Raw genomic sequence first — 144,179 nt, 5'->3', positions numbered from 1 at the left:
ACCTTCCTCCATTTTCCCATGCCTTCTAATAAAGAGACATTCCTCAATCTACAACCAATCCTACAACATGACAATACATCAACTGTCTTTACCCCAACATTACAACACCACCTAAGTGAATAAATTATTACCAAATAAATGCACCCTTTCCTGTATGATTCTAACCTCCATGAATAACAAGCCCAACCACCCAACACCCACCAACCTGACTATCCACCCCCCAAGCTGACTACCCAACTCCTGACCCAACTACCCACACCGACTCCTACTGACCTGACTTCCCAACCCCTGACACCCCCAATACAACCAATTGCCCAGTCCCCGAACTAACTGCCCACTTGTCCCTGACTACCCACCTATCCACTCACATAACCACCCACCCACTCACTCACCCACCCACCCAGTTACCCACTCACTCATCCAGTCACCCACTCACCCAGTCACTCACCCACTCATTCACCCACCCACTCACACAGTCACTCACCCACTCATTCACCCACCCACTCACACAGTCACTCACCCACTCATTCACCCACCCACTCACCCAGTCACTCACCCACTCATTCACCCACCCACTCACACAGTCACTCACCCACTCATTCACCCACCCACTCACACAGTCACCCATCCACTCATTCACCCACCCACTCACACAGTCACCCATCCATTCACCCGTTCACTTACCCAGTCACTCACCCACCCACTCATACAGTCACTCGCTTACCAAAAGCCTTTGAGATCTTTAAACACTTACCTAAATATGGCAACTGATGTCGTAAAAAGGGAGCACGTCCTTTGTGTTACTCCTGTTTATCGTTGCTTTCGGTGGATGTCTGCACTGAAGCATTGCTTGTGTAGTGGAGCTAGAAAGCTCTGGCTGGAAGGAGGTAAAAAGGTCAGGATGCAGTGATCTTCATTGTCAACGGGTTCACCACTGACTGGATGATCAATCATTATATTATTACAGTAATTAAAAACCTACCTATTTACCTCTGTATAATCAAAGCAATAAAAAATACTTTACTGTTCGCTCTCAGAATACATTAGTCTTTCACAGCTTCTTGCAAGATGAAACACTGCTGAATTCTACAAATCATTATTCTCTAAATACATACCTGAATACTGGTACTGATTCTCCTTCACCATGTGCTAGAGACAGGCACCCTTCCTCAGATTAGCAACAATCACATTGAAATGCAATAAAACAGCTCAATCCGTGTCTTCTAAATAAAAGGACTTGCATTCATACAGCAGATTTGACAACCATAATGAGATCCCAAAGTGCTTTCCAGCTAATGAAGTACTTTTTGAATTATTCTAATCTGAGGAAGCAAGGCTGCCAGTTTACAAACAATAAGCTCCCACAAAGAGAAATGATATAATGAACAGATAATCAGCTTTAGTGATGTTGGTTGAAGGCTAAGATTGCCAGGATAACAGAAGAACTCTCCTACTATCCTTTGCATAGTGCTCTGGGATCTTTAATATCCACCTGGAAGGTAGAAAGAACTTCAGTTTAACATCCAAAAATCAGCACTCTCTCAGTACTGCATTGAAGTATTCAGAAGCATTCTGATAGGTTAATTAGCTGAATCTTTGCCCGTACATCCTGTTACATGGATGGTGCATGCTGCAGAGGTCAACCTTTCTGCTGGTCCCTTCTCTGCTCACTAGTAGATATCCCCACAGTGGCTGCTCTCCACTGAAAACTGACTTGTCCCTCCAAAGCAGGTTTTTCTGTTGCTGATAGTTATCTTGCTTCAAATTATTAGTTTTGCAAATCGAAAAGAAGCTTATTTCAGCTGCCCATGTTCAGTTCTTGATACCAGCCCTTGAAAGAAACCAAAAATCAGAAGTAATGGGGTTGTAGAAATGGCCCAGGATCCAGACTGAAAAAATGTGGAGAGGCATTATAACAGCACTTCCACATCATTAGCATATTATAATGATGTTCCCGCCTATTGCAGATGAAATTTTATGCAGCTCTTTCTTTGGCTTTTAGGAAATGTATGTTCCCTGCAGCACTATGAGTCTTGTTTCTCTTGGCTGTGACACCTCATGATCTAGCTCAACTGGGGTGTCATGATAAACAAGTCTCCCCCACTGTGTCCAGAGTGCATTTTTCCTACTGTTTCCAACACCTTCTCCCTCTTCTCTCTGTTATGCTATGGGAAAACCCAGGGCAGCTCTACTATCTTGCTCGAGTCCAATTGTTCATGAGTGAGCGTGGACAGTTGGTGTCAACAGACTTCAGTACTTAACTTCAGGGAAGATCATGGCTAAGCTTTATCCTCACAAATATAAATTCAACAGAGACCACTGGGTAGAGATCAAAATTGAGAAACTGGTCATTGTTCCCACCTTTGAATGCTCTCTACTGAGCTGTGCTGAATTGGCACTGAGGCCAATTGTAGTGTTCCTATTGCTACCCAAGCTGAGAAGAGCTCTGCATGGACCAGTGACCAAACTTGGGACCTTCTAATTTGGATAACTCTGCTATTTCTTCCTTTAACTAGCTGAGCCATCCAGACCTTGTGTGCCTGAAGTATGTTAAGGTAACAGGATTAAGGAGGACCCATGTTTCAATTTAATTTTTATGTGGCATTAAATCTTTGAAAAGGAACCAGTTTAAACTAGTGTTTCTGTTTTATTTAATTGACTGAGAATGTCTGCATTGCAAATTTTGAATCTTATCTTGCTTTGGGACATTATGTGAATCATTCAGCTCTGGAGGCTTTAGAAAGGAACATTCTGTTAGAAAACTATTTGGCAAACACTTCTGTTTGTAAGGAATAGAGATAAAGAGCATGGAAGGCATATAAAAGGTTATGTTGTATGCTTGGAAACAAAAACCCTTTGGCCTGGAATTTAAATTATTGGGATCTTCCTTTAAAATCTCTGCTTCAGCATTTGGCCCCAATTTTCCACAGCATGGTTTGGCTGCTGGTTCCATGTCGTATTAAATGGTCTCAAGTGGAGAAGCAGTAATGGGATTACAATCCTCAGCCTTTCTGGCCTGTAGCAGTGACTAGACTTCCTTCACCATCTTTCAGAAACTAAGCCTTCCAAGTGGCTGAGGCTAGGCTGAACCTGGGAAATATCTGGCCATTTAAATGGCCCAACTTAACCTGTCCAGATGGATCCAAGTCTGGTGAAGTGAGATGAAGTACACTGCAAATGTACAGTGCCTCACTGTTGTCCAGGCTCAAAAGACACTGGCAAATCAGTCACAATATAATTTCAGTTGGTGATTATCAATTTGAGTGAGGTCAATATGTTGGCATGATCATTTCATAACAATATTTACAAAGATCGCATATTGTTTCTTGATGAAGAATCGTCGACCTGAAATGCTAGCTCTGTTTCTCTCTCCAAATGCTGCCTGATCTGCTATTTCCAGCATTTTCTGTTTTTATTGCCGATTGTGTGCTAGTCCACTTTTGATTTATAACAACATTAAAAAGCCAAATGATAGGTTTTTTACTCTGACAAAATCTCTCTTTACCAAGACCCTATCAACACAATGACCATGTTATGAATCTGAAGGCAGCTTCCAGGTAGGGAAAGTAGGGGACTAGCATTGTGTGAGGGAAATCCTGAAGTCAACTGAGTAGGTTGGAACCTGCAAACTCAACTTAATTATACAAGTCATTTTGATTCTGGGCTTTGTGTCTCCAGGCTATGCAATGGGCTTAATACATACCCACAAGATGCAATCTGAGCTTTATTTAATGGGACAGCCTGCAAATGCCAATGCAAATTGGAGGTGTTCCGCATGGATGGTGGAAATAGGGCAAAAACAACACCATTAGTTAATGATACCTCAATGAAATTACTGTTAGCTGCAGTCAGGAGGAGGATGGCCAATGTTTCCCCAGCAATAGGAGGAAGAAACCTGCTGTCCTCCTCAAGGTGACATGGTAGAAGGTAGGTGAAGAGGTGAACAGTGGGACTGTGGTGCCCAAGTCATAGGTGCAATGTAAGAAACAGTTTAATAGCTTAACCTGGGCAGGAAAATTCAAACACATCCTAAACTTTAAGCTCCCAGCCCCTTTCACTCTATTTAGCTAAGCCTGCTTTATCACATCAGTCTTTACACCCAACCAAGTTTCAAAAGCACCAGCTTTCACTTTTCACCTCTCCAATTGTCCATTCACTGTTAACACTCACCCCAGTCCTTTTGCAAGCTGATTCATCTGTCCCAAAGTCACACTCAGCAAATGAACTGCATCTAATGGGTGAATCCCTCACCTATAATCATTCACAGGTCTATTTTATCACTTCTTTTAGAAGAGAGTGCAAAATGCAAGAGAGAGGACAGGACTGGAAGTGGCCTGCCATAAGTGGTACAGCTAACAAGCATAGAGGAGGAGGCCATGGAGATAGGTAAGATATCTATGTCCCTCTCAGTCGGAGATGGAGAGACAGGGAATTGGCAGAATGTCTGCATTTAACAGAGACTCCACCCTGTCTCCACAGAGAGGAAGCGGTAATGAAGGAGGATTAGTAAAAGAGAGGGACATAACTTGAGAAAAGAGAACCATTTAAGATGTCAGCTAACATGGCAACCAGGAAGGGAATAAAAGCAGAAAATGCTGGAAAAACTTAACAGATCTGACAACATCTATGGAGAGAGAAACAGAATTAATGTTTCAAGTTCGTATGGCTACTTCAGAGCTAAAGAGAAGTAGAAATGTTGAAGAATTTTATGCTGTTTAAGAGGGGGTGGACTAGGTGGAATGAGATAGAAGGTTAGGGATAGCTGACAGCTAAGGAGAGTGTGCCAAAGATATCATGGACACAAGACAAAGGGAGTGTTAATGGTAGTGGTAAAAAATAAAGATAGTGCCATAAAGGTAAGATAGGAGAAGGTGTTAATAGCAGAGCAAGGGTCAGCACTCTGTGAAAGCAAAACATAAAAACAAGTAACAGATGGCCCTGTGGGGGGAGGGAGGGGTGGTTTGGAGAAAAAGGATAAAAAAAACATAAATAAAAGGATAAAATTAAATGTAAAAATAAATAAATAAAAATGGATTTAAAAGGGGGTCAAGATGGAGGAGTGTTCATGGTCTGAAATTGTTGAACTCAATGCTAAGACTGGAAGGCTGTAGGGTGCCTAATTAGAAGATGAGGTGTTGTTCCTCCAGTTTGCATTGGGCTTCACTGGAACATTGCAGCAGGCCAAGGACAGACTGGATGACCCCCTCGATTGCCCGCTGCCTGGACCTGTTAATGGCCAAAATCGCCAGGCCCAGGAGCAGGTTCACGAGGAAGTCCTCCTCCCTCACTGCCCTGCTCCATACCAGGTGTCAGTAAATCAGGGGTGTGAGACTGAAGTGCAAACAAAACAACAGTATAAGATTTTTAAAATAACTGAAAAGGGGTGCAGCCTGCAACAATTAACATAGACATGGTCCATTGGCTCCACAAGGCCGTAAAAGGGGCAGGCATCTTGGGAGTCGGTGAACTGACAAACCCTAAGGTTGTATGGGACTGCCGTGTGCAACACCCTCCACCTCAGGTCCCCAGTTGGAAGTGGGAGGAAATCCCTGTAGAGGGACCTCCACTGGGGACCTTTGCTGCCGGACGACAACAAGGCACATCAGGGTGTCCGGGTGGTGGGCGAGGACAAGGAAGTGAATGGTGTGCAGCAGCAGCCCATACAGGAAACCCCTCTGCGACATGCTAAAGGGCATGGAGGGCATTTCTACGAGGTGACTCGGATTGCAGGGCACCGGCTCCCAAGGGAGGGTTCAGGGCTTAGGGCCAATGTGGAATTCCATCCGAACAGGATCAAACAAATGTATGAGGATCAGTTACCATACTGACATAATCAAAGATGAAACAAATCATTGAACAACATAATGACATTTTCAATGTGTTGGGAATTACAGCATGGAGTAGGTGTATTTAATTTAGCAGCTTAACTGTGAGAACCTAATGGTGGTTTTCAAGAGCTATTAGGGGCAGAGCAATGGAGAAGTTGTAGGGTCATTTTGGAAAAAATAGCTTCAATCACAGTAACTAGCCTTCTTAATAGCTTTATAGTATTACATCAATTTTCCTGGCCCTTCACAATTTTGATGCCCATGAGATGTCATGGATTACTTGGGCATCAATCCATTCATACTGATGATTTGAAATGTGGAGCATGATCAACGCTGGTTGTGTAATAAGACTCCGGTAGTTTCAGGCCCTATATATTTAAAGGTGGCTCAACAGGCTGGGCATTTTTTAAACTTTAAATATAAAGATTCGAAGATCATTTAGTGCTAACTATAGTTGCAATTCAGGTTTATGTGTGAGAGGCTTATGAATTTTGTGTATGTGAACCTAAATATACCTCAGTCTGTGCAATGCTCAAAAGCTGTGGCACTGCTCCCTCCAGAGATCACACAATGTAAAAAGCTGAACTGACTGTGTTTAGATATATTATGTTACACATATTGGAGGTTAAATTTAATAGCCCCTGAAAACAGGTGTGAACATTGAGATATGCAATTAATCCGCATTGATTGCAGTGCAGGCAGCATGCCAACATCTTGACCTTTGTTTTGCCAAGTACTGAAGGGCTGTTCCAGAGCGGTCCAGGTATTGGAAGCGTTGCTTCGACATTCTAATAGTCTGCTGTATCACATGCAGCATGTCTGTCATTCTGTGCAATCTGCACATGTGTGGGTTGTGCACTGGAGTCATTAGCCACCCCATGGTTTTCTGTGCTGGCTTGATTGCAGCTCACACAGCAGACTAACACAGGATGAAAATATCATGACTACTGTCCAGATATTGGACATTGACCTGCATGATTGACTGCCTGTGGTCACATACCAGCTGGTCAGTGAGGGAATGGAATACCTTTCCAGTATAGGGCAGAGTTGATATGTGGCACCCGCAAAGCAATGTGCATGCAGTCAATGACTCCACTTTCCTGCCAGTTCCTCATAACTGTTGACTCTCTTATAGGTCAAAAAGTGTCTAGCTCAACCTTGAATATATTCAATGATTCAGCCTCCACTGCTGTAGGGCGTCCAGCATAACTCACCTTGCCCTCAACCTCTCTGCTTCTCTACCTTTCTCTCCTTTTTTAGTAGCTCCTTAATAACTCTTTGACCAAGATTTTGGGCACCTGTCTTAATATCTTCTTATGTGTCTCAATATCAGATTTGTTTGATAAACCTCATGTAAAGCACCATGTGTCATTTTATTATGTTAAATATGATGTATAAATGAAGTTGTTGTTGAAAGAGGACTAAAACAATGGAGTGAAACCCTGAATTTCTTGGTAAAGAACAAATATTATAAATAACTAGCTCATGGTTCATAGTAATATTTTAGAGGTAATTTTTAGTTCTGGGAAGATTAAAAATTAACTGTAGAAAATGGGATAAATACAACTAAAGCAGCTTGGAGTTTATTATGCTTAAAAGGTTGGGGCCACGTTGACCTAAGGGGTTAACAGCTGAAAGGTGTAGCTGGGCAGATTGGAGCTTGGTGAAACACAGGGGCAATGCTCGCCGAGTGAAGCTACCCAGCTATTAAAGAATTGAAATTGCACCTGTAAGTAGAGGTTGGAGTATCGACTCAGAAATCCACAGGAATGGAGTCTTGGGGGATGAGATTGAAACCCTGGGAGCTGTGCAGTTGTTGAGGCAGTCCAAGTTGGAGAGGCTTTAGGGGAATTCAGAGGTTTGATCTGTGAAAGTGAAAGGTTTGGAGTTCCTCATGATGGAGATAGTTTCAATGAGATTGAAGCAGAATACTGTGCATGCTGAAAATCTGGAATAAAAACAGAAAATGCTGGAAATGTTCACCAGGTCTGGCTGCATCTGTGGAGAGATAAATAGAGTTTACGTTCGAGTCTGTATTGAAGAGTTGTCTGGACTCCAAACGTAAACTCTGTTCCTCTCTCCACAGATGCAGTCAGACCTGATGAACTGTTCTAGCATCTTCTGTTTTTATTTCAATGAGATTGGTTGACTCATAGTGTTTACTGATGTCTGGGTGGGCTGCTGAGAAATTCAGAGGATCTGTCTTGGTCTCATTTGCTATTTATTGTACAGTGTGGTGTGTTCGACCACAGTTTGTTCTTAATTCACATTTACCTCATATTAGCCCTGAATGTTAGAGCATAAGATAAATATTGTAAATTGTTTTATATTTCTGATCCTACACAGTAAAGTTTATTTTTGTTTATTCAACACCTGTGAAATCTTGTGGCTTTATTCTCTAAGCAATGTCTTGAATCTCAAACTTAGTCTACTTTAAACAAAATATCATTGGTCCCTAATTGAATCGTACCAAAAACTTGGGAGTCTGGTCGAGGATCATAACACAAAGAACTGTGAGCTTGACTGAAATAGAATGCCTGATGGTCTTTACTTATTGGGGAGAGAAAAGTATGTATAAGCGTGGTGGAGTGTTAGTAAGATAAAATTTGAAGTAACTGAAAGGAAGAAATAATGATGATAGTTGCAGAGATGAGGCAAGGTCTACAGAATGATAAGAGATTCTTTCTATTTTAATGTTATGATAATTAAACAGTAGATTTAGGAAAATAAACCATATAAAACAATATTCTACAAGGGTTTTCAGGAGAACTACATGTGACATCTAGATAAGATGACATTGGAGAGGAGCCATCTTCTTCTCCCAAGGCAAAGAACTTGATCAATTCTTTGTCCTGAGTTGTATTTGCTAGAAAAAAGCTTGTATGAAAAGTTATTACTTGCTTTCTGGCACAAACTTCTGTGCCATATGTTAAATTCTTTAAAGTTATAAAAATAACTAGAGTGTATTGACAATTCTTAGCCTTTAGTGTTTTGAACTTGAGTGAAATCTTATTGGCATAGTACCTGTTTTCAGCTTTTTATAGTGATATATGGATGGTCTTCAGAATAAGTCATTGGGCACAGTGTTCATTAGGTAGTTAATGTGTCATTGACCTCACCACACCATTATTGGATCGATGTTTCAGCATATTGTGGAGCTAATATAGTATGATGTTAACGGAGAACTCTAAAGTCCAATTAACAGCAGTCAACGCATGGCAGGCCCTATTGAACAACCAGTTTGACTCAGTAATAAACTCTGCCGGGTTTAGAGGAGATGCATGATTAAAGGTTATGATTTCTTCTACTCAATTTTAGATAACTCTGTCAACCAATTTGCCAATTGGTTGGTAGTGCTGGCTAGACAAGTAGTGAGAAGCAGTTCTGATAGGTTGAATGATGCTCAGCATGGTGGTCCTCAGGGGTCAGGGGTGGGCCTTCAGGCTGCTCATAATGAATGGCTGCTGGTGAGCCTCAAAGGGAGAAGAAGGACATGTCATTAGTTTAACTCATTAGACTGTCAGTGTGCATGGCACCCTGATGAGACAGAGATATGCATCATGGTGGTCTCGTCTTTCCATTATCAATGGAGGTTCCAGGTTCGAGGTTCACACCAATATAGAGACTACACTGGAATGGTAGCAATTATTGACATTCTTACTTCAGTGTGCTGCATTCTTACCTTCCTCTGGCCCCCCAACCTCACCGCTCCGCTTGACCGAGGTGCATGGTGCCTCTCCAAGCTCCAGGGCCTCCTACTCGTAACGTATGATGATGACGAGGTGTGGTGGTCCTCAGCCAGTCCGTGACCTCTCAGCATTGTTATGGGATGTCTTCTTCTGAAAGAATCGAGGAGCCTTGATTAGTCCACCGTCTACCGGCAGCACCATTGCAGCCTGGCCAACCCCACCTGAGGAACACCTCACAGGGCTCAGCTGACTAATGACCCTGGAGCCGCAAGGCACTCAGTCCAAGCAGCCAGGACTCACCCCCTTGGCCAGCTCCTGCCTTATTGACATTTGGCACTCACAGTCTAACACTTCTGAGGTCCACAGGGGAGTGGGCAGCTCTTAACTGTTCTGCAAAGTGACCCATGCCAACATGGGACTCACCCTTCCCAATCGCAGGAGATCTTTAACGTGCTTCCGGTACTGCATCCATGTGCGCATCACCATGTCATGGCTGTTGACCCTGGATGCCACCTCCTCCCAGATCTTTTTGGTGAGGTGGGTGGGCCTCCTTCTCCTATCCCTGAGGACAAGGGTTCTTCTCCTCGCTGCCACCTCCTCCAGGAGGGCTGCGAGGTACTCATCCGAAAAACACAGGGCCGACTGTATCCACCCGCTACAATTTCCATTCGCAACATTTCCATGTCCTTCGGTGGCAGCCGAAGTGTTTCTCAACAGCATATATAAGGCGTGCACTTGGTGGGCTACACTTTGAGGGGAACTCGGAGGTGAGTGCACAGTAACATTGTGCAGCACTTGTGAAGGATGCCTGTTGGACTTGAAGGTTGAGGCACATTGTGGGGGTGGGCAAGGGCTATCCTGTGTTTGAGGTGAGTTGGGAGGGGGCCAAGGGCTACCCTGCAATTGAGGCAAGTTTGGAGGGGGCAAGGGCTGCCCGACAGTTGAGGCCAGTTGGGGGAGAGGGGCAAGGGCTGACCTGCATTTGAGGTGCATTTGGAGGGGCCAACAGCTGCCATGCAGTTGAGGCAAGTTTGGAAGGGACAAGGGCTTCACTGCAGCTGATGGTGATGCACACGCACGTGTGGGGTGGAGGTTGGGGGGGTCAGGGGGGAAGCAGCCACACATCAGGGGAACATTGTCTAAAGTGACCATTCCTCCGCAGCTGAGACAGTTTAGATGCAGCCACACTGACATGTTTGGAGTCGGGCCTCTAGCTTATCTGCCCACTCAAGCAACGCAGAGGCACGAAAGTGCTTTTCACCAGTCGGGCACAGACTGCAAACTAAAGAGCATTTTAGTGGACTGTAGAACAGTTGGACAGCTGCGCACATTGTACAATCTCCTTGCAAAACCTGGCTATGGAACAGTCACTGGTGGAAGTGCTTATGGCCTCTTGAAATGGCATCATTCCAGTTTGGATTAGTCTCCCCCATGGTTCAAGCTAAAAGTGCAGCCTTGCATTGTGGGTTAGGAGAATGCGTGTGCCTGAGCTGAGAGCACAGCATGCAGTCCAGTTGGCAAAGCTGCCACCAATCGGTCAGGTGGAGTGGGCAGAGGACTGTGGGGTTTCCGGCAGCCACGCAGCGTACTAAACTCTGGCTATACAATCGGTGGCCAGTACTCTCAGGGATGTGTTAAGGGGCCTTCAGACTTAACTAAAAGAGGTTCTTAGTACACCCATGCTAACCTACACGTCTCTCTCTTTCATGCTGCAGGATGAGTACATCAGGAGTAAGGAGCCTGGTGAACCAGCTGTATGCCTTGTGGTGTACAAAGAACATTGACGAAGGAGAGGAAAGTGACGGAGACAGCTGGCTGTACAGAGCGAGGAGCAGCACCCTCAGGAAGAAGGGGTGGCTGGGGCTCCCATAAAAGCCGTTGAAGGGCCACAGTGAGCCATCACCGGTCAGCACCTAGCTAGACCAAGGGTCTGTAGAGGCCACCTTTCATTCCTGCAGATGACCAAGAGCCAGTGTCACCAAAGGCAGCGCATGTCTAGGGAACTGGTCAGTCACATCAGCCAGCTGTTGCAGGATTTGGTGCCTCAGGGTCATGGAGGGCATCCACTGCCGGTAGCCTTGAAAGTGACCGTGACGCTCAATTTTTGCACTGGTAGCTCCTTTCAGGACTCCACAGGTGAGCTCTGTGGGATATCACAAGCCTCCAACCACATATGCATCCATAAAGTCTCAGACATCATCTTTGTGAGGGCACACAACTTTGTGCATTTTGCCCAGGACCAGGAAAGCCAGGATGAAAGAGCAATTGGATTTGCCCAGGTCTTCGGTTTCTCACAGTTGCAGGGTACCATCGACTGCACTCACGTGGTGCTCAGATCTCCATGGCAACAAGCAGTCAACTATGTCAACCGCAAGTGCTTCCATTTGTTGAATGTGCAGCTGGTGTGCAACCACCACAAAAGCATCCTGCAAGCCTGGGCTTGGTTTCCAGGGAGTGTCCATGACATCTACATCCTCAGTTGATCACAGAGCCCTGATGTCTTCCAGGGTCCACAGAGGGTCCTTGGGGACAAGGGGATGTGGCTGATGACACCTGTGCAGCAACACAGGTTGCAGCAGCAGGTAAGCAGGAAAGGCTTTTGATCACATAGCTCACTGATATGTGTCAATTTGCCCACTTTTCAAGAATGAATTCCACTGGAGCATCTGGCACAGAGAGCTGGAAGAGGGACAAAGGCAGTGGAACGAAGAACAAAAGAGCTCAAAATGTCATTGAGACTGACCTCCAAACCCAGTTGAGGACAGTGAACATAGATAAAGACTTCTGGGTCAACATGGGAGGAAATGTTAAGATATTTTTCTCATGTCATGCAGAAGAAGGTTGCACTGCCAGCTATCTTACTGCCAGCCCTGCAGACCAGTACTAAAAGTTTAATGACCCAACAAGGGCTGGCATGTTAACTCATTGACTGCAGTTCATTTTTCACTTGGGCACTGTGGGCCCTAGTGCACTTTTCACTCTTGAAAATTAAAAGCTCCACAACTAACCCATCATAGTTTTTGGGTGTTAAAGAGGTCACACAGTTGAGATCCTACAGTATGTGTAGCATCTCTCCTAACAGCATTTGCATGGAGTATCTTAAAACCCTTTCCTCTACTTCAGTAGGGTGATACCTGTAGTATAAAGGTCTGGCACATAAAGGGTTAAATTGGGACTGAGTACAGTACTGCCCTCACAGTGATGTAAGAGAATACATGACCCGCACCTAGGGGTTAGTGTAGTGTTGGATCGAACAGTGTATAGAAGCAAGCATGGAGACAGCCCCTAGCTTGGATCTTTATTGTATCTATGTATACAGTTTCTAGTAGTTAATAAATACTTACTGTTAAATTACCTAAGGCTAAGAAGACCTTAATAAGACCTACTGAACAACGCCCAATGCCTTACAACACAGCAGCAGCGAATGGAACAACTCAAAACCTCGCAGAGACTGCAGGAGAAAATTAAAATCCTGGAAAACAGAAGAAAAAATCAAAGAAGCATGCTGGCCTGAAGAAAAGTTCAAGAAGTGAAGGTGCGAAAGGAAATTGCCAGAGAAAATGCTTGGAAGCCAAAGACAGAAATTAAATTCCTCACTGCAGCAGAAGACTGCATTGAATCCTGTGGAAGCCCAATTTCAATACCCAGATTGTGAAGAGTCAGCAGACCTAGCAGCGCTCAGCTAACAATTTTAAATTTCTGTACAGCACTGGTCCTGAAAAAAAGTTAAATTTAATAAACGTGTTCAACAGCCAGGAGAACCTGTCAGCGCCTTCATGAACCAGATTTACAGAATGGCTGAAGGCTATGATTACGGTGACCTGAAACCTGAGCTAATCAGGGATAGAATAGTTGAATGAGTGGTGGATGACACAGTCTCAGACATGCTTCAAGTGAAAGGAGATCCAACCCTTGAAAAAGCCATCAAAGTTGTCAGGCAATCTTAAACCCATTTGTAGCACAGATCCATGTTAAGGGGAGAAAGCAAACTGTGGTGCAAAGTAAATTCCACTGTCCAGCTAGGGAAAGAGCACAGAAACAGGGACACTCCAGGCCAAGGGAAGCAATAATAATAATCAATACCCTAACAGACCAGTAGAGCAACCATTCCAGTGCTGTGGAGCAAACTGCCCTCACAGACATGATCAAAGTCAGGCAACTTTAGCCCAATGCTTTCAGTGTGACCGAATAGGACACTTCAGGAAGTTATGCAAAGCTAAAACTTCAAAACACACAGAAGAACCGAAGAGGGTTTGCAAGGTTGAGACAGCGCACCAAGAGGACACATGCTTCTTGGATGAGATCAAAGTTCCTGGATGTTCATTCTGGAATGCAGACAGCTCAGTTAATGGCCATCTCACGAACATCAAGTTGGACACAGGAACCAGTGTTACTGTCCTAACAGACAAAAAACTGTGGCTGAGAGACCTCTGGACCTAGAGACCTAGGAAACAGTGACCGTAACATGGTAGAATTTAGCATTCAGTTTGAGAGTGAGAAACTTGGGTCGGAAAAAAACTGTGCTAAAGTTAAATAAGGGTAATTACAAAGGAATGAGGGCAGAGTTGGCTGGACTGGACTGGGAAAGGAGTTTAGCAGAAAAGATGGTTGATGAACAAAGTTAGACATTTAAGAAAATAGTTCAAGACTCACAACAAGGATATATCTCAGTGAGGAAGAAAGGTTCTAGGAAGGTGATAAACCAACCATGGTTAACCAAGGAAGTTAAGGATAATATCAAATCAAAAGAAAAAACATACAATGTGGCAAAGATTAATGGTAGGCCAGACGATTGGGAAAGTTTTAAAAACCAACAAAAGATGACCAATAAATAATAAAGATGGAGAAAATAAACTTTGAGGGTAAACTAGCAAGTAATATAAAAATAGACAGTAAGAGCTTCTTTAAATATATAAAAAGGAAGAAAGAGGCCAATGTGAACATGGGCCCCTTAGAGAATGAGGCTGGGGAAATAATAATGGGGAACCAGGAAATGGCAGAGGAGTTGAATAAATACTTTGCATCAATCTTCACGGTAGAAAACACCAATAGCATTACAAAAATACAAAATAATCAAGGGACAAAAGGCGGGGAGGAAATAAATACAATAACTATCATTAGAGAAAAAGTATTATGGAAATTAATGGGGCTAAAGACCAATACGTCACCCAGGCCTGATGGGTTGCATCCTAGGATATTAAAGGAAGTAACTACACAAATAGTGGATGCACTGGTAGTAATCTTCCAAGAATCCTTAGATTCTGGAAAAGCCCCAGAAGACTGGAAAACTGCCACTGTAACGCCCTTATTCAAAAAGGGAGGGAGACAAAAAACACGTAACTATAGGCCAGTTGGCTTAACACCTGTAATTGTGAAAATGTTGAAGTCTATTATAAAGGATGTAATAGCAGAACATTTAGGAATGCATAATCCAATCAAGCAGAGTCAGCATGGCTTCATGAAGGGGAAATCATGCCTGACAAATTTATTGGAATTCTCTGAGGATGTATGAAGCAGGATAGATAAAAGGGAATTTGGATTTCCAAAGGTGTTTGATAAGGTACCGCACATAAGGCTACTTAATAAGATAAGAGCCTGTGGTGTTGGGGGAAGTATGTTAGTATGGATAGAGGATTAGCTAACTAATAGAAGACAGAGGGATGCAATAAGAGGGACATTTTCAGGATGGCAACCTGTAACTAGTGGAGTGCCACAGGAATCAGTGCTGGGGCCAGAATTATTTATGATATATATTAATGACTTAGATGAGGAAAGTGAATGTAATATCGCCAAGTTTGTAGATAACACAAAAATAGGTGGGAAGGCAAGTGGTGAGGATGACACAAAGAGTCTAAAGAAGGACATAGACACGTTAAGTAATTGGGAAAAAATTGACAGATGGAATATAATGTGGGAAAATGTGAGGTTTAAATAGAGAAAGACTGCAGAAAGCTGCAGCACAGAGGGATTTGGAAGTCCTTGTGCATGAATCCCAAAAAGCTAACATACAAGTTCAGCAGGTAATAGAGAAGACAAATGGAATGTTGGCCTTTATTTCAAGGGGAATGGAGTATAAAAATAGGAAGTCTTGCTAAAACTACACAAGGCACTAGTTAGACCACATCTAGAATACTGTGAACAGTTTTGGACCCCTTATCTAAGGAAAGATGTACTGGCATTGGAGGCAGTCCAGAGAAGGTTCACAAGGTTGATCTTGGGGATGGGGGAGGATTTTCTTATGAGGAGCGGTTGAGCAGTTGGGTCTGTACACTTTGAAGTTTAGAAGAATGAGAGGCGAATATTATTGAACATATAAGATTCTTAGGGGGCTTGACAGGATAGATGCTGAGAGGTTGTTTTTCCTTGTTGGAGAGTCAGAAGGCATAATCTCAGATTAAGGGGTCGTCCATTTAAGACAGGAATGAGGAAGAATTTCTTCTCTCAGAGGGTAGTGAATCTGTGGAACTCTTTACCACAAAGGGCTGTAGAGCCTGGGTCATTAAGTATGTTCAAGGCTGCAATAGACAGATTTTTAATCAGTAAGGGAATCAAGGGTTATAGGGAAAAGGCAGGAAAGTGGAGTTAAGGATTATCAGATCAGCCATGATCTCATTGAATGGTGGAGCAGACTCAATGGACCGAATAGCCTACTTCTGCTCCTATGCCTTATGGTCTTATGGTCTTGTGGCAGCCTCAGAATGCAACAGAGCAAAGGTATAATGAGAGTCATGCAGCAGCTCACAACTTGGTGAAGCAGGCCATCGGGATGCTAAAAATGAGGTTACAGTGCCAGGACTGGTCTGGTGGAGTCCTGCAATACAGTCCACAGAGGGTGTCACACATCGCTGATGCCTGCTGTGTCCTTTACAACCTGGCACTGAAATGGGGAGAGGAGCTGGCTGAGGAGGAGATGCAGGAGCTGGAGGTCTCCTCAGATGAGGAGGACACCGATGAGGATGGGGGTAATGAGATCCTTGAAAGTGACGATGATGGGAATGAGGCCATCGCACTGGCCAGATGAGGCAGGTTCACTTGGGAGGCCGTCATAGTTGCTAGGCTGTGGGGGATGATGACAACATGCAGTGAGGAGGCACCATAGATCCTCACATCGCATCTGTGAAGGTTTGACTCCAGTCTGGCTTATGGCAGATAACATACCCTCCGTGATAAGGCTCCTGTCATGGAGATGCAGTGGAGGCCCTAATAGTTGCTCAATTCCGGAGGATGATGATGACATGCAGTGAGGACATTCCATAGCTCTTCACATAGCCTCTGTGAATGTCTGAATCATGTCCTGCTGAGGGCAGCTCACTTGCGCTCTGTGATCAGAGGCATGTCTTGGAGACCCAGCCGTGAAATTTTAAATGCACCAGACCCTTTGTCAGCCTCCAGCACCTGACCCCTTCAGGAGCACAGCTTCACTGGTCACAGATGCTGATGAGATGGGGGCCAACTCCGCCTTAAAGGTGCTGAGAGCACACAGGAAGAATGACAGAACTCTGTGACACCTGCCAACTACATTCTGGCAGCAATGACAAACAATGTCAAGGTGCAAGCATCAGCAATGTGGCCAGGGGTTGTGAAGCCAGACCATCATGCTGGTCTCAAGGCTGCACAAAGCACAGGGAAGAGGTCCTGGACTGAGACATCTGCCTTTATCTTGTGCAGGAACCAAGGTTTCACATCTGAGTGACATAAACGCCGCTCATCAGAACAAGGAGCCATAGGCAAGGAGACATTTTTGGGAATTTATTGACAATAGTGAACATTATGTGCAAGTGATAACACACGCGCACTGGCTGCACAAATTACAGCTTCCTGGTTGGACACAGGTGCAGCTCGCTGCTGCTGCTGCTACAGTTGTGTGCTGGCAGTGTTGCTGGCCCCTTCCTTTAGGGGAGGAAATCTGCCGTCTTTACCTGGTCTGGCCAACACGTGATTCCAGACCCACAGCAACCAACCTCTGAACAAGGGTAATAAATGCAGTCCTAGCCAATGACACCCATATCCCATGAATGAATAATCAAAGCTGTGTTGCTGGCTGCTGTTTGCTGCTCCTGTTTTTGCTCCTGTTCCTGTGGATTGCTGCTGTTTGCTCCTGTCGTTGTGAGTTTCAGCTATTGATGCTGCTGCTGTTGCTTGGAGAGCTGTAATTGGCTTGCAAGCTGAGGCCTGAAGACCTGTAGTGTGGTGCTGTTTCCTGATCCAACACCTGTGGGAGGGCAGGCCTGCAGCTCAAGGCCTGAGGCTTTCAGGCCTACATTGAAGAGAGAGGAGGGAGAGGAGTGGACCTGGAGGGAGAAAACTTTCCACTATGGACATTCAGAGGTGTGTGCTTTGAGACATGAGTGCCGGGGGTTTGAATTGGACTGTGTTGCGATAGTGGAGGGAGAAGTGGAGGAACAACGGCCGAGCGGTGTGGATGTGTTTGGATTGCGACATACTCTTCCGTTGTCTGCTATCCACCCCATCCCTCCTCTTCCCAGTTTCAGAGTCCGTGCTAGCTGGCGCTGCCTGGTTAAGAGCAACTGTACCAGCTTCCATGTGCCAGGCAGTCCCAGCTACCTGGTGAAGACATTGCCCTCCCCTATTGGAAGGGCAACCTGACCCCTCACAATGTTCCCCCACCCCCCACCACCCTTCGCACCTCTGTCACTTATTCATGCTGGGCCTTCTTGACGTCCTCCTGTGCCTTCCTCTCTCTTTGCCTCTCTCTCCCTCTCTGAACACCTGGGGGGAAGATCATTTCAGTCCCTTTATCTACCCCTCTCTTTCCCTTGCCAACATCCTTTTCTCGGGGTGGGTGTAGCTTGACTACTGCGTGGCAACATCTTTGTCACTGGTGGCGGGGCCTTCCAAAGCCATCCACGCAGGGGCAGTGGCCTGCTCAGCTGCTGCTGCTGTTCCTGTGGCCCCATCACCCTTTCGGCTGATGACAAAACAACTTGGGGTGAAAAGCTACACCCGTCCCGACATGACCACTGTTGACCCAACAGCCATAGTTGCCGCCTCCAAGATGTACGGAAAGCCGTAATTTTCCTGAGGTCAAAGCGGGTGGTACACCTGGCCCTTGAAAAGGGGCTCACTGTGGGTGGGACCTTTCTAGCGGTGGACCCTTTGGAGACCACCGCCCAGAGGATCATAATCTCCAATGTCCTGCTCTTTGGCTCCAGTGAGCTCCTCCTCCCCCACCACCATCAAGTGGGGGAGGTTAGGTCAGGGGTTGCATCGATTCCGCTCAGCATCAAGGATGCGGCCCTCCGCCATGTGTACTCCTTCCGTTTTCATCCGCCTGGTCCGGGAGGAGTGCGTGGAGGGGGCTTTAATGTGGAATCTTCAGGACTGTGGATGGCGTGCGGTGCCATGCCTGCAAGGAGGTGGGGCATGTCCATAAGAACTGACCCGCCTCCAAGGCCGCCAGCACCATCCAGACGGCCGGGGCTGGCATCACGGCTCCTCCCCCTTCCACCCCTCCATCTTTCTCCCAGCGAGGGGAGGTGCTGCCGGCAGCCATCGCTGTCTTGGATGGCGGCAAGGCGGGGGGAGAGACCCTGCGCCGTAAGAAGGCACAGAAGAAGACCCGCCACCTGGAGGCAGCCCCCCAGACCCCCCAAACCCACCCTGATCCCCAGACCCCTGAAAATACCGGCTCGGAGGTAAATACGTCATCTGGCCCTGGCGACGTGTCTGTGCTTGATCCCGTGCCTGTGAGCCTTAGCGCCATGTGCTGGGCCTGGCGTTGTGCCTGCACAAATTCCCGGGTCTGGTGACGATAGGGTGTGTGGCCCTGAGCCGGTGGTTATTCTCAAATAGATTGAACTGTCCAAATCCCAAGGGGCGGAGCGTCGGGGGGTTGCTGGAGGAGGCAGAGGGCGCCTTGAAGATGAAGGTCTCCCCAGCCCCCAGCCTACCCTAGAAGCAACGCCACCCCTCAGAGGGGGAGGACCTCGTGACTTGTGAGGTTGAATGTGTCCCCTCTCCCAATGAAGTGGTGATGGCGTCTCTGTCCTACAAGTCCTCGCTCTGCCCTCTGGCGGCTGCTCAAACCCCCGTTCCCTTGCTGTGGTCCCCAGGGCAGGACCGCTTGGGGATCGGTGGGGATACCAACCTTGCAGTGGTGCCCAACCCCGACTCACCGTATACCTCCGAGATGCCATCTGGCCTATAAGGGAGCTGCAGCCATCCATTCATGGCTCCGATTGCTGTGTCATAGGGTGGCGGTGGCGAGGAGAGTATCCCTGCTCCGTCTCAGCCTTTGGCGCCGGGCACTATTGTTTTGGGCCCAGAACTCTGGATTCGCCTGGTGACACAGTGCCTGGGAGCAGGTCTCTGAGCTGCTGCCACCCTCCGACCCACAGCCCCGAGAGAGGGCCAGAGCGGACCCCTCTAGCCATGATTCTTGGGGTGGGATTGAGGCAGGGGTAGAGTCAGCTGGCAGCTCCGAATCATCCCCCACACTCAATGCGGAGGAGGGTCGGAAGCCAGAGATGATGACCCGGAGGAGGATCGGGTGTCGATAGCAAGGACCTTCAATATCCTTAAGCCGTTGGAGCCAGGTGAGGTGAGGGGGGCTTTGTTGCCCACTGTCGACTCCCCCCTCATCCCCATTGAGGAACTCTAGGATTTTTTTGGTGAGCAATTGTGGTCACTGAGACAGGGTCCAGTTGGCCTTGGACCAGTGGCATTCATTTCTGCTGGTGTTCTGGTCCACCCATGAGGACCTAAAGGCTCTCAGGCAGAACGGGAATGCCTGGCGAAGGGTCTATACATTCCTCGCTAGGCTCCTGAAGGAGAGGAAGACTTAAAATAGTCCTCTCCTCCTTACGCTAAGAATGGTGATGGTAGCACATACTTCTGACAACGAAGACTACCATAGCCAGCCTCAACATCTACAGCAGCAGGACGCACAATGCAGGTTCCAGAACTTCTTGGTCCTCAGGAATGGGAAGTAAGTGGTGTGCTTCCTGCAGGAAACCCATACCATTCCGAGAGATAAAGCTACGTGACTCCTGGAGCGGTGAGGGGGTGGGGGGGTCTACATGGTGGGGTGGCTATCTTGTTGGCCCCACATTTTCAGCCTGAGATCTTGGGGTCAAGGAGCTTGTGCCAGGCTGGTTGCTGCACCTTAATGTGTGCCTGGGGGTGCGGCACTTCACTTTGTGAATGTGTACACTCCCCTGGACACATAGCAGCAAGCAAGCTTTTTTGAGGAAGTGTCCACTCCTCTGGGCTCCATCGACATGGGCGAATGCATCGTCCTCAGGGAGGATTTCAACTGTACCCTCGAGGCCCAGGACTGTCATGGTGCCCAGCACCGCATGCTAGGTGTGAGTAAGTTGCAGGACCTGGTTGGGTCCTTCAACTTGGTGGACATCTGGCGACATCTCCATCCTGACAACAGCATTTTCACTTTCGTGTCACCTGGAGTTGGAGGGTCCAGACTCGACCGCCTTTATGTTTCTAAGGTTTTCGTGTCCTGCATTCCATCAGATTCTGTGCAGTGGGTGCCGTGCACAGACCACTGTCTGGTATGGGAGGAGCTCGCTCCGTTTTGCGCTTGGACGGGGTCCGCGTACTGGCACTTTAACAACCTGCTCTGGAGGACGAGTGGTTCCTGGACTCGTTCCGTTTTTTCTGGGCCGGCTGGAGAAGGAAGCAGGGAGGCCTCCCCTCCTTGAGATTACGGTGAGATGTGGACAAGGCTCACGTCTGTGTTTTCTGTCAGGAGTAAATGAGGGGGTCGACAAACAGGCGGAAATCCAGGGTCGAGGAGTTGGAGAAGGAGGTGCTCAACCTAGAGGCATGTCTCTGTCAGCCTGATTCGGACCCAGCCCTGCAGTTGGTGTATGAAGAGAAGAAGGGCGTGCTGCGGGAACTGCAACTCGTCAGGTCCCATGGTGCATATGTCAGGTCGCGGATCCGGTTCCTCCAGGACCTGGACTGTGGCTCCCCTTTCTTCTACTCACTGGAAAAAAGGCACGGGGTCCGTCAGCAGCTCCTTACGCTGCTGGCTGACGATGGATCCCTTGTCTCGGATCCAGAGGGCATCAAGGGCATTGTCAAAACTTACTATACTTCCCTGTTCTCTTTGGATCTGTCCAGCGAGGATGCTTGCAGAGTTTTGTGGGAGAACCTGCTGCAGGTCAACCCAGAGGGCCCCAGAAAGCTTGACTCCCCTATAAGTCTGGGACAGCTGACCAGGCCCCTCAACAACCTCTCCAGGGGCAATTCCCCAGGGCTGGACGGGCTGACCGTGGAGTTCTTCAGGCCATTCTGGGATGTCCTGGGAAGCGACTACACGGGGGTCCTGGGGGAGAGTATTGCTACCAGGGAGTTGCCCCTCCTATGGCACAGGGCGGTCATTGGAGAACTTAAGAAATGGCACCCGGTCTCCCTCCTCAGCACAAATTACAAGATCTTTGCCAAGGTAATATCTTCTTGCCTTGGTACTGTGCTGGACCACATGGTCCACCCTGACCAGTCCTACATGGTCCCGGACTGAACCATCTTTGATAACATCCATCTGGTCCAGGACATCATCCACTTTTCCCAAAGGACTGGTCTCTTGACAAGGAGAAGGCAGAGTGGATCACGAATATTTATTTGGGACTCTGAGAGCATTTGGGATCGGGACGCATTTCCTCACCCAGATCCAACTTCTGCACTCTGCTGCACTGTCTAGTTAAGATCCTGATGATGCCCCTTCGCTTTGGGAGAGGAGTGTGCCAGGGCTGCCCCTGTCTGGCCAATTGTATTCTATCTGCGTGGAGCCTTTCCTGCGCCTCTTGCAGAGGAGGTTGTTGGGATTCGTTCTGCGCGTGCCGGGCTCCTCATGTTCACTGGCTGGCCTGCAGAGGATGCTTGAGTGCCAGGAGGTTTACTCTGCCGCATCGTCTGCCAGGATCAACTGGGGTAGATGTTCTGGACTCCTGGTTGGTCAATGGCAGGTAGATCCCCTACCCGAGGAGCTCAGGCCTTTCACCTGGAGCAGGACCAACCTGCTCTATCTTGGGGTCCATCTCTGCCCTGCTGAGGAATCCTGGCTGGTGAACTGGCAGGAGCTGGAGACCAAAGTCACCACTTGCCTGCGGCACTGGACAGGACGGCTCTGAGTGCTGTCTTACTGGGTTCGAGCTCTGGTCATAATCCAGCTGATTGCCGCCATGTTGTGGTGCTGGTTGGTCACTTTGACCCCTCCCCTGGATTTTGTCACAAAAACCCGGAGAACGCTAATGGACTTCTTCTGGGACAAAAGGCTGCACTGGGTCGCTGCTGAAGTTCTGAGTCTCCTGCTTAGGGAGGGTGGTCAGGCGCTGGTATGCCCATGCACCCAGGTGGTGACTTTCCACCTTCAGGCCCTACAGCGATACCTTTACGTCAAGCCCCCTCCAAGATGGTGTGCCCTAGTGACGTATTTCTTCTGCCAGGTGCACGGCCTGAATTATGACGTACAGGCTCCTGTTTGTAGACTGAGGGGCCTTCGTGGCTCCTTGCAGGCGTTGCCCACTTTTTACCAGAACCTGATCAAAGTCTGGAACATGGTCACCTCACGATGCAGCTCTCCCCCGTCAGGAGTAGCGGCTATCGTCAGAGAGCTGCGGCTCAGGAATCCGTCTCTCCACCCTTTTCAGTGGTTGGCGGAGAGGAGGGCTGTGGCTGCCGGGGTGACCAGGATCGGGGACATGCTGGGTGGTGGAGGAGTGGGCTGGATGCTCCCGCAGAAGCTGGTGCATCCGTGGACATCCGGCTTGCAGCCAATACTATTCATGACCTTAGGCCAGTCTTGCTTGGCCCTGACATCATTCTGGGTCTCAAACTGGCACAGGTGCATGGAGGTCTTCCATGTGACCGTATCCCTGTTTGGATGGAATTCCACATTGATTCCAAGCCCCGAACGCTCCCTTGGGAGCCGATGCCCAGCAATCTGATTCGCCTCACGACAATCCCTCAGTGTCCTTTAGCATGGTGTGGAGGGGTTTCTTGTATGGGCTGCTGCTGCACACCCTTCACTTCCTTGCCCCCGCCCACCTCCCAGACATGTCGTGGTGTGCCTTGATGCCATCCGGCAGCAGAGGTCCTCAGTGGGGGGCCCTGTATGGGGTTTTAACTCCCAATTTCCATCGATGACCTTGGGTGGAGGGTGTTGCATGCAGCAGTTCCATTCAACTATAGGTTGTGTCGGTTCACAGATTCCCAGGCTGCCTGTGTCTTTTGTGGCCTTGTGGAGTCCGTGGACCATGTGTATGTTAGTTGTAGGCTGGACCCCCTTTTTAGTTTCTTGAAAAACTTTTTCCTGATGTTTTGTTTGCACTTCAGTCCCACGCTCCTGACCTATGGGCACCCGGTGCAGAGGGGGGTCGGGAGGGAAGAGGACCTCCTCGTGAACCTGCTCCTGGCCAAGTTGGCCATTAACAGGTCCAGGCAGTGGGTGATTGAGGCGGTCGTCCGAACCGACTGTTTGCCTCTCTTCTGCTGCTATGTTCGCAACCGAGTGTCCCTGGAGAGGGAACACACGGTGTCTACTGGCACCGTCGATGCCTTCCATGCTCAGTGGGCATCGCAGGAACTGGGGTGTTTTATAGACCCTTTTGATCACATTTTGGTTTGATGTTGTTAAGTTTCTTTTGAATTTTGTCTTTTGTTTTTGCTGTTTCCCTTTAAAGGGCTGCTTTTAATTTTTCCCTGAGGTTGTTAATTTAGTTTAATTGTTTTGACTCAAAAGAGTTACATCTTCTTAACTTTCCTAACCTTGCAGCTACGTATTGGCGCTTCCCAGACACCTACAGCAGAGATGGAGACAGCTGCTGCCTACTACATGCTGTCTGTAATGATCTTGGTGAGCTTCGCCTGGAGGGCTGAGACCTGGAGGACCCTGTCCTGCTTTCAGGGTCCTGCTGTGTGGCAGTGGTACCCTCCTCAGCCTGTGGAACTGGATTTGCTGGGGTCACAGAAAGTGGCAATTTGGACGGGCCTGACACTCTCAGAGTCACTTGGATGGATGGCCCCAGGGTGTGCACCTGTTGATCTTCCTCCCTATTGGTGCCCCAGGTCCCCTGGCTGACTCCTAGGGGAGAAGGTGTAGAGGGAATGAGATTGAGCTGCCCTGCACCCATACACATACACACTGTTAGGGGCCAACTATGGCATTAGAGATGACGATCAGCTTGCACAGCAGTACAGAAGCGATGTCCTGGACCAAGATTTCCATGAGGTCTCCATCAAAGCAGTGTTAACCTCGGTGCATTGGCATGTCGACATTATCACCTCAGTCTGAAGGCGGACGGACTCCTCCATCGTGCCTTGCAATCCGAGGAATGCGGCGGACATCCCTTCCTCGTAGTCCTGAGATTGCCTTTGCAGATCCAGCAATTGAGGTATGACCAAGTCCCAAGGTTCATCATCTGAATCAGACACAGCAAATTTCTGGCTCCAGCAGTCCTTCGAGTGACAGACGCCTGGCAAGTCCCTGTCGCTGCATGCTGTGGATTAGACTGTGCGATGTGATCACCGGATTGTGATCCATAGGCTGCCCTAAAGCTTGGGCCCACCGAGGTGTGTGTCTCTGCGCTGGTGGAGGGTGTAAGTGAATGCTGTGACGGGTCTTTCAATGAAGATGCCTTCAAATTCCTCTTCAGAGGTTTCCTCGATACTTGATTGGAGGCCCTGGGTCATGGATTCTTGTCGGCTGTTTCCCAGATGTGCCTGTGAAAGCAAGGGGAAATAATTAGTGCACGGCAGGGGAATGCGGAACAGGGCACATCACACACAGCATAGTTGTCTAATGGATGTTGCACTGCTGGATCCTCACTTGGTAGAGCATCGCCAACCTCACAGGAATGGTCCAGGTCCTCGCCGGTCAGCTGGATGGCTCTGTTTTCAAAGTCCTCCACCAGTCTGCAGCTTCTCCCTCTTGTTGTGTGCCAGCTTGTCTTGCATGAAAAGAGATGGAGAGAGGGTAAGCAGGACCCTTGCCAGGCCAGATGATAAGTATGCCTGTCATGTATGGGTGGTGAGTGATCCCACGGATAGAATGAGGACAATGAAGTTGTGTGTGAGAAAGCGAATGGTGATGACCGTTGAACTGGCAGTGAGTGAGGGCCTTGTGGATGTGTGTTGGGTTTGTGAGTGCGTGAGTCGAGAGTGATGAGAAGAGTGACTTACCCTGGCAGAACAGAGGAGATCATTCATCCTTTTTCAACACTGGCTGGCTGTCCTCTTTAGCAGGGCATTGGCACTGACCACCACCTCCCATGCTGAATTAGTGATGTTGCTGCCCATCCTGCGTCCAGAGCGGGGGAGAGGACATCACGGCGGCTTCCACTGCATCCAAAAGGTGCTTGCGGGCCATGTCATTAAACTAGAGAGCTGCAGTCTTCTTGCCTTTTGAGGTCATGGCTTCTTTGCAGAAGTTGCTGGAAGCACTGAGAGGTATGCGCGTGGCTGCACTTTAAACATGATGCCACACGTGGTGAAGAGGCATGGTGAGCGAATGAGAGCCTGCCCGCCATCAAAGTGGCATATTTCCCAGGAATGCATAATTAATGTGGCGAGATTGGGACTATATGGCGTGAAAAGCCGCCATTGCTGCCAGTGGGTAAAACATCCTTTTCCCCATCCGCTACCGCATTTAGTGCAAATCTTGGACAATTCCACCCCTGGATTGGAATCAGCACCATACCTATACCCTCTACTGTAAATATGCACATAGTTATGAGTTGTTAATATGGAGTTGATGTTAATATACTCTAGACTAGAAAGCCTACTTCATGGTGTCTCAAGCAGAATTCTTAATAGTGACAGCATCGGAATCAAAACCCTCACCCTCATAAGAATGCTGAGAAGCTAATAAAAGGACACCTTCAATGGATTCTGAACTGAAACAAACTCCCAACTAAAGATGTGAGAAAACTCACCAGAAAGATAAAGTTCCAGAGAGAGAAGTGCTGGGAAGTGAGAAAGGTAGAACTTTTACTCCAAGACCAGTTTCAGCAAGCAGAGCTCACAGCCTTCAAGGGTGAGATCATTTTTAAAATTGCAGGCTAGCTAGTCCTGAGAAACCCCTTTTAATTCAGTCAGAAGTGTTGTTTGAAAGCAACCCAACATTAAATCTGATCCCTGACTCTTAGTATCAACACGTGGCTCCCGAGTCTAGCAACAAAAAATCATTAGTAATTAATTTCAGCAGGGTATCTTGCGACTGTCCAAGTTTGGAAGCAGCAAGACAGTGGTTCTTTTCCAAGAGTCTCGACCAGTAGCGTGATATCGCTGAATGAATTAAGTCAGCAGCCAGCTGACCTACACTGCCATTGCAGTCCCCTCTCCTTCAGGCAAAAATGTGCCACTGCCATTTTGAAAAACCCGCCAAAGATCAGCAAGCGCTGGAAGATCCTTTGTTCAGCAGTAACCGGTGGCAATATCTTGGAAGTGTGTAATCTCTTAAAAGTGTACCCACACTTATTAAAATCATCAAAAATGGATTGCAATTCTACACTCCCAGCTCCAGTAGATTCATCTATGGCTCAGGCCAGTCACACAATTGAAGTCTTTGGAGGAGAAGATTTTTAAGATAAAACATTGATCCAGACTTCAGAAAAAATTCTGCAGACCTGCTAGCTAGAGGCTGTCTTACTTTAGACAAGGCCACTTAGACTGTCTGAGCTATGTGAGCAATCCGGACCACCCTGAAGGTTGAGAACACTTCATGGTCCACCTTAATCCTTATCCACCTTATCAAGTCACAAAAACGGAGGGACCACCCAAGTCCAGGAAAGCCAACCCAGAAGTGCCCAGCAGAGCGACCTTGACAGTGTTGCAGTGCAAAGCACCCTCACAGGAAAGATGAGATAAGGATACTTTGGTAAAATGTGCAAGTCAAAACCCCAGCACCACAAAGCCCAAACACCATCTAGGAGATCAAGACAGAAAGGCCAGAAGGCACATAGCCATTCTTCTCAGGTGAGGTCAAAGATTGCGGCTCTGCATTTTGGATTGCGGACATCCTGGTAACCAGTCATCTAACAAATTTTAAATTAGGCTCAAGTGCCGGCGGCACAGTCCTGCCAGACAAGGAACCATGGCCGGAAGAGCTCCAACTCCAAACGATGGACATTTCGCTCCATGCAGCAGGAGGACTCCACTTTCCAGTAAAGGGCACCCTGTAGACCACTCTGAAGTAGAAGGACAAAATGACCCAAGCAATCCTCTTTGTGGTCCACAATTGAACTTAACCTCCTATAATGGATTGCCAAAGTCAACCAGCAAGGGCCCGGCTCCAAATTCAGACGACAGTTCCCAAAGCTCTTTATGGGATTTGGTCACCTTAAAAATAATTCCAGATCACTCTCAGGAGCGACGCCAAGCCAATGTGTTTCTTCACTCGCGAAAGGCCCCACACCCCAAAATGGAGGAAGTATGGTGGCAGCTAGATGACACAGTAAACATGGGGAATCATTTCTCCAGTCAAGCCACCTAACAAATGGTGCTTAGAAATGGTCCCGTCTGGAAACTGAATGGGTATCTTCACATTTGTGTTGACCTCACACACCTGAACAAGGTGGAGGCCAGAGAGGTCCACCCCATGTCCTCGGTGGATGAGAGCTTGACCAAGCTTTCAAGGAGCACTGTATTTTCCAAGCTAGATGCAAATAATAGTTTCTGGCAGCTCTTGGCTCATAACAAAGTTGTCACTCACTTTGGCAGATTTTGCTTAAACCATCTGCCCTTTGGGATTACATCGGCACCAGAGATATTACAACCCACAATGTCAGACATCCCTCAGCATTTTCAGGGGGTCATTTGCCACATGGAAGATATCCTGGTGTGTGGGGTCACGCTGGAAGAACATGTCCTGGGGTGACTGCAAGGGACAGGGCTGATGCTGAACAACAAATGTGAGTTTACCAAAATCTCCAGCCGTTTCCTGGGCCATGCCATCAGCAACACAGATATCATAACAGACCCACACAAAACCAAGGCGATCACTGATTTTCCCACCCTTTCATCTGTACCTGACTTCCAGCGCCTCTTAGGGATGGTCAACGAGCTGGTAAAGTTTTTACCTTAATTGGTACTGGCCGCAGAACCATTGAGAAACCTGCTCAAGAAAGACAAAGACTCCCAGCAGGAGCAGGCATATGCTCGTATCAAGGAGATGTTGCTCTCCGCTGACATTCTGGCTCACTATGACCTGGTCCTGCAAACCACCATAGCTTCGTCCATAAGTCTCGGGGCTAGTCATTCCAGCCTTTCTGTGGGTGGACGTCTTTCAGAAGATCACCTCGGTCACCTGCATAGGGCACCAGCCCAATCTGATGTCTGGTGGCCAGCCATACCAAAGCAATAGAAGAGACCAACGTAAATTGCTAGGTTTGCACTTTGCACTGCCAAGAGGGAGCCATTCATTCCCACACAATTCCCCAACAGGCTGTGAGAAAGGCTGGCCATTGACCTGCTTGTCTACAATGGCAGATCCTTCCTAATTGCCGTAGGCTACTTCTCCAAATGGGTGGAGGTAAAGCAACTAAATATAACCACCGCAGGGACAATCATCAAAGCACTTAGAGACATTTGCAAGCCATTGGATTCTGGACAAGTGCATATCATATATGACAGTTCTCTAATGCATGCTTCGCACACCTGACAGTCGTAGCCGGCTTCTGCCAACGCACCAGCTACCAAAGATACCACAGTCAAACACTGAGGTAAAATGAGGAGTCCGTATGGTGAAGGCCCTCCTGAAGAAAAATGTGAATTCCCTCATCGCACAGCTCACTTACAGGTCCACCCCCTTACAATGCCACCTGTCCCTGTCTGACCCGATGATCAGGAAACTTCATACATAACTCCTGATCCTGCTGTAGAAGCTCCTGCCAGAGTAGGTAGCCAAAGACTAGCAGGCTGTACAAGCAAAGGAGGATTCCTACTGACAGAGGCAAGGTTCTGCCAACACTCTGGACAGATTGGTACACCAGAGGGCACAATCAGATGCAACAGGAGGAGACTGTCTTCTGCTTAGACAGGCTCCCTTCATTGCACGATGGAAGACTATTGACGAAGATGCTCAAACTACTGCCTAACCTCCAAGTCAACAACAAGAATAAGAAACACCAGAGCCTACCACTGTCCTGACAGAAAGAAGAATGAGATGTGAAAGCATTATAAGGCCTCCAGACTGCCTGAACCTCTAAATTCAAAGACTTGAAGGAGGTAGATGGGGTAAAATGTTGTTAATGCTAATGCCCTGTAATAGCAATAATGTTAGAATATCATTATGGTTGTAAGAATAAGGCTATTGCACAAGACATATAACAATGTAAAACTTGGAGATAAACTAACATAACTCCATATCCATGTGGTAAAGGCTTGAGGGGGAGGTGTAGTAGTAGGGTCTGGTACATAGAGTTAATGTGGGACTGAGTGCAGTACTGCCCACACAGTGATGTAGAAGGCATGTGTCCCAGAGGCAAGGGCAGTCTAGAGATGGAGAGAGTTGGGTAAAACCCAGGCCAGAGTCAGCTCCATACCTATACCCTCTACTGTATGTATGTATGTATATAATTATGGGCTGTTAAGAAAGACATGCTGTTAATATACTCAAGGCTACAAAGCTTATTTCATGGTGTAGGATTCTTCATTAACTTCCAAATCCAAACAGTTATCACTATTTTAATTGGAGTTGCAATGACAAAAGATACCATAAAATTTAGTGTTGCTGGCTTTTAGTTGTTGTGAAACAATTCCCACCACTTTTAGAGGTTGGGTTAACCAATTATAAGCATCGGAGGGTGTATCTTCTTTTTGAGACACTGAGAGAGAATGTGCAGAGAGGAAACAAATGGCTAATTGGAATTCCATTCTGTATCTATGGTTAATGTTAACACAATTTAACGTAGAAAGGGAACAACGATTGATTTTTTGGGGAATTAAACCAAGTGTTTTTCAATGTTCCTAAATTACAGCCTCGAGAACCAGGAGCTTATAAAATGCAGGAGGAACACAATTTTAAAAAAATCTTTTCAGTAGTAACTGATAACTGAACATTGGATGGAATTCTAGTTCAGTGATTGTTAACAATGAGGTTGTGGGCTCAAAACAGCTGCAAGATGATCAATAGAGGGATTAAAATACAAATATGATGACAAGATGGAAAGAATATATGGAACTGCCCAAAATAAGCGGCATGCTTAAAATTTTATCAGCAGTGCCTTTGCAATTGACTCCGATGGCACTGGCAAATGGTTAGAACCATCAGGCCAGTATAGCTGATTTTCTGTGTTAAATGTGCACTGTGTAAGTGGTGTGGACTTGCTCAAGGGAAATGGAGAATTCAGACTAGGAAGTGAGTAAGCAGAAGTAATTTATTTAGAAAATATAAGTTTGGCTTTACCTGTAATATTCCCTCCACAATGCTGCTTGTAGCATCTCTAAAGTTTAACATTAAATGCTGCTGTTCAATATACAATTGCTGCAATCATTTCTCCCTCTCTTAAGGAACAAGAGGGCATCAAAGTCAATCAGCAATGATTTAAAATTGCCATGCTGTGACCTCAATAGATCATGTACTCTGTAAATTGAAGCATCCCTGCACTACAGTCACACAGCCTGAAGGACAACATCCTCAGTAAGACAAGGCCACATTATTGATCCTTGAATAATCTGTTAGTGTGATTTTTCTGTGCCAGGCTTGTTCAGGTAAGCAAAAGAACGTTGACAACTCTGAACACACTCTTGCTTGAATCCATGACTGATGTCAGCTGAGCATATTTGATGATTTCACCCTGACCATGATGATGTGACTTAAATGTGAGATTTAACCGAAAGCAGCACAGAGGTTGTTTATCTTTTCTGTCAGTTGGTTGATATGTTTTAACTCAGAGTCGGTTTAGCCTCAACAGCAGTTTATCCATTCAGTGCTCATGCTCTGCATGGACTCCTCCATAGAGAGACCATGGTACGCAGACCCTCATGGATCGCCACCAGATCCTCCTGCAGGACACCCAGCATCTGCTGCCTAATGGATGACTCTAGGGGTTCATCATCTGTCTTTGACTCAGCCTCGTTCTGGTTTCCAGCAGTCCTCCGACTGCCAATGCCCTTGGCACTCTCTTCCTCCACCTGCACTTCAATTGAATGTGAAGTGCCCTCACCACTGTGTACCGACATTCTAGCCAAGGATCTAACGCCTGCTGAGGTGCTGATATCTGTGCTGGTGCCTGGTTCAGAGACTGGATGTGACGCAGTTGCATGTGAAGCCTGGCGGTCCTCTGGCATCAGGAGTGGCTCTTCAGCATCCTGATTCAAGTGTGTGCTGGCGAATTTAAGGGAGAACAATAACATGTCATGAGTTTAAGTCATCACACTGTCATTGTGCATGCCAGGCATTTGAGGTCTGCATCATGGTGCCATCATCTTTCAATGATCAATGGGGACTCCAATTTTAAGGCTCCCATCAATGATGAGACTACAAAAGAATGTTTGCACCATCTGAAACTCTCACCTCTGTGCACTGCACTCTTACCTTCGTCTGACACCCCAGCCTCTCCATGGCCGGTTGATCGAGATGCGTGGTGCCCCTCCAGCTCCAAGGCTTCCTGCCCAAATCTGGATAGGATTATGAGGTTTGGGGGGCCTCTGCCTGTCCGCGATCTTTCAATGTTGTTATAGGTCATCTTCTCCTGAAAGGACAGAGGAGCATTGGTTAGTCCACTCTCTACCTGCAGCGCCATTGCAGCCTGGCCAACCCCATCTGAGGAACACTTTGCAGGGCACATACAAGTTGTGGATCTTGGGTCAAGCAGCCAGGGCTCACCCTCTTGGCCAGCTGCGGCGACATTGACCGTTGGCACTCAGACTCTAACAGCCCTGAGTTCCACAGGGAGACCTTAACAGCCAGACCTTAACACTTCAACATACTAATCAATGCCAACACAGTACTCCCCTTTCCCAAGCACAGCAGGTCATTAAACCTTATGCAGCACTGCACCCAAGTGCACCACACAATGTCATGGCTGCCGACCTGCGGTTGCACATCCTCCTAAGCTCTTTTTATCAGGTGCGGCAGCTTCGTCCTTCCATCTCTGGGGACAAGGGTGTCCCTCCTGGAGCCATCTCCTCCAGGAGGACCATGAAGCACTCATCTAAAAACCAGGTGTTCGAGTGCCCTCCTGACCTGCCCTCCCACCTGGTGTTTCCAGCCACATTTGAGGCCATAACTTTAGCGTTCACAAGGCTGCAAAAATGTTCTTCCCTGGCAGCCTTCAAGGAGCTGCCTGTGCTGTTTTTAAACCAGCCACTGGGTCGTCATTGAACCTGGCGCCAACAGGCCCCCTCCCACCCCTTCCCGATCATTGGAAAGATGCATTTCACAATGGGCGGATCTTAATTGGCCAGCCTTGTGAAATCAAGGGCCGATCGCTGGCCTGCCAATTGCACCCGCCCGCCAAGGGTAAAATTCAGGCCCATTTCTCTGAAGCAACAATGGTGGAATCCCACATAAACCTACATTAAACTCAAATGGTCAGTGGTGGGGGCAGGGGTGGGGTTAGATGGTAAGTGGGGGATGTGGTCAGTGGGGGTTGGTCAGTGGGGGGGGGGGGGGGGGGGGGGGTTGTGTTGTTAGGGGGGAGGGGTCCCGTGAGTGGTCGGGTGTGAGGTTGTAGTTGGGCAGTATGGGGGTAGTTGGAGGGTCCCATGGATGGTTGTGAAGTTGTGGAGAGTCCAGGGGGATGTCAGGGGTGGGGGAATTGGGGGGGAACATCAGTGCTATAGTTACCCAGAAGTTAGAAATGGTTTTAATTATTCTAACTATATTTTGGTAGCTATTACTGTAAGACAGTTGGAACCACCCAAAGTTATGATTTAAATTGCGGTATTGGGTGGTTCCCATTGTGCGTAGGTTGTAGGGGGGATTTTCCCTAGCAACAAAACTACAAGCTATGACTCTCCTTTCTGCCTTCACTTTCATCACTTGCTGTGATATCTTTAAATATTTCCTAGCTAACACACATATGTGCCCAATCTTTCTCTGAAGTTTAATACAAAATCCAGGAGAGCAGTTTGAGAATTTTGACCTACCAATTTCTCATGAATCAATTTCAGTGGTCCCCTTACCTCATGACCATAAACTAACTCAAAAGGACAGAATCAAGTTGATATATTAGGAGCATCCCTAATAACAAATAACAAGAATGGAATTCCCCCATCCCAATTGTGTGGATAGTCCTGACTATACACCCTCATCATAGGTTTTTAAAGTTTGATGCTACCTTTCAAAAGCCCTTTGTGATTCAGGGTAGTAAGCTGTTGACTTAGAATGCTCTATCCCCAAACTGTTCATTACTTCTTTAAACAGCTGTGACATGAAATTTGAACCCTATTTTGATTGTATTTCTTTTGATAAACCATGCCAAACCCATCACTGATTCTTCCTGCGTTACCTGTACACAAACCATTGGTTTTTCCTGTGTCTGAACCTCAGAAGCCACAGTACGTTTACTTCTAGAACTTTTCTGCATCCCAATAATTCCAACAGATTTTCCCTGTAATTCCCAACTCATCGACTTTGTGTGCCCAACTTTATTACAATGAAAATACCGCAATTTTAAAGTGTCACTTCTACCCTCAGCACCTTCCTTTTTAGTCCGAGTAAAAAACTTCCTTGGAATTTCCATCTATTCCTCTTCCCTGACTACCTACCTTCCTTTCACCTTCCCACTTTCTATCCTTCTCTGATTTAAAAAGGTGATGATAAAATGATTTAGATCTATGAACTAACTCATAATCATCAGTTAAATCTGCTGCTTGTCTTACCATTTTAACCTTTTGTCCCTCCACATGAGTTTTAACTGCAGAAGGAATTTAATCTTTAAATTCTTCCAAAAGAATTGCTTCTTTAAGAGCTGCATTTATTGTCTCTACCTTTCATGCCTGTATCTACCGATCAAAATTATTTTGTTTTACTCTCTTAAACTCATTGTAAGTTTGCCCAGCCTGTTTTCCTATTTTCCTAAATTTAGGCTTGTATGCCTCAAGAACCAACTTATATCCACCCAAAATAGCCTTTTTACCACAATATTAATCCACTAACATTTCTTCTGACAGTGAAGCACACACCTCATGAGCTCTACCCACTAACCTACACTGTAACAGCAATGTCCAGTTTTCTTCTGGCCATTTCATCTGATTAGCCATCCTCTCAAATGAAATAAAGAATGCCTCTACATCCCTTTCTTCAAACTTCGAAAGGGCTTGCACAAATTTAAACATTTCCCCGCTGGGTTTTTGATTAAAGGCATTTTCATGATCAGAACCTTCCTCAGCATCTGAGGTCTTTTTTGTAAGTCCAGTTTTTTAAGTTGGTACTCTCTGTCTCTTTCTTTCTCCCTCCCCTCCATTGCTAAATTTTCCCTCTGGAGATCAAGTTTTCATATTTCCATTTCTTTTTGAAATAATTTCTCTTTTTCCCTTTTTTTTCTGCTGCCTCTTGTTCAAGTATTTCATTTCCTTTGTTTGTTCAAATTCAAGCTTCTTCATTTGTAACTGAAGCCTCACTACCTGCAGCTGTGACTCACTAGTGTCAGGCATCCAACTTCAAATGTTGTGCTATCACTTCAACTATGTCTGCATTCTTTGCCTCTATAGGTAACCTCAACTGCAAATTATCCACCAGCTCTATTAACTTACTGCTAGAGCAGGATTTTCCAGTCGGCAGGCGGGGCCCACTTGCCGACGCGTAAAATGACATGGGATGACGTCATCCCAAGCCATTTAAATTTTCACAGCAGAATCAGCTTTGCACCCACCGACCTGTCAATGGCCAATTGAGGCCATTGACAGAACCATTAAAGTAATTAATGGACCTTTCCCTCTAACCTTAAGGTTGGCGGGCAAGCCAGGAGCCCTGGCGGGCATTAGAAAAAGCATGAAACTTCATCCACGGGTGGGATGAGGTTTCATGTAGGTTTTAAAAAATGTAATTAAACTGTATTTAAAAGTGATGGGCATGTCCCAACTTATGTGACAATGTCACATGAGGGACATGTCAGGGAATTTTTTTTTCTATTTTTCAAATGTTTTACTGTGGAGTTGATCTCCCTGAGGCAGCACTTAGCCTCAGGGAAATGAGTGTGCTCTTTTGTGCGGAATCGTAAAAGAGTGCACTCTCGGCTCAGGGATTCCACCCGCTGCCTGCATAGGGAGTGTATAGTGCTTCCATGTGGACGTCACACTGGGCGTGCCTTAACTGGCCCGCCCATATAAAATGGCGGTGCACCCCAATTGGGGGTGCTTTTTGGAGGCGTGCCTCCATGCTCCCGCTCTTAAACTTCCCCCCCACAGGGGGGAAAATTCTGCCCTTATATACTTTTTGTAACCCAGTCAGAGTTATATCTTCTACTTCCAAAAATGTTTTAGCCATGGATGCAGCAATTTTTGCAGTCTCAACACTATAAAAGTCCCTCATGCCAATGCTGAATTCAAAGTGCTTCTCGTACTTGTAACCTTAAGATTCACTGACTCAAAGCCAATCAAAGAAATTCAAATGTGCCAGACAAGCCCCCAGTTTGTTATGGCAAGGCAGACAATGTGTGCCAGGCAGCTCAAATCCACAAGGGAAACTTGATCACGCTATCACAATGGTTTTGCAATTTGTATTTATTTTGAGATGCATGGCCTGAATTCAGAAGTAATAAGTCCACCAAGATTTTAGAGATTGTTCAAAAAACTAATATTAAAATATTTATTAACAAAAGATAAGATTTCAAACAATACATAGGTCTAAAAATTACTACTACAACTCCTAAAATCCCTAATTAACCTGGTCCTCAATTACACCCCCTTTAAGGCATCAGTCCAAAAATATATATTTTAGATTTTAAATAGATCCAGCAAATTAACACAATACCCTGGACAGTGGAATTCAAAGTGGCTTTCTCCAGCTTCAATTTCTGTAGACTGCAGACATGTGCACAAATACTGGAGACTTTACACACTTCTGTTAGGTCTTGCAATGCCTTCTACTGACACATAGCCTCATTCTCCTTTATATATGTTTCTCCCTTTTTAATTTGTAAATTCCATTGTTTCCATATATCTTTGGAACTTTTGCCTTTCTTATAATATAAATCATCTCATGTTGCTACTATTCTTATTAACCTCTTTGAAATTTAAATCTTGCTTCATCTATCTAAAAGTGCAAATTCCTATATGCTAATACCCCAACCATTTTTACTCATTAGCATATTAAAGACATTTCTACACCATACTTTCTTTGGTAACTTCAACTTGCAGTCTGCTTGGCTACAAAATGTGATGAAATCACATACACAGACAGCACAAAAGCACAACCCCCATAAACCTACTTTACAATAAACCAGAAAAATATTACAAAAATTATTGTACCTTCATGACAAAATTGCATTCACTTCACTGCCTGTTCATCCCAATGTATATCAGAACATAACTGTAATTGGGATTTATATGTTGATGGATTTGAGGAAGCTGGAATCTAAAATTTACTGGCCCAGGAAATTGATTTCTCAGCTTTCAAGCAATGATCCTTTCAACATTTTGATGTTTACTGATGCACAATGTACACAGGCCCCCATTTGCCATTTTAGGACAATATCTGGCAGTATCTGTGCCTGCATAGCCTTGTAGCAGCTAGCAAGTAAGACAGCTAAGGTGAAGAGAAGCCCACAGGTATGTTTTATTTATTTTTCTGAGCCATGATGGAGCAGTGGTATCCCTCTGAGCTTCATAAAAATAGCCCAGCTGCTACTCGCACCCATCCTCCATCCCCAAGTGGGCTCTCCTGGACCTACTGCCCAAAGTTCCAAATAAAATGTACCTTTTTCACATAAAATGCTGCATGTTGATCTCATTAAACCTGAAATTACCATATTAAGGTATGCAGTAAATTAAAATAATCATATCAAGAGAAATATAGAAAACCACAGCACTCACTGGAATAAAGATGCCTCTTGATTAGTCGGACAGATACTTCTGCCTGGCAAGCTGCCAATATATTTCTTTATTGATTTATTTTTTGTAGATTAACTATGGTACAGTACATGAACACAACAGAAAATTAATGTTTCACCTTTCTTGAAGGCTGTGTATTTGTTTAATGCTATTAACATTTATAACAGCCTATATCTAATATTTATTTTCAGAGAGTTTATTCCTACACTGATGGGGAAGAACTTCGAGACCATTGTGAACCACAAGCTTATATGCTTGAAGGAAGACCTACAAGTATAATATCTCTTGGTGGTCTTACCAATACTGAAAAAAGTGACAACATCAATTCTCTTAACCAACTGGGACTGAAGTTTAAAACTCTTGGTGAAATATGTCAGTGAAAGCATCAAAAATATATCCAAAACAATTGAAGGAACTTTGTACAGAAAAAAAAAATACTCTATCACTGTGAGCTTCAAAAGTATGAGCAAATTTCAACATATTCCACAGATAGGCCTTGAAATTTAATCACAATGTGTTTTTAAGGTTCTAAGCACCCTCCTAAACATTGAATATGGTGGACAATAGACAGTAATATGTTATCCACCATATCAAATCAGTTATGTTCTGATATACATTGGGATGAACAGGCAGTGAAGTGAATGCAATTTTGTCATGAAGGTACAATAATTTTTGTAATATTTTTCTGGTTTATTGTAAAGTCGGTCTGATAAATTATGTATGGTGTTTAGCCAGTGCATGCAAGGGTCAGATTGTGTGATGACTGCATCATTGGGTTGCCTGGCCTCCTCTTCCCCCACTGGCAGAGGCACATCTTCAGCACTTGAAATGTAAGCGAGGGATCAGGTTAGCTTTTAGTGTGAAGAGACAGCAGGGGGTTAGAAGTGGCTGACAAAAATATCTGCGGTTTGCTATGTAGTGTTCCGTAGGAAAGATAGAAATAAAAAAGGCAAAAGATGATAAGGTATGCACAAACTCTACGTAACATGTCCTCCAGTGTTGCCAATTGCCATATACCTCTGCCCATAATTGGCACATTTTCTTCAAGGAAAGGGAAAGGATGCGCTGGTGGGAACAGCCATTTCTGGTGGCAGCTCCTTACCTGGAGTTGTAACTGATCTTCCCTTACGAGAAAGAAGGGAGTGTGCTATTGAGAGTTTTATTAGGTGTTCAGTTAATGTGTCAGCCATGAGGGAATGCAATGTTTCAGATGTGAATTGTGGGAAAGAGAAAGTTGGAATTCTATCGAGTAAGAGGAGAAGGTGCAGCCAAGTGAGCAGTGAGTGTGAAGGTAAATGGGGAGTTAAGTATTGTGAATATTCTAAGTAGTCAGTTGGAGGTGGCAAAAACCATGTCCTGGGGGCTATGCTACTAGTGTTCACTTAATCTGTCATCTCTTTGCATTAGCAACAGAGTTGGCACCTGAAAGGCTTCCTGCTATCTGGAGAAAAGAGAATATCCCTCCTTATGTTCAACAAGGACCAATAAGGCCTCCAAAGCTGCAATATAAACCAAGGGCCATGCTCTGCAGATTTTGTAGCTATTTCTACAATTCCCAAGTGTTTTCCTGGCAATTGCAATCTTTAAGAGGTGGTAGCTGTCTTTAAGTGGTGTCAGAGAGACTTCAAACAGGCATACAGCCAATGTGTAGTGTGAGTAGTGCTGGCTGCATGCCTGAATGACAATAATGAGAAGGCAGGTTGAATATTACATGCTGTCTGAAACAACGCTGACAGGTGCATGCAATGTCCGTGTGCACCCCTTTTTCAGCATGGTCAAATTTCTGCGCTTGTTTCTATTTCTTCAAATATCTAAGTTGGAATGAAGATCTGAATTTTACAAAATACCTTTTCATTTTCTAACTATAAAAGGCAAATATCAAAAAATCATAAAGGCTCATGCTCACTTCCTTTAAATTGTGAAACATAGGTAAAGTGTTAATGCCCTTTAAAAGAAATTCTGTCAGGGTTGAAATGATTAGTAGAAAATAATAGTTAAATGAAATAATATTAAGCTTCGGTTTAAAGTCTGAATATTGTTGCAGGAAGGGAAGACTTAGTGGTTTCAGTTATCAGTTTTTCTAGTTATATAATTTCATTAGGCTTTTTTAAAGTCCGTTTTAAATGGTAATTTCTGAGTTTAGCTTATAGAATATTTCACCTTGACTTGTGATGCCATTTAAGTTTAGTCTTAGAATCAAACTTCACGTAAACTGAATTTGCATGTTGCTACATCTGTGAATGATTGAATTAGCAGGATCTTTTCAACTTCATTAAATGCTGGAAACTGCAAAATGCATTAAATGGATTCCCACAGAAAGTGCTGGGATATTCTGACTGGGTATTTTGTGATGGTGCTGAGGTGTATTATTTACTAGAATTTATTTTCAAAAATACTGACAGGTTCTTGGGACGCTTTCCAATAATGTTGCTTTTTTTGGCTTTGTAAAAATAAATTAACATGTTTGCATTGTAGTTGGTGGAACATGTTTACTTTACAATTACATAATATTAGAAGCAATGGTTATCATAATGAAGGAGAATTCTGACCTTTCGCCATCTAGGAGTGGCAATCAAACCCATTCCAACATGATAATACAAATATCCTCTGTGCTGGGATTTTGTGTAGTCTCAGTTAGGTTTGTACTGGGTTGGCATCACAGAGCAAAACTGCTCATAGATCTAACATGAATTGGCATTCAAAATAATGGAATCAAATTTATTTTCAATTAATAAATGTAAGGAAAATACATTAAGCATTGATTTCAAGAGCAAGTAGTCGAGCAATATGTCAAAAAAAATTCACTACACATTTGTTACCATGGGGCAAGTGTAGTGGGTGGGGGATGCAGGGGAGGCAGGGCAGATTGTGGCAGGGGATAAAACACACTCTTGGCCTATATTTCCGATCTGGAACATTTTATTTCAGGGACCCTATTTAAATCTTAATGGTAGATTTCCCACTCATTTGTGTTGGGAATTGGAAGTTTACATAGAGCCTGGGCGTAATTTCTGGCAGGCCATCACAGGCCTATTTAAAGTAGGAATGCACCTCTTAAAGGGGAATCACATTTGCTGCTTTGAGTAGCAAGACCACACAGAAAAACACACCTCCCAGAAGCGATTGGTGCCACATTTGGGTTAGATAGTGAATTTTAAAAATCTGCATATGGTGACACACATGGCACCAGAGTGCAGGAGTAGGTATAATGGCAAGGACAACCCAGAAGATGGCTCAAGAGAGGATTTAAAACCTCTTATCCGCTCTGCTAAAGAGGATAGAGATGTATATGCTTTATAGGCCCCACTATGAAAATAAATGCACTTGGTTTACAAAAGCAATTATACAATTGGAATGCCTGCCACAATTTTTTAGTCTCATGGCTTAAAGTATAATGTGTCTGCTTCCTGCTTCTGTGGTCTAATTTGGAGCATGTGGTCAGCTGCAAGAACATTTGGCTGGGTACCCATTACAGAAATTTATGTTACCAGTCATTGCAGTTTTGGTGGGAGTTCAAATAGCCGCCATCCAAACTGTGGGCCCCAGTTTAGAGAGACTGGTGGACCAAATAGCAAAGGGCTTTCAAGACATCAGCTGTTGCAGTAAGTACCCTTGCAGATCAGTTGGACTAGTGAGCCTCAGCCCCACAGGAGTGGCAGTAATGCAACAGGAGTGATAATGTTCTTCTCCCTTTGGATGTCAGCACATCCACTCTGTCAACATTCTTCAACTGATACCTACCATCGTGTCAGAAGGCCAGCTAGACTAAAGTAGCTGAACTATAGAGGTGTAATTATTCTTGTGTCTTTGTCCCCAGGCGACCATCCTCTTAAGTTCCTAAAAATGTGGAATAGCAGTGAGAAGCATAACTGTGGCTGGGTGAAGACATTATGTCGGCTGCCTGTGAGACTAGCACAGGCTTGCATGATCCATCTGTTGTGATCACATACCAACTGGATGTTAATGAAGTGATGGCTTTTCCTGCTGACAAATGCTGCTAATTTGTCTTCTGGTGCTTTGATATCTACGTGAGTGTAGTGCACTTCACTCATATCCAGGCATGTGACTCTTGGTCAATAGATCCTGTGACTAAATATTGTCTGTTACAGATCCCTCTCATCAACAGTTTTCTAATGCTGTTCATCCTTTTTGTGCTTCTCTTTCTCCAATTGTTCCTCTATATAAAGCAATGAAGTGAAAGTTGCAAAAATGGTAAGTTGTGAAACTTGATCAGGGTAAGGGAAAAAAAACAGAAATAATCTCCAAGTTCAAAAATTCATTGGAAATCTATGAAGCACACCAGCTCACAATCATAATATTTCTAAGCAGCTGCAACTGACTGTCCCTTTGAATAGTGATTCCACTGAATCAGTCAGTCAGTGCCTGAAGCCAATTCCATGAGGTTTAGCCTTCTTTCCTCAGCTTGCTCTCCAACAAGACTGCCTTCAAAACAAGCAGGTTCACAACTTAGGTTTTTCCCTCTCTCCCATGTGACTGCCTTTCTTTGCCTTCCAGATTTCCACTAAGTATAGTGCTTTGCAGTTCAAACAAGCAACTCCTTCTCAAGTACCATATAGGTCAGGTGGTTTCTTGGAAGAGGCCCGCTAATTTACAGTTCCAAGGTGAACTTATGCCCTTTTAAAAAAAAACCCAGGTTAGCATCCAGATGATTAGGGAGTAAGGGTAAAGGGTTGGGGCATGGGTTGGCATGAGTTGGCACTATGTTGGCATAGCAGCTATTAAGAGCCACGGGGATGTGGGGGCATAAGGTATATGAAGGCCAGGAGGTTGGGTTGGGTGTTGGGTTTGGTATAGGGGGCACGAGGGGCATTGGGGAATGGGTATAGAGGCATGATTTGGCATAGTGGGTGCAAGTGGCCATGGAGGTGGGTGGAGAGCAGGAGGTGGCATGGATAGGGCATGGAAAGTGCATGGGGGGCAGTGAGGGTAGTGAAAGGTGAGAGCTGGAGAGCTGATTTTTGCTTTAATAATTAAAAAAAATTAATTTCAACAAAGTGCCAGGGCACTGAGACAAGCCTGTCACCCAGCCCGCATTCGCAGCTGGCAGCCTCCTCACTTGCTCTGGGGGTGACAGGCCCGATTTCTAATCCAGCCCCTCACCACCCCCATTTTTTTGGTTCATGTTTAAAAACAGGAATTGTCAAGATCTTAATAAGTTGTTAAAAGCAAAAAGTCAAAATAAGTACAATAAGTACTGAAAATTTAAAAAAGAACCCAGGAATGATAGGGGAATTTTAACCCCGCCTCCCCACCATCGACCCCACTGACTAGCAGGAATGATGAAGGAAGTGGAGGACGGTGTGTTCAACCATGTCAAAGACAGATGGAGACGAATGAGGAGGGATCACAGTCACAACGGATATAATTTGTGACTTTGGCCTGAATTTTTCCGTCAGCGAGTTGGGGGCAGGGCCCGCTTGCCGATGCGAAAACGACATGGGATGACTTTGGGAGGAACACCCGATGTCATCCTGCCCCACTTAAATATTCAGGAAGGCGGGTGGATAGGGCGATCAGCTGAGGCCATTGACAGGTTAGTTGAACCAATTAAAGGCCTTGCCCATCCAACCTTAAGGTTGGCGGGCAGGCCAGGAGCCCCGGCGGGCTTCTGAAAAATCATGAAACCTCATCCATTGGCGGGATGAGGTTTCACGTCTGTTTTTAAAAAGTTTAATAAAGTTTCTGTGCTTTTTATTAACATGTTCCATCTCGTGAGACATGAGGGGGACATGTTAGTAATTTTTTTATTTTTCTATTTTTGAAATTAATAAACCTTTCATTAATCCTCCGAGACAGCACTTAGTCTAAGGGAGCAGTGCACTTTTTCGCGCATATGCCCAAAAGAGCACACTTTGACAGTTGGGGAATCACCCCCCCCCACCCCACCCCCGCACAGGAAGCACATAGCATGTTAAAAAACAGGAATTGTCAAGACCTTAATAAGCATAGCGCTTCCCATTGGACAGGCTGCTGAGCGGGCCTTAATTGGCCCGCCCACTCAAAATGGCAGCAGAGCCTGTTTCGGCAGTCGGCTGCCCGCCCGCTGCCAAGCCGGTGGGACCCACCCGCCCATCAAGGTCAAAATTCTGCCCAAACAGGCCATTTCAGTTATGGATGGTAAAATTCTTGCTCGCAAGTGAAATTGGAAATTCTGAATGGAACTGAAGAAGGTAGTGGGACAGCCTGCAGGCCTTAAAATATTGCAAATTCCAATATAAATGTTTGATGCTCATCTGTAGTTTGTTTTAAATTGCTATTGACATCTTTTCTCAATGGTGGTAATTTAACTGTCATAATTGATAATATATGGGGGTGAGAAATGCATATCACTCACTTGGGATAACATAATTACCCATCAATCACCTGCTTGTCTCACAGCTGCAAATTTGTACTTCAGGTTGATTGATTTCTTAGGAAAATATAATTTACAATGATTTCACACTCTCTGTTCCTAGAGGCCATTTATCATGTAAAAAGGACAGGTAGATGTTGGGAAGATGAAACAAACCTCCCATTACCTCTGGAAGCAACCCCACCACCTCCCAAAAATCTATCCTTAGACTAATCCCTTGTACATGCATGTTGGATGTACTGCCTCTAATGAGCTGACAATATCTAGCAGAACAGTGCTACAACAATATAGAGATGGATGCCCAAACTTGCACATCCATGTGACGTTGATTTGATACCAGTGCTGCTAACCTTAGAGCATGTCAAGGATCATATAGCCAGTCATTGTCATGAAGACTGTGTTTCTGAACTTCTATGTGTCTTTCTTCTTCCAAGCTGCTGCTGGAGATATAAGCAACATCTCTCAGTTTGCACAGCACTGTTGCAAAGGGATGTCACTGAGACTCTCAGGGCCTGCTTCATCTCTTTTTCTCTTGCCAGAGAGAAGCAGGGAGAGTGAGCACAAGGGTTTACAAGGACTGCAGGTTCCCCCATTGTTCAGGGCACCATTGATTACAGCAGTTTGCTTTGTATGTGCCTCATGTCAACTCTGCCATGTACCTGAACCAAAAAGAATTCTGCTCCTACAATGTGTAGCTGGTGTGTGATTACATGTGACCTGCAGGTCAGTGCCCGGATTCAGAGCAGGAGTTGCAATGCACTCATTTTGCAGCAGTATTTAAACCACCATGGCAAACCAAAAGGTGGCTACTGGGTACAAGGTTAGCTGCTGACAACATAGCTGATGACTCCAGTCGGCAACACACACAGACGTAAGTGCACATCAGCCATACTGTGAGATATATGATATCTCAAAAAATATGATACAGCAGATTACTGGCAGCCTGAAGCAATGACTTGCTGCCTGGACTACACTGGATGAAGTCCTCAATACCCAGTTGTGCAATCTCAAGTTTTATCATGTGTTGCAAGACCTGTCAGCAAAATGGGATAGCCCTTGACACAGCTATCAGGCAACATGCTGAGGAATAGGATCACAGGGAGGAGGAGAAGATTGATGAAGAGAAGGTGTAAGAGGGTGCAATGGAAGAGGAAGAAGAAAAAGGAAGGCTTCAACCTTGAACCCTCATTTCTGCCATGACTCTTCTTCTTGAGTTCTCTGCCTAATGACAGATCTGGCCCACAGCACCACAACCTCCACCAAGGGTAGGGCAAGAAGGCAGGTCCCAAATCCACTCCAGCAAAAATGGGGATTGAACCCCATGTTGTTGTTATGAATCTGATCCACACAGCCAACTGAACCACCAGTTCCCCAAAAAGTCCAAGCTGCTGTGGCAACATACACATTGTAGTCTGGATAGTGATGGTAGATTTCCATCACATGGCTGACCATGAATCTCTCCCACTCTTACCACCTGCCACTGGCATGTGTTGGAAGGATTTACAAGTTGATGCCTGTTTGGCCATGCACCTTCCTTGGCCATCAAATGCTGGAGTGGGATTTGAATCCCTGAAGCTCCTGGTTCAGAGGCAGGGACACTACCCACTGAGCCACAAGATCTCCCCTTGACACTGCATGAACAAATAATTAATGAGCAATTCCAGAAACCTTAACCCCTATCCTTCATTCATTAGTAGCACCACATTCTTTCCTTTTCCTCTGTCACTGACCATCAAATTGTCCAATTTCCCACAATGTAAAAAAAAACTGACACAAATATATATTCCAATTCAAATTTATAAATTAACTTTTGTGGTAGTGCATACAAAAATAATGTAATTGCCCTTATGCATTCCTGTAATGCCTTTTTTGTGTGCCTTTTCCTGTTCTCGTGCTCCTACAAGATGCTTCCATGCCAGCAAGCTGAGATTGAATGACTCAAGTCTAAGCTTCCACTGCAGCGTCAAGACATTGGGTGGCTTCTGCTTGTGGTGCAATGGAAGCTGAGTTATGGCCCATCAGACATTGCTTCATAATTAAGTCCATGGATGTGTTGGCAGGTAACTACCCATTTTATGTTGAAAAAGATGGGCCCCAATCTCTGCACAAAGCCATGTATCAAGATTGTGCCAGAACTTTTCCATGCTCTTTGACATTGAACGCAGGCTTTCTAAAGGTCTTTCCACTGCATCAAGAATTTGGGTTGATACCTCCAATGGGCTTCTTCTGTAGCCTGGCACGTTAAAGTCATCTTCATAGTCCTCTGCAGTAGAACTCAAAATCGACCTTGCACTCCAGTGGGCTGTACTATCCTTCCCCCTGCCCTAGGTGCATTTGTGCCTAGTGTCGCACCACATGCAGATTCCACTTACATCCTTTCCTTTAAATTACGTACAGTGCCAGTATCTGAGCTGGTGGCTGCAACTATGAAATTGAGTTATGATGTGTCTTCATCTCTGTCATCTTGCTTTTCCTTCAGTGGCTGGGCAAGTTACAGTTCTTAAATATCTAAAAGGAAAAAGGTGTAAGTGTATGGTTGTGGTGTGTGGAGAGGAAAAGGTAAGAAGGACTTACTCACAGCACTTTGCAAATTAGAAGAGATTGTGTAATGAGCGAAAAGTGGGATGAGAGAAGGGCGATTAAGGTTTGTGGATGCCCTCATCTGCAATGACTTCAGCCCTGCTCATGGCCATGTCCTCAGTAATGACTCTTCCCGTAGTGTCCAGTAACAACTCCTCCATGGGAGTTACAACATGAAGTACACCTCTCTTCTTTCTGTTAGTTAGTGATGCCTCCAGAAATGAGTGCTGTGCAATATGTTTGGCTGATGTGACTGCCATGGTTGAATAGCTGGAAGTGTGTGCAAGCTGAGAGATGTGGGTGTGAGGCTTGCAATGGTGTAATTGTGTGAGGGTAAAATGAATCATATAAATGTTAGGCATGAGCCCTGACTGATAGTGATTGTTGTTAGGTAAAGGATGGGGTGTGCTGAATTGAGCATGGCTGTGGCTAGTGTTGCAGTTGGTAGGATACGGCATTTGACCACTCATGTGTGATTATTACATTTGTCATGAAATCACAGCTCGTTATTTTTTGAAAAATTATTTTTGTAGGAATCTTCAACTGAAACTCTGTAATTTGAAATGAAACAGCACAAACTGCTTAAAGAATGCAAGGCTATCGACCAAGGTGAAGGTGAGAAAAGCAATCAAGAACACCACCTCCCCAACCTCCAGATGCAAAGAAATATGAAGAGCAAGACATCGAAACCCAACACTAAGGAAGATATTAAAAATGCAAAGTTCTGGAAGTTAATCAGCTGTAATCTTATCAAGACAATGAGGAACTGCTAGCCAGCCAGGATGTACAACCAACAGACACTCAAACACCCTGTGGAGCATGAAAGAACCTCATATCAGGTTGGGTTCTACTATCTTGAAATGTGTCAAAAGTTTCTGAGATGAAACATCAAAATGTGATTACTTGCTCTACAAGAATGACTACAACAGGCACGGTAATCAAATTCCTTTGGAATACACGATGGGCAGAATTTTGCCCCTGATGGGCCCCACCAGCTCGGCAGTGGGCGGGCAGCTGATCGCTGCTGCTGAAACAAGCCCCATTGCTATTTTGAGTGGGTGGGCCAATTAAGGCCTGCCCAGCGGGCCGCCCGACGGGAAGCACTATGCACTTCCTGTTTTGGGGGGAGAGGGATTCCCCAACTGTCAGAGTGAGCTCTTTCGCGCGCATGCACGTCTCCCTGAGACTAAGTGCTGCCTCAGGGAGATCACTGACAGATCATTGAAACTTTGAAAAATAGAAAAATTAAAAAAATTATTAACATGTTCCCCTCATGCAACAATGTCACATGAGATGGGACACGTTAATAAATATCACAGAAACTTAATTAAACTTTTTTAAAACAGACATGAAACCTCATCCCGCCATTGGATGAGGTTTCATGCTTTATCAGAAGCCCGCTGGGGCTCCTGGCCTGCACTCCAGCCTTAAGGTTAGATGGGCAGGGCCTTTAGTTGGTTTAACTACCCTGTCAATAGCCTCAATTGGCCATTGACAGGTCGGTGGGTGGACAGCTGATCGCGCACTGCCCCCACGTTCCTGAATATTTAAATGGGGCGGGATGACATCAGGGGTTCCGCCCAACATCATCCCGTGTCAATTTTGCGTCAGCGAGAGGGCCCCACACCCAGTTTGCCGATGGAAAAATTCTGCCCAATGAGCAGGACTTTAAGGGAACTGGGTTTGCCAGGCAGAAGTAGATGAATCCGGAGAAGCTGCTAATGGAGTGTAAGGAATCTCTTTCTCGCTCTTTTAAGTTAAGTAAAGCCCTATCTCTACAGTCTAAAAATCAAACAGACAAGAGATAGTGAATGTTCACCAAGACACCATCAGAGAGAACTTGGGAAAAATACTTCAGCAAAGAAACAGGCTGAAGAGATATTTCTCTCTTTCTCTCTCTCTCTCTCCCTGGGAATCAATATACCCAAGATCTTCCAACAAATTAAGATTTTGTAAGAATTGCAACATTTTCTACATCTATCTGCCCCAAGGAACCAGATAATTTAAATCAGACACAACATTTAACAATCTACACCTTAATGACAAGCAAAGGACTTCTAACCGTGCATTCTTTCAACTTTTATTTGGAAGCTAACTTTCCTTACTTCTGATACCTGTGTGTGTGTATGCATGCGTTTGTGTGTGCGTCTGTGTGCATTTGTGTGTCTGTGTGCGTGTGTGTTTGTGTGTGATTGTGTGTGTCTGAGACATCAGGTGTTTTATTACTTTTTTCTCGGGATCTGTAGCTAATAAGCTGGCTCTTTCCTTAACTCAAGAAAACCTCGTGATTGACTCCTTATTGTTCACTGCTTAGTTATAAAAAATATATTTGGATCTAGAAAAGGGGAAAAGAAATTTAAAAATCTTTGTTGTGACCAACCGAGGAGGCTGAATAGAGGGGATCCAGTTCACTCCTCCTCATCTGGTCGTAACACATTGCATTCATGTTCTTGGAGCTATACTCCTGGTACTGGCTGATCTTGTTGTCTCTTGCCAGTGCCTTCCAAGCAAGGGCATGGAGGGTCTCCTGTTCCCTGGGGATGCTGAGCATCTTTTTCTGTTTCTCATCTTCAACCAAGATCTCTAGTGCAGTGTTTGAAAACCTTTTTAGCCATGCTTTCTGATGGTCAGCTGTTTCTTACTCTTTCCCAGGTCAACTTCACTTGTAGAATGACTCACTGTGCCAATTCCAGCCACAACATACCTCCCCTTTAAGAGATGCAGACCAGCTTTAAAGTAATGCAGACTAGCTTTAAGTACTGCTAGACTCTCATGATATTGGCCCCCTGCTGAGGCAGACAATGAACAGTGTGGGGAAAATGTAGGTTGCACACAACAATCATAATAATAAATTGGCATTCTCCCAGCATTACATTGAATGGGTACAATTAATTGTGCATTTCAATCACCATGTCTGTTTTGGGGTTCTATCTAATTTAGCCCCCTTTATTTCCTACCTCCAAGCCAATAACCAACTCATTTCACAAGTTTACCTCCCATTTTGTACAATCTCATTTTTGATACTAATCTCTGAGGGATAAATGTTGGTACACTGGAAAAACTCCCCTGTCCTTCTTCCAGTACCACAGGATATTTTACACCCACCAGAGAGAGTGGATTGGGACTCAGTTTAATATGCTATCTAAAAGACAGCACTGCCAATTATTAACAGCACTCCCTCAGCACTGCACTGTTGCATTGGTCCAAATTACGTGGCCAAGCTCTGGCTGGATGCTTCCATCCAATCTTCCAACTCAAAGGCAGGAGCACTGAATGACTGTTAGCACAGTTTTTAAATGGCTATCCAAGTAGTTACCCCAGTAACTTTTTGATACTTGGGGCAGGATTTTCTAGCCCTGTCTGCTGCCCAGATCGTCCGGTCCCGCCGAAAGTCAATGGACTTTTGGCTGGGTCACCAAATCCCCCCCAGCAGGTCCCTCCACGAAGGGGCCAGAAAATCCCAGCCTTGATATGTGAATACAAGTAATATAGTACTCCTGTTAAAACACCAGCAAACTGTAGACAGCTGGATTTGTTATTGGCAGGATGCCTATGTTTGATCCAATTAAAAGTTAATCTTGTTACAACTTTGATTCCTACAGCATGTCTTGGTAGACTTTCCAATCAAACACTCATGGGGTAAATTTCCGCGGGGATTCTCCTGCTAATCCACCAGAACTTTGACAAAACAGCTGTAAAAAAAATCATAAATGCCATTTTACAGTGTTTCCTTTAATTTTCCACCAAGATTACAGTAGACAAGCAAGAGGACCCACACACAAATTCACCACCCATGTTTCCTAACTATTTTTTGGCTGCGGCAATTCATAACAGCTAAAAAGTGAATTGAATTGTTTCTGAGCCATAGCTACCTGATTTATTTTATTTGGATAATTTGCAAAGGGAACACTCCAAGAAAACTTAAAATATCCACACGAAAGATTCACTAACTGCTCCATGTCTGATGTATTTTAACACACATGGGACTATTTTTATGTAAATAAATCAGATGTGCAACATTATGAATGCCACAAAGACACACATGCACAAAAGGCTATACTGAGCTAAATAATAAATGCAATTTTCTACAGCAGATCAGATAACTTGTTAAGCTTTAAATACCAAGAATTCCAGCCTGGTGAATTCCCATAGGGTGTTCATGAATGGTTTTTGTAAATGTGGTCTTGTTTAATATATAGCGAAAGAAATTTGTTTGTGTAGAGCCACTTTACTACACAGACTAATGTCAGTTCACCAGAGCAGGCAGTGTTGTGAAACGTTATTTACATAGCATTCATCATAAGTATCACTGACAAGTGCCAGTGGGCTGCACAAGTTCCAGAAAGGGATACTCTGCTTTGAAGTCTTTAGTGAGAGCATCTCCAGAACTTTACTACATGGGGGTATTCAGCCTACTTGCCTCCTTCCGGCCATTTTGTCCATCCATTCAGTTACAGATCTCCTGAGAAAGTCTGCACGACTTTCGTAAGCCCTCAGTGCCCGTCAGACACTGCCTCCTGGCAATCCTATCTGCCATCAGCAAATCGACTGATGCTTCAAAATTCTAAGTGCCCTTTTAGCTGCTGACATCCTCCAGACTTCTGCCATGTTGTAAATAGTACTGCAGCCCTTTAACTGATCTGCTGAGTTTAAAAGGCTGTGCCAAAATGGTACATTCCTCCCTTCTAGTAGCACTCAACCCAAAAAGTGCATTTTCTGGTTTTCACACTACTCTCTGTGACTAATGCAGGTTCCACCAAGAGGTTGCAGTGGGTCAATTGCAGTTGCACATTGGCGAATATTAGAGTCAGCCCACAGCAAGTATACAGGAGAAGAACCCAGTCCAGCGGTCAGGCAGCAACTGTGGGAGAGAGAAAAGCTGAAGAGCTTGGAAGTCAATCCCATCTTTCTCCCTCCACAGGTATCCAACCTGCTGAGTTATTTCAACATTTTCTGCTTTTATTTCAGACTTGCAGCATTTTGCTTTTTGTTTCACAATTTCTTTCTCTGGTTATTAAGTTAAACCACCAGTTATATCTCATGGACACGACAATGAGAGATTAAACATGTTCCACTAACGGGCCTATCATATGGACTGCGATAAACTTTTCTGGTCCTATATTTTCATTTGTTTTTATAGGCAACAGTGCCATCTTCTGATAGAACAAAATAAAGCCCAACGCAAACTGGAGGAACAACACCTCATCTTCCGACTAGGGACTTTACAGCCTTCTGGACTGAATATTGAATTCAACAACTTTAGGTCGTAAGCTCCCTCCCCCATCCCCACCCCCTTTCTGTTTCCCCCTTCCCTTTTTTTTCCAATAAATTATAAAGATTTTCCTTTTCCCACCTATTTCCATTATATATAAAATAAAAAAAAACCCACTAGAGCTATACCTTGAGTGCCCTACCATCCATTCTTAGTTAGCACATTCGTTTAGATAATATCACCAACTTTAATTTTAACACCTATGTGTTCTATTGTACTATTGTCGTTGACATCTTTTGATGATCTGCTTCTATCACTGCTTGTTTGTCCCTACAACCACACACCCCCACCCCCCCTCCACCTCTTTGTCTCTCTATCTCTCCGCCCCCCACACACACACCTTAAACCAGCTTATATTTCAACTCTTTCTTGGACTCGAACGCAAGTTCTGTCGAAGGGTCATGAGGACTCGAAACGTCAACTCTTTTCTTCTCCGCCGATGCTGCCAGACCTGCTGAGTTTTTCCAGGTAATTCTGTTTTTGTTTTAAAATAAAGTACAGCATGTTTGAAGACTATTTTCCAAGTACTGGCTGGCTTTCATTTACATTTTTGACCTGATTTTGATTTTGATTTCAGTACTTGGGGTGAAGGTCTGCAAGGTTTCTCCTGCTTGCTTGCTATAACTTTGTCAGAAGTGTAATGGAAATCTTGGAAAAAGGCATAAACACCATTAGGTGGATACGCAGGAGAATACAAATGGAAATTGAGGCTCAGTCGAGGATCTCCCAGGATTTTGCACATAGCAAGTTGGAATATTTGGCTTTCTTATTTCCTGTAGTCCTCAAGCGGCTGTTTCTATGTTTTTCTTCTGCTTTTCATTCACTTTCTCTTCAACTAGTCATATATGGACTAGCCACATAAATAATGTGGCTACAAGAGCAGGTCAGAGGCTAGGAATCCTGTGGTGAGTAGCCCACCTCCTGACTCCCCAAAGATTGTCCACCACTTACAACGGGCGAGGGGGTGGGGGGGAGAATGAGTGAGGAAGATAGAGTGATTCACATTTGTTGTGATGGCCTGAAGATGCAAAATGCAGTGTAGTGTTTGTATTCATGTGCCTGCCATTCCACCAGCCTGTCTATATCCTCTTGAAGTTTGTCACTACCCTCCTCACAGTTTGCAATACTTCCAAGCATTGCATCATCTTCAAATGTTGAAATTGTGCCCTGCACACCCAGGTCTAGATCAGCAAGGGCAGAATTTAGTCCATGTCGGGCGGTCTCGCCAGGGGCAGCTGGGAAACTGACCACCGCCCTCAATTGAGGCCAGAAGGCAATTTCATGCTGGCGGGGCAATTAAGGCACAGAGCTGCCTCAGGGAGATGAGGAGTTTAAAAAAAAGATTTGAAAAATGTGACTCTGTCACATGAGCAGGGACATGTTATTAATTCAATTTTAAAACTTTTATTTTATTTGTACCTGCTTTTGGGAACCTCAGCCCGCCCGTGGATGAGATTTCCAAAAAAAGTACAAAGGCCGTTTGGCCTTGTCGCCTGCCAGCAGTGAAAAATGTAACTTAATTGATTCTTTAATGGCCTTAACAGGCCTTTTAATTGTCGGCGGGCGCACTGCCGACTCCGCGCGTGCCCACCGACCGAACTATCGCGTGACTGCACTTTGACGTTGGGACACTCAGCCGACATCAACGCGTGTCACATCACGCCCGAGCGGATCGGGTGCTTGCCCATATGCCAAGCTAAAGATTTTGCCTGTTGCATAATGAAATTCCAGCTATGCTGAAGAATAATAATTTAAAATGTCACATTATATTGAAATAAAATGCCTACATTTTACTAATATTTTTAACTTAAACGGCATAGTTTTACTGAACAAGATGGGTTTCTACAATAATCCAGTAGTTAGATAGTCACAATTACTGATGCTAAATTTTATTCCTGATTTATTTAATTGATTGAATTTTAAATCCCCAGCTTCCTTGGTGGGATTTGAAGTCATGGGGCAGGATTTTCTGCTTGACGCGGGGGCGGGCCCCATAGGTCAGCACGTAAAATGACGCGCGGTGACGTCAGGCGAGCGTCCCGATGTCACCGCACATCATCGCAATATTTCGCTGGGTGGGCGCGCGATGAAGTTCAACGCGCACCCGCATTAATTAACGGGCTAGGTAAGGCTCTTAAATTGGCAATTGACGCCAATTTTCAGGCGCCAGTGTGATCAGCGCATGGACGCAACACGCAGGCAGGTAAGAGGCTTTTTAATAAAATTCATGGATAAGAGGCCTCAGTGGGGTTGTCAATCTGGCCTGTGAATATTTATTGCAGAAAGTTTTTTAAACTTGCCTGTGTGATCTTCAGCAGTTCAGAACAAATTCCAGCAGCTTTCTGTGTACTTTGAACCTTCAGGTCAGCACTCTGTAACCAGGAATCTTTATCAGGCTTGCAGCTTTCCAGAGGACTTTCTTAAACCTGGGTATGGGTTCTGACATGTCCACTCGAGGCAGCACCTCGAGGGGAGGTCTAGAATAAGGAGGAGGCCAGGAGTGCACAATCAGTCTCCAGGGGAGCCACTTCTGGAGGCCAGGTGAAGGCACAAGGGGCGCAGGGCCAAGAAGTTGTCCAAGGTGGAAGGGGCCGCAGAAAACGCCACTATCCTGCTGCCAGGGTATACAGGCAGCGAAGCAGCTACCTCAATATGACTGAGGCACAGTGGCGAGACAGGACACTACATCTGTCAGATGTTTGGTCTGAGATCTCTCCTAACTGAGGTGTGGGCGGACACCCCATGCCAGCGGCTCTGAAGGTCACAGTTGCCCTCTGGCTCCTTCCAGGGCTCAGTGGGTGATCTTTGTGGTGTCTCCCAATCAGCTGTCCACACTTGTATCAAGCAGGTCACAGACGCTCTGTTCAGGTGTGCATTGACATTCATCCACTTCCGCGGCGACCAGGCAAATCAGACACAGTGAGGCAGAGGCTTTGTGGCCATTACTGGCTTCCCCCGTGTCCAGGGTGCAATAAGCTGCACACATGTGGCCATCAAGGCGCCAGCAGGTGAGCCCGGTGCCTTCGTCAACAGGAAGGGCTTCCACTCCATGAAGGTGCAGATAGTGTGTGATCACAGGATGCAGATTCTGCAAGTCTGTGAAAGGTACCCAGGCAGCTCCCATGATGTCTACATCCTCAGACACTCCCAGGTGCTGGGGGCTCTTCAGTGCTCCAGCCCAGCTTGATGGATGGCTGCTGGGTCAAGGACTATCCCCTCAGAAGGTGGCTCATGACGCCTCTCCGCCATCCAAGAACAGAAGCTGAGCAGCGTTACAATAGGAGCCACACCTCCACAAGGCCTGTGGTGGAGAAAGCCATCGGTCTTCTCAAGATGTGCTTCCGATGCCTGGACCACTCAAGGGTCGCACTTCAGCACCCCCCAGATCGTGTCTCGGTGATCGTGGTTGCATCCACAATCTTGCGCTGGAAAGGGGGGACACAGTGAACGATGAAGACGTTGATGCAGTGGATGCGGCTGCACACGATAAGTCCAGCACTGATTCTGAGGATGAGGAAGCACAGGGGGATGATGAGAGGCTAAACACTGACCTGGGACTACACCAAGGAACCATGGACACCCGGGACTTTAATCCAACGAATCTTCAGCTAGCTCCACACAAATGGATCAGGAGGACCAGCCTTGCCTGGCGCTTCCATACTTGGCACTTAAGTGCTAAACCTGACACTTCATCAGCTACAACTAAGGGCTTTGGACATAAATCTCAATGTCCATACAAACACTCATGACATGTACGTAAAACATACAAATGCAGAACAAAGGAGCCACCCTCAGCCATGGTAACACATCTGGATTTAATTTTCACCATCATAAGGTCACACAAAATCAAAACAAAACGTTTTTCAAGCATAAACAAATAATAATTCCCTAATCTAGGGCCAACACAAAAGCACCAGTGAGAACCCGTGGTGTGCCTAAGGTGCCTTATGCTTATATTTAAGGGTGCTACGTCTTGGTGCTGCCCCATCGCTCGGAGTAGCATCTGAGACAGCCTGCTGACTCTGCTGTCCTGTTGGCCTCAATGACCTTGGTGGCCATCCTCTGGCCCATGGAGCCTGTGCTGGCTCCTCCTGGGAGGGATCTGCCAGGTCCACAGCTGGCATCTCCCCAGTCATTGCAGCCTCATCAGAAGAAATGGTCACCGGGAGAGGGACGGAGCAGCTGGTACCCTCATCCGGACCCTGTGAGAGGAGCCCGCAGAGACAACAGGCAGCTGCTGTGCCGCTGTGAGGTCACCCCAGACCTCCCTGCTCACCATCGATGGATGAGCACCGAGGTGGGAACCTAGAAGCCCATATTGGCAATGACCACCTGTGGCCACTTGCGCTGTCAGAGCTTGCAGGTCCGAGCGTAACCCGGAAGAACCTACTTGTTCTCCTGGAGATGCCTCTCCACGAGAGTCACAACTCTCTCCATGGAGGAATCATGACGCTCTGCCATGAGGCTCATTGCATTACTGATGCTCCATGTGGACTTCTCCAACACGGACACCAAGTGAAGCATAGCCTCATGAATCACTCCCAGATGCTCCCGCACACCTGGCCGCATTTCCTGCAGCTGCTGTGTCGTGGACGACTCCAGAGGCACATCATCAGGCATCGACTGAGTCTGAACCTGGTCCCCTGCAGTCCTCTGACTGCTGGTGCCATCGGCACTCTCTGTCTCTGCCAGCTTCTCCAGCGATTGTGAAGTGCCCTCTCCACTGTGCCCCAGGACACTAGCCGATGTTGCAATGCCCACCGATGTGCTAGTATCTGCGTTGGTGCCTGCCTTGCAGAAATGGTGTGACACAGGTGACAGTTGAGGGCCCTCAGGTGTGAGAGGGCATTTGGAATCCCTCCTGGTGGCCATGCTCTGATGATGCTGAAATTAACAACAAGGACAGTGGATCGGTTAGCGTGCACAGAGAATAGTGGTCAACATTCATTGGCATGATAATGGATGACTTCAGGAAGATATAGACAGGCTGCTGAAATTTGCAAATGCATGACAGATGAAATTTAATTCAGTTAATTTTGAAGTGATGCACTTAGGGACAATTAGCATGGAGAGGCTGTATGTTTTAAATCATACTAGTTGAGCGAGGGGGTGCAAGACAGAGGGACTTAGAAGGTGGCAGGGCACGTTGAGAAGGCATTTAAGAAAATATATTGACTATTTGGTTTTGTAAATAAGGACAGTGAATATGAAAACATGGAAGTGATGCTGAACATTTACAAATCTCTAGTTAGACCTCATCTGGAGTATTATGGAGTACAAAGGTAGGCATGACACTTTAGGAAAGATACCAAGGCCTTGGAGAGGGTACAGAGGAGGTTTATCAGAGTGATACCTGGGATGAGGAAGTTCAGTTCTCTAGAGTTTGGAGAAGCTGAGATTGTTCTCGTTAGAGCAGCAAACATTAAGGGAAAACTGGTTTTGATGGAACAAGTAGGAAAATAAAATTCCACTGGCAAGTGGGTCAATAACCAAAGGTTATAGATTTAAAATAATTGGTAAAAGAATTAGATGGTAAATGAGTAGAAATTTATTCATAAAATGGATTGCTAAGTTTTGCAATGCACTATCCAAAAGAATGGTGAAATCAGATTTTTAAAAGGCAAAGAGTCTAGGACCAGAGGGCATAATCTCAGAGTAAGGGGTCACCCATTTAAGACAGAGATGAGAAGGACTTTCTTTTCTCAAAGGGTAGTTAATCGGTGGAATTCTTTACCACAGAGGGCTGTAGAGGCTGGGTTGTTAAGTATATTCAAGGTTGAGATAGACAAATTTTTAATCAGTGAGGGAATCAAGAGTTATGGAGAAAGTGCAGGAAAGTGGAGTTGAGGATTAGCAGATCAGCCATGATCTCATTGAATTTGGAGCAGACTAGATGGGCTGAATGGCCTACTTCTGCTCCTATGTCTTATGGTCTTATGCTCTAAATGCACTTATACTTGTAGAGGGCTAATTTGCAGGGTTATGGGGAAAATCTGAGGTGTGGAACTAAATTGGAAAGCACTTTCAAAGAGTTCATTGATAATGACAGGCTGAGTGGTCTCCTTTGCAGTAAGATTCTAAGGTTAAGATACGGTTTTTTTGAAGAAGTGTTCAAAATCATGAACAGTTTTGAGAAAGTAAATAAGAAGAAACTTTTGTTCCAGCAGCATAATCGTCAGTAAACAAAACACAGAGATTTAAGGTAATTGGCAAAAAAAAAACAGACGTGATATAAGGACAGTTTTTTCACACACTGAGTAGCTATGATCTTGAATGCATCACCTGAAAGCATCACCTGAAAGCATGGTGGAAGCAGATTCAATTGTAACTTTCAAAAAGGAATTGGGTAAATGCTTGAAAGGGAAAACATTTACAGGGTTAAGGGGAATGAACAGATGAGTGGGATTAATTGGATAGCTCTTTCAAAGAGCCAACAACAAAAATGATGGGCTGAATAGCTTCTCTCTGTGCTGTTTCATTCTGTGATTCTACGATCACATGGTGCTGACCTAGTTTGGCAGTCTTTTGCATTGCACTCAGCCAGCTTAATGAGTGGTGGCATTACTGAGTCACTGAAATCTACCATTCGGGATATGCTACCCTGAGAGCTTTCTGCAAATGATGCTCAACAGGAAAGAGTACAGATTTGGTAATTCAAAGGAACTGATATGTAATGAGGAGCAGGAACAATGAGACTTCATGTAATTTGATATCAGTGTTGAGATGTTCAGGTCTACATCCATTCAAGTGTGTCTCATTTGTAAGTCTATCCTCCCACCGAGACAGGACAGCACTAGTGATGGAGGAAGCTATGATGTTGACAGATAGATATGCTTTTCAGTATTATTATGCCAGCCAACTGAGCTTGAGTAGTTTGCCTGACAGCTTCTCCAAATTAGGCACTAGCTCCAGGTGTTCATGAGGAAGATGTTGTAGGGCAGATAGGGCTAAAGTCGCCTTGTTGCTGATTCTTTCCAGCTATGCGGCTTGCTCAACCATATGATAGAGCATTAAAATTTAGTCATGTAATGTGGAACTGAAGCTACATATAGAACAGACAGTGTAGGAGTGGCACATTTCCTTCCTTGAAGGGCATAAGTGAGCCCAGTTGGGTTTTTAGAATATTTTGGAAGGTTTCAAGCTATCCCACAGATTACCAGTACTTTAACCACAAGACTGCCACCTATTTCAAATACACCTTCCCATACTTAGGCAGACATATTCAAAATTCAATATTTAGCTAAAAATCACAAAAGCGAATGCAATTGGTTGGAAGCTAGCTAATTTTCCATCTCTGGCCTATCCCACATCTGTCTGAAATTTTGGCTCGGCGAGCAGGGGTGAGGCCTGCTTACCAAGGTGTAAAATGAGGCGGGGTGATGTCGGGCTTGCGTCCCGATGTCACGGCGCATCATTCAGATTTTCAGTTTGGCGGGCGCACAGCCGACTTGGCTGCATGCCCGCCGAACTATCAAAGGCCCATTAAGGCCATTTAAGAATGAATTAAATCATTGATCTGAGCTGCCCGTCCGACCTTAAGGTTGGTGGGCAGGCGAAGAGCCCAGGCAGCCTTCAAATTTATCATGGAACCTCATCCACAGGTGGGGTGAGGTTTCATGAACATTTTTAAAGTGATGGAAAACATTTTATTAACATTAATGGACATGTCCCAGCTCACGTGACAGTTTCACATGAGGGGACATGTCCTTAAATTTTTTTTTCTCCCTTTATTCAATGTTTTATATGTGAAACTAATCTCCCTGAGGCAGCTCTGTGCCTCAGGGAGATTTCTGCGCTCTTTCACGCGCATGATCGAAAGAGTGCAGGCCCCGACTCAGCCTACACCTCCCACACACACAGGGAGCGCTCAGCGCATCTGGGGGCGCGTCATGCTGAGTGGGCCTTAATTGGCTCGCCCACATAAAATGGCAGCGTCCAGCCAATCGAGGGCGCTGATTGACTGCCCGCCGCTGCACAAACCCCCCGCCCCGATGGGGAGAAAATTCTCAGAGAACTGAAGCAGTAAATCCTGCCTATTGTATTCAAAAAGAAGAGATTTTCTAAACAGCCTGAATGTAGCTTCAAATGTTGTGCATTGTTTTGTATGCTAGGTCAGTAAGATACACTATACTTGATAATTAAATATTGAACACACTGGAACCTTGCCCTACATAAAGGAAGCTTTGATCATGTATGTAGGTAAGAGAATTTCTCATTATGTTAGTTGTTAAGTTTATTGCAAATAGTGATGCTTGTTATCCCAAAACAACTGTGCTCATGCTGCTTCCATTTGTAATACACGTGTGTTAGTTCATGAACGAGACATTTTCACATACCAGGATTGAGAAAAGACATCATAAGATGTTGACCAAAAAATACAGTTGCAACTTTACAGGATTAAAGGGTGGCTGCAGGTTCGTGGCAGCATTCATATTGAGCAACAAGGAATAAAAGGTCAATGCGATACAATTATCTTGTAGCTGTGCAGATTGTCACATCAGTTCCATTGCAAGAGCAGGTTAAGGGATTGTTTCACTGCCAGTGCCGGAATCCATATTTATTTACATTATAATATTTAAGTAATTTGGCTTTTTATCAACCAGAGAATTGTTAATGTGTTATTCTGCATGAAGAGCTCCTGATTTGATATATCCAACATAAAATTTGCCTGGCAATTGAGACAGGATTAAAGAATCATAAACATTATTGAAGATCAAGTCATCTGAATCAGCTAATACACTGAAACAGCTCTTTTTCCTTAACATTCAAAATTCTGCCTCTTTAATTGTATCATAAATATGATTTTAAGTAGAAATATATTGTGGTGTTGACTTTGAACTATTTCACTAAGCAAACATATATCAGTATTTTGAGGTAATTTGTTACAATACTTTTCCTTTACACATTCTCAGCCTTCAAAATAATCAATTACAAAGTTGATGCAAACTAAACATAAAATTCTTGAATTCTGATTTTTATCACACAGCTAACAGAAGAATGCAGTTTTTATTCAGTCTGATTTCTGTACCTTTCCCCTCTGTTCACTTTCAAGAATGGACCCCAGTCAGGAGCTGGTCTGCAAGATGCAACAAATTTCTGTGAAGAAAGGTAAGAAATGCTTGATAATGTGTGCTTGATTTTCACTCATTATGGTCCAACCAAACCAAAAAGAAGGTCCTAATCAGAATAAGCTGTCATTAATTCCAACTGATTGCTCAAAAGGTCTTTCAACAATCAAATCTCCATAAAGACATTCTCTGTCTTCCCCAGGTGACTTTATTTTTACTGTCAAAGATCTAGGCTTGTAATCTGGAAGTTAACAGCCTCCTTCTTGAGACAGATCTGTTTCTCTCCTTACACTCCAGTATTTAGTTTTCTATTCAACGTTATTGTTAACCAAATTCTCAGTTAAAAAAACCTAATTAAAAAAGTAACAATGTATAATACTTCTTGAGGTATAGTTTTTGAATTTATGTTCTGAACTTTATATGTAATCTGAGAATACCTGCTTTCGGAATGTATGTATGTGTTGATCAAGATATTGCAGGTATTTTTTTTAAACTGATTTCATTTTTAGAGCTTAAAAATTTAAATAAAAAAAGTTTAAAAAATTTCATTGCATGAAATCATCACTCAGCTTTAAGAACATGAAGTTCATATTTTTTTTCCAGAATAAATATATGATTGATAGGTAACTATTTAATAATTATAGCTGTGAAGAGGGTTGATATACTAGAATGATCATTAAATGAGACCACATGGCCTCTGAAGAACGAAACTTGACAATTTGAGCACTGGGATGACAGATCTCTAAAATGCAGGCAAATATCTGAGAAGTTTAAAAACAATAGCACAGCAATAGTAGAGGATTTCAACCCTAACGTTAGCTGGGATAGAATCAATGTAAAAAGTATCAGGCATACATCATTTTTAAATCCTTACAATATATTCAGGAAAACCTTTGAAATCAGTCAACAAGAGAAGGGGCAATTCTGGACTTTTAGGGAATAAAGCTGGGCAGGTGGAAAAGGTATCAGTGGGAAAGCATTTGATGGTAGTGATCATAACTCAATTAGAGTTATTGTAGTTATAGAAAAGGACAAAGATAGACCAAGGCCGGAATTTTCCGACCCCATTGGCGTTGGGTGTCCTGGCGGGCAGTGGGGGGGGGACAATATGGCTAAAATGTCAAAAATCGGTTTTATGCCAGTGTGAAAGCACAGCATGATCATCCGATAGTGGCTGCCATGGCAGAACGCCAATACTGCAGCGTGAACCTGTTTTATATCTTGCTAATGGGATGCAAAGTAAGGCCAGACCAGAATTGTCCTCCCCCATGCCAGATTTACTGTTATGCTGGTAGGAAAACACATTGGCCCAAAACGCGTCTGGATAAGTGAGACGTGCAGAAGTCAGGACTTAACGTGAGGGCCTTGGTCAGAACACAGACATCCGAGGAGCAGAAGATTCTGGAGCCCTACAGATACCAGATGCTGGAGGAATACGTGCATTGCATGCTGGATGGGTTCTCATGGACATGGCTCCGCTGTGAAGCAGCTCACAGAAGGTGGGATGTCTCTGTTGATGTTTCAGGTCTACTTTGGAACATCACAGTCTTGGCCATGGGCAGCTACAGATATTCAGCGATGTGGTGGGAGGAAGGGGAAGGTCCAGCTGCTAGTGGGAGAGGAAGGGAGGAAGATGTACTGGGGTGGGGGGGTGCAGGGGGTTGTTGGTGAGGTTAGGAGGGTAGGGGCAAAGGTGTTGGGTTGTGGGGGGGTGAGGTTGGGAGGAGGGGCAGAAAGTGTCAGAGGGGGTGAGATTGAGAGGGGGAGGGGGGTGTAACTAGGGAGAGTGCAGCAAGTGAGGATGTAAGTTTAAGGTGGGTGTAAGGTGTAAGGGAAAGATCTCAGAAGGGGGAAGGTGTTCAGAGGGGGGGAGATGTCTAGGGGGAGAAAGAAGTATGGGTGGAGGAGCGAGTAAAGGGTGGGGCAAGTCCAGATGAACATGCAAGGAGGGGATCAGTGGAGTCAATGACTGCCTCCTGGGCAGCAAACTGAGAGTGGGCGTGGTAGGAGGAAATAGTGATTATGAGAGGTGACAGAGGGAGCCAGAAGAGTGGAAGATCAGGGTGTACTGGTAGCAGTAGAAAGGATGGTGAGGGTGGCTGGTATGGATTCAGAGGCAGAGATGGATCCTGGGGGTGGGGAGGAGGAGGCTGGTGTGATCAATGTGGATGGGGGTGCGATTGTCAGGAAGGTAGGGAACGTACACGTTTACCTGGGCATCCTGGAAAGAAAACGGTTCAGGTTGATAGACGACGATTGAGGAGGTAGAAGATGATGCCAGGGAGGTCAACAGTGATTGGGGAAAGGACATGGGTGACGGGGGGAGGGGAAAGGACAGGGGAGCTGAGCAAATATCTGACCATGACCATCGCTGTCAAGATCGAAAGTGAGTAGAGCCTGGTGTTGGACAGGTACAGGTGCTACATGGTAGTGCAATCAGTGGGTGGGCAGAGATGCAGGTCAGTTCAGATGGACAACTGAAAGAGAAACACAGCAGGCAGCATTGAAAATGCTCAGGACAGTGAGACGAGTATGATGAAGGCTTCACATGCGTGGGAGAGTGCTTCACACACACAGCTCCCTCCAGGATCACTCATGGGCGAGTTGTGTGCAGCTGAGCTGCTAGTATGTGTGTGGGGCATGGGGAGTGGTGGGGGCGGGTGGGATGTAGTGGGAAGACTCGTGAAGCCTGTCAATGAAGCTGAAAGACAACATTTCACATTATTCAGTGAAAGTGAATATATTTTCAGATTGTAAAGTGACAAAATGTGTTCACCCGTGCAACCACTTGTTATCAGAACTTCTTAACTTTTCTAGGCCTACCACTTCTTCTAGGTGCTGCCCTGATATCCACAATAGGGGTGGAGACAGCCTGTGCAATAGTTGGTCCTGCTGCCTCTGATGACTTTGGTGTGTGCCCTCTGGAGTGCTGAGGCCTTGAGGGCCCTGCCTTGCTTTGGCTGTCCTCCTGTGGGCCAGCTGCTTTCTCTACAATGACAAAGGATGAGTTTGAAGGGTCACAGGCAAAGGGAACTCAGAGAAAGTGGACAGCCTCTGAGATTCCTGAATGGATGACCCAGGGGTGCCCAGCTGCTGCTCCTCCTCGTTTTGATGCCCGAGGGCCCTGGCCTGGCTCCTTGAGGGGAAGGAGCAACTCGGGGTCCATTGAGGTGCTTTGTTTCCCTGCCATGTTGCCACTGCAGGAACTCACCCATGACCACTGCGATGGAGTGTAGGTCTGCGCGCAGCTCCATGTTCTGCTGGACCAGGGTCTCCATGGCATCCGCCATTCTTCCCATGGAGACCTCCAAATGCAGACATGTGGGCACCACTTCATCAGAGAGCAGGCAGATGCACTCCTTTGACTCACATGTCGCTCTGGTGAGGTCTTCTAACAGCGCTATGTGATGTTCCCCAACCTTCTGCTAACTCTCCAGGATGTGTTTGAAGGCTGAATCCAGAGGCTCATTATCTGACATGGATCTCACAAATGCCACTCCCCTTGCAGTCCTCCTCCTGCTGGGGTGCTCGGCTAAACCTGCCTCCTGCTGCTGCGGACAGGTGTGCCTGTAGTAACTGCCAGACTGTGAACTCAAGCCTGCTCTAGATCTAGGTCCCAGCGAGGTCTGTATCTCTGTGCCAGTGGAGGGTGTGGGTAAATGCTGTGACGGGTCTTCCAGGCTGCTTATTTAAAGGTCTTCAATGGAGATGGTGTCCTCTTGGCTGGAGGTGAGGATCTGGATGGAGCTGAGGGACTGGCTGGCGAGGGCATCATTCACTTGGCAGAGCTCCCTGTGAACAAAAGTAGAAATAATTAGTGCATGGCAGCAGAGTCAAAAACAGGAGAGAGAGCACTCACTGTTGCGTTGAGAGAGCGATGATGTGATGCAGGATCGTCCTGATGGGTTACCGACTGTACGTCACTGCAGGCACGGTCCACATCCTCACCAGTCAGCGCGATGGCACGCTCCTCAACGTGAGTGAGGGGCCTAATGTGGGCCACTCCATGCCCAGTCCAGGACATCTCTCTGCTGTTGTGAGCCAGCTTCTCCGCATGAAAACAAATGGAGAGATTACGAGCAGGATGCATGGCATTGCATGGAATGTTTGTGTGGTGAGTGGAGCTATGGACGGAATGAGGATGTGAGCTTGAGAGGATATGAGCCTGGTGGAGATGTGAAGGTGTCTGTGAGAGTTGGTGGTGTTGTTCCTTGAGGTGTGAGATTCCTGTGGATGTGTGATGGGTTTGTGAATGTTTGAATTGAGAGTGATGAGGTGGTTGACTTACCCTGGAGGAATGAATGAGAGCATTCATCCTCTTCCTGCACTGGATGGCTGACCTCCTCTGTGTTCTGGTGGCACTGACTGCCTCTGCCACTACCTCCCAGGCTGGATTGGTGACTCTGATGGACCTCCTGTGGTCAGTGTTGGGGGTAGAGGACATCACGGTAGCCTTCCACTGCATCCAGCAAGTGCCCCAGTGAAGCGTCAATAAATTTGGGGGTTGCCGTCTTCTTTGCTTTCAGGGCCATTTGTCACCTGGAGTAGTCCTGGTCTGAAGACGTGAAGTAGGCATGTGTCTGATGCACTTTAAATATTGCGCCCAGAGTGAGGAAGCGCTAAGTTCTTGGTGTGGCGGGCAAATCCAAGCCCACCCACCCATAAGCAATCTGGAGTGTTTCCCGTGAATGCATTATTAATGAGGCGGGATGTGCCTGTAATGATACGATACAGCGTGAAAATCCGCCATGGCGGCCAGCAGGTAAAACAACTTTTTTCCTACCCACTACTGCACTTTTGTGCAAATCTGGGATGTTTCAGCCCAAGCATAAAAATTTTCCACTGAGGAACGGCCAATTTTAGTAAGCTGAAATGTGATTCAGGAAAAGTGAACAGGAAGCAGAAACCTGAAAGTAAATTAGTATCAGAGCAGTGGGAGCAATTTAAGCAAGAGATATTGAGGGTTTGGAGCAAATATGTTCCCACAAAGAAAAAGGATAGGACTCCCAAAAGTAGAGCACTTGGATGTCAGGTACTGAACAAGGCAGAATAAGGCAAAGAAAGAGAAGCTTATGTCAGATAACAAGTGTTCAACACTGCAGAAAGTCTAGAGGGGTAAAAAAAGTACAAGGATGAAATTTTTTAAAAAGTTAGGGAAGCAAAGTGAGGGCATAAAAAAAATTGGCAAATAAAATCAAGAAAAACCCAAAAGATGTTTTATAAATGTATAAAAAGCAAAAAATATAACTAAGAGTAGGGTCGACTAGAAACCAAAAAATTTGTCTGTGTACAGAAAGAAGACTAGATCATGGTTGTTAATGAATACATTGGCTGGAATAACACAATGGGGTAGTGCAGATGGCACCACCATCTCCCTCCACTGCCCTGAAACCACGTGAAGACGACCAGCTCCACATCGACCAGCCCTGCAGCCTTAAGGTGCTGCAGGGTTCATTGATGAGAGCCAAGTGGGACTTTCTCCCCGTGTGCCACACTCTGGAACTACCGCCAAATCGGATTGGCAGGCATATCCATCAGTCATGGTAGCACCAGGAAGGTGTCAGTGTCCACGACTGGGACTGCAGCTGAAGAGGGGATCCCAAGGCCAAGGAACCCCAGAACAGATAAGTCATAGTCTTGGGCCAGGAAGGTTTGGGAACGTTAGGGAACGGGACAATGGGGGGAGAAGGTGGGTTTAAAAGAGGGAGCGGGTAGCAATTGAAGGATTCAGTCTATGGGTAGTGGGGGGGGGGGGGGTTGAGGGGCACCCCACAATCGGCAAATGGCAGCTCCTGGAGGGCGACAACACCTCCCCTTCCTCTCCACCCTTTAACCAGTTGAGGTCAAAAATTAGGCTTCCCTTTTCTACCTTGTTGCCCATGCTGAACTCTTGATACTCTTTTGAGTAAACCTGTTTCCATCTGTTTCAGATGAAGTTACATTGTTTCATAGTTTGCCATTGTGAGATTTGAACTCTTGATCTTGGGGTTACAAACCCAGTACCATAACCACTTGGCTATTTAGGCCAAGCTTTAAGAAGATGTAACTCTTTTGAGTTAAAACCAATAAAACCAAATTAACAAAATTGGGATAAATTAGGCACAGCCTCTAATTCAGGTCAGCTGTAAAACCAAGAACAAAGTTTAAAGGAAACTTACAAACTTTAAATCAAAATGTGATTAAAGGGTTGCCCATGCTGAACATATTATGGCATGGGCCGCATATTATTAGTGTTAATAAGCCTAACAACAAGCCTAATTGACCCTTAACTGGTCATTTTAATATGGTGGGTGGGCCGCTGATTACTGCACCTGTTCGTGCCCCCTCTCCCATCCCCACCCTCAATCAGTGTTATGGGGTAAACTGAGGGGTGGGCAGGAAGGTAGTGGGATGGGTACCCACCCTGTTTTACATAATCACTCCCCCCCACCCCCAGGTACACACCTGCCAGGGGCACATAAAATTCAGCCCATTGTGCCTGTTTTCATAAAAGAGGATGATGATGCAGAGATAGTATTTAAGGAGGAGGGGTGTGAAATATATTTGCAATAAACATACTGAGAGAGGGTTTGAGGGTTTAGCATCTTTGAGAGTAAATAAATAGACAGGGCCAAATGAAATTTATAAAGTTGGGAGAAATCCATCATTTTCCAATCCCTTCTATTTACAGACAAAATGCTGGAGGACTGCTAATAATGTACTGTTGTTCAAAAAGATAGAAATGAATAAAACAAGTAATTACAGATCCATCGGTTTAACTTTGGTGGCGTGCAATTTATTGGAAAAATTTTGAGGGATAGTAATAATCATCATTTTGAAAGGCATGGATTTTTTTCATTTGTTCATGGGATGTGGGTGTCACTGGCTAGGCCAGCATTTATTGCCCATCCCTAATTTCCCTTGAGAAGGTGGTAGTGTGCTGCCTTCTTGAACTCCTGTGGTCCATGTGTTGTAGGAACATCCACAGTATTGCTACAAAGAGAGTTGCAGCATTTGATCCAGCGACAGTGAAGGAACAGCGATATAGTTCTAAGTCAGGATGGTGTGTGACTTGAAGGCAAACTTGCAGGTGGTGGTGTTCCCATGCATCTGCTGCTCGTCCTTTTAAGTGGTAGAGGTCATGGGCTTGGAAGCTGCTGTTGATGGAATTAATAAAGGACCGTCAGCATGAATTTAAGGGAATTTCATATCTGACTAACTTGATTGCAATTTTGAGAAACTAACAAGAAGGGTCAATAAGATACCACATGGTATTAAAAGACATTTGACAAGGTCCCACATGGCAGGCTGGTCTAAAAGGTAAAGGCTCATGGGATCCAAGGGAAAGTGTCGAATTGGATCCAAAATTAGTTCAGTGATGGGAGGGGAAGGCTAAGCTTTGATAAGTGTTTTTGTGCCTGGAAGACTTTTCCAGTGGGGCTCAAACTAAAATCTTGCTTCTTGTGGTATATACCAATGATTTAGAATTGCATGTTGGGGCTATGACTAAGAATTCTGCAGATGATTCAAAAATTGGTTGTGTGGTTGATAGTGAAGAAGAAAACTCTAGGCTGCAGGAAGATACCAATGGACTAGTCAGGTGGGCAAATGTAATGAAGAAGTGTGAGGTAATACACTTGGAAGGATAAAAAAAGTCATGAGAATGCATAATAAATAGTACTTTACAGAAAAGTGTAGAGGAACAGAAGCACCCTGACATGCATGTCCACAGATCCCTGAAGATAGTGTGGCAGGTAGATAAGATGATAAAGGAGGCATACAAGATATTTTCTTTTATTAACCACGGTATAGAATATAAGAGCAGGGAAGGTATACAAGAATAGTATTAAAAGAGTGCCAGGCCACAACTAGAGGGAGCACAGAGCAGATTTACAAGGATGTTGCCAGGACTGGAGAATTTTAGCAATGAGTAAAGAATGGATAGGCTAGAACTGTTTTCTTTGGAACAGAGGGGGCTGAGGGATTATTTAATTGAGGTTTATAAAATTAATGGGGCCTAGATAGAGTGGATAGAAGGACCTATTTCCTTTAATAGAGTGGTCAATAATGAGGGGCATAGATTTAAAATAATTGGTAGAAGAAATAAACGGGAGTTGAGGAGAATTTTTTTCACCCATAGCGTGGGGAGGGGTCTGGAAGGGTAATGGAACCAGAAGCTGTGATTGCATTTAAAAAGCACTTGGATATGGAATTGAAGTGCCGTAATCTACAAGGTTATGGACCAAGAGCTGTAAAGTGAAATTAGGCTGGCTAGTACTTTTTTAGCTGGCACAGATACAATGAGCCAAATGATTCTCTTCTCCTGTGTCATTAATTTCTATCGTTCAATACAAAATTAGTTGTCTCCTTACCTCATACAAGTTAGAGCCCTTAGCTTGGGAAATTTTCATAATTGCCAGAATGGGGATCCAAATAACACAGAAGAAAAATACACCCCAACCAAATGCTACTGCCCACATTGGGTACTCAAAATTTCCATATTCTGGTGGTACAAATATTGCTGATGACCAGATTAAGATTCCCTGTTTGAAATGATTCCACAAGATTAGACATTGAATGAGATAGCATTTGTGAATTTGTTTTTTAAGTTTAAATCACTAAAAGGCATAACCTTTTCTTACCATCATAAGGCAAAGAGAAATAAAAAAACAACACATTCTCCGCCTCAGCCAGAAGAGCCAGCTCTTTTTACCAATCATCATCTCAATGTCCTTGATGAATATGTTTCCCCCTATGAATGATAAAAAAATTACTCTTTATCTTTTTTTCCAGGTAGCTTGTTTGTTCTAGTTGTGCATCTCATCACACATACATGTAACAAAATGGTTACTCAATTTGTCAGCTTTTGCTAAAGAAAATAAGTATATGAATGACACATGCTGTTATTAGTGCAAAATCAACCAGAAGCTTGTAGTAAGTGTTATGATGGCTGGAAATTTTGACTGAGTGAGATCTATCTATAGCTTCACCAGCTAACAAAAAAACATATTGAACTGTTTAAAGAGGACTTGTTTTTTTTTTATGCAAAAAAACTGACCAAAATGGCTGCCACAAGTCAGCTGGTGTCTGGGATTGTAAATTGACCTTTTCTGGAAAGTTACTATATGGATTGCATTGCTGGCATATTGCCCCTGGAATTCTACACCTGGGGGTGTCAAAATCCACTTCGAAAAAGGAATCTTCAAAAGAAAGCATGAAAAATGCAAAGTGCTGCACTTTAATCAACTGCAATTTTGCTAAAACAATGGGAACTGCTCAGCAGCAAGGTACTCAGCATATATTCAAAACCCCCTGTGGAGGACAAAATAACCCCATCTCCTATTGGTTTCCACTATCTTGAAATGTGTCAAAGGTTTCTGAGATGAGAGATCAAAAATACGATTATTTGTTCGACAACAATGACTGCAATACATGTTAATCAATTTCCTCCCTGGAATAAACAGATAGGAGATTTAAGAATTGGTTTTTCCAAGCCAGAAACAGAGAGTGTCATCAAAGTCATCTGGAAATACTAATGAAGGAAGCAGTAAGGAATTTCTCTCTCTCTGAAGCCAAGGTTGTCTTCAGCAAAGTGCAGTTACCTGAACTTCAATTGTAAAGGAAACCAGTTAACTTCAAGTGACTGCAATGTTCAACAATCTAGGCCTCAAGGACAAGCAAAGGACTTAATTGTATATCCTTTTAGCTTTTATCTAGACTCTAAAGTCTTCCTTCTGAGGTGTGTTTGTGTGTGCCATCGCATCTTTTATTTTCTTCTGAGGTTTAGCAACTAATAAACTTAGTCTTCCTTTGACTTGTCAAGAAAACAAGAAATTGTAATTTTTTTTTCCAGTTAATAACCCTGTTTCTTATTTCTTATATACTGGAAGACAGGCTGTCTGGGGTTTGTAAGTATGCTAATTGAAGTAAGAGCCTGAGTGACTGCAAGAGTCTAAAGGCAAAAGTAAGAAGTGGTTTTGATGTCTTAATGAACCAATAGGAACTTAAATCAGAGTCTTACATAAAACAATAGCAGGAGTAGTTTTGAACTGAGTTGTTTTAGTTCAAAGGGGGATGTATGAAGGTTGTAAAAAGGTGCAAGTAAACAAGGTAAAGATTTGGTAAATATACATTTTTAGAAAAAAACCCAAGATCTAAAGTAAAGAAGAGTCTAAGCAAGTCTGGGAAGAAAGCACTTCCAAAGAGACTGGTTGAGACAATAGAGAGATCAAAGGGAAGGAACACATTTAAGGAAGTGCTGAAGCCTATGTGAGGGAGGTACCTGTTTAGATCTCCCAGATGATGACAGGATAGCTGGTCAGGGTTCCCAGACAACGGTGTGAACAAGGCCAGACCTGAAGACCCAGTTGCTGTCAGCCTTAGATGACACCCCAAGGAAAAAAAGCACTGTGTGGTAAAAATTACTGGAATTCTATATATTTTGAAAATCTATAAGGATAGTTGCTGAACAAAAAAACAGAATATTAGTTCTGAGGGTAGTTAAGAGGAGATTTTGTGGAACTGTTTTAAAGCACTGTTTACTGTGTGAATCAATTCTTGTGTTTAAGTGTAATTGTGTTTTTTATTTGCTTTATTCTTTTAATAAGTGCTTACTCTACTATAAAATCATCACAAGTAGTCAGGGACATCATTTCCTGATTTCAGAACCTCTCCTCATACAATACAAATTGCAAAAAACATTTTGGCAGCTGGTTCAAGTTTCCCTTTGGGATTTGGGCAGCTCAATATTTACCATCAGTTGTGCCATAATAAAATTGGGGGTTGTTTGCGGGATATTAAAATAATAATTCCTTGATTGGTTGGAATTGGTGAATTTAAAGACAATGAGGGTGAGAACTATACTGAACCAGGAGTGGTATTGTGAGATTTTAAAGTGAGACTGCAAAATGGCTTTAGCAGTTATTAAGACTTGTCTGGGAGTAGAAGTTACAACTTTGAATGGTTTACAAATGGTAACTGAAGTTAAGTTAATAGAATTGGCAGGTACGTTACAATTAGGATTACCTGCAAGGGTAAGGAAATCAGATATAATTGAAGTAATAGCACAGCATTTGAAATTGGAAGGGATACCTGAAACTAATGAGTCACAGCTGGAGGTAGAGAGACTTCATTTACAAATGAAGAAGCTTGAACTTGAACAAGCAAAGGAACTGAAGAAACTTGAATTGGAAGCAAAAGAAAACAAAAAGGAATGAGAAAGGGCATTCCAAAGGGAGCAAGCAGAAAGGCAGGTGAGAGAAAGAAAACAGGAAAGGGAAAGTAACTGAAGAAATTAGCAATGGAAGAAAGGGAGAAAGAAAGAGAACAGGAATATTAGCTTAGAAAGCTGGAAGCTAAAAAAGAGATTTAAGAGGCTGAGGGGGGTTCTGAGAATGAAACAACCACTTTCAATTTAAAACCCAATGGGGATCTGTTTAAATTTGTACAACTCTTCCGAGTTTGAGGAAAGAGGTGTTGAAGCAATTTTTTAACCCTCATTTGAGAAGATGGCTAAACAGATGAAATGGCCAAAAGGAATTCAGACATTGCTATTACAGAGTAGGTTGGTGGGTAGAGCTAATGAGGCATTTGCATTGCTGTCAGAAGAAATATCTGGGGAATATGATGCAGTGAAGAAGGCTATGAGTTGGTTCCGGAGGCCGACAGACATAAATTGCAAAATGTGAGAAAACAGCCTGGACAGACATATTGAGTTTGAAAGAGCAAACAAAGTAATTTTGACAGGTGGATAAGGGCATTAAAAATAGAGGGAAACTAAGAAGCCCTTAGAGAAGTAATTCTTTTGGAAGAATTTAAAGATTCCTTCAGTAGTAAGAACACATGAGAAAGAACAAAGGGTTAAAACTGCAAGGCAGGCAGCAGAGAGAGCAGATGATTACGAGCTGGGCCATAAATCAGAACTTTTCTTTTGACACTCTTTTAAATCTGAGAAAGATAGAAAATGGGAAAGTGAGAGGAAGGTACATTGCCAAGAAAAAGAAGGAACAGCTGGAGATTCTAAGGAGACTTCACCTCAGACTAGGAAGGAAGGTGCTGAGAGTGGGAGATATGTAAGAAAGCTTAAATATTTTCATTGTAGTAAGATTGGCCATACAAAGTCAATGTGCTGGGGGTTACATGGGAAACCTTGTGGATTAGTAAACTACGAAAGGTGCTGTTAAGTCAGAGGTTTTAGAACAAGACAAACTGGTAGGATTTGTTCAAGCAGAAAAGCAAGCACAAGTATTAGCCAAAGGTGTGAAAATGGGTTCACAGCCTAATCAAAGGAATGTTGAAAGGCAGGTTGAAGACATGGTTAAATATTTCAACTGTGAGGGAAATGTCTTTCCATGTGTACAAGGTGGAGTTAGCAAAGATGTACACATTTTAAGGGAAATGGGAGCTAAGGCCATTTTAGCACCTTTTTAGGACAGATATGAGGAGAAATTCTTTCTCTCAGAGGGTTGTGTGACTTTGAAATTCTCTACCTTAGAAAGTGATGGAGGCAGGGTCATTGAATATTTTTAAGGTAGGGGTAGATAGATTCTTGTTAGGCAAGAGAATCAAAGGTTATCGGGGTTAGATGGGAATGTAGAAATCAACACAAGGAGATCAGCCATGATCTTATTGAATGGCGGAGCAGGCTTGAGGGGCCGAATGGTCTGCTCCTGTTCCTATTTCTTATGTTTTTATGGACTAATGTAGTCAATCCTTAGTGTTATGGGATAATGATATTTGTTGTCCAGAGGGAATTTTGCAGAAAAAGCTTTAATATGTGGAATTCATGGAGAAACAAAAGTATTCTATTGTGTAAGGTGAATTTGAACAGTAATTTGAAAACAGTTGAAGTGATTGTAGGAGTAGTGGATAAATTGCTTATTTCAGGGGGTCAATTTATCTTAGGAAATGATATAGCTGGGTCACAGATGTTGACGATGGCAACTGCAGTTGAACAACCTGTAAAAAAGCTGGCAGAGGTGATGGTGTAGTGGTATTGTTGCTGAACTAGTAATCCAGAGACTCAGAATAATGCTCTGGGGACCTGGGTTCAAAACTTGACCATAACAGATGGTGGAATTTGAATCCAATAGAAATCTGGAATTAAAAGTCTGACTATGGAACCATTTTCAATTGTTGTAAAAAAAACCCATCTGGTTCACTACTACCCTTTAGGGAAGGAAATCTGTCATCCTTAACTGGTCTGGCCTACACGTGACTCCAGACCCATAGCATATGTGCCCTCCGAAATGGCCTAGCAAGCCATTGAGTTGTAACAAACTACAAAAAGGAATGAAACTGGATGGAACACCTGGCATCGACATCGACCTAGTCACCAGAAACGACAATGGTAATCTCAGTCCTGTTGACCTTGAAAAGTCCCCCTTAATAACTAGGGGCTAGTGCCAAAATTGGGAGAGCTGTCTCACAGACTAGTCAAGCAAAAGCCTGAATAGTCATCCTCACTTCTTACAGATCATGTACTTGACACCATCACCATCCCTGGGTATGTCCTGTCCCACCAGCAGAGGTGGCGGCACAGTGGCATACAGTTGGGAGGGAGTTGCCTTGAGTTTCCCATCATTGATTCCGGACCCCGTGAAGTTTCATAGTATCAGGCCAAACATGGGCAAGGAAACCTCCTGCTGATTACTGCCCTCCCTCAGCTGATGAATCGGTGCTCCTCCATGTTGAACACCACTTGGAGGAAGCACTGAGAGTGGCAAGGGTGCAGAATGTCCTCTGAGTGGGCGACTTCAATGTCCATTACCAAGAGTGGCTCAGTAGCACCACTACTGGCTGAGTCCTAAGTGACATAGCTGCTAGACTGAGTTTGTGGCAGGTGGTGATGGAACTAACAAGAGGGAAAAACATGCTTGACCTCATCCTCACCAATCTGCCTGCTGCAGATGCATCTGTCCATGACAGTATCGATAGGAGTAACTACTGCACAGTCATTGTAGAGATAAAGTCCTGACTTCACAATGAGGATATCCTCCATCATGTTGTATGGCACTTTCACCATGCTAAATGGGATAGATTTCAAACAGATCTGGCAACTGAAGACTGGGCATCCATGAGGCACTGTGGGCCATCAGCAGCAGCAGGATTGTACTCAAACACAACCTATAACCTCATGGCCCAGCATATCTCCCATTCTACCATTACTAGGGGGATCAACCCTGGTTCAATGAAGAGTGCAGGAGGGCATGCCAGGAGAAGCACCAGGCATACCTAAAAGTGAGGTGTCAACCTGGTGAAGCTACAAGACTTTGGTTACTTGCGTGCCAACAGCATAAGCAGCAAGTGATAGAAAGAGCTAAGTGATCCCACAACCAACGGATCAGATCTAAGCTCTGCAGTCCTGCCACATCCAGTCATGAATGGTGGTGGACAATTAAACAACTCACAGGAGGCGGAGGCTCTATAAATATCCCAATCCTTAATGATGGAGGAGACCAGCATGTCAATGCAAAAGATAAGCATTTGCTACAATCTTTAGCCAGAATTGCCGAGAAGATGATCCATCTCGGCCTCTTCCAGAGGTCCCAAGCATCACAGTCTTCAGCCAATTTGGTTCACTCCATGTGATATCATGAAACGGCTGAAGGCATGCTTGCCAAAGGCCATGGCCCTGACAATGTTCCCGCAAAAGTACTGAACTCTCGCTATCCAGAACTTGCTGTGTCCCAGCCAAGCTGTTCCAGTACAGCTACAACACTGGCATCTCCCCGGCTACGTGGAAAATTGCCCAGGTATGTCCTGTACACAAAAAGCAAGACAAATCCAACCCGGCCAATTACTGCCCCATCACTCTACCCTCCATCATCAGTAAAGTAATGGAAGGGGTCATCAACAGTACCATCAAGGAGCACTTGCTTAGCAATAACCTGCTCAATGACACCCAGTTTGGGTTCTGCCAGGGCCACTCAGCTCCTGACCTCAGTATAGCCTTGACTCAAACACGGACAAAAGAGCTGAATACCCAAGGTGAGTTGAGTGTGACTGCCCTTGACATCAAGGCCACATTTGACGACTGTGATATCAAGGAGCCCTAGCAAAATTGGAGTCAATGGGAATCAGGGGGAAAACTCTCCACTGGTTGGAGTCATACCTAGCACAAAGGCAGATAGTTGTGGTTGTTGGATGTCAGTCATCTCAACTCCAGGACATCACTGCAGGAATTCCTCAGGGTAGTGTCCTAGGCCCAACCATCTTTAGCTGCTTCATCAATGACCTTCCTTCCATCATAATGTCAGACGTGGTGATGTTCGCTGATGAATGCACAATGTTCAGCAACTTTTGCGACTCCTCAGATACTGAAGCAATCCATGTCCAAATGCAGCAAGACCTGGGCAATTTCCAGGCATGGGCTGACAAGTGGCAAGTAACATTCACATCACACAAGTGTCAGGCAATGAACATCTCCAACAAGAGAGAATCCAACCATTGCCCCTTAATGTTCAATGGCATTATCATTACCGAATCCCTCACTATCAACATCCTGGGGGTTACCATTGACCAGGAACTGAACTGGTCTAGCCATATAAATTCTGTGGCTACAAGAGCAGGTCGGAGGCTAGGATTCATGTGACGAGTAACCCACTTCCTGACTCCCCAAAGCCTGTCCAGTATCTACAAGGCACAAACCAGGAGTATGATGGAATACTCCCCACTTGCCTGGATGAGTGCAACTCTCACAACTCTCAAAATGCTTGACGCTGAACAGGACAAAGCAGCCCGCTTGTACCCTGACTTCGGAAGTATATCGCCGTTCCTTCGCTATGGCTGGGTCAAAATCCTGGAACTCCCTTCCTAACAACACTATGGGTGTAACAACGCCACATGGACTGCAGCAGTTCAAGAAGGCAGTTCACCACCACCTTCTCAAGGGCAACTAGGAATGGGCAATAAATGCTGGCCCAGCCAGCGAAGTCCATGAATGAATAAAAAAAAGTAATCCATAGAAATATTGCAGGAAGAACATCCTGGTTTGTTTCCAGGCTGTGTGCTAACATGATGGCAGACTCATAAGCTGAGACAGGAGGAGGAGGAGTCTAGAGATCAAGGCAAAGAGACTGAAGTGCAATTAGCTGATATTATCTTTGATAAGATTGTTCAGGAAGAGAGAATGGGAGGAGAATGAAGCTAAAGTGTTTAGCTCAAGGAAATTGATAGAGTTACAAAAAGATCTGAAAATAAAGCAGGTACACCAAACAGCTTACTCAGAAGCAGGAAGGAAATTCTGAGAGTAGGAATAAAGAAAACCCAGGCTAAAATACAGAAGCAGTTTTACTGGCCTGGATTGCATAAAGAACTAGTCAGGTTCTGTCAATCATGTCACACATGTCAGGTGATAGGAAAACCTCAAGCAATAATAAACCTGTACCTTTAATTCCTATTCTAGCATTCCAGGAGCCTTTTACTAGTGTCCTAACTGATTGTGTAGGGCCTCTCCCTAAGACAAAAAGTGGAAATCAGTACTTGCTGACAATCCTGGTTGTATCCACTAGATTCCTGGAAGGATATTATTTAGAAATATCACAGCAAGAAGGATTGGAGAAGAAATGACCAAATTCTTTATCAGACATGGTTTGCCAAAAAAAATACAATCGGATCAGTGTTCAAAATTTCATTCCATTGTTGTTTAGGGAAGTAATGAACAGCCTAGGGAATAAAACAGTTTAAATCATCAGTTTATCATCCTGAATTGCAATAGGCTTTAGAGAGATGGCATCAAATTTTAAAGGCTCTTATGAGGGCATATAGTCAGGACTACCCACAAGACTCGGAGGAGGAATTCTGTTCTTACTATTCGCTATTAAAGATACACCTAATGACACAACAAAATCCTTTTGAATTAGTATATGGTCATGAAGTGAGGGGACCACTCAAACTGATTCAGGAAAAGTTAGTGAGTAAGAATTTGGAAACTACACTCTTGGACTATGTATCAAACTGCAGGGAATGATTGAACACACCATGAATTAGCTAAAGAACATTTAAAAATATCACAGCAAGTGAAGATGACAGAAGCTGATAGGAAGGCAAAAACTCATAGCTTTATAGCTGGGGGAAAAGTGTTAGTTTTGTTGCCAGTATCAGGTGAACTGTTAAAAGCCAGATTTAGTGGACCTTAACAAATTGAAAAGAAATTAACTGAAGTGAATTATTTGGTAAGCACTCCAAATAGAAGAAAAACCTACAGGGTATGTCATATTAACATGGTCAAAAGGTGCTTCGATAGGGAGGATAACCAAAATAAGAAGCAATTGAAGTGATAAATCAGGAAAAGGAAGTGGGGGTGGAAGATTCTGAAACTGATTTTCCTCGAATTCAATTGGACAATGAGGAACTGCTTAAACATTTGAATAAAATACTGAGTTACCTTCCAGATAAGAATTGAAGTGACTTGAGAGAGCTATTGCAGTCACAAAGAACTATCTGTGGGGATAAATTGGGAAAAACAAAGTTAGCTGTACATTATGTAGAAGTGAGGAATTCTGTTCCAATCGAGCAACATCCTTATAGGTTGAATCCAGTAAAATTATCGCAAGTACAAAAATAAATTGAATTTATGCTCAAGAATGGCACTATTGAGTTGAGTTGCAGCAATTGGAGTTTCCCTATTCTGATGGCACCGAAGCCAGATGGAGCACAAAGGCTGTGTGTGGATTATCGAAAAGTGAATGCAGTGACGAAAGCGAATTCATACCCTTTTCCACATTTGTAAGACTGCATTCAGAAAGTAAGACAATCAATCAAAGTTCATTACAAAGATTGACTTGCTGAAAAGATATTAGCAAGTACCACTACAGGAAAGGGCAAAAGAGGTTTCATCTTTTGTAACACCAGATGGGCTCTAACAGTTCAAAGTCATGCAGTTTGGTATGAAAAATGCACCAGCAACCTTCCAGAGACTAATGAATAAGGTTATTGCTGGATTGAGTCACTGTGCTCTGTACATTGATGATTTGGTGGTATTCAGTCAAATGTGGGAGGAACACTTACAGCTTCTGGGAGAACTATTTGATCATCTGTAAGGAGCTAATTTGGTGGCAAACTTGACAAAGAGTGAATTTGTGAAAGTACAGGTCACATATTTAGGCCTTACTCTTAGCGATGGTAAGATGGCTTCAAGAGATGTAAAAATAAAGGCAATTGACAAGTTCCCAGTGCTATCAACGAGAAGGGAAGTTTTATAATTTCTGGGCATGAGTGGTTTTTACAGGAAGTTCATGCCAAATTTTAGTGGCATGTTTGCTCCATTAACAGAACTCCTAAAAAAAAAACAAGTTCAACTGGACATCAAAGTGCCCAAATGCATTCAAAAATTTGAAAACAGTTTTTAGCACCAGCTTTAGTAACACTGAATTATGCCAAGTAGTTTAAATTGACTATTGATGCAAGGGATGTGGGTTTTGGTGCTGTTTTGTTGCAGGGAGATGACCCATGTATTGAAAAGCCTATGGCATATTTGTCAATGAAGTTAAATATTCATCAACAGAAATACTCTACTGTTGAGAAGGAAACATTGGGCAGAATTTTGCCGTCGGTGAGCAGGGGGCAGGGCCTGCTCACCGACGTATAAAATGACGTGGGATGATGTCGGGCGGAACCCCAGACATCATTCCTCCCTACTTAAATTTTCAGGAAGGCGGGCCCACAGCAAAATCAGCTGCGGGCCCGCCGACCTGTCAATAGCCGATTGAGGCCATTGATAGGATCATTTATACAATTAAAGGACCTGCCCATCTAACCTTAAGGTTGGTGGGCAGGCCAGGAGCCCCGGCAGCAAATAGAAAAAACATGAAACCTCATCCACCGGCGGGATGATGTTTCATGTAGGGTTTCAAAAATTTTAATGAAGTTATTAGGTAAATTATAAACATGTCCTATCTCATGTGACATTGTCACATGAGGGGGACGTGTTAGGGAATTTTTTTTTCTATTTTTAATATTTTTCAACGTGGAAGCGATCTCCCTGAGGCAGTATTTAGCCTCAGGGGGATGTGCGCTCTTTTGTGCACATGCGCGGAAGAGTGCATTGTCGCTTTTGGGGAATTCCCTCCCCCCGCCCACACAGGAAGCACATAGCCCTTAATTGGCCCGCCCACGTAAAACGGCAGTGGGGCCCACTTCTCCGGCGGGGATCGTCTCCCCACCCGCTGGAGATTGGGTCGGGCCCGCCTACCCGACAGGCAGAAAATTCTGCTCATTGAGTTTGGTACTGGCATTGCAACATTTTGAAATTTATGTTGCCAACAGTTCATCAGAAACAATTGTTTACACTGACCATAACCCATTAAGAATTTTGGAAAAGTTTTGAAACCGAAATACTAGACTGTTTAGATGGAGTCTATTATTACAACCATTTAACATGTAAATTATACTTGTGGATGGATGAGAAAACCTAATTGCAAATGCATTATCAAGGGTTTAAGGTGTAAGGAAGATTTGACATATGAAACATGGGGGAAAAAGGACTGAAATGGACTCTATTTTTACTGAAATATTGGGTATATTATCTTGTTAATACATGCATCTTATAATGTAATAGTATAGTGTATAGAGATAAGTAGTAATTAATAGGAAAGAGGTTGAGAAAATGAAACTGTCTTTTTTAATTATGATTGTTCATTTTCTTAAAAAAGGGGAGAGGTGTCAAGAAAGCAAGAAATTGTGATATTTTTCTTCTGTTAATAACCCTGTCATAGTTCTTATGTATACAGGCTGTTGGGGGTTGTAAATATAATAACTGGAGTAAGAGTAAGAGTGACTGCAAGAATGCAAAACCAACAGTAAGAAGTGGCTTTAATATGTTAATGAACCAAGAGGAACTTCAATAAGAATTTTACATAAAACAATAACAGGAGTAGTTTTGAACTGAGTTATTTTAGTTCAAGGGGGGTATATGCAGGTTGTAAAATGGTGTAAGTAAATAAGGTAAAGATAGGATAAGTTTACTTTTTTAAAAACCTAAGAGCTAAGTAGAGTCTAATCAAGTCTGGGAAGAAAGCATTTCTATAAAGACTGGCTGAGGCAATGGGTGGAATCATCCCAGGTTTACACTAGGTGCAGTAGCGGATGGGTAAAACGTTGCTTTACTTGCTGGCGTGATGGCAGGTTTTCACGCCTTGTCGTCCCAAACCCACCACTTTATTTATGCATTCCTGGGAAGCATGCTGTTTCCATGGTGGGCAGGCATGCCATTCGCTCACCTGTCATCACCTCGCTGCCTCATCATGCTAGGCACTATATTTAAAGTCCAGCCGCGCACACATATCTCAGTGCTTCCAGCCCATGACGACTGTGGGAAGATGTCCACAAAAGACTGCAGTCCCCAGGTTCAGCGGCACATCTCTGGGGCACTTTTGGATGCCGTGGAGGAGTGATGGAATGTCTTCTATCCCCACTCTGGCCACAGGATGGGCTTGACCAACTAGGCCTGAGATGTGGTGGCAGTGGTGGTCAGTGCCAACCACCTTCAAAAGAAAACAGCACCCAGTGCTGCAAGAGGATGAAAAATCTCCACCTTTCCACCAGGGCAAGTCACTCTTCTCATCACCTGAGAGGAGATTCAGCAGGGGGAGATGCACAGCCAAAATTAGAAGAGAGAGCAATTGAGTCTGGAAGGCATAGAAATTATAGGCCAGTTAAGGCACAAGGGAATTTGGCAAGATTGGATGGTATTTATTTTAATGCAAGGAGTCTGACAAATAAGGCAGATGAGTTGAGGGCACAAATTAATACATGGAAGCATGATGTCATTGCTGTCACAGAGATATGATTGAGAGAGGGGCAGGATTGGCAGCTCAATATTCCAGGATATAGGGTCTTCAGGCAAGACAGGGAAGGAGGTAAAAGAAGAGGGGGTATCACAATATTGATCAAGGAATCAATTACAGCAATTAGGAGGGATGACATCTTAGAAAGCTCCTCAAATGAAGCCATATGGGTAGAACTGAAAAACAAAAAAGGAGCAATCACATTGCTGAGAGTGTACTATAGGTCCCTAGAGTGAAATGGAAGAGCAGGTATGTAGGCAAATTTCAGAGAAGTGTAAAAATAATAGGGTAGTAATAGTGGGGGATTTCAACATTAACTGGGTTAGTCATAGTGTGATCGGTTTAGAGGGAGCGGAATTCTTAAAATGCATCCAGGAGAGCTTTTTAAGCCTGTACAGAGAAGGTCCTACAAGAGAGTGGGAGGTCCTGGACTTAATTTTAGGGAATGAAGCTGGGCAAGTGGTAGAGGTATCAATAGGGGAGCACTTTGCAGATAGTGATCATAATTCCGTTAGGTTCAAGGTTCTTATGGAAAAGGACAAGGATGGGCCAGAAATTAGAGTTCTAAATTGGGGGAAGGCAGATTTTAATAAGATCAGTTATGATTTGGCCAGAGTGGACTGGGAGCAGCTACTTTTAGGTAAATTTGCATCAGAGCAGTGGGATTCATTCAAGAAGGAAATAGGGAGAGTACAGGGCCAACACATTCCAATAAAGACAAAGGATGGGACCAACAAATCCAGGGAACCCTGGATGTTGAAGTATATACAGGATTTGATAAAGAGAAAAAGGGAGGCTTATGGTAGATACCGAGGGCTCAAAACAGTGGAAGCCCTAGAGGAGTATAGAATGTGTAGGGGGGATCTTAAAAAGGAAATTAAGAGAGCAAAATGTGGTGTGAATAAACATTAGCAGGTAAAATAAAGGAAAATCCAAAGTTATTTTACAATTACATTAAGAGTAAGAGGATAACTAGGGAAAGAGTAGGGCCCATTAAGGACCCGAATAGTAATTTGTGTGTGAAGCCGGAAGACGTAGGTAGAGTTTTAAATGAATACTTTGTGTTGGTGTTCACAAGTGGGTGGGATAACATGGGTATGGAAATCAGGTAGAAGACTGTGATATAATTCAATAAATTAGCATTAAAAAGGAGGAGGTTCTAAGTCGTCTCACAGGCTTAGAAGTAGATAAATTTGCAGGCCTGGATGAAATGTATCCCAGGTTGTTCAGTGAGGCAAGGGAGTAGAGAGCAGGGGCACTGGCAATAATTTTCAATACCTCTCTGGCCATAGTAGAGGTGCCAGAGGACTGGAGGACAGCCAATACGGTACCATTATTCAAGAAGGGAGGAAGGGATAAACCAGGGAACTACAGGCCAGTCAGTTTAACCTCAATGTGAGGAAACTATTGGAAGCAATTCTGAGGGACAGAATTAATCTACACTTGGAGAGGCAGGGATTAATCAAGGACAGTCAGCATGGTTTTGTTAAGAGGAGGTCATGTCTGACCAATTTGATTGAATTTTTCGAAGAGGTGACCAGATGTGTAGATGAGGGCAATTCATTTGACGTGGTCCACTTGGGCTTCAGCAAGGCTTTTGATAAGGTCCCATATGGGAGACTGATAACGAAGGTAAGAGCCCATGGGATCCAATGCAATTTGGCAAACTGGATCCAGAATTGGCTGAGTTGCAGGAAACAAGAGGGTGATGGTCGAGGGGTGTTTTTGTGACTGGATGCCTGTGTCCAGTGGGGTTCCACAGGGATCGGTGTTGGGTACCTTGCTGTTTGTGTTACATATAAACGATTTAGATTTGAATATAGAAGGGTTAATCAATAAGTTCGCGAATGACATGAAAATTGGTGGGGTGTTAAATAGTGAGGAGGATAGCTTTAGATTGCAGGGGGATATAGACGGGCTGGTCAGATGGGCTGATCAGTGGCAAATGAAATTTAATCCGGATAAGTGTGAGGTGATGCACTTGGGCAGGACAAAAAAGACACGGGAGTACACAATGAATAGTAGGACCCTGGGCAGTACCGAGGATCAGAGGAACCTTGGTGTACATGTCCACTTGTCCACATTTCCCTTAAGGTAGTGGGACAGATAGATAAGATGGTTAAGAAGGCATATGGGATACTTGCCTTTATTAGCTGAGGTATAGAATATAAGAGCAGGGAGGTTATGCTGGAACTGTATAAAACGCTGGTTAGGCTACAGCTAGATTATTGTGTGCAGTTCTGGAATCCGCATTGTAGGAAGGATGTGATTGCACTAGAGAGAGTGCAGAGGAGATTTACCAGGATGTTGCCTGGGCTGGAGAGTTTTAGTTATGAGGAGAGATTGGTTAGACTGGGGTTATTTTTCCTGTAGCAGAGGAGATTGAGGGGGAACATGATTGAGATGTATAAAATTATAAGGGGCATAGATAGGGTAGACAGGAAGGAACTTTTCCCCTTGGTGGAGGGATCAATAACCAGGGGGCATAGATTTAAGGTAAAGAGCTGGAGGTTTAGAGGGGATGTGAGGAAGAATTTTTTCACCCAGAGGGTGGTGGGAATTTGGAACCGATTGCCTGAAAGGATGGTAGAGGCAGAAACCCTCATAACATTTAAGAAGTATATGGATGTGCACTTGCAATGCCATGGTATACAAGGCTACGGGCCTAGTACTGGAAAATGGGATTAGAATCGTTAGGTACCTGTTCGACTGGCGCAGACTTGATGGGCCAAAGGGTCTTTTTCTGTGCTGTAGACCTCTATGACTCTATGACCCGGACACTCACAAACCCATCATACATCCACAAGGCTCTCACTCACTGCTGGTTCAAGGGACATCATCATTCACTCTCACATTCTTCATGTCTCATTCATCACTCTCATTGTCCTCATCCCACCATGGGACCACTCACTACCCACACACGCCAGACACGCTTATCATCTGGGCTGGCAGGCATCCTGCTTACATGTTCTCCATCTCTATTCACGCAAGACAAGCTGGCACACAACAACAGGGAAAGGTTGCAGACCGGTGGAGGAATGTCTGAAATCAAGGTCCTCATAGACTTTGAAAACAGAGCTGTCCAGCTGCCGGTGAGGATCTGGGCCAGTTCTGTGTTCACGATGAGGTCGGTGGTGCTCTACCAAGTGAGAAGCCAGCAGTGCAACATCCATCAGATAACCATGCTGTGACTGATGTGCCCTGTTTCACAGGCCACTGCCATGCACTAATTACCTCCCCTTGTTTCCCCAGGCACATCTGGGAAGCAGCCAACGGAGTCCAGGACCCAGGGCCTGCAATCAAGCCCCAAATAAATTTCAGAAGAGGAATCTGGAGGCATCCTCCTTGAAGTTCCGTCACAGTGCTCACCCAAAACCTTCACCCTTGGTGGGACCTAGCTTTAGAATAGCCTTGGGATCATAATCTGCTGAGCACATCGCACTGTCTGATCCACAGCAGGCGGTGGCAGGGACTTCCCAGCTGTCCGGCACTTGGAAGACTTCTGGAGGCCAGAAATTTGCTGATCCCGAGTCAGATGATGAGCCTTTGGGCTTAGTCATGTCACTGTTGCTGGAGCTGCAAAGGCAAGCTCAGAAACATCAGGAAGGATATGTCTGCTGCATTCCTCATGTTGCAAGTCACAATGGAGGAGTCCGTCCAACTTCAGTCTGAAGTGATAGCACCGGCATGCCAATGCACCAGTGTCAACACTGGTAGGATGGTGGTCACCATGGAGACCTTGCTCCAGGACATTGGAGTTGACGCTGCACAGCCATCGCTGATACCATAGTTGGCCCCCAACAGTGTATATGCGAGAGGTAGTGACAGCAGCTTGATTTCACGCCACTACCCCTTCTTCTCAAGGAGTCAGCCTGGGGCCCTCAGGCACCTAAAGGGAGGAGGATCAGCAGGTGCATACCCTGGGGCCATCTGGTGACTCCGGGAATAACTGCCCAACCAAATCCCCTCTTTCTGTGACAGCAGCTCCAGCTCCACAGGCCAAGGAGGGTGCCACTGCAACACAGCAGGACTTCGAAAGTAGGCTGGGGCCCTCCAAGTCTCGGCCCTCCAGAGGACACCCTCCCAAGGTCATCACAGACAGGCGTTGCAGTCAGCAGGCTGCTTCCACCTCCGCTGTGGATGTCTGGGGAGCACCAAGATATAGCAGCAGGGTTAGGAAAGTTAAGAATTAGTTGCACAGCCTGGGAATGAGTGTTAATTACTTATACATACTGTTCACATAGGAACATAGAAAGTAGGAGCAGGAGTAGGCCATTCGGCCCGTCAAGCCTGCTCTGCCATTCAATATGATCATGGCTGATCCTCTATCTTAAAATGCATGTTCCTGCTTTCTCGCCATACTCCTTGATGCCCCTAATATCCAAAAATGTATCAATTTATTTCTTGAATATGCTCACTGACCCGGCCTCCACAGCATTCTGTGGTAGAGAATTCCACAGTTTGACAATCCTCTGAGTGAAGAAATTTTTCCTCATCTCAGTCCTAATTGGCCTGCCCCGTATCCTGAGGCTGTGGCCCCTGGTTCTAGATTCACCAGCCAGGGGAAACATCCTCCCTGCATCTAGTCTACCTAGCTCTGTTAGAATTCTATACATTTCAAACAGATCGCCTCTCATTCTTCTAAATTCTAGTGAATACAGGCCCAGTCAAACCAATCTCTCCTCATATAACAGTCCTGCCATCCCCGATATCAGTCTAGTGAACCTTCGCTGCACTCCCTCTATGGAAAGTATATCCTTTCTTAGGTAGGGAGACCAAAACTGCACGCAATACTCCAGGTGTCATCTCACCAAGGACCTGTATAGCTGCAGTAAGACATCCCTACTTCTGAACTCAAATCCTCTTGCAATGAAGGACAACATATTGTTTGCCTTTCTAATTGCTTGCTGCGCCTGCCTATTTACTTTCATTGACTGGTGTACAAGATACCCATATCCCTTTGTACATCCACATTTCCTAATATATCACCATTTAAATAATACTCTGCCTTTCTGTTTTTCACACCAAAGCATATAACTTCAAATTTATCAGGCCCTGTGAATTTTCTAGCCTTTAACCCCATTAATTTCTCTAGCACCATTTTTTTAATAATACTGATTTTCTCCAATTTCTCCCTCTCACTAGACCCTTGGTTCCCCAACATTTCTAGGAAATTATTTGTGTCCTCTTTTGTGAAGACAGAACCAAAATGTGTTCAATTCTTCTGCGATTTCTTTGTTCCCCATTATAATTTTCCCCGTTTTTGACTGTAAGGGACCTATATTTGCCTTTGCTAATCTTTTTCTCTTTTCATATTTATAGAAGCTTTTACAGTCAGTTTTTATGTTCCTTGCAAGTTTACTGTGATATTCCATTTTCCCCTTCTTGATCAATCTTTTTGTTCACTTCTGCTGAATTCTAAACTGCTCCCAATCCTCAGGCTGCTGCTTTTTCTAGCAATTTTATATGTCTCCTCTTTGGATTTAATACTATACCTAATTTCTTTTGAAAGCCATGGTTGAGCCACCTTTCCTGTTTTACTTTTGTGCCAGACAACAATGAATAATTGTTGTAATTCATGCATACGTTCCTTAAATATTAGCCATTGTCTATCCACCATCAACCCTTTTAGTAAGGTTCTAATTTCCTGCTTAATACCTTCCCTTATATCTCCAATACTGTTTGGGGGCCTATGGATAACCCCCACCATCATTTTCTTCCCCTTGGTATTTCTTATCTGCACCCAAACAGATTCCACATCATGATTTTCCGAGCCTTCCTTCCTCACTATTGCATTGATTCCCTCCTTTACTAACAATGCTACCCCACCTCTTTTCCCTATTTGTCTGTCCTTCCTAAATATTGAATACCCCTGGATCTTCAGTTCCCATCCTTGGTCACCCTGCACCTTAGTCTTCGTAATTGCAACTATATCATAATCGTTTATATCTATTTGCGCTGTTAATTCATCTATCTTATTGCAAATGCTCCACGCATTAAGATACAATGCCTTTAGACCTGTCTTTTTAACCTCGTTAATCATCTTAGCTTTATTTTGCACTGTGACCCCATTTGCTTTTTGCCTTTGTTTTTTCTGCCTTCCACTTTTACTTCTTACTTTGCTGTCTTTTGTTTCTATCTGTGTTTCTCCCTCCTCTGCCTCCTTGCTCAGGTTCCCATCCCCCTGCCATTTAAACCCTCTCCAACCACACTAAAAAAAAAACCCCCTCCACTGGGGACATTGGTCTCGGTCCTGCCCAGGTGCAACCCGTCCTGTTTGTACTGGTCCTACCTTCCCCAGAACTGGTCCCAATGTCCCAGGAATCTGAATCTCTCCCCACTACATCATTTCTCCAGCCACTTATTCATCTGATATATCCTGTTATTTCTACTCTCGCTAGCACGTGGCACTGGTAATAATCCTGAGATTACTACCTTTGAGGTCCTACTTTTTAGTTTGCGTCCTAACCCTCTATATTCAGCTTGGAAGACGTCACCTCTTTTTTTACCTATGTCGTTGGTACCAATATGTACTTCAACCACTGGCTGTTCGCCCTCCCCCTTCAGAATGCCCTGCAGCCTCTCCAAGACATCCTTGACCCTGGCACCAGGGAGGCAACATACCATCCTGGAGCAAAAATATCCTGGAGTCTCTTTTGCGGTTGCAGAAACACCTGTCTGTTCCCTTTACTATTGAATCCCCTATCACTATAGCCCTGCCACTCTTCTTCCTCCCCACTAGCGGTGCCATAGACTTGACTCCTGCTGCTTTCCCCTGGGAAATCATCTCCCCCAACAGTATCCAAAATGGTACATCTGTTAGAGAGGGGGACGGCCACAGGGAACTCCTGTACTACCCACCTTCCTCTACTTTGCCTGGTGGTCACCCATCCCCTTTCAGCCTGTTCAGTCTTTACCTGCTGTGTGATCACCTCATTGAACATGCTGTCCACGATAATCTCAGCGTTGTGAATGCTCCACAGTGAATCCACCCGCAGTTCCACTGCGTCTCCATGACAAGAGCATTCTCACAGAGAGTATTCACGTTGCCATAAGCCAGACTGAAGTCAAACGTTCACAGATACAATGTGAGGATCTTTGGGGTCATGCTGTTATCATCCTCCACAAATCTAGCAGCTATGAGGGCCTCCATGGTACACCTGCCTCATCTAGCCAGTGTGAGGGCCTCACCCCCGTCATCATCGCCTTCGAGGACCTCCTCACCCTCATCCCCGTTGGTTTCGTCCTCATCGGAGGAGACCCCCACCACCTCAATCTCCTCCTCAGCCGCCTTGTCTCCCCGTTATAGCGCCAGGTTGTAAAGGGCGCAGCAGATGATGCTGATGCGTGATACGCTCTGTTGACTGTAATGCAGGACTCCACCAGACTGGTCCAGGCACCGGAACCTCATCTTCAGCACCCCAATGATCTCCTCCATCAAGTTACGAGCTGCAGCATGAGCCTTATTGTACCATCGCTCTGTTGCAGTCTGAGGCTGCCGCGCGGATGTCATCAGCCACCACATCTGGAGGTTGCCCTTGTCGCTGAGGAACCATCCCTGCAGCTTCTGTGGATGTTGGAAAACTTCAGGGATCTGTGACAGACTGACGATGTAGGAGCCGTGCACGCTCCCTGGAAACCTGCAGGATGTGTTTCTGTTGTTTGTGGACCAGCTGCACATTCAGCGAATGTAACCCTGTGCAGTTGATGTGGTTCACCGCATATTACAATGGAGATCTGAGTGCAGTTGATCGCCCCTGCACCTGTGAGAAACCTGAGATCTGGGCAAATCCAATCAATCTTACATTCTGGCCATCACCTGTCATAGGTCACCTGTGGAGCCTTGAAAGGAGCCACTGGCATAGAAATTGAGTACCATAATCACTTTCATAGCCACTGGATGCCTTCCATGTCCCTGTGCCACCAAATCCTGCAGTTGCTTGCAGATGTGACCGACCAGTTCCCTAGACATGTGCAGTCTTCGGCGATACTGGTTCTCAGTCATCGGCAGGAATGAAAGGCAGTGTCTACCGACCTTGGGTGTCGCTAGGCTCCAACCAGCAATGCCTCACTGTGGCTGTTTGGTGGTTTGTGCAGGAGCCCCAGCTGCCCCTTCTTCCTGAGATTGCTGCTGCTGCCTCTGCACATCCAAGAGCCTCAGTCACTCTCTCCTCAGTCACCTTCATTCTCTGTATGCCATCAGGCATACAACTAGTTCATCAGCCTCCATGATCCTGATGTACTCCTCCTGCAGGATGAAAGAGAGACACATGTGGTTAGCATTGGTGTACTAAGAACCTGTCCTAGTTAAGTGTGAAGGCCTCTTAGTGCTTCCCACACAGCGTTGGCCATCACTTGGATACCTAAAGACTAGTGCACTGCATGGCTACCCGAAACCGCACCCACCTCTGCCCCAATTCACCCGACCGATTGGTGGCAGCTTTGCCATCAGACTGCATGCTGTGCTCTCAGCTCAGGTATTCTTCTAACCTGCGCTGCAAGCCTCCACTGTTAGCTTGAATCATCGGGGAAACTGGTCCAAACCGGGATGCTGACATTGCAAGGGGCTGTGAGCACCTCCAGCAGTGACTGCTCCATGGTCAGCTTTAGCAAGGAGATTGCGAAACATGTGCAGTCATGCAACTGTTCTGCCGTCCACTAAATTGCTCATGACTTTGCAGTCTGTGCCGGGTTGGGGCTGGGGTGAAAAGCTTTGGAGCACATGGTGGCACTTTGGTGCCTCTGCATTGCTTGAATGGGCAGATAAGCTAGAAGCCCGACTCCAATCATATCAATGTGGCTGCGCCTGAACTGTCTCAGCTGCAGAGGAAAGGTCACTTTATACAGGTTTCCCTAATGTGTGGCCACTTCCCTCAACCATCCTACCCTAAATACTTTTAAGCTATATTCACCTTGCCCTTCCCCCGTGCACCACCCACCCCCCCTGCCCAGCATCCCTCCCCCCCCCCCCACCCCCCCCCCCCCCCCCCACAAGTTGCATCAACGGCAAGTAAATCTGGTTTGATTGCCTCCTTATTAAAAAGTTAGTACTTTTGGATTGGAAATACATTTACAGGGAAATAAATTTTAAAATAAACTTTTGTTGCAACCAACCGAGAGGGCTGATTAAAGGAGAGCCAGTTAATTCCTCCTCACCCGGTCATAACATAAGGAAGAGATACCCTGTAAAGTACGAATTTCCATATGTTGCTAGATAAAGTGCACTGCTCAGTTAGATTTGTAAAACCAGCATCTCATGCTTAACCACCTTCTGCATTTCATGAAGTTATTGCATTTGCACATTAAATGTGCTACAGAGAATTGTGTATTTTAATTAACAGCATAAGTAGCCTTTTAATAACATAATTGCTAATGATTGTCAATCAATGTCTCTTGCCCTGGAAGTAAACAATTGTCTGCAGAGTCTCATTCTTTCACATTGTGAATTGTTTTAGGAGATGTGAAAAATGTCAAATTCTACATTTTTTTTTTTACTTTTCCTTTCTGTTCCTTTTTTCTTGCTCTTAATCCAAGCTTTATTTCCCCCTCTTTATTTTTCTCTTTGTATCTGATTTGACATTCAATTTGCCAAGTCCAATTAATCCTCCTGCTCAGACATTCCTCTATTTATTTCTCTAACATTTAATCTCAAAAAAGACAATAAACAGTTTGTCCTGTTGTTCAGGTTTCCACCCTTGCCATAGTACCAAAATGGCTCATATCAAAGTCACAAGTGATATCATGTGTGACTGTGATAAAGGAAAACTATCTCTCCTTATCTTTCTCAACCCGTCTGCAACCTTTAGCACCATTGGCCAAACCATCCTCCTCCAAGCCTTTCCCACTACATTCCAGATGGGTGGAACTGTACTCATTTGGTTCCATTCTTACCTATATAGCCATATATATGGCTATATATATACATATATATATATATATATATAATAGAATCACCCCCATTAGTTTCCATTCCTGCTCTTACAGGATATATCCTTGTGTGCCTCCTATTTCTCATCTATATACTGCCCCTTACAGACATTATCCAAGAACACATCAGGTTCTACTTGTACACTGACAATGCCCAGCTCTAGCTCACCACCACCTCTCTCAGACCTTATACTGCATCTTGTCACACTGCAGGTCAACATTGGGTACTGGATCAGCAGAAATTTCCTCCAACTAAATAATAGAAATACCAAAGCCATTAGCGTCAATGTCAGCCACAAACTCTGTTCCCTAACTACCAAATCTATCTCTCTCTCTGGCAACTGTTTCAGGCTGAAGCAGGCTGTTCTATAACCTTGATATCATATTTTACCTGAGAGGCCTTTCAAACACATATCTACACCTTCACTAAAACCATCTATGTCAAACTCCTTAACATTGCCTGACTCCACTCCTACCATCTCATCTGCTGTCAAAACTCTCATCCATACCTTTGTTACATCTAGACTTGATTATTCCAATTGACTCCTGGCCACTCTCTCATGGTCTAAACTTGAGGCCATCTAAAAATTTGCTCCCCATCTCCTAACTCACACCAAGTCCTGTTCACTGATCATCCCTGTGCGTGTTGATCTACGCTCACAATTAGCACAACCTTGTTTTTAAAATTCTCATCCTTATTTTCAAATCCTTCCGTGGCCTCACCTTGCCTTTTTTCTGTAACCTCTTCCAGCTCTACAACCTTCTGAGATATTTGTGTTCCTCTAATTCAGGCCTCTTGAATTTCTCTGATTTTTATCACTCCACCACTGGTGGCCGTGCCTTCAGCTGCCAAGGTCTTGATCTCTGGAATTTCTTCCTTAAACCTCTCCACCTCTCTCTCTTCATCTAAGATACTCCTTTTAACCAACCTCTTGATCATGCTTCGTAATATCTCTTTATATCGCTCAGTGTTTGATAATGCACTTGTGAAGAGCTTTAGGATATTTTACTATGTTAAAAGCACTATATAAATACAAGTTGTTATTGTTCACCATGGCCCCAAATTCCCTATTGCTCTTGCTACACATTATCACTTTGCATTAACAGCAACTTTTTGGGCAAAAATCTTTTAAACCTAACTGTGCACAAGCAAGTCTAACTAATGGGTCATGCTGTGAGATGTTCTGCTCCAGTAAAATATGGTCCATAATTTCAAATGGAATAAGTAAACAGGCATCTGTCAGCCATCAATGTCATTTATCCTATACATTTGCTTGGTCCATCTCTGAAGAGGTGAAAAAACACTCTTTGCATTTAAGGGTGTTATTATCTTTAATGGTATTGCATAATACTTACCATAGATGAAGATTATTCTGAAGAGTTCCAACATAGCAGTTATAAATAGAGTCAAGCCAGTAGAGAAATGATCAAGTAATTGCATCCAGTAAATTCCAGCCTAAATCGATAATTGGCAAAAATACTAAGAAAATTATACTAGTCAAAATACTCTATATTGCACTTTATTAAATTACAAGTCAGTTGGTCTTTATTGGGCTACACTGTAGAATATTTGACACATACTCATCAGTAATCTCATATCTTCATTATAGTTCCAAATTATTTTGCTACCATTCTCCTTTGAAATACAATGCAGCAATAATAAAATCCAAAACATTGAACTAAATTGCCTCATTATATCCATGTTCATGAACAACATGGACCATTTCCTCTAGTGTCAAGCTCCTTTGCTACATTCAGCTATACATATAGTTGGTATATGCAAAAATATACAGAAAATCTGTGAAATTATCAGAAACTGGTGGAAAGCTGTTAACATTTGAGACACTTATGTATTCAATAAGTCTGGAAGAATCAATTATTCATCATTGATTAGGTTTTAGCCTAAATTATACACCATTTAACCACACATTTGTCTTAGCTCCCCTTAAGAAATGGTAGAAGTACCATTAGACTACTGGGTATTTTATAGATCACCAACCAGTGGGAAACATATAGAGGAGCAAATTTACAGAGTTTAGACAGAGAGGGTGGAGAGAAATTGTTCTATTGGTGAAGTGGCTGAGAACCAGAAGATGCAGATTTAAGGTGAATAGCAAAAGAACCAAAATAACATGAAACACACTATTATATGCAACAAGATTGTCATGCCTGACAGTATGGCGGAGGCAGATTTAATCATCACTTTCAAAAGGGAACTGGATATGCACCTGAAGAGAAAAAAAACAAATCAGTGTTGCGGGGAAAGGGTGGGAAGTGGGTTTAGCTAAATTGCTCCTGCAGAGAGCCAGCATGGCCTCAACGGGCCAAATGACCTTCTTCTGTGCTCTAAGCATTTTATGATTCTATGGTATTCTTTGGAAGATAACAGTTACTTCTATTACTTTTGATAAATTTAAAATAGAAATGATCTATTTCAAATCTGGAAATAACTAAGATCACTCTTATGAATTTCTTAAATTTATTTCTATTTTAGGTGCAAAATTTACTGTGAACTTGCTACAACTTGCATAAAGAGGAACTGGTACTGACACCCAGCTTGTCTTCCAAGTTTCAAGGTCGTATGATACAGCTATAAGTGTCAATTTTTTAAAATGCAAAGAATTGGTTAGCATTTCTAAATTAAATATGCAGTGTATATTAATTGGATTATGTAAATATTCCTGTTGATTTTCTATTAAGAAATTTCTGCACTTAGTCAATATTCCATATTCTTTACAAATAAACCTGCATACACTATAGGGTAGAAATTACTGTCAATGATGTTGCTATATGAATACTTAACCGCTAATAAATTAAGAGAAAAATTGAAGGAAGCACATTGGGCATTTGTACAATAACAATAACTTTCTGTCCATAAATCAGATGAACATTTAACAATTTCTAATGGGACACTTCTTTCAACAATCTCAGGGGAACTTGGAGTGGATCTGGAGCGGATCCCTGTAAAGTGTTTGCTAGCACAACAAGATATAGAAGAGCAAACTTACAGGGTTTAGACAGAAAAGATGGAGAGAAATTGCTCCCATTGGTGAAGCGGCTGAGAACCAGAAGATGAAGTTTTAAGGTGAATGGCAAAAGAACCAAAGGCAACATGAAAAAAACTATTTTATGCATCGAGAGTGTTTTATGTCTGACAGTATGGTGGAGGTAGTTTCAATTGTCGCTTCAAAAGGGAGCTGCATACGCACCTGAAGAGAAAAAAAATGCAGTGCTATGGGGAAAGGGTGGGGAAGTGAGATTAGCTAAATTACTCCTGCAGAGCCAGCATGACATTACCATGTTTTAGCTATGTAAACAAACTGGTAAAAGTCAAATTGAGACAGATTATTAAAGACAGCAAACAGAAATACTTTAGAGAAACAGAACCAGAACTGATAGGAAATCTTGCTACGTCTAGTAGTTGAATAATGTACACCCAAACAAGTCACCAGTTTTAATTTTTGTTTTAACTCTCCATAACATTTATATATATTCTGTTCACTAATCCTCAAAAAAGTCACAGAATGGGTAGCAAAACTAATGCATGTGGTGCAGTTTCAAAGTGTATGGGAAACTGTATGGCCCAATCTTGTATCAAAAATGTACATCATCTATTGGCTAGTCAGTGATTAATAGTTTCATTGGCGGTGGCTGCCAAACAGACCATTTCACCCTTATAAGCACAGCAGCAATTGCAACCATGGGGGTTACAGTCCAGAATTTGATTTAAATTCACAGGCTGCTTTTTTTGCATGGAGATGCAACTATATTAATGAGTGGCAAAAGATTTCAGTGAAGATTTGTAAAACCTGAAGGAAGCTTAGGTGTGGCTGAAAAACTTATTCCTTGGTCTTTTGCACTGAAAATGGTCATTATGCTATTCTTACAAGATTGTTTTGGCATTGGTTTCCAGCAAATTCTAAGCAAAGTTATTGAGCATATAGCACTAGAATTCCTACTCCTCCAAAAGAAGTCAATACTACAACCTATTCTTACTCAATTTAACACAATTAATGTGAAGTTAAGCAGTGTTCTGCATAAATTCATCAAGTCAACAAGATCAGATCTGGTGAGCTTAACAAAGTAGCATCGCAGCAGTGAAAGAACAGAATAGTATGGAGGAATTTTCTACCTGAAAGTGTGCATAAATCAGCCATTGTTCAGTATATGATAGTGGAACAGAAGAGGCAACCATGGGAGAACAACAGTATCAGAGAAACATGACTTGGGGACGGGCTATCATAGGGAGTAGAAACAGCTGCAAGTTGCTACACATATTTTAAATACAATGCTTTTCCATTGAACAGTGCTGTTTCTGTCCATGTTTAACATGTTTTGTTGCCATTTGTATCCCCACTTTCCCCATGTTGGTTATAGACCTGCACATTACTACCACATAGTACTACTCACCCCAGGCTGAGGAAGTAGTACCATTGGATGACAGCACAATCATCATGATAAGCTGCATGAGATACAGTACTCCAACTAACCAGCATCAATTACTGAGGTCCTTTCGCTCCATTTTTTATGGGTTTATATTGTTTTCAGACACAGCCATTTCTTTTTGCTTATTCATTCAGGGGATGTGGGCATTTCTGGCAAGGCCAGCATTTCTTTCTCATCCCAATTGCCCTTGGGAAGGTGGTGATGAACTCCCTTCTTAAACCACTGCAATTCATGTGATAAAGGTACTGTCAGTGCTGTTTGATAAGAAGTTCCAGCAAAGATGAAGGAGTGGCAATATATTTCCAAATCAGGATGGTATGTGATTTAGAGAGGAACTGAGAGGTCATGATGATGCCCCCATGCATCTATACTGCTTTATCCTTCTAGGTGCTACAAGTCATTGGTTTCAGAAGTGCTGTTGAGGGAGGCTTGCCGAATTTCTACAGTTCACCTTCTAGATGGTAAGCACCACAAGCATGTTATGCCATTGGTGGAGGGACTCAATGTTTAAGATGAAGGATGGCATGACAATCAAGTGGGCTGCTTTGTCTTGGATGGTGCTGAGCTTCTTGAGCGTTGTTGGAGCTGCAATCACCTAGGCAAGTAAAGATCATTCCACCATATTCCTGATTTATGCCTTGTAGGTGGTGGAAAGGCTTTGGGGCATCATGATGTGAGTATACACAGCCTCTGACCGACTCTTGAAACCACAGTATTTATATGGCTTATCCAGTTATGTTTTTGGTCAATGGTGAACCTAGGATATTGATTCTGGATGATTCAACCTATTTCTAATCCACAAATTGCCTCTTGGTGACATTATCCATAAACACTTCAGGTTCCACATACATGTTGACGAGACCCAAGCTCTACCTCACCACCATCTCATTCGAGTCCTCCATTGTCTTCAAATTGCCAGACTGCTTTATTGGCCAGCCTAGTCAGTGAAAGGCATGGCACCAATGATGGAACAATTATTTTGAGGATGTGCAAGAACTGGAAAAGTGCAGAGATCTTGGTGATTTGTAGTACTGGAGTGGGTTAGACAGATAAGGAGAGGTGAGGCCATGGAGGGATTTGAAAAGAAGGACAGTAATTTTAAAATAAATGTGTTGCCAGAAAAGGAGCTAATACAAGTCAGCAAGCACAAAAGAGATGGATGAATGCGACATGGTGAGAGTCAGGATACAATTGCAGAGTTTTCAATGAGCTATGTAATGTGGAAGTTGGGAGACCATCCAGGAGAATATTGGAATAGTTGAGTTTAAAGGTAACAAAGGCATGGATGAAGGCTTCAATAGTAGATGAACTGAGACAGGGTAGAAGCAAATGATGTTTCTTGTTATTCATTCTTGAGATGAGGGCATCATTGGCAAGGGCAGATGGGATTTTAACAACAATCGAGTGGTTTCATGATCATCATTAAGCTGAAGAATTTCTTATTCCAGATTTATTAATGGCATTTGAATTGCCCCAGCTCTTGTGGCGGGATTTGAACTCATTATTTTCACCACCTGAAGAATTGCTGGGAAATGCATCCCTGCTAATATTGGCTGCCCTGCAGCCACTTAACACTCAGCAGATCATTAACTGACGAAAGCTGAAACTTCCATCCTCATCTGGGGAGGAAGTCCTGTCTTCGATAGGTGTTGGCCAATTAGCTGGCAGCTTGAAGTCCCAGCAGCACCAGGTTTGAACAGTGGCCGCTGCTGGGACTACACGCATTCCTCAAAGAAGAGGAGGCCAGACTTCAGTTAAGTCTGGGATATCGGCAGGCCCGAGCAGGAGGGTTGAGGGGCTGGGTTTGAGAGAGTGGTGGTGGTGGGTAGGGGCAGAGTTAAAGGGGGAAGTATGATCTTTTGTGGGGGCACCTCCAATGGGCACAGGGGACCCTGAAGGTGGTCCCCCCCGCCCTGCCTTGCCTGACACCAGCTCATCCAGTAAAGGTTGCCAGGCCACCAACCTGGCATGGGCCTCCCCATGTTGCAGGTAAAATTAATTGGCCACTTAAGGGACTGAAGGGTGGGCAGGCTGCCTGACGCCTCCACTGCCCCATGTAAAGTAGGAGATGGAGTGAGCAGGTAGGCAGCCGGCAAGCCCCCTGCCTGCAAACCCACCAGCGGGAGACTAAAATTCTGCCCCAGGTTTCTGCAGCATTCATCCAGGCCTCTTGGTTAAGAGTCCAATAACTTTACCACTATACTACTGTCTCCTTTAGCTGTGAAAGTAGTTAAAGCAGCAGATATGTAATCAAAAGCTCACCTCTGGGTCAAATTCAACACCACTGCTGTGAATAGTCTGCTTCAATTTCAGGAAGTTGCCAAGGAAAAGAATGGAGTCAGTCTATCGGGAATGAAATATATGGCAGCTATTGAAGAAATTAGCTTCACTCTTCCTGATATTTATTTGTAAGAAATTTCTGCTCATCCAATATTGGATGTCAGACAAGGAGGAATTGAGAGGGGTGGTGTTAAGGTACAGAAGAGTTTGGGTGTTGTTAGCATACATGCGGAATCTGAAGTGTTTTCAGATGATGTTGCCAAGGGGTAATGTGTAGATGTGAAATAGAAGGGGCCAAGGGTATATCCTTGGGGGTTACCAAAGATAATGTTAAAGGATCTATCCTTGGCTCCCTCTTATTTCTCATCTACGTGCTACCCTTTGGCAACATCATCTGAATGCACAGAGTTAGTTTTCAGATGTATTTGATGATACCTACTCTATTTCACCACCATCTCTCTTGACGCTTCCACTGTTGCTAAATTATCAGACTGCTTACCTGGCATCTATTAATGGACAAGCAGAAATTTCCTCCAATTATTGGGAAGACTGAAGCCATTGTCTTTTGTCCCCACTGTCATGACTCACTGGGGATAGTGCACTGTAATATCAAGCCCCACTGTTCCCCAAGCCATTACAAATGTGAAAAAGTCTGATCAAACCGCCAGATTGCCTCAATTCACCCTGTTTAATTTAGGCTAACAGAATACGAGGAATCAGGTTGTAAACTGAATAAGTAAATAACTGTTTATTGAACAACCTGTCATCAACCAGTGGCAAGAGAAAGAAACATGAGCTGCTAATTTCTAACACTATAACTTAAACTCTACTGCCTTCTTAAATCCCTATACACACACAAACAAGACACATAAAAACATGGATTTTAAGGGTGGGAAAAAAACAGTTCAATAGCACCAGTTCCAGAATACAGGACTCGATTGATTGATTTTGATCGATGTCTTCCAATTTCCTTTCAGTTCCTGTTGATGACACGAGGTGGTCTTCCAGCATTTTCAGTATTTAGTTCATTGGTTGAGCACTTGCCTTTCAAAGTCTCTAACAGTGATTTTCCCCTTTGCCTCTTGACAGGAATTTTCAAAGTTAGAAAGAACAGGTTATAGAGAAATGAAGAAAATTGATTTTAGATATTTTCTCTTTGCAGGCCAGGAGCTTTCTGCTGTACTGCTTCTCACACAAAACCTGGTCACCTGGTCAGGAGCCAACTAAAATGCTGTTGCCAGGCAGCTCCCTTGGTCCAGGATTACTTTTTGGCACCATCCTGTTTTTCATGGCACATTCTGTTCCAAGACTGCAACATTGTATATATCTCTCATCCTGTTCCAGTGGATATGTCTTTCAACCTGCAGCCATTGTAATTTTAATCCCCAGTCCAACAGAAAATAAAAGGAAATGTTCTTCTCATCAGTCCACAGAAATATTCCTTACACCACTCCACACTCCATTCCCTAGTTACCGAGTCTATCAATCTCTCTGGCAACAGTCTCAGGTTAAGACCATTTGCTTGTAACCTTGGTGTCACATTTAATCCCGAGATGAGCTGCCAATCTCATACTTGTGCCACTGCCAAGTCCACCTATTTCCACCTCCGTAACATTGCCTGACTTCGTCCCTGCCTCAGCTCATTTGCAGCTGAAACTCGTGTTCATACTTTGTTACCTCTAGACATGCCTATTTCAACTCATTTCTGGATGGTCTCCCACATTCTATCCTCTGTAAACTTGAGGACATCCAAAAGCCTGATGCTCATGTCTTAATGCACAGCAAGTCCTCTTCCCTGATCACACATTTACTCACTGACCAACATTGACATCTAGTCAAGCAAAGTCTCGATTTTAAAACTTTCATCCTTGTTTTCAAATCCCTCCATGGCTTTGCTCCTATCTCTCTAATCTCCTCCAGCTGCACAATTCACAGAGATATCTGTGCACCTCTAATTCTGATCTCCTGTGCATCCCCAGTTTTAATTACTCCACCATTGGTGGTTGTGCTTTCAGGTATCTAGGCCCCAACCTCTGGAACACCATCCCTACAACTCTCCCCCTCTCTATCTCACTTTCCTCAACCTTTAAAACACTTAAAAGCTACCTCTTTGACCAAGCTATTGTGGCTTAGTGTCTAACTTTGTGTTATAATGCTCCTGTATGGTAACTTGAGATATTTCATTGTGTTAAAGGCACTATAAATATAGGTTGTTGTTGTTGTAAAGGCATACCAAGATGATCATTGGCCAGAAAAGTCTTTTGCCACTCTAAGATGTCACCATCCATACTTGCAGGCATTGTTGCATGTATCTATAATAAATAAACTATATTCACAGGTTTTTGATCAGAAAGCCAGATGGAGAGCTTTGCTATTTATTGCTAGGATAGATTGGTACTGCCAGTGACAAGACAAACTGTGGAATCAAACCAATCTCCCCTTCATTGCAGTCATGCTGCATTAGATTACTGGAGATTATACCTCAGAGAGACAGAGAGAAAGCCCTCCTTACAATTTACCCAATTTTGCATGTGGAGTTGTAAATAATTAGGTGAAACTCTAAACTCAATTTCTATTTGCACATTACCACTCTGGCAAAACCTACATCAGTTCCAAAATGTTTAGAACTGGCATACCGCTGAAAGATGCCTCTGCTGTGTTGGCACTGCAGTTTTTTGCATGTATGATTACCATATGCCCATAGTATGTGCTGTGCTTCTACTTCACTCATGTTTTACATGCGTTTTTCCTTTAGGATCCTGCATTTCAAGAGTTCCAACCACAGTTCGCCACAGTTTTCCTGAAATTTCTCAAAGGGAATGTTCCCTATCTTATTTGGTTTTCCCAGGAGTAAACATTACTGGCACTTGCCATGTATGATGTCCAGGATACGACATTTAATAGGTAGTACATAAATTTATAAGATTAATTGGCTTTGCTCACCTTTCTTTTTTATTTATTTTTTTATTTGACCTCTGGATGCAGATGATGCTGGGTAATTTTTATTGCCCACCCTGGTTGCCTTTGAGAAGGGGGTGATGGGCTCTCTCCTTGGCCCATTGATATGTTTGTGCTGATGATGTTCCGATCATGGTGTTAAGTAGGGGATACCAAGATTTTGACTGCGTAATCCAAGGTATTTTCCTGAGGCAGAGTTCCCTTTGTCAGTGACATACCACCTTACTTGTCCTTCTCCATCATAAAATGTGTTGCATCGTTACAGAGGTTCTCATTACTTGTCAGCGTGGTTGGTAAATCAACTTTAACTTTTCATCAAGTAATTTTAATCAGAAATGTGAATGTTACAATTTCATAAACATTTTGCTATGTACACGAGCTACATGGTGTATTAGCTGCTTGAAAAGTGCTAAAGAATTATTATTGTAGGTGCACCTTGATCAGTTACAGATTTTTCAATTCAGCAAATGAAATCATATTCTCAAGAATCTTACATTACAAAACCATGCATTTCTTCAATTTTCAATAAAAGTGCAATATCAGGCCCATTGATACCAATACATTATGTGACAATGCATATTATATCATGGTAATGACATTTTTGTTTTTAACAATGATGTAATGACATTTAATAATAATGATTGGATTTCATACCTGTGTTACAAATACGAGACCAAATGAATAGAATGATAGACAAAGGATGATTATCATATAAAGGTATTTTGATTGCATAAAATCAGGCAATGCGTCTGTTACTTGTTGTAATTGTTTCTGGTAAAAACAAAATATTAAATAAATAATCAATTCCTTTTCTAGACACGGTCCATATTACTGTTCTTTTTTGAGTCTAAATAATCTGAAATGTTGCAGACTGGAAGACAGAATGAGTTGCCTTCCTGAGACAGGGTTAATTCCCTGCAACACTGGAAAAGTATAGTCAGTTTTCATTTCTTTACAACAGTCATTCTCAACAAGGCAACGCATGCAGTTGAGTTCAGTTTTAATGGCACCATGTATGCTCAAATAGATGGTGTTGTCATAGGGTCCCCTGAAGGCCCAGTTCTCACAAACATCTTTGTTGGGTTCCATGAGAAACAAGTCTTTGATGGAATGACACCTAACCTCCTACCCCTCACACATTTCCAATATGTGGATGATAAGTTTGCTATATTTAAATCTGCAGCTGCATGCAATAACTTCTTCACATGTCTTAATGGGCTCTATCCTGCACTCAAATTCACCTTTGAAATGGAGCATTCAAATGAACTCCCCTTCCTTGACATACTAGTTGAGAAGTCTGCTAGGAGGTTCTCTACCACGGTTTATTGCATGCCTGCCCTCTCTGGTCAATATAAGCATTGGGATTCCTACAGTTCCACACACCATTAGCCTTATTGGAAACCTTGTAAATAGGACCCGAGCCATTTGCTCACTATGCATGCTTGATGCTGAAAAGGGCAGAAAGGCATCCTGCAGGATAACGGCTACACTGATCAGATCATTTCGCACTGTATATCATGCATACTCATGAACTGGCCTAAGGCCATCACTTTCAGCCCTGAAAAATGCCCAGTCTACCTCAGATTACTTTGGAAAGGCGAGATATCTCAAAACTTTGAGCAACAGGTGAAGCTGGCTGTTTCACGCTGCTACTATGTAGTAGCAACATGGGTGGTATTCACCACTAACAGGATGCTGCCGTCAAGCCAAAAATACATTCTGCCCCAAAGACTGGTGGATCGCATCAAACCAACTGCTGTTCACAACGGTACAGACTGTATCCAACCAGCCCATGCTTGCAAAACTCAAAGCACAGTGTCGAACATGAGATGTGATTCTGCGATTGGACAACATTTGCTAAATAATCCTCAGTGTGCTAAGAATTATGCTGACAACCTATTTAAGATTGTCAGTCAGGCATTGCAGTATGGCATGTATCTGAAGCTACATATATTAATACACAGTATCCTGTTTTTTGCAGGCAATCTTTGTGCAACAATCTTCAGCCAGAAGTGCCGAGTGATAAATCTATCTTGGCCTCCTCCAGAGGTCCCCAGCAACACAGATGCCAGTCTTCAGCCAATTTAATACATTCCACGTGATATCAAGAAATGACTGAAGGCACTGGATACTTAAAAGGCTACGGGCCCTGACAATGTTCCGGCAATAATACTGAAGACTTGTGCTCCAGAACTTGCCGCACCCCTAGCCAAGCTGTTCCAGTACAGCTACAACACTGGCACTTACCCGGTTATGTGGAAAATTGCCCAGGCATGACCTGTGCACAAAAAGCAGGACAAATCCAACCCGGCCAATTACCGCCCCATCAGCCTACTCTCCATCATCAGTAAAGTAATGGAAGGGGTCATCAACAGTGCTATTAAACAGCACTTGCTTAGCAATAACCAGCTTACTGATGCCCAGTTTGGGTTCTGCCAGAGCCGCTCAGCTCCTGACCTCATCACAGCCTTGGTTCAAACATGGACAAAAGAGCTGAACTCCCGAGGTGAGGTGTGAGTGACTGCCCTTGAAGTCCAGGCCGCATTTGATCGAGTGTGGCATCAAGGAGCCCTAGCAAAACTGAAGTCAATGTGAATCAGGGGGAATACTCTCCACTAGTTGGAGTCATATTTAGCACAAAGGAAGATGGTTGTGGTTGTTGAATGTCAGTCATCTCAGCTCTAGAACATCACTGCAGGAGTTCCTCAGGGTTGTGTCCTAGGCCCAACCATCTTCAGCTGCTTCATCAGTGACCTTCCTTCCATCATAAGGTCAGAAGTGGCGATGTTCGCTGATGATTGCATAATGTTCAGCACCATTCGCGACTCCTCAGATACTGAAGCACTCCATGTCCAAATGCAGCAAGACCTGGACAATATCCAGGCTTGGGCTGACAAGTGGCAAGTAACATTCGGGCCACGCAAGTGCCAGGCAATGATCATTTCCAACAAGAGAGAATCCAACCGTCGCCCCTTAATGTTCAATGGCATTACCATCATTGAATCTCCCACTATCAACATCCTGAGGGCTACTGTTGACCAGAAAATGAACCAGACTATCCATATAAATACAAAAGCAGGTCAGAGGCTAGGAATCGTGTGAAGACTAACTCACCTCCTGACTCCCCAAAGCCTGTCCACCATCTGCAAGGGACAAGTCAGGAGTGTGTTGGAATACTCTCTCCACTTGCCTGGATGACTGCAACTCCCACAACACCGATAAAGCTGGATACCATCCAGGACAAAGCAGCCGGTTTGATTGGCAACACATTCACAAACATTCACTCCCTCTACCACTGACGCACAGTAGCAGCAGTGTATATTATCTACAAGATGCACTGCAGGGATTCACCAATGCTCCTTAGACAGCATCTTCCAAACCCACGACCACTACCACCTAGATGGACAACGGCAGCAGATAGATGGGAACACTACCACCTGAAAGTTCCTCACCAAGTAACTCACCATCCTGACTTGGAAATATATCGCCGTTCCTTCACTGTCACTGGGTCAAAATCCTGGAACTCCCTTCTTAACAGCACTGTGAGTACACCTACACCACATGGACTGCAATGATTCAAGAAGGCAGCTCATCACCACCTTTTCAAGGACAACTAGGGATGGGCAATTAAAGAAAATACTGGCCCAGCCAGCAAAGCCCACATCCCATGAATGATTACAAAGAAAGCACATTGCACTTGTATTAGCTAAACAAAAGATGTGACAGCCATTTGCTGACTCATTCGTCAGGGCAATGCCTTGACTGATCAAGGTCAAGCTGCCTGGTTTAAATTTCAAACAATGCTTTGTAGTTAACTGTCAGTCACCATGGTGCATTCTCCATGGCAATGCTTCTACCGATCATAGTCCGCTTGCCAACCAATCAGCACTCGCTTCAATACAGTATAAATTGTTTTCCCCTTATACTGGCATTCTTACAAAGTGTCCTGATGATGCAAGATGAAAAGCTTTGACATGTCTTTTCTTCAGCAATATTGCAACTATTTAATTGTATGCCTAATTTTGCAGAAAAAAAACTGTTGCTAACAGGGGTCCGTGAACATTTTATAACTTTTTCAATGCACTCATGGCATCCCTAATTGACCCCGAGAAAGAAGTGGTGAACTGCCTTTTTGAACCCTTTGAACATCTGCCTGTACATATCTCACACCAAGTCCCGTCCACTCATTACCCCCTATCCTCACTGATTCACATTGGCCCCTGATCCCCCAGACACATTTAAAATTTTCATCATGTTTAAATCACTTTATTCCCATGCACCAACTAATGCCCAACTGGTGTATACAGGCCCACAATGCTGTTCAAGGGGAATTTCCAGGATTTAGACCCATTGACAGCAAAGGGGTCAAGTCAGAATGGTTTGCAATTTGGAGGGGAACTTGAAAGTAGTGGTGTTTCCATGAGTCTGTTGATCTTGTTGTTCTAGGTGGTAGAGGTTTAGAAGGTGCTGTTGAAGGAGACTTGGCAATTTTTGCAGTGCATTTTGTAAATGGCATACAGTGCTGGCAGAGGGCGGGATTTCCTGCACCCACCTGCTGCAGGGATCTTCCGGTCGCGCCACGAGTCAATGGAATTCTGGCTGGGGCACTGCCTCACCCGCGGCGGGTCCCGCCCACGACGGGGCCGGAAAATCCTGGCCACTGTGTGCTGGTGGCAGAAGGAGTGGATGTTTAAAGTGGTGGTTCAGGTGCTGATCAAGCAGGCTGCTTTGTCCTGGAAGGTATCAAGCTTCTTATGTGTACTTGGAGCCATACTCATTCAGGCAAGCATTCCATCAACAGAGTATTCCATCAAGGGGAGATGGTGGTGTAGTGGTAATGTCACTCAACTTGTAATCCAGAGGCCAAAGCTAATGCTCTGGGGATGTGGGTTCAAATTCTGCCACTGCAGCTAGTGGAATTTAAATTCCATGAAGAAATGCTGAACTGAAAGATAGTCTCAGTAATGGTGACCATGAAATTATTGAGTGTCATAAAAACCTATCTGGTTCTTTAATGCCCGTTAGGGAAAGGGCAATTTGCTTGATGCTTAACTGCCCTCTCAAAAAGCCTAACAAGCTACTCAATTCAAAGGCAACTGGGGATGGGCAACAAATAGTTCCTGGTCAATGGTGACCTCCAGGATGTCGATGATGGGCAATACAGTGATGGTTTTGCCATTGAATGTTAAGGAGAGATGGTTTGATTCTCTCATGTTGGAGATGCTCATTGCCTGGCACTTGTGTGATGTGACTGTTGCTTGAGACAACGTTCAAACTTGGGTTGATATTTTGTTGCATGTGGGCATGAACTGCTCCAGAGGTGCAAATGGCACTGAACACTATGCAATCAGTGAGCATCCCCAACACTGATCTACTAGAGGGGAGGTCATAGATGAAGCAGCTGAAGATGATAGGACACCACCCTGAGCAACTCCTGCAGTGATGTCCTAGCCAGAAACGAGCAATCTAGGTTGCCTCTCCCTCCCCTCTTCTTTCTGCTCCTGTTTGTATAATTGGTGGTAAATGCTGTGCTGTCATGATTGTCAGCATGCAGCAGACAACCATTAACCTCATCACCCTCTCTGCTGAGTACTGCAGTGCTCCTCCAGAACAGTCCAGGCAGCAGAAGCATTGTTTCAGAACCCCAATGGTCTGGTCTATCACATTTGGTGTGGCAGCATGGCTTTTGTTGTATGCATGTTGGCCATGTGTGCATGGGTTGCTGGAGTCATTAGGCTTGCCACGCACTAACTACCTTTTGGTTTGTCAGGATGGCTTAACTGCAAAGGGCACAGCAGACCACTGCAGAATTAAGGCACCATGACTTCTGCCAGGATACCAGGATTTTACCTGCACGATTTGCTGCGTATGGTTACACATTAGCTGGATACGGAAGGAGTGGAATCCCTTTTGGTTGTGGTACAATACACCTCAAGAGTTGAGATACAATGTCTGCAAAACCACTTGGCTACAATCAATGGTGCTCTGCACAATAGGGAAGCCTGCAATCCTACTGAAGCTGCATAAGCTTCTTGCTGCTCTCTGGGAAGAGAGAGAAAAATACAGTCAGTCCTCTTTGAATACAGTGCAACAGTGGATGAAAACTGTGGAATGGGCAAATATTTATTTTCTTCTTTCCTCATCTCCAGCCTGGACGGAGCCCAACTCATAAAAGCCTGTAGCCCTGGTCATTTTCACAGCCACTGGTCTTTGCCCTGGTCTGACGTTGCAGTTATTGCTGCAGCAAAGTTCAGTGAAGACATCCTTGGTGAAATGCAGCCTTCTGACACCCTGTTCCTTGCTGAGGTTCAGGTGGAAGAATTGCTCCCTGAAACACCCTGGGAAGATATGGCATCCTGCTGAGAGCCCTTCTCCCCCTGCGCCCCCCCCGCCCCCCCCCTCCCCCCCCCCCTTCCCACCTCCTCTGGCAGCTTGTCCTGCTCTGCATGGCATTCTGCATGTTCATTCTTCCAGTCATGTAGTCTAGGAGGAATGCATCTTACTACACCCATGTCTGTGAGCAACTGACTCATGCAGGAGCCTTGAAATTTGGACCAAGTCCTTCAGCACCTATCAGAACACTCCCAAAAGACTTTAGCAACATCAAATAACTCTCAAAAGCACCTAAAATTTGGACAATTGCAGAAACAGCCAGTAGAAACGAATTAACAAAGAACCTGAAAGTTGTTGATGACTCCTTATGCTGGTTGGGGGGTGGGGGGGGCATCACTCCTGTTGCTGAACCTCTGTTTAGCTGTGTGTGATTAAGAGATGGTGTTAGCTGGGCATTGAACTCCAAAATGGGAGGAGTGGATCAGTGCTACACTCTGATCGATGTCATGATCTCACTACTTTGCATAACTCTGATGGGTGCTCCAATCACATGTGCTAACTCCCTCCCCAATATGATATGCATTCTGACTCGTATCAGAACTTTGTGCATTCAGTGCAGAACCAAATTTGGATTGTTTAAACCATGTGTAGTGCCCATAAAAGGGTTGCGTTGCATCAACATTTTGCACCATTTATCTTCAATATAAATAATTCATTAGGTTGCAGTTTGCCATGGGTTGAGTGCCTTATTTTAGGATGAATTGAAATCACAAAAGATAGTAAAGAAGAGAATCACCACAGCAATACCATGGATGAGAGACTCTCGTTATTAGGAAATATCAGAAAAGTAGCGCTTTTTTCATTAGAAGGTTAAGAGTAATACAGAGATTGCAACACACCCACAGCCTAGTCAGCCTGTGTCAGCGTTTACCCTGTGTACAAACAAATAGTTCTCATCAAATAAACCCAACCTGTTTCTACATCCTTTCAGCTCATTTTCTTTCACCCACCTATCTTATCAAATATTGAAAGTTGAAAAGGTCTGTCTTAAATCACTAACACTTAAAGCAAATTCCCTGGCTTTTCCTGTCCACCGTTCAAAATCTCTTGCATTTAATCTTGTACCTATGACCTCTCATCTATCTGCACTTTCCCATTATAACACAATTTCAAACAGTTCTATTATATTGCTCTGTAATCTGCACTGTTCAAACGAGAAAAAAAATCCAATAAAAGCAAAATACTGTGTATGCTGAAGATCTGAAATAAAAACAAATTGCTGAAAGTGCAGATCTGCTGATCTTTTCCAGCATTTTCTGTTTTTATTTTATATTAAAAATATCCAAGTTTATCAAGCCTTTGTATTTATATTTCCACATTTGTGATGAATCTGTGCTGAACCCTGTCTAAGGTCTCAATATCCTTCCACTAGCGTGGGATCCTATACGTCACACAGTCCTTCCATTCTAACCGAGGCCTTGTTAAAGTTTTCTGTTAGCACGTACATATCTCATGACTTATATATTCTGTACCTCAAGATAAAGGCTGGAAATCCTTTTTTTATATATACACACAGCGTTATCAGCTTGAGGTTATCCCTTTAATGTTCTGTGAACCTGAGCCCTCAAGACCCTCTGCTCTTATGGAACACTAAGCCTGCTCACATTCAGAGCATAATTACTGCTGTTAATTATTTTACAAAAGGACATCTCACACTTACTGTTATTGAATTTCATCTGCCATTTTTAGCCTCTTCCCCCACCTTAGCAATGCCTTTTCCTTCGTTTTTTTAAAAATTAGCTGTACCTCATATGCTGAGATTATCTGAACATTTTGCCATCACCACCTTTTGGCTTAAATTCAACATTAATATTCACAGTGAACAGAAGTGTCCCCTTAGCCAAGGGACACGGATACCCACTTCAATCATTCTGAAAAACTGCTTTACACTCCTATAATATTAGCTATTTTAGGGGTTAATTGGAATGTATCTATTTCAACTTTGCCATCAACACACCCTTCATCAAAAATAAACCTTGACTTGATTCGTCATTGCAAATTACAACTCCATGTCCAACCTTCCTTTCCTCTCTAAAGTAATTGAATGTGCTGTTGCATCCCAAATCCATGCTCATCTTGCCCACAACTCCATGTTTAAAACCCCTTCAATCAGGTTTCCATTATACCACAGAATTAACACAGCTCTCATCAAAAACAAAAATGACACATTAAGTGATTGACAGCGGTCACCTATCCCTCGCTATCCTTTCCAATCTGTCTGCAGTCTGAGGTACGTTGATCACACCATCCTGCCCCAAAACATCTCCTTTGTTGTCCATAAAAACAAAAAAACTGCGGATGCTGGAAATCCAAAACAAAAACAGAATTACCTGGAAAAACTCAGCAGGTCTGGCAGCATCGGCGGAGAAGAAAAGAGTTGACATTTCGAGTCCTCATGACCCTTCGACAGAACTTGAGTTCGAGTCCAAGAAAGAGTTGAAATATAAGCTGGTTTAAGGTGTGTGGGGGGGGACGGAGAGAGAGAGAGAGAAGTGGAGGGGGGGTGTGGTTGTAGGGACAAACAAGCAGTGATAGAAACAGATCATCAAAAGATGTCAACAACAATAGAACAAAAGAACACATAGGTGTTAAAGTTGGTGATATTATCTAAACGAATGTGCTAATTAAGAATGGATGGTAGGAAGGATGTTCTTACTATAGAGGGAGTCCAGCGAAGGTTTACCAGACTGATTCCTGGAATAGTGGAACTGACAACTGATTGAGTCGGTTAAGGTTTTATTCGCTGGAGTTCAGAAGAATGAGGAGGGGATCTCATGGAAACCTATAAAATTTTAACAACACTAGGCAGGGTAGATGCAGGAAGGATGTTCCTGATGGTGGGGAAGTCCAGAACCAGGGGTCACAGTCTGAGGATTTGGGGTAGACCTTTTAGGACTGAGATGAGGAGAACTTTCTTCACCCAGAGAGTGGTGAGCCTGTGGAATTCGCTACCACAGAAATTAGTTGAGGCCAAAACATTGTATGTTTTCAAGAAGGAGTTAGATATAGCTCTTGGGGCGAAAGGGATCAAAGGATATGAGGAGAAAGCGGGAGCGGGCTATTAAGTTGGATGATCATTCATGATCATATTGAATGGCGCAGCAGGCTCCAAGGACCAAATGGCCTACTCCTGCTCCTATTTTCTATGTTTCTATGTAGGCACCCACAGTGCTGTTAGGGAAGGAGTTCCAGGATTTTGGCCCAGCGACAGTGAAGGAACAGTGACATATTTCCAAGTCAGGATGGTGAGTGGCCTGGAGGGAAACTTCCAGGTGGTGGTGTTCCCATGTATCTGCTGCTCTTGTCCTTCTAGATGGTAGCGGTTGTGGGTTTGGAAGGTCCTAAGGAAGTCAGGAAGTGGGATTAAGCACCTGGAAGTGGGATTTCACTCACCTTTTTTGTTCGCAAGGTCACTGGATCTCTTGTGGCACTGAATCCTGGTTTGACGTATTCTCTCTTGCTGCTCACTTCCTTGGCAGCTTCCATCGATGCCTCTTTAGTTTCAGGGGATTGCCTCTTTCAATTCACAGGAACCAGCATTTCACTATAGCTCCTTCAAGCCACAGCAGTACCTCCAGAGAAGGGTCAGAGAACCTCGGTATTCCTTCCCACAGGTCACTACCACTCCTGTGGCTGCTAAAGCCTGAAGAATAAATGCAGAAATCAGGTATTCTGACACTCTATGTTAGGGTCCCTTTAACTAAAAATCCATTGACAGGTGGGGGTCATCATTACACTTGCACTCTGATTGGTAGAGAAACCTGGTAGCAGGATGCTAATGCAGTGGGCAAGCTAAAAAGCTATAGCAAAATCTGTTTCAGCAACAAGCAAGTTCCTGACCTGCTGCAGCCTCTCCACTGAGAGTGGGTTAGTTTCATTAAAATTCTGCCCATAAAGTTTAAATTGATTTTTGAAATGAATTTGCATGCATATGAAGCTGCATTTACTAACAGATGTTGCTAATCTGACTTAGGCTTTATCCACTAATGGACCAGAACTTGCTGGAGCCAGGGCATCTCATGCATGCAAAATCTTTCCTACATTCTTTGGCTCAAAAATTGTTTGTGCCATAACTTGCTAGAAGTTTAAACTGATAACATCATGGTTCACCTCTGTGAATGGTGTATCTCCCTAACCAATGAGAATTAGCAACTGAGAAATAAATAGAGGAAGGGCTGAGAAGGAGCATGAATTAGAGTGGGTGAATTAGAGTCAAATCAATTCCAGAAAGAGAAAGTGAGGGTAGGATTGGATTAAGAGAGAGAGAAAATAGAAAAAGAAAGGAAATCTACGAAAATAATGAAAATTTAAAAATGTTCTAAATTTATTAACTGAAGAAATAAGGCACTTGTTATGATCCCAGCTGAAATTACCCCTGGACAAGCCTGATCCCAGAGTGGAACCCAACTTGATAGATCCTAACCTTTATTTGTTTGTTTAGATACATGGAGAGTAGCTACCGAATAGAGTCACAGGACTCAGCTGATGAACTTAAAACAAAAGAATTAAACATTTATTAAACAAGAAATGATGAATGATATTATAATACTCCTTCACTCACAACTATACCTTTACAGATTTATACAGATTGTTAAGGATAACATAAGTTTAAAAAGCTTTCTTATACTCTAATATCCACAGTAAGTACACAGCCCATGTAAATCTATGGCACCCTGTGGTCAGACACAGCACACTCTGAAACCAAGTGACAGATGCCACCTCAAGCAGATGCAATGCATCTCCCCTCAACTCCCCCAGGTGCTTGTCACACCATGAGTCAACCGGACTCACTGCACTCAGTCTTTTACATGCGGGTTTCCAATCTCCACCCCCAAGGCCCTCGCCTTGGAATCTTCTCCCAAACCGACACTTTCTCTCAGACGCCTTCTGCAACAGTGCACTTCCAGGGTTTTGAACGTTCCTTTTGCTCTTCCTCTTCCCTGGGCTGCCACATGCATTCAAGCTGTCTTCCATGCACTCTCTCTCACTGGCTCATCCGACAACAGTGCCACTGCTTCACATGCCCATAGCAAAGAGTTACAGACCTTCAGTTGTCTCTTTGGACCTTTTTGCCTTTTGTAAGCTGTTCCCACTTTAAATCTGCTTTCTGTAGCTTGAAGCTTCGAGTCCTTCTGTGCCCCTCACCCTTAACTTCACTTAATAGGACCTTTTTCAGGTTCCTGTCCTTCCTTCAACTAGAAAGTCTGCTTGGGACTCTCTCTTCTTCCACGGCCCTGCATTTCTGGGCCTTTTCCTCAGCTTGGGACTGGCAGCTACTTTCAAAATAACTCCTGCACTCAGCTTCCAAAACAAACTTCTATCTTTCTTCTTGTGTCTGTGTCTGTGGGAGAGACCTGTCTCTCTGGCCCCCTGTTGTTTGGCAACAGTCCAATTTTTCTACCCTTGTTTGTTACCTTAGCTTAAGTCATAAAACTCTCATTAGAAATGCAAGCACCTTTTCAAAGTGAAACTAAAACTCAATTTGACCTTTCTTAACACACAGATACAGAAATACAAATCAAACTTAAACATTAAAGCTAAAACTCATTCCTAACACTCACAAATACAAATCTAACTTATTTAAACTGTCTTTATTTCCTAACACACTGCAATTGAAATTGTTCAATTTTGGGCCAGAGGGGTTGATTGGCACTGTATTATCAATAATTGCATTGTTACAAAGGTACATATGCTAGTTATCAGACTTTATATTCTGGAGGCTCACTCCAGCAAATTTTGATCCATTAATGGGTAAAACCTAAATCAGATTAACAACATCTGTTAGCAGATGCAGCTTCACATGTATGCAAAAATTAATTAATAGGCATTTAATGCAAAAATCCAATAATTTTTTTTAAATAATGGCAAGGCTAAGGCTGAGATATGGCTTGAACAAAGCTAATGGTGAAATGGTATAAACTGACCAGGTAATTCTGAAATTCTCAGTTTATGGTACCTTCTAATCCCTTGAATTTAATGGCTTATTTGAACATTAATAATGACATGAAATTTGCATGCCATTATTTTTCCAGCAACTTCCTGCCCAAGGATGCAACTAAATTGATAACAGCTCTATGCAAATATCTCAGTCATTAAAATTTCAAATAAGCCAAATTAGTAAATAAGAAATATGCAGAAAAAAACTCAATGAACTAATCTTAAAATAGTTTGCATTATAGGATTATTCAAATACAGTTGAATTCTGCAACAAGAAAGCTAGAATGACCTCTTCATGCCTCCATCTTTACACCATCTCTCCTGGATTTTCAAGGGTTAACGAGAACTCACCAGATGCTGCCAGAAACGTGACATTTTCCAATGCCTCTCTCTTGCAAAAAATATATTCTAGGACATCCTCACCTTCACAAATAAAAGAGAATTCTCCCTGGGGTTCCCACTGGTCTTTCTGAGATCATTTACATTATTACACTGGATGCTGTGAAGGTAGTGTCTTAGGCATAACCATCTTCAGTGATTCATCAATGACCTTCCTTCCCTTCATCATAAGTGGGGATGTTTGCTGATTACACAATGATCAGTACCATTTGCAACTCCTCAGATACTGAAGCAGTCCATGTCCATATGCAGCAAGATCTGGATAACATTTAGGCTAGGGCTGATACATAGTAAATAGCATTCGTGCCACACAAATGCCAAGCACAACCATCTCCAACAAGAGAGAATCTGACCATTCAATGGCATTACCATCGTTGAAGTTCCCTTTATCAATATCCTGGAGGTCGCCATTGACCAGCAACTTGACCAGACCAGGCATGTAAATACAATGGTTACAAAAGCCAGTCAGAGGCTGGGAATTCTGTGGCAAGTAACTCACCTTCTGACACCCCAAAGCCTCTCCACCATTTACAAAGCGTAAGTCAGGAGTGTGATGGAATACTTTCCACTCATCTGGTTGAGTGTGGTTCCAATAATACTCAAAAAGCTAGGACAAAGCAGGCTGCTTGATCAGCACCTCATCCACTACCTTAAATGTTCATTCTCTTCACACAGTGGCAGCAGTGCATACCATATATAAGACGCACAACAGCAACTCACCAAGGTTTCTTCGACAGCATCTTTCAAGTCCATGACCTCTACCACCTAGAAGGAAAAGGGCAGCAGGCACATGGGAACACCACCACCTGCAAGTTCCCCTCGAAGCCGCACACCATCCTGACTTGGAACATACCTTCATTGTCGCTGGGTTAAAATCCTGAAATTTCCTCCCTAAGAGCACTGAGGGCATACCTACATCAGATGGGCTGCAGCGATTCAAGGTGGCAGCTCACTGCCACCTTCTCAAGGGCAATTAGAAATGAACAACAAAATTGTCCTTGCCAGCGACGCTCACATCCCATGGATGAATTAAAAAAAAAACTTTACTTGCAATCTTACATCAGGAGTCCTCTAAGGCACAATAAAATCAAATTTTATTGCTAAAACCAGAATAATGCAGCATTTCTAGCCATTCTCAAAATGCCTTGCATTGATATAACATTATATTTTTTTCTGATGAGGAACTAGAACACAAGGAAGGCAAAATGTATAATTTGAATATTTGGCATTATGAAAAGAATAGTGATTTTAGAGATTAAATTATGTTATGAGGCAAAGGTATGCAAAATGTGAGCTTCATATCTTCATACTCAATGGGCATCTAATATCTCCATCTGTTGTGCCTTTAGCTTTAAAACAGTAATAATTAACTTTTTTGCTGGAGGATCTGTCTAGGTACAGAACAAAAGAACACAAAAAAAAAGGAACTGAAGTAGGTAATTTGATCCCTCGAGCCTGCTTCACCATTCAATACCATCACAGTTGATTTGATTGTGGCCTTACCTTCACTTTCCTGTCTAACCATATAACCCTTCATTCCCTTTAGATCAAAAATCTAACTCAGCCTTCAACATATTCATTGGCCAAGCCTCCGCTGCTGTCTGTGAAAGAGAATTCCAAGACTAGTGACCAAAGAAGAAATTCCTTATCATTTGTCTTAAATGGGAGACCGGTTATTTTTAAACTGTGCCCCTAGCTCTAGATTTACCTATGAGACCAAATTCCCTCTCAGCATCAACCCTGTTAAGCCAACTAAGAATCTTGTGTGTTTCAATAAAATCACTTCGCATTCTTCTAAACTCCAACAATTATCGTCCAAGCTATTCAACCTTCCCTCATTTTTTTTTATTCATTCACAGTATGTGGACTTGCCCATCCCTAGTTGCCCTTCAGAAGGTGGTGTTGAGCTGCCTTCTTGTTGCAGCCCATGTTATGTATGTACACCCACAGTGCTGTTAGGAAGGGAGTTCCAGGATTTTGACCCAGCGACAGTGAAGGAACAGCGACATATTTCCAAGTGGTGAGTGGCTTGGCAGGGAACTTGCTGGTGCTGTTGTTCTCATCTATTTGCTGCCCTTGTTCTGGATTATACTAAGTTACCATGTTAACCTGCATTGAGAAGGTGGATTAATATCTATAAAAGTGCAAAGGCTACATAGCAAATAATTTATGCCATTGCAAAAATTAGAGCGAGCAATGTGCTGTCACTGTGCAGAGATTCAGGTGGGTCATAGGGAGTTCCACTGTACACATAACTGTGAAGCGCTTTATCCTCCAATTGTACAATCAAAGTCAGATTCATGACTGATGAGCAGCTCTTCAATCTCAGGAGATTACAAGCTAGACCAAAGTTGCTGGAAGAATTTATTTTGTGAACTATAATTTGCTGATTACATGCTTGTGGTCCGCTCCCAGGATGATTTGCAACAATCATCTTGTAATAGTTTGTCTGTAATTTGGAATTACAATCAATCTTAAGAAGTAGGTCGTATGCTTTGAACAGTCTCAAACAAAGATTATATTCCGTATGTCATCACTATCGAAGAACACACACTTCAGGGGCAAATTTTGAGTAAAATGACATGCGGTGACATTGGGGGGGGGATCTCCCAAAGTCACCGCTCCCAATTTAAATTTTTAGGAAGGCAGGAGCACAGCAAAATCAGCTGCGGGCCCGCCAACCTGTCAATGGCCAATTGAGGCCATTGACAGGATCAATTAAGTAATTAAAGGACCTGCCTGTCCAACTTTAAGGTTGGCGGGCAGGCCAGGAGCCCCGGCAAGAACTAGAAAAAACATGAAACCTCATCCAAGGGTGGGATGAGGTTTTATGTAGGCTTTAAAAAATTTTAATGAAGGTTTTGTAAAAATTATGGACATGTCCCAACTCATTTGACATTTTCACATGATGGGACATGTTAGACAAATTTTATTTTTCTATTTTTGTCTTTTTTACACATGCAGCTGATCTCCCTGAGGCTGCACCTAGCCTCAGGGAGCTGAGTGTGCTCTTTTGTGTGCGTGCGCGAAAGAGCGCACTCTTGATTTTGGGACTCCCCCACTTGCACAGGGAGCGCATAGCTCTTCTGTGCAGATGTCATGCTGGGCGGGTCTTAATTGACCCACCCATGTAAAATGGCGCCGCGTCTCCAATCAGGGGCGCCAATCGAAACGCGCTCTTACACGCCCACCCATCAACTTCCCCCCCAACGGGGGAAAATTCAGCCCCAGGTTTAGCTTTTGATAAGCTCCTGTGTGTGTGTCTGGAATAAGAAAAGCATTAGCTAGCAGATCACATTCAAAGTATATAGGGCTGCTGTTCTGATTGCCCTGCTTCTTGTCTGTGAAGTGTGGGCAATATATGCCACATTAGAAAACAGCTAAGCTGCATGAGATGACTAATCATTAGGTGACATGGTGAGATCACTGATACTAAAGTTCTTCTCAAAGAAAATCTGCATGCCAAGCATTGATACATTTGATCATGAAGACATGGCTATGATGGTCAGGTCGTGTGGTTCTAGTGATGAACAAACTCTGATGATCTCTTATCCTGACATTTTGATGATGTAATGATGCTCAGCAAAAGATTGCTTAAAAGCAAATCTGAAACAGTGCAAAATAGATACCCTAAGTGGACCTACTGGCCATAGACAAGGAAACATGGTGAAAAAGAATCCACAAAGAGAGCTCCTACTATGAGGTTTATTGTATTGTTGATGCTGAATATAATTGCCAGCTGAGGAAGTTTTGCCAGAAAAATCACGATCTCCAACCTAGTACATCTAGAATCTACTGTCCGCTTTGTGGAAGCACATTTCTAGCAAAGCCAATCTCAAAGTAAGAACTGCAGATAGGGAAATGATTTTCAAGCATCTTCTTCATTATTGCTAGATGAAGAAACATTGGTGCTGTGTAATATCTATAAAATGACCTTTTGCCTACTGCAACATTCGGGGGGTAAACCATAACCACTTCACAAACATCTTACTTTTATTTAGTGTTGCACTTTCTGTGCACTCTGCATGCGATAGGGAAGAAGGAAAAATAAACTGATATAGGAATGAATCCTTAGCCATGATGTGAAAGGTGAAAAAGTTTGGTCAAAGATTTGAACAGAGCAAAAGCAACCATTCAGAATTTAGGGAGAGGGAATTTCAGAGAGTAGAAATGAGGCACTTTAAGGTTCTACCGCCAATTATGGTGCCAAATAAGCACTGGATACATAAAAGGCCAGTTTTGGAGGCCAACAAGGTGCAGAAGTGTGCCCCTGTTCTCTAGCAATGTATTGCCTAATCTGTCCACCTTGCATCCTTTCTGTTTTCAAAAGTCTTTACTTTCTCTACATCATGTCTTTGTCACTCAAATATAACCCTCTCCATTTTTCCTGCTTCCTCTTACTATTTGTTTTCTCTAATTGTGAAGTGCTTTGAGACATCTTTCTGCAAATGAAATGTTATAGAGGGCTAAGGTGTTGCTAGAATTGACTGGTTTTCCAGTACTTGTTATGCAACTGTTCTTTTAGCTTTTAAAATCTAACAATATTTAATACTGAGATAAATCTATTCAATTCCCAATCTCATAACAATTACCATGGCACTTCTAATGGAACATACATCTTAACACTGAGAACATTTAAAGACAATGCATGCAGTAAAAAGTAGTTCAATTAAGTAAATATTGAAAACTGATTATATAGTTTCTTTTCATAAAGATGAAAAAGAGGTAGACAAAATGAAATATTATTTTTCTTACCCATCATTGCAAACTGACTGTCAATTCCCAGAGTGAAAAACATTAAGAAAAACATTATGGACCAAAGCGGTGATACTGCCAGGAGCGTAAGGGCATCTGGGTAGGCTCTAAAAATGAAACCAAAACCTAAACCATGGATAAAATTGATAGGGAATCAGTAACAACTCTTAACACAAGAAAAAGTAAACTTATATTATTTACTTAAAACAGAAATCAACTTATTAGAAATTTCTGAAATATTGTTTTGCGGTTTTTATTTTCAGGGAGCATTAAGTTTGAGGTTCAACAATAAATTAACATAAATTAATTATTACTTTTACCCTGCATTGAGAGGCAGTTAGAAAAATGTAAATGTTACTGCTTTCCTAACAGCTCATCAAGTTTATCTAGTGATAGCTGGGCCAAACATACCAGGAAAATGTCATGTTTGATCACCTGTCTATGCTATGGTAGCTGGCCAATGCAACACTTCAAGAGGAGACCAGTCACACAGCAATGTGACCGAGTGAATGTTGGATGAGTACAGGATCAGAGTTGGCTGCAATATTTGAATAGCTAAGCTAATGGACATATACTAATCTAACAAAATACTATTTAGGTAAGGCATACATGGGTACTGATAACATATAAATATACCTTGTAAGAAGTTAATGGTTTCAGAAAGTGGTTAGAAGAAAAAATGGTGGAAATTGAAAAAGATCAATTGTTGTTAGTTTCTGCTATTTTCTTGCCAGTTTTCCATCGATCAAATACTGGTGCTATTATTGCTATGAGCCGCTTTGGCATTGTGCATTACCAGGATGTATCTCTCTTTAATTTGCAGTACTAACTGAACATCTGTCTGCAACAGTAATCCCAACAAAACATGTGCCTTTTGATGTATTTGTGATCCACTGCACGATATTTCTGTCTCTTTATGAGGCTGTGAATGACCACTAGTGCTAGAAAAGTGGAGTTCTTAGCACCAAATGCTATAGAAATGCATAGTTTCTCAAACTGCATCTCTAAATGTTTATTCTGGTTTATAATTTGATAGCACATTCTTGGGGTAGATGATTCAAAGATACCTATAAAATTTAGCGCATTCCTACTACCCAAGAACAATTGCATGGGGGGAGGATTATATTGGAGGGTACGGGGGGTTATTTTGGGTTATATAGGGGAGGGAGGCAGTGGTGTAATGGTACTGTCACTAGACTAGTAATCCAGAGATGCAGGGTAATGCTCTGGGGACCTGGGTTCAAATCTGGAATTAAAAGTCTAATGATGACAATGAAGCCATTGTCAGTTCACTAATGTCTTTCAGGGAAGGGAAGGAAATCCACTGTCCTTAACTGGTCTGGCCTATGTGACTCCAGACCCACAGCAATGTGGTTGACTCTTAAATGCCCTCTGAAATGGCCTAGTAAGCCACTCAGTTGTATCAAACTGCTACAAAGTCAAAAAAGAATGAAACCAGGTGGACTACCTGGCATCAATTTAGGCACCAGAAACAACAGCAAACTCAGCTTCTGAACTCCCCTTCTAACTGCAGCAGTCCAAGAAGGCAGCTCATCACCACCTTCTCAAGGGCAATTAGGGGTGGGAAATAAATGCTGGCCTAGCAAAAACTGGAATGGGGATTTTAGTTGGGATGAGTAGCCATGGCAAAAAGCAGAAATTCAATGCATTAAATCATGAGAGATTTCAGCAACCCCAAATAAACTGGCAGGAAGTAGCAATGAAAGGAGTTTTTTTATAGGTCTAAGTGGTTCTAGTAGAACCTTAGTCTAAACATGGACAAAATAACTGAATTCTGGAGGTGAAATGAGAATGACTACCCTCAACATCAACCTAACAATTGACTGAATGTGGCATCAAGGAACCTCAGCAAAATTGAATCCAATGGGAATTGGGGGAAAACTCTCTACTGGTTAGAGTCATACATAGCACAAAGGAAAACAGTTGTCTTCGTTGGAGGTCAATCATCTCTGTCCAGGACATTGCTGCAGGAGTTCCTCAGGGTGGAGTCGTAGACTCAACCATCTTCAGCTGCCTCATCAATGACTTTTCCTCCATCATAAAATCAGAAGTGGGGATGTTTGTTGATGAATGCACAATGTTCACTACTATTTGCAACTCCACAGATAATGTGACCAATTGCAACAAGACCTAGGCAACATTCAAGCTTGGGCTGATAAGTAGTAACATTTGTGAGACACAAGGACCAGCCCATTACCATTTTCAAAAAGACAAACCTGTCTGCCACAAATGCATCTGTGCACGACATTATCGATAGGAGTGACCACTGCACAGTCCTTGTGGAGATGAAGTCCTGTCTTCACAGTGAGGATATCTTCCACCATGTTGTGTGGCACTACCACATGCTAAATGGAACAGATTTCAAACAGATCCAGCAATTCAAGACTGGGCAACCATGAGGCACTGTAGGCTATCAGCAGCAGCAGATTGTACTCGACCACAATCTGTAACCTCATGGCCTGTCATATGCCCCACTCTACCATTACCACCAAAACAGGAGTTCAACCCTGGTTCAATGAAGAGTACAGGGGGGCACGCCAGGAGCAACAACAGGCATCCCTAAAAATGGAGGGGTCAGCCTGGTGAACCTACAATACAAGACTACTTGCGTGACAAACAGCATTATCAGCAAGTGATAGACAGAGCTACACAATTACACAACCAACGGATCAGAGCTAAGCACTGCAGTCATGTCACATCCAGTCATGAATGATGGTGGACAATTAAACAGCTCACTGGAGGGGGAGGCTCCACAAATATCCTCATCCTCAAATGAAGGAGGGGACCAGTACATCAATGCAAAAGATAAGGCTGAAGCATTTGCAAGAATCTTAAGCCAGAAGTGCTGAGCGGATGATCCATCTCGGCTCCTCCAGAGGTCCCCAGCATCACAGATAACTGTCTTCAGCCAATTCAATTCACTTCATGTGATATCAAGAAACAGCTGAAGGCACTGGTTACTGGGCCCTGACAATATTCCGGCAATAGTACTGAAAATTTATGCTCCAGAACTTGCCGTGCCCCTAGCCAAGCTTTTCATTTACAGCTACAATGCTAGCATCTACCCAGCAATGTGGAAAGTTGCCTAGGTAAGAACTGTACTTAAAAAGCAGGGCAAATCCAACCTGGCTAATTAACACCCCATCAGTCTACTCTTGATCATGCCAAGTAATGGAAGGGGTCACCCAACAGTGCTATCATGCAGCGCTTGTTTACCAATAATCTGCCCAAAAATGCTCAATTTGGGTTTCACTAGGGCCACTCAGCTCCTGACCTCATTACGCCCTTGGTTCAAACATAAACAAAAGAGATTAACTCCAGAGGTGAGATGAGAGTGACTGCCCTTGACATCAAGCAGCATTGGGCAGAGTGTGGTGAAAAGGAGCCCAAGCAAAACTGGAGTCAATGGGAATCAGGGGGAAACCCTCTGCTGATTGGAGTCATACTTAGCACAAAGGAAGATAGTTCTGGTTGTTGGAGGTCAATCATTTCAGTTCCAGGACATCACTGCAGGAGTTCCTCAGAGTAGTGTCCTAGGCCCAACCATCTTCAGCTGCTTCCTCAATGACCTTCCTTCCATCATAAGGTCAGAAGTGGGATGTTTGCTGATGATTGCTGAAGCAGTCCATGTCCAAATGCAGCAAGACCTGGACAATATCCAGGCTTGGGCTGACAAGTGGCAACTAACATTCACGCTACACAACTGTCAGGCAATGACCATCTCCAACAAGAGAGAATCTAATCATCGCCCCCTGACATTCAATGACATTACCATCACTGAATCCCCCGCTGGCAAGATCCTAGGGGCTGCCACTGACTAGAAACTGACTGGACTAGCCATGTAAATACTGTGGTAACAAGAACAGGTCAGATACTAGGAATCCTGCAGTGAGTAACTCACCTTCTGACTCCCTAAAGCCTGACCGCCATCTATAAGACACAAGACAGGAGAGTGTTAGAATACTCTCTGCCTACGTGGATGAGTGTAACTCCAACAACACTCAAGAAGCTTGACACCATCCAAGACAAAGCAGCCTCCTTGATTGGCACCCCAACCCTCATTTACTCCCTCACCAACCAATGCTCCGTGGCAGCAGTGTGTACCATCTATAAGATGCACTGCAGGAACTTACAAAGGCTCCTTAGACAGCACCTTCCAAACCCATGACCACTACCATCCAGAAGAACAAGGGCAGCAGAACACATGGGAACACCACCACCTGGAAGTTCTCATCCAAGCCACTCACCTTTCTGACTTAGAAATATATCACCTTCACTGTCGCTGGGTCAAAATCCTGGAATGCCCTCCCGAACAGCACTATGGGTGTACCTATGCCACATGGACTGCACGTCCATGGTTCAAGGAGGCAGCTCACAGCCACCTTCTCAAGGGCAATTAGGGTTGGGCAATAAATTCTGGCCTAGCCAGCAACACCACACCTATGAAAGAATAAAAAAAACAAGTAACTAACCATTTCCCCTTGACATTCAATGCCATTACTATTGTTGAGCTCCCCACCATCAACAACTTGGGGGTTGCCATTAACCAGAAACCTAATTGGACCAGCCATATAAATATTGTGGTTACAAGAACAGGTCAGAGGCTGGGAATTCTGCAGCAAGTAACTCATCACCTGACTCCCCCAAAACCTGTCTGCCATCTACAAAGCATAAGTCAGGAGTGTGATGGAGTACTCTCCACTTTCAACAACATTCAAAAAGCTCAACACCATCTAAAGCAGTCTGTTTAATCAGCATCCCATCCATTAGCTTAAAAATTCATTCCCTCCACTATTGGTGCAGTGCAGCAGAAGTGTGTAACATCTGTATGATGCAATGGAGCAACTTATCAAGCCTCCCTTGATAACAGTTTCCAAATCCACAATCTTTACCATCCAGTAGGACAAGGCAGGAAGTGCATGGGAATATCACCACCTGAAAGTTCCCCTCCAAGTCTCACACCAGCCTAGTGCAGAACTATATTGCTGTCACTGTCACGGGATCAAAATCCTGGAATTCCCTTCCAAACAGCAGCGGTTCAAGAAGGCAGATCACCTTCACCTTCTCAAGAGCAATTAACGATGGGCAACAACTTCTGACCTTGTCAGCGATGTTCATGCTCAAATCCCACGATAGAATGAAAAAAAAACAGCTATAGCCTCAGCAATTTCTACCCTTACTTTCCTCAGTATCCTCGAATGCATCTCATCTAGTACTGGTGACTTATCGATGTTAAATGCATATCTACTACCTAATTTTTATAATTTTTTTGGCTCATCCAATGTCTCAACTATCCCCTCTTTCACTATGACTTGAGCAGCGCCTTCTGCCTCGTAAAAGACATATGCAAAGTACTCACTTAGTATCCCAACCATGCTCCCTGCGTAACTACCCTTTTAGGTCAGTAATTGGCTTCACTTTTCCTCTTACCACCCTTTTACCATTTACATGCCTATGGAATTTCTTTGGATTCCCTTTACATTGGTTTCCATTCACTCCTTATACTCTCTCTTTACTTCAATTGTTTTTGCACTTTGCCTCTGCACCTTAATAATTCGGCCTGTTCTCAATTCCATGACCTACCAGGCATCTTTCATTTTCACCTCTTATCCAGTTTTATTTTACTTTCTATTTTGGCATCCAGGGAGCTCTAGATTTGTTTGCTTTACCTTTGCCCCTCATGGGAATGTACCTTGACTGTGCCCAAACAAACTCCATTCTTCTGCTAATTTTGCTTGCCAATCTTTGATTCCAATTTGTTGGGCTAAATCCGTTCTCATCTCACTGAAGGTGGCCCTCCCCCAATTGACTATTTTTACTCTGGATTGTTGTTTTCTCTTTTCCATAGTTAATATAAACAATACAATATGACAATAACTCTCCCTTCAATGTCCCACTTGACTCATCTCATTCCCCAGCACCAGATCCAGCAATGGCACCTTGCTTGTTGGACTGGAAACGTACCGATGCATTTTCTGAAAGAATTGTTAACTTGCATTTGAATGAAAATATGCTCAGTACTTCCATTGTCTCCTCAGGAACCATGTTCAATTGGCTGACCACTTATCCACAACAATATTTGTGGGAATTTTAGCCCTTGTAAGGAGTGCATGGGTTTATATGCAGGTACAGGTGGAGTTAAAGTCTCTGAAAACAACATCATGTTTAAAAACCGACTCCAAGTGACGACTTCTGTGTTTAACTTGGGCCATTTGGCAGGGTGTGCATAATCCCCTCTGGAAAGTTGGGTTAGCAATTTAAATATGCATATACATGGATTCCAGCTATGTCTTAACCCATATTTAAATTTGATGGTGCATCCATGGTTTTCCCAAGCTTCCTGAAACTTTCCATTGAAATCTGGGTGAGAACAAAATGGCAATTCATGGGGCTCATAAAAAGCCAACTGCTCACATTTTCTTTCATACTTATCATTGGGACAAAGTTTGTTGAAAGAACATGTGGTGAGAGGTTAATTTCTGTACTTTAGCTGTATTGAGACTCCAGATCAGGATGGGTGGTGCCATGGCTGCCTTAGATTGGATATTAGACCAGTCAAGGTGACATCAGCAGCAACAACAGCCTGCTGTGGAGAAACCTGCAGGTGATGAGCAGTGGGAGTGTGGTGGTCGCAGGGTGGTGTAGTTAAGCTAGCAGCATGCACTATATATCTGTATCAGGGCATACAGGCAGAGGTTCAACTTCCTCAATCTCTCAGACAGCAGTGTTTCCATATGCTGAAGTTATAACATCAGGTGATGGCAAACATCTACAGCATTACCAGTGGTTATACCATTTTTTGCCTCCTGGTCCTTGGAGGGCACTGTCAGAGATGAGTCCAAGATCTCCCAGGCAGCTACACACAAATGCATAACGTCAGGTAATGATGTGTTGTTTGATAGACTGGTTAATATGTCTCTGCCTATGTCCAGATCAACCAGGAGTGGTCATAAACCAAAATAAAAACAGAAAATTCTGGAAATACTCAGAAGGTCAGGTAGTACCTGTGGAGAGAGAAACAAAATCAACATTTCAGGGTGAAGATCTTTCATCAGAATTTTGTTTCTTTCTCCACAGATGCTGTTTGACCTGCTGAGCCTTTCTAGCATCTGCAGTATTTTGCTTTTGTATTCGCAAACCACAATAGATTCCATTCCATTGAAGCGCATTTGATATGCAACCCCAAGAAAAGGTTAATCTACTTGTGCAACAGATTCCTAGGGAGTTGTCTTATTCTTTCATCTTGAAGCAGTTCATGTTCCCTGACGTGTTTAGATCTGCAAGAAAGGTGGCTACAAGGAGGCAAAGAATACCCACTTCAAAATTGGCTGACGATAACCATGAGAAATTCAAGAATGGTGGAGAGAAAAACCACATGACATCCAGATTTGTGATGGAGCAAGCAATTAGATGCTCAAGATGCACTTCAGGTACATAGATAGATGGAGGTGCCTTTAGCACTTGGGAGCCAGGAAAGCCAGAATGATTGTCATGTGCTACACCGTACAATATTTTGCAGCAGCAAGGAGGAACAAGATGCTGAACACACATCACCTGCAAAGGAGGACGTGGAAAAGGTGGAAAATGGTGGCCACAAACGCAACACCAACTGTTCATATTGATTCCACAAATTTATGTATATCTGTACAGTTCAGTTGTTACCACCGTTGGATTGATGAGATAGTTGCATCCAATGTCCATTCTCCTGCCCTGCATCTCCGCCTAGCAATTCCACTGACACACAACCAACCACTGTACATACCCCCATTGGTCCCTGTCAATTCATTAACAAATAACTGAAAATGTGAGTTGCTAACCAGCAACCAAAAATGGGCTGCATCCAAAAGTTGTGCAAATTAATGCATTCAATGCGATTCTACTAAACAATGGAAATTTAATAGCATAACTTTTTCTCATACAGACAAGAATATCTTTGTGCAACGACAATGCTTTACTCTTTCATTTCCTACCAGTTCTACATGGTGCAATCCCTGTTCAAAGTTCTGTTCTGACTGTTGAAATGCTTTTAGCCAATTTAGATTTTTGTGTTGGAGCCCACAATGGCCTGGCCAAAGATAGCTCCACCTACACTTGTGCAGGAGAAAACTTGGCCATTAGGCGAGTAGGCAACGTGATGCATACCAATTGGATGTTGGGGATTTGGAGTATTGATGGAAACAGGTCAGAAGTGGGAGAGCTTTGAATGGAGATCCCACTTCTAGGACCCCTATTGCCTAGCTAGTGATGCCCACATCACATAAAATGAATTAAATAAAACATTACCCTCATGGAACAGCCACACTTTATTCCCACCATTGCTATGGAAAGCAGCTTGGTGCAGATCAGTGACATGCTGTAAGGCCCAGGACAAGGAGTTTGTTATCCAATAAATGGTGCCAGACATGTTGATATCCAGAGCCAGCACAGCCATGATTGAGACATGCATGGAACCACTTGATAGCTGAGTTTGATCTTGGTACTCTATCCATGGAACAAGGCATCCTTGCAGTGCCCTGCAACATCAATCCACTCATGCCTGATATGGACTCCTTAATTTTCTCTGCAATCATAGTCTATGTGCAAGGAAGGCATGCCCCTATATTGTAGATTTTCTATTGTACCTCAATGATTTTCCTTTCCATTGATGGACCCTCGGGTAATGCAACTACATCCAGCTGAGCAGAACTTGAAGAGGGTTTTGCCTTCTGACACAGACTCATCACAGCTGCCCCTGCCACCACTGTCTGCTTTGGTTACTTGTGCATGGTGAGTCACCAAGTGAAAATCCAATTATTGCTCTAACGGGTGTGAGTTTTTTTGAGCTGGTGCATGGTAAGCATGGGTCATCTCTCCAGAGGTCTCATTACCCTTTGAGGTCCACCAACTGCTGCTGTACATGAAGGCCCTGTTGGAGAGAAAACATATGGACCAGGATTTTATGTTCCCCCACCGGTGGGTTTTTAGGCTGGGTAGGGTGGGGAGAAGTGAAAAATTGAAGGATGGGAATTCCTCTAGGTTCCGGCCCACACAGTGGTTTTACGCTGGGGCAGATGAGACCTTGGATGGGAAGCTCACCCTTGCCCCAATTATTGGCCACTTAAAGACTGTTTCACAGCCAAACTCAATTTTTAGGCTGGCGGAAGGGTTGAACTTCCATGGAGAAGCCTGAAAAAGAACAGATTTACATCTCAGATGGGAAAGTTGGGGTGGGGGTTGTGGGAGGGATTCTCCATCAGAAGCCCCCTTCTGAAGTTCTGAAGCTGGGTGCCCCCCAAGGTCCAAGTTTCTGGGCCTCCCTACCACACCCACGCCCACCCCCTTCCCCCGTCAAGACCCCGATCACCCACTTTGCACGTTAACTCTGTTTCTCTTTCCACAGATGCTGCTAGACCTGCTGAGTTCTTCTAGCATTTTCTGTTTTTTATTAACACAACCTGCAAAAGTAATTAAATTTATATTGCAATGCTTCAATCAGGCATAGCACTAGGGGCCCTGCAGAGGTCACATCAAAAACTTCAGAGCCTTTGGAGTGGGGGGCTTTCTTTTATAGGTCTCTGTCCATAATCCTATTTGTTTTGTTTTCATGTCAAGCAATGCTGGGGTCCTATTCTCAGGAAAAGTGTCTCCAATAGCATTAGGTTCAAAAGAAAAATATGTGAAGTGACAGAAACCTTTATGGAATCTGATGGTTCCGCATAAAACAAGCAAAAGATAAAAGTCTAACTCTTAATTCACCAAAATTATTTCCACTAAGATAAAAATAAAATACTGCAGATGCTAGAAATCTGAAACAAAAACAAAAATACCTGGAAAAATTCAGCAGGTCTGACAGCATCTATGGAGAGGAATACAGTTGACCTTTCGAGTCCGTATCACTCATCATCAGAAATTATTTCCACACCTTTTCTACTGCCGGTAATCAAGTAACAGCACACTTGCAGAAATTCATCCCCTTCCCAGTCAGTATGTTGATTCTAAAAGCTACCTGACTCTACGACTTCTTGAACAGGCTTATCTTGAAGATGAGCCATGAGCCCAAGGATGTTGAAGATGGCAAATCCAGGAAACACACATACCACAATTAACAACAGAGACAAGGATTGCATCTCTGTAACAGTCATTGTTGAATCTGTTGTATGTTGATAGTGCTGTTATGGTCCCCAAGGCCACTGCGATAGAATAGAACATTTGTGTTGCAGCATCTTTCCAAACCTAATGAATGCAAGATATAATAAATTAGAATTGGAACAACTTAGCCATTACTATTTCCTGCACATCAGGACAAATTATTTTAGCAACGTATAATTAAAGGATAGATTAATTTAAAGTTCATTCATCCTGAATGAAAATACTTCTGATCTTTGCTGTCTCACCTAAAGAGTAAGATAGTCTTTTTCAGCCTCTCATCGTTGCAGATGCTTAAGAAAGAAAGTCTAAATATTTTTGGTTTCAGCATACTTTTAAATGTGGTTCAATTGCTTAAATGCAGCAGCTGCACATTATTCTAATAAAGCAAATAAAGAGAAATAGAAAGAAATCAGACACACACATGTGCATTAGCTTCCAGTTCTCTTGATCCTCTTTCTCAGGTGCCTCTCCCCCACTGCTACTTGATCATTTTTGCCCTAGATCCTACTCGCACAGTTCTCCCCAAATGTTTTCAAGCCTCAGTACACAGGCTATGCCAAAGCCCAGACTCCCTCGGTTCTCACCCCCGCAGTCTCTCCAGAGTATATTCAGATTCCAGATTAGCTGCTTTAGTCTGAAATCTCAGGTCACACCCTTCTTTCCCATCACCTTCCTCCTGTCTGCTTCTGGCCCATCACTTCCTCCAGATGCACCATCATGTGTTGCATCAATAAGCAAACAAACCCATTTCAACTCACCTTCAACCTTATGTATGTTGTTTGGTATCCTCCTTAATACCAAGATTCTAAACAAAGGTGCAAATTAAATTAATTAGAAAAAGAAGATGCCAGTGCATTGGTATCAATACAAAAGACAGCAGGAACAGTAGGAAAGAGATGCTCAGAAAATGTAATAAAGGCAGGTGCAAATCTAGGGGTATACATATACATACTTGACTTTGTGGCGTTGGGTGCTTTAGACCACCTTGGCATAGTGAGGGCATGGGTAAGAGAGCGAGAAAGAAATAAATTAAATTATTAATTATTAAGGTTAAATTCGCAGCTGATAGTAAAATAGGGCCAAAAAATGCAGTTAATGGTTTGTAGATGAATTTATCTCAGTTATGCCATTGGTTAAACAGATAGCAAAATCAAACATAACATTAAATGTGAAATATTATATATGTGTAATAAAACCATGAGCAATATACGCAGACAATGAAGGGAACAGAATCTGTACAAGGAAACTTAATAAGCATCTGGGACTAAAGGTAGGCTTCAAATTAAAGTTTAACTTCTGAGGTATATTAGATTGCCTGAAATATACAGTTTATAACTTAGAAATGCAACAAAAGGCACAGAAAAAAAGAAAAATGTACAATTCTTTGAAAATTATAGATGAAATCTATAGATCAAAGTAGTATGTTTACCTCAACTTGAGCCAATTTTGAGAAATCTGACTGCCTTACAATGTAATACTCAATTCCATTCAGTTTATTTCAGCCCACTGTTTTGGAACTCAATTGGATATGGAAAGATTTTTCAGATTGTGAGCTGCATATAAATTCCCCTCTTTCGCCAGCTGTTTTAAGGCTTAGGTTTATGGAAGCTGCAATATCTTTATGCTAGGTGAATGTTCATTGCCGAGTGAACAAGTTGACGATCAGCCGCCACATGTATCAAGTGAAGCAGTCCGTGCTCATATTTACCAAGATCTGGACAACATTCAGGTTTGGCTTGATAAGTGGCAAGCAATATTCATGCCACACCAGTGCCGGGCAATGACCATCTCCAACAGGAGAGAATCCAACCATTCCCCCGCGACATTCAATTGCATTACCATTGCTGAATATTTCACTTTCAACATCCTGGGGGCTACTGGACCAGCCATTTAAGTACTGAGGCTACAAGAGCAGGTTAGAGGCTGGGAATTCTGAGGAGAGTAACTCACCTCCTGAGTCCACAAATCCTGCCCACTATCTACAAGGCACAAGTCAGGAGTGTGATGGAAAACTCACCCACTAGCCTGGATAAGTGCAGTTCCAACAACACTCAAAGTTCAACAGTATCCAGGGCAAAGCAGTCCATTTGATTAGCACCCCATCCACCACCTTCAACATCCACTTCCTCCACCACCGATGCACAGTGGTAGCACTGTATACCATCTACAAGATGCACTGCTGCAACTCACCAAGGCTCCTTTGACAACACCTTCCAAACCTGCGACTTCAACCAAGTAGAAAGAAAAGGGCAGCAAATGCCTGGGAACACCACCAACTGGAAGTTCCCCCTTGAAGCCACAAATCATCATGACTTGGAACTATATTTGTGATTCCTTCACTGTCACTGGGTCAAAATGCTGGAATTCCCTCCTTAACAGCAATGTGGGGGTACATATACCACATGGACTGCAGCAGTTCAAGAAGGCAGCTCACCATCACCTTCTCAAGGGCATTTAGGGATGGGCAATAAATGTTGGCCCAGCCAACAATGCCCAAATCCTGTGAAAGAATAAGAAAACATACAGACATCACTTAGATCCTTGACCAAAACACTGACATAATCCAGGAGCTGCCAATGCTTTGACTTAGGATGCATCCATATGGTTTTGAATTTATCCTTCTGGCAAAAGAGGATATTTATTATAATGAGGCCATACTGAGCACAGTAGGAATATTTGCATTGGCTTTTCCTATCCTGTTTTTTCCTATGGTTCTGCTCCAGACTCTGGATTCACGGCTAACCCTGGCATTATAGTCCCAGAAAAGATTATTTCTTTTCTTCTTTTCACCAAAGTCAGAACAGGACTTTTCCTTGGTATCTTCATCAAAGATATTGCCCATTGTTCTTTTGCAAGTTACCTAGAATACAGTGTCTTCTGGTTCTTGACACTTCAGCCAATGGGAAAACTTTCTTCCTAATTACTCTGTGCAGAACCCTGATGATTTTGAGCACCTCTATCAAATCCAAGAACAGCCCCAGCTTCTCCAATCTATCTCCATAACTGAAGTCCCTCATCCCTAGATTTAAAATACTAACCTTTCCTACTTGGAATGGTTGAGTACACATTATAAATTATACATAGAGCTTTAGGTAGATTAACTTGTGTTTGCAGTGATTTCCATCGCTTTTCCTACATAGCTTTACCTCAATTGTTCCACTCCTTCCCAGGTCTAATCGAGCAGCATGAGCGCATGAGAGATTATAGGAAAAGACGGGAAAAGAATAAGAGGGTTGGAGACATCTAGAAATGACAATAAGAGACAGACAGAAGGGTAGAAAAGCTAATAGAAAGGAAGACAGAGAATTGGAGAATGTGAGATATAGTCAGACTGAGACAGAAGACACAAAGAAAGACAATAAATTAAATACATTGGTACAAAAACCCATATTTCTTAGCAGAATCCCAGTTCTATTTTTCTAAACTGTTCACCTTTCCTGAAGATCTGATTCCTTGCCATAATGCCAGCCCAGTTATCAGCCATGCCAGAAACAAGCAGAGAGCTAAATACCAGACTATCTCACCAGTCTCTTCAATTGAATGTGTACGACGCAAAACTGCTTTACTAAATAAAATAACAAACATATGATGTAAGGATAAAAAACAAAAACAGAATTACCTGGAAAAACTCAGCAGGTCTGGCAGCATCGGCAGAGAAGAAAAGAGTTGACGTTTCGAGTCGAAACGTCAACTCTTTTCTTCTCCGCCGATGCTGCCAGACCTGCTGAGTTTTTCCAGGTAATTCTGTTTTTGTTTTGGATTTCCAGCATCCGCAGTTTTTTTGTTTTTATATATATGATGTAAGGATATTGTTCATTGCACATTTTCTAATAAATAACTGTAATTACATATTGTAAAGGTTTTACCCAAAATCCAAATGTATCTGTAAGGTGTCCAGATCTTTGGTAATCATTTCAGAATTTTTTTTCTTTATTCTTTCATGGGGTGTGGGATTCACTGGTAAGGTCAGCAACTATTGCCCACCCCTAACTGCCCTTGAACTGAGCAGCTTGCTAGGCCATTTCAGAGGATAGTTAAGAGCCAACCACGTTGCTGTGGGTCTGGAGTTACATGTAGGCCAAGCAGGATAAGGATGACAGATTTCTTTAGTTAACATTTTCTTGGATTTCACGCTAGTGAGTCATATGGGTTTTTGCAAAAATCATTTCATGGTCACTGTTACTGAGACTAGCTTTATTTTCCAGATTTATTAATTCAAACTCAACCAGCATGGTGGGATTTTGAACCCATGTCCCCAGAGCATTAGCCTGGGCCTCTGAATTACTAGTCCAGCGACTACTATGCCACTATCTCCCCTTTACTGTAATGTAATTGTAAATGTAAATATAATTGTTACAAAATCTAATTTAAATTTAATATGCTTTTGGTTCGTGATTTAAAAAACCCTTGAATTTAGCACATTAAGACTACTCCTTCTATTGTCCATGCATGATTATCTTCATCATTCAATCCCTTCCTCACTCAATCTAAGAAGCTTATAAATCACTTACTGACCTCTGTGAGCCAAACAGATCTATTAAAATCTGCATAAGTCTCAATTTCCTTCTTCAGCAGATTTTAGTTTAGTTCCTTGTAAAGTCTTGAAATTACCCAAAATTTGGCACTCTCTTGGTGCAGATGAAAGCTATTGGTGACTTGCTTTGACAGTGTTTGTTATAACAGCATGTATTTGATTGAATTATCAAGTATTGTTAAAATGGCAGAAATAATTAGTTATCTATTTGTTAATTCACATCTGTCACATTGATGGATACTAAGCACAGGTTATTTTTAGTAATTAATTTTCAAATGGAGTGCTAATAGTGAGACTTCTTCAAAACAAGAAAAAAATCTAAATTACAATCAAAATTTTTACTGCAGGCATAATACATTATTGAAGCAAACCTACATTATCAATTTATTTAAATAATTTTCTAATGACAGATTCATTAAATTAACCTTTGTTATACATTATGTATCTAAATCAAATTTTAAAAAGATCAAAGAGCATATTAATTCTGATTATTTCCCTAAAGATAAAATCTCTAAATGCAGCTATTCAGCCATTCTACTTACACCCAGTAATGCTCACTTGCGAAACAAAAATAGAAATACCTAGAAAAACTCAGCAGGTCTGGCAGCATCGGCGGAGAAGAACAAAGTTTCAAGTCCTCATGACCCTTCAACAGAACTAAGTAAAAATAGGAGAGGGGTGAAATATAAGCTGGTTTAACGTGGGGGTGGAGGGGGTGGTAGAGAGAAGTCGGTGGGGGGGGGTGGGGGCGGTGGTTGTTGGGACAAGCAAGCAGTGATAGAAGCAGATAATCAAAAGATGTCACAGACAAAAGAACAAAGAAGTGTTGAAGGTGGTGATATTATCTAAAAGAATGTGCTAATTAAGAATGGATGGCAGGACGCGCAAGCTCTAGTGGGGGTAGAGGAGGTAGTTCAAGATCTAAATTTGTTGAATTCAATATTCAGTCCGGAAGGCTGTAAAGCGCCTAGTCAGAAGATGAGGTGGTGTTCCTCCAGTTTGCATTGAACTTCACTGGAACAATTCAGCAAGTCAAGGAAGACATGTAGGCAAGACAGCAGGGTGGAGTGTTAAAATGGCAAGCGACAGGGAGGTCTGGGTCATTCTTGCGGACAGACCGAAGGTGTTCTGCAAAGAGGTCGCCCAGTCTGCATTTGATCTCTCCAATGTAGAGGAAACCGCATTGGGGGCAACGAATGCACTAGACTAAGTTGGGGGAAATGCAAGTGAAATGCTGCTTCACTTGAAAGGAGTGTTTGGGCCCTTGGACGGTGAGGAGAGAGGAATTGAAGGGGCAGGTGTTGCATATTTTGCGTATGCATGGGAAGGTGCCATAGGTGGGGGCTGAGAAGTAGGGGATGATGGAGGAGTGGACCAGGGAGTCACAGAGGGAACAATCCCTCTGGAATGCCGCCAGAGGGGTGAAGGGAAGATGTGTTTGGTGTTGGCATCATGCTGGAGTTGGCGGAAATGGTGGAGGATGATCCTTTGAATGCGAAGGCTGGTGGGGTGATAAGTGAGGACAAGGGGGACCCTATCATGTTTCTGGGAGGGAGGAGAAGGCGTGAGGGCGGATGTGTGAGAGATGGGCCAGACACGGTTGAGGGCCCTGTCAACGACAATGTGTGGAAAACCTCGGTTAAGGAAGAAGGAGGACGTGTCAGAAGAACTGTTTTTGAAGGTAGCATCATCGGAACAGATGCAACGGAGGCGAAGGAACTGAGAGAATGGAATGGAGTCCTTACAGGAAGTGGGGTGTGAGGAGCTGTAGTCGAGGTAGCTGTGGGAATCGGTAGGCTTGTAATGGATATTGGTGGTCAGTCTATCACCAGAAATTGAGACAAAGAGGTCAAGGAAGGGAAGGGAAGTGTCAGAGATGGACCACGTGAAAATGATGGAGGGGTGGAGATTGGAGGCAAAATTAATAAATTTTTCCAAGTCCTGACGAGAGCATGATGCAGCACCGAAGTAATTATCAATGTACCGGGGAAAGAGTTGTGGAAGGGGGCCGGAGTAGGACTGGAACAAGGAATGTTCCACATACCCCATAAAGAGACAGGCATAGCTGGGGCCCATGCGGGTACCCATAGCCACACCTTTTATTTGGAGGAAGTGAGAGGAGTTAAAGGAGAAATTGTTCAGCGTGAGAACAAGTTCAGCCAGATGGGGGAGAGTAGTGGTGGATGGGGATTATTCGGGCCTCTGTTCGAGGAAGAAGCTGAGAGCCCTCAAACCATCCTGGTGGGGGATGGAGGTGTAGAGGGATTGGACATTCATGGTGAAGAGGAGGCGGTTGGGGCCAGGGAACTGGAAATTGTTGATGTGACCGTAAGGTGTCAGAGGAATCACGGATGTAGGTGGGAAGCGACCGGACAAGGGGAGAGAGAAGGGAGTCAAGATAACGAGAAATGAGTTCCATGGGGCAGGAACAGGCTGACATGATCGGTCTGCCGGTACAGTCCTGTTTGTGGATTTTGGGTAGGAGGTGGAAGTGGGCCGTCCGAGCTTGGGCGACTATCAGGTTGGAAGCTGTGGCAGCAAGAGGAGATGAGGTCAGTGACAGTCCTGGAAACAATGGCTTGATGTTCAGTGGTGGAGTCATGGTCCAGGGAGAGGTAGGAGGAAGTGTCTGAGAGTTGACGCTCAGCCTCCGCGAGGTAGAGGTCAGTGTGCCAGACAACAACAGCACCACCCTTGTCAGCGGGTTTGATGACAATGTTAGGGTTGGACCTGAGAGAATGGAGTGCAGTAAGTTCAGAGAGAGACAGGTTAGAATGGGTGAGAGGAGCAGAGAAATTGAGACGACTAATGTCATGCTAACAGTTCTCAATGAAAAGATCAAGAGAAGGTAAGAATCCGGGGGGAGGGGTCCAGGTGGAGGGAGAATAATGGAGGTGGGTAAAAGGATCTGTTGAACGGAGCCAGAACTCCTGCCCAAAGAAGTGAGTACGGAGATGAAGGCGGCAGAAGAAGAGTTCAGCATTGTGCTGAGCCCGAGATTCATTGAGATGAGGGCATAAGGGTATGAAACTAAATCATTTGCTGAGCACTGAACGTTCAGCGTCGGAGAGGGGAAGGTCAGGGGGTATAGTGAATACACGGCTGGGGATGGGATTGGAAGATGGGGTGGGGACGGAGGGACAGGCAGGGGTGGAGGGTCCTAGATGGGTATTGGTGTCGATGACATTCAAAATTAATCTTTTATCATTTATAAGTAATATAATAAATAAATACTTCCGTTAAAAAAATTAAAAAAAATTATGATTTCAAAAACAGTTCCTCTGACACTTCCTCCTTCTTCCTTAACCAAGGTTTTCCACCCATGGTCGTTCACAGGACCCTCAACCGTGTCCAGCCCAAGTCCCGCGCATCCGCCCTCACGCCTTCTCCTTCCTTCATCCCCCTGGCAGCATTCCGTAGGGATCGTTCCCTCCGTGACACCCTGGTCCACTCCTCCATCACCCCCTACTTCTCAAGCCCTGCCTATGGCACCTCCCCATGCATACGCAAAATATGCAACACCTGCCCCTTCACTTCCTCTCTCCTCACCATCCAAGGGCCCAAACACTCCTTTCAAGTGAAGCAGCGTTTCACTTGCATTTCCCCCAACTTAGTCTAGTGCATTCGTTGCTCCCAATGCGGTCTCCTCTACATTGGAGAGACCAAACGCAGACGGCGACCTCTTTGCAGAACACCTTCGGTCTGTCCGCAAGAATGACCCAGACCTCCCTGTCGCTTGCCATTTTAACACTCCACCCTGCTGTCTTGCCCACATGTCTGTCCTTGTCTTGCTGCATTGTTCCAATGAAGCTCAATGCAAACTGGAGGAACAGCACCTCATCTTCCAACTAGGCTCTTTACAGCCTTCCGGACTGAATATTGAGTTCAACAACTTTAGATCTTGAACTCCCTCCTCTGTCCCCACCCCCTTTCCATTTCTTCCCCCTCCCTTTTGTTTTATCCAGTAATTTATATAGATTTTTCTTTTCCCGCCAATTTCTATTATTTTTTTAAATCTATACCTTTTATGCCCTTTTAGTCTTATTTCACCCCACCTCCCACTAGAGCTATCTGTACCTTGAGTGTCCTGCCATCCATTCTTAATTAGCACATTCTTTTAGATAATATCACCACCTTCAACACCTCTTTGTTCTTTTGTCTGTGACATCTTTTGATTATCTGCTCCTATCACTGCTTGCTTGTCCCTACAACCACCCACCCCCCACTTTTCTCCCCCCACCCCCCCACCTTAAACCAGCTTATATTTCACTCCTCTCCTATTTTCACTTAGTTCTGTTGAAGGGTCATGAGGACTCAAAACGTCAACTTTGTTCTTCTCCGCCAATGCTGAAGCTGCTGAGTTTTTCCAGGTATTTCTGTTTTTGTTCTGGATTTCCAGCATCTGCAGTTTTTTGTTTTTAATGCTCACTTGCGCTTTGTTGAGATTCATCGATCTGAGCTCCATTTGTGCAAATTTTGCCTTTAATTAGCTGAATACTTCCATCAGCCAGTGTAATATTGCAGAAAGGGTCTGTAAAATATAGTAATACGATAAATACATTTTATTTGATAAATTATAACTAGTCATGAAACAAACTGAAAAGTGAACCGTCAGTTAAAATGTTTCAGCTTGACTTGACAAATCAGACCATTTATAAAAAATATCAGCTGATGGTAAAATTAAGTTTAATGTTTTCAAACTTGCATCACATAACTCTTACCCTCCCACTAATTCCCAAAATATACTTCATCTAAGATAAAAGCAAAATACTGCAGATGCTGGAAAGCAGAAACAAAAACAAAAATAGCTGGAAAAACTCAGCAGGTCTGACAGCATCTGCGGAGAGGAATACAGTTAACATTTTGAGTCTATATGACTCTTCCTCAGAACTAAGGAAAAATAGAAATGAGACGAAATATAAGCTGGTTGAGTGGGGTAGAACAGATAGAGCTGGATAGAGGGCCAGTGATAGGTGGAGGTAAAGAGGAGATTGCCAAAGATGTCATAGACAAAAGGACAAAGGGGTTTTGACACTGGTGATATTAGCTATGGAATGTGCTAATGGTGATATTAATGGTAGAAAGCAGGACAAGAAAGTGACAGATAGCCCTCGTAGGGGCGGTATAGGGGGAATGGATCAAAATGGACTAAAAGGTGGAGATAAAACAATGAATGGAAATACATTTAAAAATAATAGAAATAGGTGGGAAAATAAATATATATTTAAAAATATATATATTAAAAATATATAAATTATTGGAAAAAGGGGGATCGGAAAGGAGGTGGGGATGGAGGAGAGAGTTCATGATCTGAAGTTGGTGAACTCAATATTAAGTACGGAAGGCTGCAAAGTGCCTAATCAGAAGATGAACTGCTGTTCCTCCAGTTTGCGTTGAGCTTCACTGGAACATTACAGCAGGCCAAGGATGGACATGTGAGCATGAGGGCAGGGTGGTGTGTTGAAATGGCAAGCAACAGGGAGGTCCGGGTCATGCTTGTGTACAGAACAAAAGTGTTCTACAAAGCGGTCACCCAGTCTGCATTTGGTCTCTCTAATGTAGAGGAGACTGCATTGGGAGCAGCGAATGCAGTAGACTAAATTGAGGGAAGTGCAAGTGCTTCACTTGAAAGGAGTGTTTGGGCCCTAGGATGGTGAGGAGGGGGGAACTACAGCTCATCCCCAACACACATAAAACACATACAACTTAAAACTCTATTTCTTGACACATTCAGTTGGAAAAAAAGTGATGCTTATAATTTCAATAGCTGCTTGAAATAAACCTCAGAGATATCATTATAGTATTAGGACTGCTTGACTGCTTCCACAACCTATCATTATTACCGGGGGGAGGGGGGAGAGTCTTGTAATTTCACACTTTGATTGACAGCTCCAAATGGTTAGAAAGTGTTTAGCTATCTTTGGTGTTGTGCCATGAATTCAAATATTTGCTTTTATAAAGGGATTAAGTAGTTAAATGCATTTAAATGTTTTGAATAGGCTTTTATCAATGAGTGTGTGTTTTGTAAATAGAGGGAAATCTCTAACAGACATTTATATCTTTTGTTTTATTTCATCTCAGCATGACTCTTGAGGTCTACACTCTCCATTCCACCATGGGTAAACACTAGAGGTGCTGGATGGGGAGCATGGATTGGCATAGGAGCTGTAACAGGACATTGGGATGGGCAGAGAGGTATGGATTGGCATGGGGGCCCATGGGGAGTGATGGGGTCATGAGTTGGCACTGGGAGTGAGTGTGGTTGTGGTGGGGGGGAGTCAGTGATGAGGGCTAGAGGGCCTTTTTTTTATATAACTGGGATGATGCCCCAAAGCACTAGGGCAGGCCTTTTAAACAACCCAACTTGGCAGTTGACAGCCTTTGTGTTTCCTGAAGTGGCGGGCCCAACTCCAGTTTGCACTGCCTCCTCAAACTGAAAATCCTGCAGTTCGGGGACCTTTCTTTTGGGAGCAAAAAAGGCCCACATTTCAAATTATTGCTTTCCAAGCATTTTAACCAATGTCCACAATAACAAAAATTAATATAGTCATACCATAGATGCAAACAGACAAATATGTTTAAGCAGTATCAATACCTATTAAGAAGTTACCAGATTCCAGCAGGCCACACACTTGTATGAAAATATAGCTGTCATCAGGTGTATTGAGAGAGTGCACATTTCCTATCTGTTAAAATGTTTGACAAATTAATCTGTTGAAAGGTAAGAAATACCCTTAGTTTGGGTGACAGCATGGAATAGTGTCACTAACTTGATATTGTTTTTTCCCAAAAAGCTGTTAAAATGCCATTAAATCCAACGAAGAAAACAAACGTCATTACCATAAATCAGACTTTTGGAACTATGCATATATTTTAATCATTCAACAGGTGCTGCAAATTACCACTGATGAGATTAATGCATTTAAGCATAATCTCCATTAAATGAGCCATGATAATTAAGATCACAAATGGCTGAATGAGATTTCAGGTTAGTGCTCCCAGTAGTCCTTGCAGAAAGGTCCCAATGACCCTGTATATTTTTATCATCATATCAATACAAAAGCACAGGTAACCAAAAGTTAATTCTTCATTTTTTTATCTGCAAATTCCAACTCCCTCCACCTGCTCCCACCCCCCACGAAAAAATACTTAAAAGTGCCACCCAAAACCAATTGCATTAACTTGTTTTCTTTCAGCTTATAACTAAAATATTTATGGTTTACCTATACAAATTATGATTAGAACTACTGTATGTTCAGTCAATCAAACTGGGAAAAAAAAAATCTGTTCAACCAGTAAATATTTTTTTCAAACAGAGTACGTTTTGGTTTTCCATGGCATGTTTCATCTGCGCCCCACCAATCAAAGCACTCCGACCACGGCAAGGGATGTTGGAATGAAGCAAAGAAATAGTATACAGAGTAGCTTATGATGCCGTTGTAGTTGAGGGCCACAAATGCTGACACAAAGACCATAATGACACCCACACCTTAAAATGCATGCAGAAAAAGGAACTTAGGTTAGAAGTGGTCTATTTGGTTTCCGTAAATCTTTTCATATTTACCTGGTTAGACAAATCAATAATTTTGTTCAATGACTGTTACTGCCATTTAATTTTTGTTTGCATAGTTCCTTATTATCAGTTTATTCAATTAATTATTCTTTAAACCAAACATTGCAAACTAAAGTTGTTATTTTTCATGGGACAGTTATTTCTAACTTTCTTTTCGAGTTTCAATCTATAACTATTTTACTGAAATATATTTAGCTCATTCTGGGAGTGTGACCAATTAGCTTGATGAACTATGGGCACAAATAGCCACAGTGACAATAACAAAAACCTGACTCAAACAAGGGGAACAACGGGCGCTAAAGATACTTGGATACAACACATTCTGTAAAGATAGGGAAGGAATCAAAAGTGTGGCAGGCTGGGGGTATGTGGGGGGAGGCAGAGTGGAGTTGGTATTGACAGCGTTGATCAAAAGTTCCAGAATAACTCTGTAAGTAGATGATTTATTTACTGGAGGACTCAAAGAATCTACTTGGGATAAATTAAGAATATGGACGCGAAGTGTAACCTATATGCCACCAAATAGTGGGAGAGAGGGGAATGCATGTGCAGATAAGTTTCAGAAAGATGCAAGAGCTTTAGTGGGATGATAATCGGGTCTTCAATTATCCCAATACAGGCTGGGAAAATAAAAGTGTGAAGGGTAATAAGGGAAAAAAATTCCTGAAACTTGCACAAGAGAATTTTCTTGATCAGAAGTTTCCAGTACAATGAGGAAGGAAGCAATGCTGGATGTAGATCTGGAAATGAAGTGGAGGAAATGGAATATGTTTCAGTTGGACTTTCGTAACAGTGATAAAAATAAAATTTAGAATTGTTATGAAAAAGAAGCACATTCACATGTGAAAGTACTCAACTTGAGGAGGGTTAATAGCTAGCTTCAGGGAGTTGTAAAGGGATCTGGCAAAAGCAGATATGAATAAAAAAGATTGGAAGGCATTATTTACATGGATACAGTAGCATAGTGGTTATGTTACTGGACAAGTAATCCAGAGGCCAGTGCTAATAATCTTGAGGTGGTGGGATTTGAAACCACATAGCAGTTTGTGAATTGAATTCAATTAAATAAATAAATCTGCAATAAAAAGATGGTATCATTATTGGTGATCATGAATTTGTTGCATTATTGTAAAAATCCAAATGGTTCACCAATGGTTCCTTTACAGAACAAACCTGTTATTCTACCTGGTTTGATCTATATGTGACGCCAGGCCCACATCAATTCAGTTGACTCTAAACTGCCATCTGAAATAGAAAACCAAAAAAGCAACACCCCACCACCTTCTCAAGAGCAATTAGGGCTGGGCATTAAATATTGGCCTTGCCACATACCTACATGCTTGAGTGAATCAATAAAAAGAGCACTGAGGGATCTTCAAGGTCATGGGTTAGGTAAAGACTAGACACAGAAAGGAAGGAAATGCAAAGATAGAGCTTCCTGATAACTAGAAATATAGCAGTTAAAATGAACGAGAGGCTTATGGTAAATGTCAAGTCCTTAATTCAGTCAAGAAACAATCCAAATACAAGCGGAAACTGAAAAAAGAAATAAGTGCAACAAAGACAGTGTATGAATACATACTACTGGGTATATTAATGGGAACCAAAAATATTTTGCTTTTTGCCCAAAAAAAGGCTGTGGCCAATCAGCAGCCAATAAAAAGAAATCATCCGATAATAGAGGCAATGCTGAGATACTAAATGAGTACTTTTTGTCTATTTTCCCTGAAGATATTGCAAATATCACAGCAAAGGATGAGGTAATAGAGACATTGGATAGGATAAAAAAAACAAAGAGGAAATACTTAATAGACTGGCAATAGTCAAAATAGAAAAGTAACCCAATTAGGATGGGATGCATCTTAGGTTACTGAAGGAAACAAGGGAGAAAATTGGAGACTCTGAACACAATCTTCTGATTCTCTTCAGATATGGGCAGAATTTTCAGTCCCCCACTGGTGGATTTGCAGGTGACGGAAGAGGTGGGAGGGGGACGGTTCATCAAATTCCCCAGGTGTCCTTGCCACTGCTCCTCCATACATCCCCCAACATGTCCGATATTTTACATGGGAGGGCAAAGCCTAGGGCAGTCAGTCCACTCAGGATAACCAACCATCCTGGATTTTACGGGGTTGACGTGTAAATGAAGCAACTGTGCTGAGTTGTACATTGTCAGGATGCTGTTTGGTCCGTAATTCAGCACATACACTACACAATGCACGTTTGCACTTCTCCCAGCCGCCCAATCTGACAGGTTCGCCAGCAGCATACAACCCCACACCCCCCCACCCCCCAACCCCCCTACCCCCCAACCCCCCACCGCCCTCCATCACGTTTGCCAGCAACCCAGGTCCACTTGTATGGCCTCCATGCCAAAGTATTCCTTAAATTCCTCTGAGTGTTGATCCACCTGAGCCCACCCTCACCCCATCTGAAGCTCTTTGGCCACTAAAAGCTGCTTTCCACCCAGCGTCAATTTTGAGGCTGGCGGTAAGAGCTCAGGATCAGGGAGGAAGCCTGGCAGGTCATCCTGCTCATATATAAGGCATGAAGGGGTGTGGTGCCTCCCTCAAATGACCCATTTTCACATCGGGCACTTTTCTCCCCAAGTTCTTCCCCCTGCAGGTAGAGCCTCCCTTTCCATCGAAAATCCCCCTCCTCCTCTGGTCTCATCTAACCTCCCTGTTATAACTCCACTTTTTACCTGATCCTGGACTCTGAGACTTAAAATCTGGGTACTGTAGTCCCAGCCCTGTCCACTGTTGCCACTGGCACTGCTAGGACAACAGAGCTGCTGGCCAGTTGCTTTAATGGCGGCTCCCTGAGGCAGTATTTCCACCCAGTTAAGGGGCGAAAGAGCTGTCTTCAGCTAATTAACACTCTTCAGGGTATTAAATGGTTTTGAGGCTGCTGTGATATGCGGTGATGCTTCCCCCCAACTCTTCGGATGGCGGGGTAGGAAGCCCCGCCATCTAAATAATCCTACCCACGGTGTCAGAGGACTGAAGGTTTCGAATGTTACACCCTGTTCAAAAAAGGGAAGAGGGATGAATGCAGCAACTATAGGCTAGCCATCCTAATTGGAGACACCAGTCCCAGATAAAAAATAATTTGCTCTTGGAAAAATTGAGTTAAATAAATTAAAAAAAATCAGCACAAATTTGTTAAAGGCAATTATGTTTGATTAACATAATTGAGTATTGGATAGAATCAATCAAGCTGGTGTGGTTGACGTTGTGCCCATAGCCATTTTAAAGGCATTTGATAAAGTACCA

At 43.7% G+C, this 144,179-nt stretch overlaps 1 pseudogene; it reads right to left on the bottom strand.

The window, feature by feature from the left end:
- Positions 1 to 60,726: 60,726 nt before the first annotated feature.
- LOC121287530 lies at positions 60,727 to 131,639 on the bottom strand (annotated as a pseudogene).
- Positions 131,640 to 144,179: the final 12,540 nt, after the last annotated feature.

Source organism: Carcharodon carcharias, chromosome 14 (assembly GCF_017639515.1).
Source record: "Carcharodon carcharias isolate sCarCar2 chromosome 14, sCarCar2.pri, whole genome shotgun sequence".
NCBI lineage: Eukaryota > Metazoa > Chordata > Chondrichthyes > Lamniformes > Lamnidae > Carcharodon > Carcharodon carcharias.
Note: the sequence above shows the minus strand (reverse complement) of the source record. Positions and strands in the feature narration are given on the sequence as shown.